Here is a 144,179-nt window from a genome sequence, read left to right as displayed (position 1 = left end):
AAAAATTTATATGGTGGCCTTGTTTCTTAGTAATCTATAGTTTACAGAGCATGTCGAAATGCATAGCCCAATGGACCAAATTGCTCAATGCAATTGTTATAATCTCCATTTATTCAGCAAATGTACACTGAAGTCCTATTTTGTGCTGCATGCTATGCTAAGATAAAGGCTTATGGCATCTAGTTTAATTATCAAAATATCCTCTAGGTTGGACCTATAATTGTATTCCCATTACCCCTATAAGTGTCTTTAAAAACTTAGGTATAGCTAGGTGAGGCTCCTTGTTTAAGGGCCCATAAGTAGTATATGACAGAGTTGGTGTTAGATGCATTTTGAATATGTGACATATTAATATAAAACTGAATATTTGAGACATTTGAATATTCATCATAGCATGCTTACACATTCTGATTATGAAAAATATCTAGATATTATCAACTGAGAAAAGGAGGTAAAATTGAAAAAGAACAAAGGCCTTTATTTGCAGTCTCAGAATTGCAATTTAGGGAGCACAGTTTCTTTTCTTTTTTTTTTTTTTAATATAATTTATTGTCAAGTTAGCTAACATTGAGTGTGTATTTGGTTTTGGGAGTAGATTGTGCTCTTGGTTTTGGAAGTAGATTCCCGTGATTCATTGCTTACATACAACACCCAGTGCTCACCCCAACAGGTGTCCTCCTTAATACGTATCACCCATTTTCCCCTCTCTCCTGCCCTACACCCCCCCCCATCAATCCTCAGTTTGTTCTCTGTATTTAAGAGTCTCTTATGGTTTGTTTCTCTCTCTGTTTGTAACTACTTTTCCCGTTCCCCTCCCCCATGGTCTTCTGTTAAGTTTCTCAAGTTCCACATATGAGTGAAAATTATGATATCTCTTTCTCTGACTTATTTCACTTAGCATAATACCCTCCAGTTCCATCCATGTTGCTGCAAATGGCAGGATTTCATTCTTTCTCATTGCCAAGTAGTATTCCATTGTATATATAAACCACATCTTCTTTATCCATTCATCAGTTGATGGACATTTAGACTCTTTCCATGATTTGGCTATTGTTGAAAGCACTGCTATAAACATTGGGGTACATGCGCCCCTATGAATCAATACTCCTATATCCTTTGGATAAATTCCTAGTAGTGCTATTGCTGGGTCGTAGGGTAGTTCTATTTTTAATTTTTTGAGGAACCTCCGCACTGTTTTCCAGAGCAGCTGTACCAGTTTGCATTCCCAACAACAGTGCAAGAGGGTTCCCATTTCTCCACATCCTCACCAGCATCTGTTGTTTCCTGAGTTGTTAATTTTAGCCATTCTGACAGGTGTGAGGTGGTATCTCAATGTGGTTTTGATTTGTATTTCTCTGATGATGAGTGATGTTGAGCATCTTTTCATGTGTCTGTTAGCCATCTGGATGTCTTTGGAAAAGTGTCTGTTCATGTCTTCTGCCCATTTCTTCACTGGATTATTTGTTTTTCCAGTGTTGAGTTTGGTAAGTTCTTTATAGATTTTGGATACTAACCCTTTATCCAACATGTCATTTGCAACTATCTTCTCCCCTTCCGTTGGTTGCCTCTTAGTTTTGTTGATTGTTTCCTTTGTAGCACAGAAGCTTTTTATCTTGATGAGGTCCCAATAGTTCATTTTTGGGGAGCACAGATTCTAAACTGACCAGAAAGGTGTCCTGCTCATGTGGGAAAAGCAAGGGGTTTTTACAGGAAAGGAGGAAGGGGTAATTATACAATTTAGATAAAGAAGAGAAGATGGAAAAAAAAAAACCCTAATTTGATGCTGACTGGTTAAGCTGCTTCTGATTACTATCTTGTTCATAAGGTTATTGGTGCTATCACATGAAACTGTCCCTGGTATGTATTAACTTTACTATCCTCATATGATCTAAATGCCAGTTGCTCTATTGAAATTTTATGAGCAATTGCTTGAAAACTATTGCCACTCTGGCCCAATTAGAGAGTTCATTATTTGGAAAAGAAAATGGAGCTTCAAAATGGAGCCTCTTATGTCCAGACATTTTATACAATTCTACAATGTCATTAAAAAAAATTGACTATAATGCAATCAAAAATATGCCAGGAGATTAAATTATACTTTTAATATTTAATTTTTTATATTAAACTTTACCTTGAAAAACAATTACAAGAGAATCCCATATATCTTTCACCTAGATTTATCCACTGGTGACATTTTGCTAGATTTGCTTTATCTCTCATATACATATATGTCTCCCTATATAATATAAAATTACATTTACATTTTTATTTTTATGTTTATTCATAGGAGTAATTTGCAGAAAACCTGACCCTCTCAGCTAAGGACTTCGGCCTGTATCTCTTAAGATTCAGGACATTCTCCTGCCTTCCCTTATTGAAAGGGAGGCTACACTCTCTAGACTGACCTCATTCCACTCCCAACACTTGTCAATCTGTAGACAAAAGATGAGCACATGGGTCACACGAAAGCATTGGAGAGCACATTTTGTTATGTGATGATGATGAGAAAGCTACCATAGGTTACAGATAAAGGACTTTACAGGATAATCAATGTCTTTGAGGAAGAATATTCTGTCCAGTAAGTGGCTGCAGTAGCATGGACAGAAAAATAGACTGTCCAGTGTTGCTTTTTAAAAACTTTAAAATTGTGATACAAACATATTTAACATAAAATTTCCCAATTTTACCATTTTAAGAGTATTGTTCAGTGACAATAAATACATTCTCATTGTTGTGCAACTGTTACCACTACCCATTTCCAGATATTTTTATCACCTCAAATGGAAACTCAGTACCCTTTAAGCAGTAACTCCCCATACCCTCTCCCTTAGGCTCATGGTAAACACTATTCTACTTTCTGTCTTTATGCATTTGACTATTTTAGGTACCTCTTGTTAGTGGGATCATATAGTACTTGTCCTTTGTGTCTGGCTTATTTCACCTAGAATAACGTCTTCAAGGTTCATCAGTGTTGCTACATGTATCAGAATTTCATTCTTTTTACAGCTGAAAAATATTCCATTGTATGTATATGCCACATTTTGTTCATCCATCCATCCCTTGATGGACATTTTCACCTTTTGGTTATTGTGAATACTGCTGCTATGAATATTGGTGTACAAATATCTGCTTAAGTCCCTGCTTTTAATACCTTTGTCCATACACTCTGAAGTGGAATTGCCAGTTCAGATGGTAATTCTATGTTCAACTTTTAGGGGAACCACCAAAGGGTTTTCCACAGTGGTTGTAACCATTTTACATTCCTACCAGGAATGCACAAGTGTTCCAATTTCTCTGTATCCTGGCCAGCACTTGTTGTTTGATGGGTTTTTGGTTGTTTGTTTGTTTTTGTTCTCATTTTGTTAAATAACAGCCACCTTAATGGGTGTGAAATTGTCCTTTATTGTGGTATGATTTGCATTCCCATGATTAGTGATGTTGAGATCTTTTCATGTATCTATTGGCTATTTGTATATCTTCTCTGCAGAAATGTCTGAGTCCTTTGCCCATTTTTGAACTGCATTATTTTTGTTGTTATTATTGAGTTGTAAGAGTTCCTACAGATTCTGGATATTAATCCTTTATCAGATATGTGACATGCGGTTATTCTCTCTTACTCTGTGGTTGCCTTGTTACTCTGTTGATGGCGTCCTTTGATGCACAAAAGTTATTAATTTTGATAAAGTCCTATTTACCATGTTTTCATATTTTGATCATCCCTTTGTTGTCATATCCAAAAAATCATTGTCAAATCCAGTGTCATGAAGGTTTTCTCCTGTGTTTTCTTCTAAGAGTTTTTATAGTCTTAGCTCTTATGTTTAAGTCTTTGATATATTTTGAGTTAAATTTTATATTTGGTGTTAAAGAAATGATCCAACTTCATTCTTTTGTGTGTGAATATCACATTTACCCAGCACCATTTGTTGAAAAGACTGTGCTTTCCCCACTGGATGATCTCAGCATGCTTGTCAAAAATCATTTGACCATATATGGGAGAGTTTACTTCTGGTCTCTTTGTTCTATTCTATTGGTCTGTGTGTCTATCTTTATGCCACTGTGACTGGACCAATTTTGTTTACATCTCATTTTCCTGATTTACCTTAGTTCTTTGTGGTTTCCTTTAGTCTTTTGAGCATATTTAAGAAAATTACTTTAGTCTTTGCCTAGAACACATGCAATGCTTGTGTTTCTTCAGGGATGTTTTCTGCCACATTTATTTAAATCACTTTCTTCGAATGGGCCATATTTTCCTGTTTCTCCATATGCCTTGTGATTTTTGTTGTTGCTGTTGAAAACTGGTCATTTCTAGAAGAAGCTACCTTCTCCATTTTTTGCATATTGGTTTTGTGCCAAGGAAATCTTTTGCTAATTAGCGGGGTCTTGGTCTTGAGCCTTAGGAATAACCTAGGGAGAAATCTTAAAGTCTTTTTAGGTCTTTTCTGAGCGTGCATCTTCCCTGAGCTTTAGTGTGGCTTTTTTCAATTTTCTCAGATACATGCTGCTTTTAAATGTCTCAATTTCCCTCAGAATCTCCCCTTGGGGCCTTTTATGGTCTATTGTTTGTCTCCACTCTGAAAAGGAAACAATTCTCCTTCTCCTCTCAACACTCTATTCTCACTACTTCACTTCTGGTCACCACATGTATGGGCAATTTTCCACACCAAGCAACTGTGATACAAACTGAGGTCAGTGCATGCCCTACAGGTTAAGGTCTCAAGACTGGCCCTACTTCAGGTGACAATCGCAAGTCCAGGGTATAACATGTGCTCTGACTGGCTATGTTTGCCATCCCTACCCCAGGCTCAATAATTTGGTAAAATAGCTTATAGAGCCCAGGAAAAAGAGTTTACTCAATAGTTTACTGGTTTAGAAAGAGAGAGAGAGAGAGAGAGAGAGAGAGAGAGAGAGAGAGAAAGAAAGGAAGGAAGGAAAAACGAAAGAAAAGAAAAAAAGACGGAAGGAAGAAAGGAAGGAAAGAAGGAAAAAGAAAAAAGATACAACCCAGGAAGAACAAGACAAAAAAGCTGCATAGGGCAAGGTATCAAGGGTGTGAAACATCCATGCTCCCTCTGGGAACACCACTCTCTGAGCACCTGCACATGTTCACCAACCTAGAAGCCCTTAAACACCTTCAGCTAGGGTTTTTTAATGGAGTCTTCACTAAATAGCCACAATTGATTAAATCATCAGCCTCCCGTGATTAGCTCAACCCTCAGGCCTCCTTTCCCCTCCCCTGGGAGGTGAGGCTGAAATTTCTAACTTTCTAGTCACATGCTTTGTTACCCGAGCAACCAGCCTTTGTGGTTTTCCAGGGTATCTCCAAAGTTACCTCATTAACATAACCTTGGGTGTGGTTGAAAGGTGCTTGTTATGTATGACAAAAGACAACTTCTTTCACCTTCTTTACTCTGGGACTATTTTAGGAACCAAAGACAAAAGACCAAATATTATAACAAAAGATACTTCATCACTTGGGAAATTAAAAGTGTTTTGGAAGTTGTGTGTCAAGAGCAGGGACAAAGACCAAATATATACTTCTTATTATACATCGCAATATCACACACTCATAATATCTTGCCAGAGGGGTCTGCAGGTGAATCTCCAGCAGCTTTCCCTAGCAATGCCCATTGCTTCCCCTTGCCAGAGATCCCAATTAGGTGAAACAAAGACCAGTCCTTCAGGCAGCTTGGAACAGATTAGAACATTATAAACTCAGTGTGTTCTGTTCCATCCAGTCTAAAGGAGGGAGATATGAACTGAACTGTTGCCTAAGATGGTCTGTTTTATGTCTTCACGGGTGATCTCTTGCCCCAGGCAACTGCAGATCCTTCTCTCTGCAGCTTTCGAGAGCAACGCCCATGAAATCAATGCCAATGCTTCTTTCCATCTGACATCCAAGTTATACCACTACATCCCCATCCTCTGCCCCTGCCTGAGATCCATGTGAGATGAACCAGAGACCTGAGGAGGTAGCCCCCAGACAGATTAGAACACTGTGAACAAAGTCTGCTCTGTTCTCTCTGGGTCAAGGGAGAAAATTGGGAACTGGGTTACCACCCCTTCCAGACCAAGACTATACCACACCGGGGACAGTGTGGGCGAAGGGCAAGCAAAAACACCACAGAATTTCCTACCATTTTTAATGTGGCATTTTCTTGATTGGGTGTTTGCTTGGTTGCTTTAGGTCTTTCACTGTTTTCACAAAACTACTATAAAGTTATTCCAGCCAATATTTTGATTATTTTTGATATCTCCTTAGGGAAATAAGAACTTAGAGCTTCCTAGCTTGCCATTTTGCTCAATTGTCTAGGCTTGATCCTGGCTGTATGACTTACTCAGCTTTTGTGAGACATATTTATCTTATTTGCAAAGTGGGCACAATAATTGCTAACTTGTAGGTTCTCGGAAGTATCAGTGAGGCTGGGTATGTGTCACAGGGGTTGGTATATTGTAGTGCATAGTAACAATGGCTTGAATTCTATTATTACTATTGAAGCAAAACTTTGGAGTATACTCTATGTTTCATCACTAATGCTAATTGTAGGTTACATTTTGTCCCATAGAAAGTACAGAAGTTTCACCTACTCCTATATTGATGGATGCTTTTGGTAACTCAAAGTCAGAAAATGACTCTGAAATCTTATTTCTACTAGGAGGCTTTTCCAGGTAGGCAGGTTGCCATGGCATCTGGACCCAATATGATGGCCCCCATTTGTCTGGTAGAAAACAACAATATGCAGCTGTCAGTGAACCAGAGAGCTACACAGATTCTTGAACAGATTTCTCAACCAGTAGTGGTGGTGGCCATTGTAGGACTGTATCGTACAGGCAAATCCTACTTGATGAATCGTCTTGCAGGACAGAACAGAGGTGAGTGTTGTATTGAGTCTGGGGCAAATTGATTAACTCTAGCTATATCTCAGATCCTTATTTTTCTTCCCCGGTCACAAGAAAGGAGAAGCAAACTCCTCTCAATAAACCAAACTTCCAATTCTAATTCTCACCACTAAATTACTCTTATTATAATTACTCTTATAATAATCTGTTATTATACTGTTTTACTGCTGTTAAGGAAAATCTCTCCTGGTAATGCTCAGGATCCTACCTTCTTTTACCTGACCAAATACTGGGCTCTTATAATTGTATCTCCTTTCTCTCTTGAAACATATTTGCTTTTTTATGGGATATTCCCATCAACATATAAACATGTTTGAATATCTATTGAGGAGAGGTGGAATCAGAAAAATGTTCATGGTTAGCTCAGAAGGCTGACCTACAGCCTACCTAGTTTCAATAAGTATCAAATATGTACTGGCTGCTACATTCTTAAAGGGTTTCATGCCTGCCTGTTCATCTCACCCATAGTTAATATTGAACTGAATGACAAGCCCCAGAAAATCTTGTGAAAGTAGTTTTATGAGTAGAAATTCAAAGAAACATTTATGATCTAATACTCCCTGCATGTCCCTTCCCTCGTGAACACTGAGCATATAACCACCAAGTTCACACCGCAAAAATGTGGCTCTTTCTGTCCCTGGGTCCTGTCCCCATGCTACGTGAATGAACTTACTAAGATGCACCATAAAACTTCTCAAGAATTCTTTCTTGACTGTTGTGCTCCATGATACTGCAACATCCATCATCTTAAAAATCTTTCCTAGATTTCACACCCCATTGTAGCTACCAAACCTCCTCCCCCCACCTCTTTTTTAATCACTTTGGCAAAAAATATGATCTCAATTTCCTTTTTCCACTTTTTATTCTCCCATGTTTCTCTTTAATCCACTGCTCTCTGGCTTTGCATCTCACCATTCTTTCAAAATGCTCCTGTTATGGTTATCAATGATCTCCACTCTTTGCTGATTCATGAATGCCTCTGTCTCTGTTGTGAGCACTTGACTGGCATCATTCTCATAGTTAACATCCCCTCCTCCTTGAAACAGAATGTCACACAAAGTAGGACATTCTTGAGGAACTTGAGAAAGAGCCATCTTATATGCTGGGGCACTTACATTACAGAAAGTCTGACTTTGTGACCCTTTGGCTGTTTAGATCCTCTCCTGTCACTGTATGTTGCCTTCTGCCCTCCCCTTGCAGGTTTCCCTCTGGGCTCTACAGTGCAGTCTAAAACCAAGGGCATCTGGATGTGGTGTGTGCCTCACCCCTCCAAGCCAAACCACACCCTGGTCCTTCTGGATACTGAGGGCCTGGGTGATGTGGAAAAGGTAAGGCAGAGTGTCATACATAAATCTTTTTTATTCTGGATTTGCTCTTGACCCCTTCATGATATTTTGTAATTTAACTGCTGTGATCTATTTGCAAAATCTAGAAATTCAAGTATAGTAAATGAGGCATGCTGGTTTGTTAGAATCTCACTTCTAGGTAAGATATTATGGTATATTAGATAAAATATTTTATTTCTTGGCACTGGGTGAATTATTTGATTACATTTAAGGAATAATTATTGAATAGCTGAATGGCAGCCTCTTGGCTTAGAACTATAGATATTTGTCACCACAGTAAAGGTCCTGCTCTCAAAGCATCTTCAGTCCAGTTGAGAAGACCCCAAATATGCCATCAGATTTAATAAAATATGATTGAGAAAGAAGCAAGTTGGAGACAGGAAAAAGTTGCACAGCAATTTTAGCAATTACTAACTAGTTTACTAACTAATTACTAATTAGTTAGCAATTACTAACTTCTGTCAGTTCCATGGGAGTTATGTGGCTGCGATGGCTCTTTTGAGTTATGACAAGGGTGCTGATAAATCACTAAAAGAGTGTTTTAGAAGCCTTTCTAATTAAAAGGAGTGGCATTTGGGAGCTGCCTTCCATCAGCACTCCCACTAGCTGGGAGAACAAGTCCTTCGATGTTATAAGGTGATCCGGGCAGCACACCATAGTTTGCACCACAGACTATTAAGCATAAGGGTGCCTTGGCAGGAAAGAGGGAGAAACATCAGTTCCCTCCCAAGAGATGAAATATTTCTTTCTTTCTTTTTTTTAATGTTTATTTATTTTTGAGAGAGATAACACAGAGAGAGGGAGACACAGAACCTGAAGCAGGCTCCAGGCTCTGAGCTGTCAGCACAGAACCTGACCTAGTGTTGGAACTCATGAACCGTGAGATCATGCCCTGAGCCCAAGTCGGACACTGAACCTGCTGAGCCACCCAGGAGCCCCAGGAAATATTTCTGATGTATCTGCCAGATGAAATGTGTATTTGAGGTCTGGAGTTAAGAGTCAGGTTTACATTTCCTGTTGTGAACTACCCAAAGAGCATTCTAGAATTCTTTGAGATACCTCTGAATATGCTGGTTCTATAGAAGCATGTGTTTGCTCTATAACAGACATTTGTCAGATGGATTTTTGGTATTTTAGTTTTCTACCAAAGGGTGAAATGAATAATTTCTCCTTTTGTGCCTTACTTTGAGACTTACTTGGAAATGGTATCTAAATTTCTGTAGCCCTCCATTTCTGCCCAAAGTAGACTTAGAAATTCTGTGTTTATTTATTTTTTATTAGTTATTTTAATTGTGGAAAACAGTATGGAGGTTTCTCAAAAAGTTAAAAGTAGAAATACGTTTCAATAATTCTACTACCATGTATTTACCCCCCCAAAAAGATAAAAACAGTGTTTATTATAGCATTATTTACAATAGCCAAGATACAGAACGATGTAAGAACCCATTAATAGACAGAGAGATAAGGAAGATGTGATATATATACACAATGGAATATTACATAGACATAAAAGGATAAGATTGTGCCATTTGCAACAAAATGGATCGACCTAGAGAGAATAATGCTAAGTGAAATAAGGCTGAGAAAGACAAATACCATATGATTTCACTCATATATGGAAACCAAACCACACACACACACACACACACACACACACACACACAAATTACCAAACAAAAAGCAGAATCAGACCTGCTGAGAACAAACTGATTCTGTGTTTCTTCGTGTCTGTATTCTACCAATTCTTGAACACTCAGCTCAAGACTTCCGGTGAGCCTTCATAATGTATACTCTTTCTCCAACTTTCATAGCTCTGCTCTTCCTTGATAAAATTCTAAATTTTCATTTAATATTGCAGCTATAGGTTCTACCACTTACATACCTTACTAAGATGTAAGGTTACTAAAACTTTTTATATTGTCATCTTTGTTACATTCATTGTTACGGCTGTTTGTCACCACTTTGAAATAGTCATCTTGAAAGTAACCGTTGCCATTTTCAAGTTTGCTTTTAAATATAATAACAATGGGAAACATTCAGTAGCTCCCGATAAACATTTGTTGAATTTAACCGAATATAATTTGAATCCCCAGTTATGGCAATTATGGTGTATTTTATATAGCTATATATAAAATGAATAAATGAATTGAATACTTAATTGCATACCAGGTAACGTGCTAGTTTTTCTATATATGTTCCTTTATTTTCTCCAATTGAGGGAAAAGAAAGCTCTGTGAAGATTAGAATCTTTGTATATATGAAAAAGGTCACAATCACAAGGAATGTCTCTATAATTGTCAAAGTTGATATCTGTATTTATGTCTGTTTTCAAAGTTATTTCTTTGCATGACAAGTATGTTAGCTGAAATAATAAATGAGAGACTGACAAAATAAGTGTCTGAATGAATTTCTAATGAGCAAAGTCCTAAAACTCTTGCTCGAATGTGCTTTGCAGGGTGACCCTAAGAATGATTCCTGGATCTTTGCCCTGGCTGTGCTTCTGTGCAGCACTTTTGTCTACAACAGCTTGGGCACCATCAATCACCAGGCCCTGGAGCAGCTGCAGTATCCTTTAATGAAACAAAGCGCCATGTTTCATTAGGTTTATGGGAAAGGAGATCAAGTTAGTTTCTCCTTCCCTGCCACTTCGTTGCCTCTGGTGAACCCGAGGGGACCCAGGGCAAAAGGAAGTGTTCATAATAATTTTTTGTTAGAGAAATGTGGGAATTTGGGGTACGAACTTCTTCTTCCTTAACTGAGCCCTAGTTATGTGACAGAGCTTACAGAACTAATCAGGACAAAGTCCTCTCCAAAAGAGGATGGAACAGAAGATTCCACAGAGTTTGTGAGTTTCTTTCCAGACTTCATCTGGACTGTGCGGGATTTCACCCTGGAGCTGAAGTTAAATGATGATCCTATCACAGAAGATGAGTACCTGGAGAATGCCTTGAAGCTGATTCCAGGTATCAGAGCATGGCCTGGGTAGTGGGTAGTCCAACAGAGGGTGGGAGTTCTTAAACACAGACCATTATCTTTGGGGTTGCACTTGTGTTCAAGACCAGAATGGAGTCTATAGAAATGGTGACTTGAAGATGGGTCGAAAAGCTCCAGGGACTGGAGTTTAAGTTCACTTAAGAAAAGCAGAGCCTAGGCTAGGGTGAGATTATTCAACACTGATTTGTTCTTTAATCAATTGCTAATTTAGCTACCAGATTACAACGGGTGCTTAAACTTTCCAAAGACCAGATACATGTACCTTATTTTGGCTTCTGTTTTTCTGTGTTGAAGAATACAACTGACTAGATAGTTTCTATGTGTGAAATTACAAGGAAAATCAATGTGTCACCATATACACAACATATTTCCATAAAAAATATACTTCACACAGATATTAATCTTCTCAAAGAAGGATATAATTTTCTAATGTCTGTATGAATATATCACATATAAAAATGACTATGTGTTCTAAATAAACCTGAAGAAGTTTGTCTTTTCAGTCTATGCCTTTTCAATATTTCTGATAATTATCAGAACATTCATCTTACTTTCTATGTCATAGTTTTCTCTTAATTCCCACATATTTATCCATGATATAATTTTGAAATGATAAATTACTTGAATAGGTTACATTTATAATGATGTATATATCTCATTAAATCTTGAGAAAAATATCAATTCTGATATCCATTCTTGCTTTTGTTTTTCTTTTCTTTTTAATTTTTTTAAATGTTTATTCATTTTTGAGAGACACAGACAGAGCATGAGTGGGGGAGGGGCAGAGAGAGGGAGACACAGAATCTGAAGGAAGATCCAGGCTCTGAGCTGTCAGCACAGAGCCCGATGTAGGGCTGGAACTCACAAACCACGAGATCATGACCTGAGCCGAAGTCGGATCCCCCAACTGACTGAGCCACCCAGGCGCCCCTTTCATTTTTCTACTTATACTTTCCCAAAACATTTAATGAGAGATTGCCTAGGCAGAAGAGCCAGGCTGTTAAATCGAGTGTGGTCCTTTACCTCAAGAAGTTTGTAGAGTAGTGTTGACATCCTAAAATTGCATTTTAGTTACATGTATTCTTCAGAAGTTTTTGCTTTAAAAAAAAAAAAGCTAACATTGTACAAATTATTTTTAGCATCAAATGAGTTTTCCTTAAATAACCAGAGTGTCCTAATATGCCCAATACTTTTGTTCCTAACATTGCTCCATTATCCCTTGTACATGGCTCTTGGTCCCACAGCTCAATTTCTACATTAGACCAAAAAGTTCCACTTGACCTTTCATTCTTTTAACCACTCATTCAGTAAACACCTAATAAACAACTGCACTACCATTTTCAGGTCTGGAGTTACCAGCAATGGGCTTCTTTCACCTGGATCAGATGTCTCCCCAAATTTCTCTCCAGCATTATATCATTAGTGTGAGTTTGCTGTACAAGGAAGTATTGAATGTCTATGTTAAAGGTGTTGTAAGCATAGAAGACATAAACAATTCTTTGTTGTAAGCAAAGAATTGAAATCCCTGTCATAAAAACCTTCAGCTCCCTTGAGGCACCCGGGTGGCTCAGTTGGTTGAGCATCCAACTCTTGATTTCAGCTCAGATCATGATCCCAGGGTTGTGGGATTGAGCCCTGCATCAGGCTCCGTGCTGAACTGGGGCCTGCTTATTATTCTCTCTCTCTCTTCCCCTCTTCCACTTGCACGCATGTACTCTCTCTCTCTCTCTCTCTCTCAACCCAAAAAAACAACAAAAAAAAAAAACCCTTTAGCTCCCTTGCATCAAAACTGTTCCCACAGTAATCTCTGTTGTTCTTATCCCTCAGGCAAGAATCCCAGAATCCAAGCATCCAATCTACCCAGAGAGTGCATCAGGCATTTCTTTCCAAAACGGAAATGTTTTGTCTTTGACCGGCCAACAAATGACACAAAACTCCTAGCCAATATTGAGAATATACCTGAGAATCAACTGGATCCTAAATTCCAGAAACAAGCAAACAATTTTTGTTCTTACATCTTCACCCAGGCAAGGACCAAGATTCTCAGAGAGGGAGTCATGATCACCGGGAATCGTGAGTCTCCTTTTCCACCATTTCTATGGGGCTTAATATATGTTGAATATATTATATAATGTGTTTTTCGGCATTTTTGTTTGATTCTTTATGGAATTCTGGATATACACACATTCACACTCTATGAAGAGATGTGTGTATCTTATCATTATCTCACTTTTGGGGCTCTATAAACCCCTCTCCAAAATTGCACACTTTGTCACTGATATCTATGGCATCCACTTATTTGAAAGAATCCTTCACTGATAAAAAAAATCAATAACTAGGTATAAAAACAATGTATTGGGCACCTGGGTGCCTCAGTCAACTAAATGTCTAACTCTTGATCCCAGCTCAGGTCTTGATCTCAGGGTTGTGAGTTCAAGCCCCACGTTGGGCTCCATGTGGTCATGAAGCCTAGTTAAAAACAAAACAAAAACAAAAAACAAACAGAATATACTGTATGGGTTTTTTTTTTTTTCCTCAAGGGAAGTCCTATCTGATAAGTGTTATTTGTTACTTAGAGCATCACCACAAATCAGTGAAAATCCATTGGAAGCTTCAGAATTAGGAACAAATATAATCTGACTTACCTTGCCTCATCTATCTACCTATATAATTTATTTTGTTTTTAATTTTTAATGGTAAAGTATGTTTTCCAGATACCCTTTTAATATGTTAGATGAAGGTATATTTTTAAATTTTTTTGGCTGTGTGGCCTGGAAAACCATAAAAATTAAGAGTCAATAGGAAAACAAAGGTGAAGATAGAAGGAGGCAGGGCTCCTGTGGGGGAAGGTGGGGGGATGTGTGTGCATGTGCATGACTTCAGAAATGTAGTCTCAGAATCTGGGATCCTGTGGAGTGATAATTTGATATTTATCCCTTCAATATCCTGGCTCATTCAGGGTTGAGAACTCTGGTGGTGACCTATGTGGATACCATCAATACTGGGGCGGTGCCTTGTTTGGAGAATGCAGTGACAACTCTAGCCCAGCTTGAGAACTCAGTGGCCGTGCAGAAGGCAGCCGACCACTACAGCGAACAGATGGCCCAGCGAGTGAGGTTCCCCACAGACACGCTCCAGGAGCTGCTGGATGTGCATGCAGACTGTGAGAGGGAAGCCATTAGGGTGTTCATGGAGCATTCCTTCAAGGATGAAAATCAGGAGTTCCAGAAGACTCTTGTGGTAATTTGTCTTAGTTTTTACTCTGTGGGTCCTTTCCCTTTGAAGAATGAAGTCTAGAAATACCTTTACTGACCCCATGGCTCATCTCTTACTCAAGGATAAAAAAAATCTGGATTCTCATGAGAAAGAGAGTTTCAAAGGACTACATTTTCTTCTTTCTTTTTTTCTCTGAAACCTGAGGTACTTCATCTAGAAATCTCTCTGATTTCTGAAGCAATTATCAGTACACATATCCTCCTGATCTGAATACTTCTATGGATTCCAAGCCTGCCCAGAAGACCCAAAAGTCATTCCTGGGCATGGATGCTTTCTGTGAACACAATCCCCTTGTCAGGAAGCAAACTTTCTCTTATCAGATCCTCATTCCAGGCCATTTTCAACTTACATTGCTCCTTGTTGTATCACTGTATCATTGAAGATAAAATCATTGAATGCTACAGCTGCAAGGAACCATAGAGATTAGGTAACACAACTCCAACATTTCAGAAGAACCATGGAGGTTAAGAAACTTTCCCATAGTCTTGCAGGGAGTATTCAAGGTTGTCAGTAAATCAAGTCTTGTGATTCCTGTTTTACTCCATGTCCTTCGCCAACAGAATGCTTTTCTCACGGACCACAGTTAGATCAATCCTTCTACCAGATTCTTTGGAATCTTATCTTTTCCATTCCTTTCTTCTGGTGACATCTCTCTACATTTCCCTTGTAGGAAATCATAAAGGATAAGAAGCAACATTTCTTGCAGCAGAATGAAGAAGCATCGGTTAAATACTGCCAGTCTATGCTTGATCAGCTTTCAAAGGCCCTAATGGAAAATATTTCCATAGGAACTTTTTCTGTTCCTGGAGGGTACAAGCTCTACAGGCAAGCAAAGGAAAGTATTGAATGGAATTATTCACAAGTTCCCAGGAAAGGAGTGAAGGTGAGGAATAAGGGGAACATGGGGGAGCCTACAGAATAGAGTCACAGGGGTCTCCTGAAAATCTGAAAGGATAGCACCAGTTGTGGGTGATAAGACAGCATGGGGATATCATGACAGATTTAGCTTTTAAGGTCCACTATGTGTTACATACTCCTGAAGAGAGTGGAAATGCCCATTCCCAAGAAATGAGTATGGATTTCTGGAATCCACACGAGATAGAAATTACTCATTTCTTCATTTAACGACATGACATTGAATATGCTAAGTGCTGACAATTTACAAGGTAAAGTCAGACTCTTTGTACTTAAGTATGATCAAAAGTAAGAGAGAAAGTCAAATACACAGATAATTGCATACAAAGTTATAACCCATATGAACCTATGGAAATGGGCTACATGCAACTTAATCTTATACAGCCATAAAAAGTATGAGATCATGCCATTTGAGACAACATAGGTGGACCTAAGGGATATTATGCTAAGTGAAATAAGTCAGACTGAGAAAGACAAATACCATATGATTTTGCTCATAAGCGGAATCTTAAAAAAAAGCCCACAAATGAATAAACAGACAAAAAGCAGAATCAGGGGCGCCTGGATGGCTCAGTTGGTTGAGCGGCCGACTTCGGCTCAGGTCATGATCTCGCGGTCCGTGAGTTCAAGCCCCGCGTCGGGCTCTGTGCTGACAGCTCAGAGCCTGGAGCCTGTTTCAGATTCTGTGTCTCCCTCTCTCTGACCCTCCCCTGTTCATGCTCTGTCTCTCTCTGTCTCAAAAATAAATAAACGTTTAAAAAAAAAAAGTTGGCTAACTATTAAAAAGCAGAATCACATCTGTAAACACATACAACAAACTGATGGTTGCCAGATGGGAGGGGGATAAAGGGATAAGCAAAATGGGCAAAGGGGAGTGGGACGTCCAGGCTTCCAGTTATGGAGTGAATCAGTCACGAGGATGAAAGGCACAGTATAAGGAGTACAGTCAATGATGTTGTATATATTGTAACAACGATGTAGCAAGGCTGAAGGTAGCTACACTTTTGGTGAACACAGCATAAGGATAAACCTGTCAAATCACTATGCTCTACACTGGGAACTAAGGTAACATTGCGTGTCAACCACACTCAAATTAAAAAAAAGAGTAATAAACAAACAAATAAATAAGTGCAAATGGGCTACATAGGTTGTGGTAACAAACAATAATAATTTAAAAATAATGATAATAATAATGCAACTAATATATATTAGACTGTTATTTCTTTTTTTTAAAGCTTATTTATTTATTTTGAGAGACAGACAGACAGAGAAAAAGGAAGGGGCAGAGAGACAGAAGGAGACAGAGAGAATCCCAAGCAGGCTCTGTACCATCAGCACAGAGCCCAATGTTGGGCTCAAACCCACAAACCATTAAATCACGACTTGAGCCAAAGTCAGATGCTTAACTGACTGGGCCACCCAGGTGCTCCTAGACTATTATTTCTTATAGCAATCATGTAAAACTGTTTTCCTAGACTCTTTAGCTTAATCCTTCAAACAACCTAAAGAAACATCTACATTTATTGTCAATATTCTACAGATATGAACTGAGAGGCACAGGCAGGTTAAAATAACTTGCCTAAAGTTAAAGCCAGCAAACAACAGAGGAGATCAACAGTACAAATTAGAGGCAACATTTCCCAGTGAGAAGGCAAACCTATAAAAGCAGCAGAGATTATGGATTTACAGAACTGAACATAGTTCTGACTGGCTGGAACCTAGAGTGGGTAGAAGGGAGCAGCACGGGGGGTAGACACTGGAAGGAGACAGGAAGCAGGAGATACGGAGAGTCTCTGGTCACACTATGGAGCTTGAACACTGTAGGGAGCCACCATAGAATTTTAAGCATGAAGCAAAAATGACATGGACATACGTACTTGTTTTTGCAGCACTTATCTCTGTAGTGGAAATCTAAGTTCTTGTCTCCTTCTTGGTTCCTCAGGCAAATGAGGTCCTCCAGAATTTTCTACAATCACAGGCTTCGATAGAGAAATCCATCTGGCAGGCAGATAAAGCCCTTACCGATGGGGAGAAGGCCATAGCAGGTACGGGGCCGGGCTTGGCTCACAATGGCTTGGGTAGGTCCCTCTGTCAGGTGTGAGTGCAAAGCCTTCCTGAAACAAGGAGCTTCCTCTCCTTCTGTGGAACAACTCTGCTAAATCTATAAACAACAAGGAGAGTTGTGTTTGTATGTCAGCCAGTAGGGCCTTTACCCTAATATTCTGAAATGTGCTCCCGATGGTGTGGACACGAGGAACGCAGAGATTTTCTGTCTTCCCTTCCAACTTTGTTTTGTCTCTGAGTTCAAGAGGCTAGAGATCAGTCTTCACCTAATTTTCTTCCCTCTTGGAACTTTCCTGGGGCAGCGGAGAGGGCCAGCAAGGAAGCAGCTGAGAAGGAACAGGAGGTGCTAAGACAGAAACTACTGGAGCAGGAACAGCAGATTGAAGCACAACAGAGGAGTCTCCAGGAGAACATAGCTCAACTGAAAGAGAAGATGGAGAGAGAGACAGAAAACATAATAAAAGAACAGAACATGATGTTGGAGCATAAGCTGAAGGTACGTCTGCCCATGGCCTTGGTGCTGCTTGATGGTCCTCCTGGTACCTCAGGAAAGGATGGGTGAAGGTTACAGTGAGCTTATGGAAGGAAGCATCATTGCCATTAATTGCTTGTGACTTATTAAAATCCTGAAACCTTTGAATTCTTCTTCTTCTCCCTCTCCCTCTCCTTCCCCTCTTCCATCTCCTCCCCTCCTTTTCCCCCTCCTTTTCTATAGAAGCCTTTGAATTCCACTCTATATATAGACTCTAGAGAGTTCAGGATGAGTATGGCCCCTCCAAACTCTACAAATAGCATTTGGGGGTTTTAAAATGATCTCATGAGGCTTGATTAAACATATATTCAACCATATGATTTAATATGAGTAGCAACTGCTTTACCAAGATCACTGACAATTATCGGAAACCCTACTGCTACCCAAAGACCCTGAGGTAGATATATGCTGACATAAAACTATCAGAAATGTAAAGACTTAAAAATGCAGGGAAGTGACAGCTTCTAAAATTACTCTATTGTCTCCAAGTGTGGATAGTCTTCCCAATTTATCAAATGGCATAGGGAGGAAATCACTTATTGTCCATCAGAACATATTTATAACAGATTTCTAGAACAGCTTGTAAGTTCCCTTCATTTCTACTATTTGGGTGACCATACCAACCCAAGTGGGACTGAGAACTAGTGCAATCAGACCAAGGCCACCTATCAATTGGCATTTTTTGGCTGAAAAATGTTACATTTCTCTTTGTGTCAGGTTTAGCATCCTAGCAAAACCTTAGTGGTATGTGAATTTTAGAAAGGCTTTAAACTATGCTTCCTCTCAATGCTCAGGTCCAAGCCAGGGAGATATTCCTCATTGCAAAATTCTCCTTTCATGCTTGAGTAAGAAAGAAGAATTTTATGAGTAAAACATAGTTTGACCAAATTTTCAAATACCAAGTGCAAATCTTAAAAAAAAATGATAATTTTAAAAGTTTTCCTTCTCGCCTTTTATTTAGGTCCAAGAAGATCTGCTCAAAGAAGGATTTAGAAAGAAATCTGAAGAGATGGATGAGGAGATAAGGCAGTTGAAACATACGATTGACACGACTAAAAATAATGAAGCTTCCTGGTTTACACAAGCCTTAGACAGATTTGGCAGTGAGATTATTTCAATATTTGCTTCTCCTGTTAGAGTTCTTGATACTGTTGTGAGAACAGTGAGCTCAATTTTTAAAAAGAATTAGCTCTCCTCTTAAAGAAATTAAAGAATGTGGCTATATACTCTGGCCTATTTTTAGTGTGTATGCTTTTCACTTTTATTCAGCAAAGTTTCAAATATAAAAAGTACCCACGAGAGGATGGTGATGACTGGCCTGCATTAGACAGAATAAATGCATGTACATTTTGATATAGCTATATCATTGAGAATTAAAGCAATGGTCATTGTTGATGGAGAATTTAAAGCAATGATAATAAGGATACTCACTGGACTTAGGAAAAGAATGGAGGACACCAGATTTAGGATTTATAGATTTAGGAAATCTACATGTGCAAAATCCACTGAGGCATCATCTTAAATGGCAAAAGATTGCTAAATTAGATTAAATATCTATCTATACAAAGTGGTAGTATAAACTTAACATGTGTATACCCTGGGATACTAGATACTATGTAGTCAATAAATAAATTGATAGTGGAGCTCTATTTGTACAAACATAGAAAAATCTTGAAAATATATTGTAAAGAAGTAAGGTATGAGAGAATGCATAAAATGTGTTCACCATAAAAAATGTATTATGTGTAGTCATACCTATGTACACATAGAATAGCTCTGGGAAATTTTTTAGAAACCCGTGTCATTCGTTCCTTCTAAGGAGAACTGAGTGGCATCAGGGTGGAAGAGACAGAGGCTTTTCATTATATACTCTATTTTTTGACTTTTATACAGAAATCTTGAATCGCCATTTTATAATTTTTTTTTAAGGTTTATTCATTTTTGAGAGACAGAGAGAGACGGAGCATGAGCAGGGGAGGGGCAGAGAGAGAGAGAGGGAGACACAGAATCTGAAGCAGGCTCCAGCCTCCCACCTGTCAGCACAGAGCCCAATCTGGGGCTCAAACTCCTGAGCTGTGAGATCATGCCTCCCACCTGTCAGCACAGAGCCTGATATGGGGCTCAGATTCATGAGCTGTGAGATCATGACCTGAGCTGAAGTCAGACGGCTAACCAATTAAAGCCACCCAGGCACCCCTTTTTTCTTCTATTCCTCATTTACATGTTTTTTTAAAAATAGTTTGGGTATTTAATCTTGTAAAAGGCTTTTTGTGCATCATTTGGACAATCATTTTGCTCCTTTGTTCTGTTCACAGGGGTATATTATGATAATTTTTAAAATTTTGAGCTAACGTGATGTAATCTACATTAATAGAATATTTCATCAAAAACAGCAGAATAAACATTTTTCTCAAGCTCACACGCAACATTCATCACAGTAGACCACATGATGGGCCATAAAGCACACCTTAACAAATTTAAAGGAATAGAAACATTACCATGTATGTCTCAGATCACAATGGAATTAGACTAGAAACCAATAACATAAAGATAGCTGGAAAATCCTAAAATTCCTGGATGTTAAACAACACATTTCTATATCATACATAGGTCAAACAAGTCTCAAAAGAAATTTAAAAATGTTCTAAACAAAATGAAAACAAAGAGAGTGTGGGGAAGATGGTGGTAGAGTAGGAGGACCTGGGGCTCGCCTTGTTCCATGAATTCTAGATAACTATCACATCATCCTAAATAACCTGAAGTAGACCTGAAGACTGGCAGAAGAAAGTCTCATACTAAAGGTAGAGAAGAGGTCACAGTGAAGAAGGTAGTAAGTATGGAGATGGAGTCTGGGAGAGAACTGGCTCATGGCCACTGCGGTAAGGAGGGAGCTGCGATCTTGGAGACAGGTAAGAGACAGACTAGCACACAGGGGAGTAAACAAGAAAACAAATTCCCAAGGCAATTGGCTTGGAAAGTAAGAGGGCCCAAATTTTATGAATTATTGCAATGAGTAGGGGCTCAAAGCCTGGAGTTTTAAATGTTGGCGTGCTTGACTCTGGGAGACCTTGGAGGACATTGGGGCTACTCTTGGAGAAAAAGCAGGGCAAACATCCCATAGACATATATTGTGAAAACAGTGATCTGAAGAGAGCCTGGGACATATGGTGGGGAGGTTAGTTACTCATCTCAGAGCATATCCCAGAGAGGCAGTATTCACAAAGATACTCCTCAGGGAACCAAAGAACTGGCAGGTGCCATTTCCCTCCCCTGCCCCTCAGCACAGACACAGAGCCACCTGAGGGAACCAGCATAGCACCAACACTCTTACCTAACTTGCTTACACCAAGTCCCGACCCCCCATGCTCCAAAAGAGCTGTCCTTCCCAGCCATGCTTGCTTCAGTCCCAGTGAGGCAGGCCCCCTTCCCCAGAAGACTGGCTGAAACCCATGTCAACACCGTTTGGTCTCAGTGGCCATGGTAAGTCTTGTTTCACAAGCAGACCAGAGCACACCCAGTTAAATTGCATCACATTCAGGCCAGGGACTAAACACTACCCATAATAGGCAAAGAGAGCCTCTACAGATGACTGACCTGAAGGATAAATCAGCCAGAACACAACAGTAGAGTGCACGTAGCACACATTAGAGACACTCCCAGACTGCCAGGCCCAGAGGAACAGGAGACACTACACTGTGGGGCACTACAGAACCTCTTCTTTATAGAGCTATCACCCTCAAGAATAGGGGATGTAGCTGAGTTTCCTACACAGAAACAGATACAGAGATTTAGGCAGAGGAATTTGTCCCAGATGAAAGAACAGGACAAGGCCACAACCAGAGATCTAAGCAAAATAGATACAAGTAACATGCCTGATGGAGAATTTAAAGCAATGATCATAAGGACACTCACTGGGCTTGAGAAAAGAGGACACCAGCGAGACTACTAACACAGAGATAAGGGATAATACAGCAGAGATAACGGGTTTAATAAACAAAATGAGAAACACACTTCATAGGAGGAACAGCAGCCTGGAAGAAGCAAAGGATGAATTGATGACCTAGAGGACAGTAATGCAAAGTAACCAAGCTGAACAAAGGAGAGAAAAGAGAATTATGCAAAATGAGTACAGACTTAAGAAACTCAGTGATTCCATCCAATGTATTAATGTTCGTATTATACAACTCCCAGAAGAAGAGAGAGAAAAGGGGGCAGAGAATTTATTTGAATAAATAGCTGAAAACTTCCCTAATCTGGGGAAGGGAACATATCCACACACGAGACAAAGATAACCCCCAATAAAATCAACAAAAGCAAATCCATAGCAAAACATATCATAATTAAAATGGCAAAATACGGGGGATAAAGAAAAAATATTAAAATCAGCAAGACAAAAGAAGACAATTACATAAAAAGGAACGCCCTCCCCCTCCCCCATAAGGCTATCAGTGAATTTTTCAGCAGAAACTTTCCAAGTCAGAAAGGAGTGGCATGATACATACAAAGCGCTGAATGGGAAAAACCTGCAGCCAAGAATATTCTATCCAGCAAGGCTATCATTCGGAACAGAAGGAGAGATAAAGCATTTCCCAAACAAAAGCTAAAGGAGTATATGACTATTAAATCAACCCTGCAAGAAATATTAAAGGAGACTATTTGAGTGGAGAGGAAAGACCAAAAGTGATAGTATGAAAGTAGGAAACACAAAAGCAGTAAAAATGAATATTTCTATAAAAAATCAAAAAACTAAAAATAAAAGAATATAAAATATGACACAATATACCTAAAACATGGGGAGGAGAGGAGTAAAGAATGGGTTGAAACTTAAACAACCATCAACTTAATATATACTGCTGTATGTAGATGTTATACACAAACCTAATGGTAACCACAATTCTAACAAAAATGCAAAGAATAAAGAGACATAAATCCAAATATATCACTAAAGAACACCAGTAAACCATGGAAGAGGGAAAGACGAAAAAGGATTAGAGAAAATCTTCAGAAAACAAGTACAAAGCAAGTAATAAAATAGCAATAAATATATATCAATAATTACTTCGAATATAAATGCACTAAATGCTCCAATAAAAAGACATAGGGTGAAAGAATGGATAAAAAACAAGACTCATCTATATGCTACCTACAAGAGATTCCTTTTAGGTCTAAAAACACCTGCAGACTGAAAGTGAAGAGATGGAGAAACATTTACCATACAAATGAATGTGAAAAGAAAGCCAGGGTAGTAATACTTGTATCGGACAAAACAGACTTTAAAACAAAGATTGTAATAAGAGACAAAGAAGGATGCTAAATAATCGTAAAGGGGACAATCCAACAAGAGGATATAACAATTATAAATATTTATGCACCTAACAAACCAACTAATAAACATAAAGAAATTGATAACAATACCATAACAGTAGGGGACTTTAACACCCCACTTACATCAATGGACAGATCATCTACACAGAAAATCAACAAGGAAACAATGGCGTTGAATGACACACGGGTCCAGATGTATTTAACAGATAAATTCAAGACATCCCATCCTAAAATAGCAGCATACACATTTTTGCAAGAGCACATGGAACATTCTCCAGAATAGGATCACATATTAAACAACAACACAAGCCTCAACAAATTCAAGAAGAGCAAAGTCATGTTATGTATCTTTTCTGGCCACAACATTGTGAAACTAGAAGTCAACCACAAGAAAAAATATGAAAATAGCACAAATACATGAACGTTAAATAACATGCTACTAAACAATGAATGGGTCAACCAGGAAATAAAACAATTTCTCTGATATTGGCCATAGCAACTTTTTTTCTAGAGGGGTCCCCTGAGGCACAGGAGACAAAACCAGACACTATTGGCACTACATCAAAATAAAAAGCCTCTGCACAGCAAAGGAAATGATCAATATAACTGAAAGACAACCAATGAAATGGGAGTAGATATTTGCAAATGACATATCTGATAAAGGGTTAGTCTCCAAAATATATAAAGAACTTATGAAACTCAATACCCAAAAAATAAATAATCCAGTTAAAAAATGGGCAGAAGACATGAACAGACATTTCTCCAGAGAAGACATACAGATAGCCAACAGACACATGAAAAGATGCTCATCATCACTTATCATCAAGGAAATGCAAATCAAAACTATAAGGAGATATCACCTTATACCTACCTAGTCAGAATGACTAAAATCAACAATACCAGAAACAACAGGTGTTGGCAAGGATGTGGAGAAAAAGCAAACTTATGCACTGTTGGTGGGAATGAAAACTAGTGCAGCCCTTGTGGAAAACAGTATGGAGGCTCCTGAAAAAGTTAAAAATGAAACCAGCCTATGATCCAGAAATCACACTACTGGTTGTTTACTCCCCGCCCCCCCCAAAAAAAAAACAAAAACACTAATTCAAAAGGATACATGCACTTCTATGTTTACAGGAGCATTATTTACAATAGCCAAGATATGAAAGCAGCTCACATGTACATCAGTTGATTAATGGATAAAAAAAGATGTGACACACACACACACACACACACACACACACACACACACACACAAATATTATTCAGCCATAAAAAAGAATGAAATTTTGCCATTTGCAATAACATGGATGAAGTTAGAGAGTATTATACTAAGTGAAATATGTCAGTCAGAGAAGGACAAATACCATATGATTTCACTCATATGTGGAATTCAAGAAAAAAAAATAAGCCAAGGGAAAAAGAAAAAGAGACAAACCAAGAAAAAGTCTCTTAACTATAGAGAACTGATGGTTACCAGAGGCGAAGTGTGTGGGGCTTGGGTGAAATAGGTGATGGGATTAAGGAGTGCAGTTGTGGTGATGAGCACCGGGTGATTAAAATAAAAAGTTAAAAAAAAGAAAATAAAAATATAACGTCAAAATTTATGAAATGAGGTGCAAGTTGGTGAAGGAGAATTGCAAGCTTTACCTTGATATGTAATCTTACAGAGACTGTGAACTAAATTTTAGGAGAGGGACTAAGGAGACACTAAGCAGCTGGGTGTATCTAGAATTCATCTAATTGGTTAAAATATCCATTGTTTGCTGTTAGTTTTCTCAGCCTCAGATAGTTGTTTTTGGGGTCCTTCAAGAGCCCTCAGTGGAAAGAGGGTGCCTAAATCTTGAGTGACTGTAGAGAGCAGAGGGGCTGGAGTGTGAAGGGAAAAGTCTAACAAGGGTGGATTGAAGGAGGGAGTACGTAGGAGTTTTGGAGTGACATATTAATAGAGTTCAGGGGCACCTGGGTGACTCAGTTGGTTGAGTGTCCAACTTCGGCTCAGGTCATGATCTCACATTCACGGGTTCAAGCCCCTACATCGGGCTCTGTGCTGACAGCTCAGAGCCTGGAGCCTGCTTTAGATGCTGTGTCTCCTTCTCTGCCCCTACTGTGCTAGTGCTCTCTCAAAAAATAAAATAAAACGTTAAAAGAAAAATCGAGTCCAGATCTTTTAACAGCCAAAATGGAAGTGTTGCACGGTCTAGAAGTAGGAACGAGAAGTCTGTTATTTAGTAATCCCTGAATTATTGGCCAAGTCCCTCAAGCCCCTCTGTTATAAATTATATAGGGGAATCTTGGGGAGCAGCACGAATGGATCTAACTATTATAGTGTTCTATTGTGGGGTTCCATACTCAATGAATGCCTGATATCAGAATTCCTTGCCTACAAAAAGGAGAAACCCTGCCCACTAACTGATTTAAATCTTCAATAAGATGGATAAACAGGAGTCAGACAAAGCCATCAGGGGACACAGGTGTGAGGGAGATGAACAGGGGGTCTTTCAAGGTTACAATGAATTCAATTTCATGAAGCTATTGGGATAGTTAGGCTAAGAAGAAAGTTGTGTTGAGCCTTAAGAGATCCTATAGAGATAGTGAGGGACTAAGGGGCAAATTGTGAGGCAAATTTTCAAAGATGGCAATGTTTGGTGACTTTCAGGAAGAGGGAGGGAAATGAGGCAGTGCTAAGGGGGGAATGCATTACCCCAGTAATAATGAGAAGTGTGATAGGTGCCCTTCAATTCATGATGGAAACATAATCTCGTGGATTTAGTGGCAATTAAGAGTATGGAATGTCTGCTTTCTCAGAGCTGAGTTTGCATTCCTCTTGTGAAAAAAAGAATTTGGGTCTTTTCCCTCCTTTCCAAACCCAATGGCCTTTTTCTTTACAATATCAGCAAATATCCTGGTCAACAGAGGCCTATATTTTTGGGTCTTGTCTTTTTTTCTAGCTGTTTTCATTGTAAAGCCATGAGCTTGGATTGTGTATTTCATATTTTCTTAAAAATGATATTCTCACAGTGCTGGGCTAATGTCTGAAATTCAGATATCTCAGCATTATATCAGGAGAATTTTTTTTTTTTTTGGTAATGTTATGAAGCACACATCTTAAGTCATTCCAAAAGCCCGTGGTAGAGCAAAGCCTGTTTGGTAATTAAGTTCAAGCCCTGAGTGCTTTTTCCAAGTAGTTTCTAATTGGTGGTGGTAATTTGCCACAATTTCATTCTTTAGTTGTTTATAATTTTGAATACATGACCAATCATTTTTAATAAGATAAAACTCAGAATGGGCTTCAAATACTTTTTCCTTGATTTTTTACTCTCTGTCTGGACTCAGTAGTAGTTTGAGATCCCTTAAGATCTTTGAAGGTCTTTCATTTAGCTTTCTTAAACCAAGGAGTGGCATCTCTAGGTCCCATAAAAAAGTGGGTAAGTTGATAAAAGTTGGAGAATCTTAGTAAGCACACAAGAGCCCCTCAATTGTTCAATAGATTTCTCTCTCTTTTTGGGAACTAGGAAGATCTTTAACCAAGACCAAGGTTTAAAAGTTATTTCTTCAGTTTGGTCTTTGTTGGGAGTAGGTTGTGAGAGTGGTTTGAGCATCATGTACAGAAGGTGGAGATCCAGCAAATTAAGTTGTCAAAGGAAACTGAAGGGCAGGAGAGCATTCTGAGAGGGTAAGGAAAAGGGGGAGTGAGGATATGGACACATTGGAGGATGGGATCTAGGGGACTGTATTTGGGAAGGACCAAGGGGGGTCTCAAGGTCCAAATCAGTGATCTTGGAACTTTTTGTTCCAGGGCTCCTCTATGATGCAAGTAATCAGCAGAGATTCAAGAAGGGGGGTTTTCAGTCAACTGCAAAGCTACCATTTTCAAAATCCATGGTAAAAAAGAAGGCTGGGATTCTAACCCAGGTTCAAGAGTACACTCAGACTCTTAAGAATCAAAATCTGTCCTCACTGTGCTTTAATGGACTATCATCTACAGCACTGGATCAGGAGTCAGACTCACCAAAGGGTCCCTGATCAATCAGTCAGGAATGAAGACAAAGGTCTAACAGGTGTGTACTTGGAGTCTCAGGTGAGAGTTTTGGGGCTATAATGAAGTTGATTTTATCTGAGTTGCAGCAACAGAATGTAAAAGAAACATTATTCTGACACTTGTTATAATGGTAAGGAGGGCTTTATTTAAGACTATTGCAATAGGGGTCAAGGCTGTTGGATCAGAGGAGAAATACTGAGCCCAATTCCAAATATAGCAAAGCCAGCTAGGAATATATAGCTGACAGAGTGACAGGTCCTGTGAATGAAAAAGTACTAAGTGATGAGGGTTGGGAGATTCTTGCTAAACTGGCTTAATAGAATTCTTGCTAAAGACAGCAAAGACTTAGATGTTAAGAGTCTTAGCCACTTCAGGCTGCTATAACAAAAATACCATAGATGAAGCTTAAATTTATTTCTCATAGTTGTGAAGGCTGGGAAGTTCAATCAAGGTGCCAGCAGATCCTGTGTCTGGTGAGAGCCCAGTGCCTAGTTTGCAGATAGCTGTTTTTTCATTCTATGTTCACATGGCAGAGAGCAGAGAGAGATTATGTTTCATCTAGTTTTTGTAAGTGCATTAATTCCATTCATGAAGGCTCTACCTTCATGACCTAATTACCTCCAAAAGGCCCTGCCTCCAAATACTATCACATTGGAGATTTAGGCTTCAACATATGAATTTTGGGGAAACACATTCAGTCCATAGCCTTATTTTATGTTTTGGGGGTTTTTGGAGTGGGGAGGGGCAGAAGGAGAGGGTGATAGAGAATCCCAAGCAGGCTCCATGCTCAGTGACAGATCCCAGCTTGGGCCTTGATTTCACAACCCTGGGATCATAACCTGAGCGGAAATCCAGAGTTGGCCACTCACTCAACCGAGCCACCCAGGTGCCCCCAGTCCATAGCATTTTACCCCTGGCTACCCCAAACTTATGTCCTTCTCATGTGCAAAATACATTCATTTCATCCCAATAGTCTCAAAAGTCTTAACTCATTCTAGCATAAACTCTAAAGTCCAAAGTCTTGTCTAAATATCATCTAAGCCAGATATGAGTGAAATTTGAAGTTGAGATTCATTCTGAGGCAAAAAATCTCCAGCTATGAACCTGTGGGACCAGACAAGTTATAAGCTTCCAAAATACAATGGTGGGACAGGGTAAAAATACACATTCTGTTCCAAAAGGGAAAATTAGGAAAGTAGAAAGGTGTGAGGAGCCCAAGCAAGTCTATGGGAAACTCTATGACATCTTAAGACTCAAGAATAATGCTCTTTCTTGATACTCTGCTTCTGGATCCATTGGGACGGTGGTCCTGCCTCCACAACTCGGCATGGTGGGGATTGCATGGCTGCATCTCAGCCTGGCAGGGGTCATGTGCCTGTATTTCTATGGAGAGAGGGTGATACCTCTACAGATCCTCCACTAGGTATTGTTACCACCCTTTGAAATCGGGGTGGAGGCAGCTCTGCTCCCCATCCTCCCCCCCCCCCCCCAGGGTCATGTGCTCTGGGGCTGTGGTGAGAGTGGCAATACTGCTAATCTCTGAATTGCATTCAGGGTCGTTCTTCTCTTACCTGAAAGAATAGCACACATTAGCAGAAGAGCTCTGTGGTCATTCTGTTGGGTCTAAGAGGTCTGACGGTCTTCTTAATTTCATACTGTTTTCTGTTTCCTTTAGTTCCAGCTAGCAGTGTTCCTGCTGGTATAATCCCATTTCCATTCTCGCCTTTTGTTGAGATGGCTGATTAAATCTGTGGTTCATACCCACAGTGATCTCCTTATCAAATGGTCCATCTGCTACCACACCCTTTCTGTTCTCTTCTGAGCACACTTTCTTATTTTTTGTAATATGAAAAGCCTGAGAATTTTCCAAATCTTTAAGTTCTGGTTCATTTTGCTTAACAATTATGTCTGCAACTACTTTTTCTCTTCTATATTTTACTATAGGCAGTCAGAAGGAACCAAGGCAATCCTTCAATATTTTTCTTAGAAATCTCTTCAGTTAAACATCCAATTAGCTTCTACAAAATGGCAGAACATGAACTAACGCAGTGAGTTTATCACTTTATGGAAAAGATCATCCTTCCTCCAGCTTCCGATAGCATGCTCCTCATTTCTATCTGGGTTCTCACCAGAATCACCTTTCCAGTTCTCTTCATGGCAATATTGGCGTCTTCTAGCATATACTTCAAAATTCTTCCAGCCTCTATCCATTAACCAGTTCCAAACCTGCTGCCAAATTTTTAGGTATTTTTTAAAGCAGCACCTCCTTTCTTGATACCCAGTTCTTTCTTAGGAGAACACAAGTATTCAATCTATGCCAAGGAGAACAGGTGATGAAGAATCTGATCAGATAGCAAGGAAGGGGGGAATCTTAATAAACTAACCTGGAAGGATTCTTATTAAAGTTGGGCTAGGCAAGCCAAAGACAGGGACCAAGGTCAAGGCCTCGTTGAGGAGAGAGAAGAGCTCAGAGGGACCCTCACTAAAGATTGGTGAAGGAAGGAGTCTTTGTCCTTGGGTACAAAGTATATGTACTTTCCACTCAACATTTCTGTGAACCTAAAATTTCTCTAAAAAATAAAATCATGGGCAACTAAATTTTTTTAAAAATTAAAAATCATGGGCAAAATTCTTGAACAGATACTCCACAAAAGAAGATAAATGAATCGCCAATAAGAACATGAAAAAATGTTTAACATATTTATGTAAGTTAAATGGCAATGAGCCAGCACTATGTACCCATCAAAATGGCTAAAACGAAAAGACTACCAAATGTTAGTGAGTATTTGGTGACAGTTATAGGACTATCATATATTGTTGGTGGGAGTATAATATGTTACACTACTTGGAAAACTTTATGACAGTTTTTATTAAACTAAACATATACTTACCCTATCACCCAGCAATTCAATTCATAGATATTTACTCAAGAGAAATAAAAACATACATTCATATAAAAATTATGACGAAATAACTTGTTTTAAAGTAGGACTGGACAAGAGAACCAATATGTTCCTGGAAGAACCTGGTAAAATCCTCATTAAGACTCAAAGAATCCCATAAAATATTGATATGGGGAAAAAAGAAAGCAGCTCAGAGTTAACATAACTAAGTACACAATACAAAGATGCACCATGAATAAGAAGAAGCAAAAACAAAAGAGAGCAAATAGAGACCCTCATAGCCTTTAGACACAGAATCATCAAAAGTGTATTAAAAAAACCTTTAAGTTCTCTATGCTTAAAGAAATAGAAGACAAACTTTAAAATATCTGCAGGAAATGAGGAACTACAAGATTATGTAATATATTTGAAAATGAGCTTATAGAAATTCCAAAACAAAAATTAGGATAATTCTTTCTGAAAAACTCAAAACATGGGCTTAGAAGTAGATTAGACCCAAATGAAGAGAAATTGATTGACCTGAAATATATATCAGAAAAAGCAATTTAAGGTGAAAGACCGGCTGGTAATAGGATAGAGCAAGGGGGTCCAACCAACATGTAGTCAGAAGTCGCATCTCAGGAAAGAGAAATGGCACACAGGAAATATTTGAAGATACAATGTTAGAGAATTTTCCAGAACTTTAAAAATCATCCATGTGGAAATGAAAGATTGAATCAAAATAGAAAAAAGTAGTAAATCTAGACCTGGGCAATCAGAGGAAAATTATAGTATCCAAATAAGAATGTCTTTAAAATATCTACAGAGGAAATGCATATTTACTTCAAAGCAAGACAGAATGAAAGCTTACTTCTCAGTAGCATGAGTGGAATCCAAACAACAGTGCAAGAGAGAAAGTGCAAGGTAGAGAAAAAATAATTGTTAACATAAATGTATGAGGAAAAAATAATTTTCAAAACTGTGTGCAAAATTCATATTTGGAGGAGAGTTTACTATTAGCAGATGGATTCTGAAGGAAGTTCTAAATATTTTACTTTAGGCAGAAGTGAAGAGATCCCAAACAGAAAGTCTGAAATGCAACAGCAAAGGAAGATCCAAGACAGAAGTAGATACATGAAACAATCAATTAACACTGACTGCATGAAGCATCTATAATAACGTACTCTGGGATTACAAAAGAGAAGATGGAATTAACAAAATAACTCCGGAAGTGCGGGAATATAAATCAAGTGTTCTAAAATCTCTGAATTGCTTTGGAGGGAAGTAAAGGAGAAAATTTTGAGTTCGTTAATTTAAGTATGAATATGTCATTTATAATGTAATCAATCAAAGAACAGAGAAAGTTTTAAATTTCCATACTAGGAAATGCAAAAACAATGTTAATGCATCTGAGTAATTCAGGGGAAAAAAAATAACAGACCAAAAACATCAGTAAAGTTAGAGAATGTTTTTAAAACACGGTGAACAAATTTGGCCTAATAAATTAACTTAGAAACCTGCATCCAACAACAGAATACTCATTCTTTTGAGGAACACTAGGAACCTCCACGAATTTGCATATAATAAACCACAAAGTAGGATTTTAATGCCTTAGGTCAGATTCCCTAGAAGCAGAGCCTCAGCGACAGATTCTTGTACAGGTGACTTATTGAGAGGAATGCTTTCAGAAGTGGCCTCAGGGAAGGAGAGGACAAGAAAATAAAAACTAAAAGAGGGTGGTGCAGTGTCAGGTGGAAGCTGGCTTCAGGCTGGCCCCGTAGGATCTCAGACAAATAGCACCAGAGTTGGTCCTTCCCTGAAGCAAAGGGTCAGACATCTGTGAGCCATCTACTGTGGGCAGAGTAGCTCCCATTTAGTCAAGCAAAATTCTCCTGAGAAGGAGGCTAACTCAACCCAGTGTGACAATGAAATGTTTCTCCAGACATTACCAAATGTCACCTGGGGACAAAATCACCACTGTTGGGAGCTACTGAATTGGAATAATTAAAACCATTTCTATTCAATCACAGTCCCATCTCGTAACAGGTGTTCAAAGGTCTAAGCAGCCATAGGGCTGGAGAAAAACATGGAGGGAGGGGCCACTTGACAATGTCTGAGGAAAGGTCTTCTTTGCCTTAAAATATGTTTAAATTGCCTGACTCTCTATGGAAAAAATAAAAGTGACATGATCCAACCGGACTCCTGCTGTACTTCCTCAGGTCTTTGTTTTTGTTGCTTTATCAGTGGGTAAGGAAGTGTGCCCTACTTTATTAACATTTTTCAGTTTTTTGTCCTTTTATTTTTATTCAGAACGATGTTAAGCAAATCATTGAACTCGGAATAAAATGCCGAACTCACAGTATTAATGCAAAAGAAAGCTAAGCAAAAACCCTAAACTGCCTGAGTTTTGTACACTTGTCTTTGGGAGAGAGTGTCTTTTTGTTTTGTTTGTTTGTTTTTTGAGTCACAGGACCATCAAACGCAAGCCTGATTATAGTGATCGTGATGATGAGAGCAACACATCCAACACTAACTAGAGCTCACCTTCATCAATTCATGTTTTGTGTATTGCCCGTGGATTTCTCATATTTTTTTACAGGGTTACAATTCAGACAGCAAAGCTCATTGCATAGTCCCCACTGACAAAAATGCACTGACCGCGGACCTTGTGCTGGGCACTGTGGAAGGCACTGAGGATTCTGTGGTTAGCATAATAGTGGTGGTTCCTGTGCTCATGCATGTTTTAGTTCAGAAATAAGACATTAAAACAAGTTATGCAAACAAACATAATCGAATTTCTGAGAAGCACTGTAAAGGAATAATACAGGGCGCCACAAGTAAGTGTGGAAAGGAGAGCTAATTTAGATTAGTCAGTCAGCCATCTTACCCTGATGAAATGAGAGTTAAGATGAATTTTTAATAAGAGTGCAATTAGGGAAGAAATGAGGGGAGTTATTTCCGGGCAGAAGGAAGGTTTGTGTGCAAAATTCCTAATTGCAGAAGCGTTGGGTGTATTCAGTACCTAAATGAGGTCCACGCGCCGAAGCTCAGATAATATGTAATGGGAAGAAGAGACAGCAGCAGCCAGATTATAGGATCTTGTAGTCCCAGTATGGCGACCGCAAGCTTTTATGATCGTGCAGAAAAGTGACATGACTTATCTCTTTTACAAAACTCACTGTAATGACTGGGTGAGAGTGAACTGGAGACTGCCCAAAATGGTGATTCCTGGCCATGCTACCACCCCTAAAAATAGGCTTTGTAAAATTGCTAGCCTGTTTATAAAAGATTTAAAATGCTAAGTGCCATACACTTGCTTTAAAAGCAACAAGAGGTGTTGGAACTCTTAAAATGTAACATTTTCCCCCTTGCTCCCTCCAAACTGGGCACAATTCCAATCATTAATTTGTTTCTCAGCCTTAGTAAGATATAATGGACATAAAACATTGTGTACGTTTAAGGTGCAGTAATTGGGTTTTTAAATGATCTAATATAAAGGTTTTCTACCCGCAAAAATAATCTCTGGTCATTCAAGGCCCTTTGCAATGGAATTGAAATAAATAAATAAATAAATAAATAAATAAATAAATAAATAAATGTATATGTATGTGTGTGTATATATATATATATATACACACACATACATATACATATATATAATTTATTGTCAAATTGGTTTCCATACAACAGCCAGTGCTCATCCCAGCAGGTGCCCTCCTCAATGCCCATCACCCACTTTCCCCTCCCCCACCCACCATCAACCCTCAGTTTGTTCTCAGTGTTTAAGAGTCTCTTATGGTTTGCCTCCTTCCCTCTCTGTAACGTTTTTTTCCCCCTTCCCCTCCCCCCTGGTCTTCTGTTAAGTTTCTCAGGATCCACACATGAGTGAAAACATATGGTATCTGTCTTTCTCTGCCTGACTTATTTCACTTAGCATAATACCCGCCAGTTCCATCCACGTTGCTGCAAATGGCTAGGTTTCATTCTTTCTCATGTACAATGGCATTTCCTATGAACAGAGTTTAGATTGCAATCGAAAGTAATGAAGAGCTACTTTTATAACAGACTTATTTCCAGGAAATCAGGTGCCTTCCTGTATGAGCAAAACAAGAGCCTATTTATGATAATCTAAATCCACAGTAAAATGTATTAGAAATGTTCAGTTAAACCACCATCCCTAATATGTTTTTGAACCCTCTTAAGACACCACATTCTTCCACTAGGCCCCACCTGCATTTCACTGGCCAGAAAAAAATCATGGACTATGCAACTGCTGCTTGGCTCAGAACTCCACTAAAACCCCAGAGTGCTGCAATTCAAAATGCATATTCAATTGAAGCTGCACGGCTCTCTGTTCCTGTGATATATTTTGCTACAGAGTTTCCAAAGCAATGGTATCTGGGCACTGTTTGAACTCTTGAGTTTTCCACACACAGCCTCCTTCTTTCTTATAGCAGAGTAGATCCTGGGGTAACATAAAAAGATAACACAAAGAGTTATTATTTTAACACCCGACCCCCTTGATAGGCAAATGTGCGTATTTGTAAAAATTCATAGACACGCCTACTGGAGCAAAGGGGGCGAATACAAGAATGTGAAATCTAAGGAATACAAAATGGTGTTAAATTTTAATTGTTCCTAAAAGCAAGATAGAGAGTAAACAAAAGAATAGAATAGGCAGAGGAAAACAGAGCCAGCAAGATAGAAAGGGGCTGGGCTTCAGTGAGTAAAATGCACATGGCACGGTTCCCTTCAAAGATGTGATGAGCAAACAATCTTAGGGAAAAAAGATGTCCTTCCTCATTTTCAGTAGCATCTACTACATTCACATGAGCTTTATGGATAGTCTTGCATTTAGCAGCGGGGTTATAGGATGTGCTATAAACAGCTCTAATCTCTGATTGAATTACCATCTAAAAGGTAAGAAGTCGGCTCCCCCCAGTATCACAAAAAAATATACTGAAAAGAATCAGACAATGACCCAGCATGGTCTTAGCTAGCTAGCCCTTGAAACCACATGAACATTACAGGAAAATAAAGGGAATGACTCTTTGATATGCCTTCCCTTTTGGGAGTCTGTGTAATTAAAGGCAGAATGTTTGAATTACATAAATGGGTTTTTATTCCAATAAATGATCTTAGTAGAGTGAAGAAGTCCACCATGAACTAGCAAACAAAAAAACAGCTCTGAAAGTGAATTCCTAGGGAAGGGAATGGAAGTCTATGCCACATACTATTGGACTCTTCTAAGTTCTTTACTATGTCTCATATGTCAAGACAGAATGACCTAGAGACTGGCTACCATGCATGAGATTGGCTCTTAGCACTGGAGGATAAGCTACAGATTGAGTGCTGCCCCAAAGTAGGGATGTTCTAAGAAATGTTAAAAAAATGGGGCGCCTGGTGGGGGGGGTGGTCAGTTGGTTTAAGCATGGGACTTAGGCTCCGGTCATGATCTCATGGTTGGTGGGTTTGAGCCCTGCACTGGGCTCTTGTGCAGAGCCTGCTTTGGATCGTCTGTATCCCTCTCTCTCTCTGCCCCTCCCCTATGTTCTCTCTCTCACAAATAAATAAACATTTAAAAAATAAAGTAAAAAAGAAATGTTAAAAAAATGAAAACAACCTAAAAGTCTTCAAGTGGATTTCAATCAAATCCAAAAGTTATATGCATATCTATTTAAGCAACTGTTCAAGAATACATTTACTAACACACCAGGTCTCAAAACAATTATTGTGTGAAAAAAGAAATATTAAAAACAGGTACATACTAAATGATATCATTTTTATAATGAAATAACAAGGATATCAGTCAGCCAATAAACATATGAAAAGATGCTCAAATTATAAGAGGCATTAAAATCACAGTGTGTTACCAATACACATCTGCCAAATGAAAGAGAAGGATGGATAAGGCTACAGAGCACACACAATGCTCTTCACTGCCAGTGCAAACAGGAATTAACACAACTATGAAAATGTTTGACAGTATCTGCTAATGCGGTAGGTACGTCTTTACAGCAATCCTTTTTGTATACACCCAAGAGGATGTGCACATAAATGAATGAGAAGATATGTAAAGAATGTTCACAAAGTTTTGTTTATAATAGTCAAAAAACTAGACGATGCTCAAATGTCCATGAACACTTGTATCAATACATATGGTGGTTCATAGAATGTCATACTATATGGCAATGAGAACAAATGATCTACAGTTACACACAAAAGATAGACTAACCTCACAAACATAATACTGAAAAAATACCCTAGATACTAGAAAGTACATAGTTTATGATTCAATTAAAAATTTTTTTTTAAGTTCATTTACTTACTTTGAGAGACAGAAAGCACACAAGCAGAGGAGGGGCAGAAAGAGAGTGAGAGAAAGAATCCCAAGCAGGCTCTGCACTGCCAGCACGGAGCTGAACATGGTGCTCAATGTCATGAACCATGAGATTATGACCTGAGCCGAATTAAGAGTTGGATGCTTAACAGACTAGGCCACCCAGGTGCCCCTAAACCCTGGCATTTCTACATAATGGTGAGAATATGGAGTACCGGAAATTATATACATTGCTGGTGAGAGTATAAATTGGGACATTCATATTTAAAAACTGTTGGATTTTATCTACCATGAAATGAACACCACAGGATCAACTAATTTCAGTCTTAGACATATGCCCAACTAAAATCCTCATGCATGTGCTGAGTGCCATAAACACCACCCCAAGTTCTCAGCATCAATAGAATGGATACACAACTGCAGTATACTCATCAAATGGAATACTATACAGCAAAACACATGAATAAATTATGACAAAAAACTAACAACTTGAACAAATTATAAATCATAATGGTGAAGAAGCCAACATAAAACAAATCATCCTGTAAAATTCCATTGATGTAAAAATAAAAACGGACAATAGTAATCTATGGTGATAGAAGTCAGATCAGTTTCTGTATTAGTTATCTATGACTACACATTACACACTCCCAAAACATCATTTGTCATTTCAGAGTTTCTATAGGCCAGGAATCTAGGCATGGTTTAGTCTGGTCCTCTGCTTCAAGGTGAGAACAAGCTGCAGTCAGGGTGTGACTGGAACTGTAGCCATTTCAAGGCTCAAATGGGGAAGGATTACCATCCCAAGCTCATTTCATGTGGTTGTTGGTAAAACTCATCTCACCGTGTGTTGTTGGACTGAAGGCCTCAGATCCACACTGGCTGATGCTTGGACACTAGTCTCAATTCCTTGACATTTGGGCCTCTCCACCTGGGCAATCTGCTTCATCAAAATGAGCAAGTCAAAAAGACGAGACACAGAGTACTAGTGATACGGGAATCAGTTCTTTGTAACCTAATCATGGAAGTTACACTCCATCACTTTTGTTATATTCTGTTTGTTAGGATAGAATTAAAGGTAACTAAGTTAAGCCCACACTCAGGAAAGGATTATGCAAGCGTCTGAATACTAGAAGGCAGAGATCATTATCAAACTCTGCCTACCAGTTTCCTTGTGGGAGAAGGGAAGGAGTTGAAATTTGGTAGGTGCCATGACTAGGCTTTTTGGAGTTTTTGGTAATAATCCATTGCTTGACTTTGGTTATGGTAGAAGGGCATGCCTACTTTTTGAAAACTATCTACTGTAAGAATGTAATTCAGTTACTGTTCTTTATATATGTAATTTCTAAATTAATTTTAAATAGAATATCATTACACCTAGAATAAAATTTAGAAGGCAAAAGTGAATATACTTACCAAGTTTAAAGTCTAGTATCATATATAAAACAATGAAAACAATACTTTTACAAAACATGAAGTGAACTGGGGCTCCTGATGAGGGACTAGCCATGCAAGGCAAGAACCCAATCTGGAACTACTGAATTTGTGGGACGAGAGCTGACTCTGCAGAAATAAATAGAGCCCTTATAGTCACACTATTGACTAGAGAGCATGCTGTTGGTATAGAAGAATCAACAGAAAGTCCCTGTAGTTTACGGATCAAAGAGTACATGGGGTAATTAATGTTTTAAAGGATTATTCTGCCAGTGAAATGGCTGCAAAGCATGACATAGTGAAACAGATAATCCAGTTTTCAAATTCTGGGTTTACCACTTATTCACTCTACCTTTGGGGAAGGCACTCAGCCTTTCCTGAACTTCATCTACATTTGCAAAGTGAGTATAATATGTCCTAAGTTGCAAAGTTCTTGTAAATATCAGTGAGGTCAGGTATGGAAGGAATACATCGTAGACCTTAGCACAGAGTAGATACTCAATACATAATAAGTATGGCTTCAATTTTATTTTTATTATGGAAAACAATCAATGGAGACTGATAATACCCTGCATTTCAACACTGACATCATCAGAGAATTGGTGAAAAATAGGGGAAGTGGTCTGCTGTTTACCAACTAGCCTACGTTTTGTGCCATAGAAAAGTAGAGAAGTTCCACCAGACCTCAGCTGGTGTACATCTGCTTTGAATACATAAAATATGCTTTGGTGTACATAACCTTGAGACATAAAATGGATGTGTGATTTTATTTCTCCTGAGAGGTTGTTCTGAGTGTGCAGGTTACCGTGATATCTAAATCCACTATTTGGACTCCCTGTGTCTGATGGAAAAGAAGACTGAGTACCTGTTTGTTGTGAACTAGAAAGCCGAAAAGATTCTTTACAAGATTTCTCAGCCTGTGGTGGCTGTGTTTATTGTAAGACTGTATCATATTGGATAATCCTGCTTGATGAACTTCTTGGAAAATCCTTGATGGTGAAATCCTAAGGTAAGAGACTCTAAATTTCTTATTTAACAAATCTTTTCATTCTAATTCTCACCAGCAAAATTGCAACCTTAGCTTCTTCTGTCCCCAGATAGAATGACTACCATCCTTTTTTTTTTCTTTTTACTCCTCTTTGAGGCAAAAGTATATTGTCTCAATTTCCTCTTTTCACTTTTTTCCCCCACTAGTTATTTTAGTTGGCTGGTCTCTGGTTTTAAACCCCAACACTCTATGATACTGCTCTTGTTATATTTACCGACGACCTCCATTTTGATTAAATGGATGTTTCTTTGCATCCATCTCGGTCCCCTGCTTGGCATCATATTTCATAGGTGACTTACCCCTGCTACTCTCAACTACTTTTCCTTTCTTGGCTTCTGTGGTACCACATTCTTCAGGGTTTCTTCCCATATTCTTTTCAGTCTCTTTACCAGGCTCTAAATTTTCTTCTAGGCATCTAAATTATAAACTCTTCTGGGACTTGGCCCCAGGATCTTTATTCTCCTCTGTTTATATCCTCTTTGAAGTGATCTCATCTAATCCTAGGACTTTTTAAAAAACATTTTTTTAGTTTATTTATTTAGTTTGAGAGACAGAGGGAATGCACACACAAGTTAGGGAGGGTTAGAGAGGAGGAGAGACAGAATCCAAAGCAGGCTCCACACCATCAGCACAGAGCTCGATGTGGGGCTTGAACTCATAAACCTAGAGATCATGACCTGAGCTCAGATCAAAAGTCAGATGCTTAACTGACTGAGCCACCCAGGCGCTCCTAATCCTAGGACTTTTAATGCCAGTTTTATTGTGATACCTCTCAACATTGATATTTCCTGCCTTAATACTCTTCTGAAATTCAGGCTCATAAATCATACAACACCTGAATTTTTCTTTTGAGAGTTATCAGGTTCTCAATAAAAGAACTGATAAATCCTGTTCCTATGCCTGCAATGCTTCCTGCTGCTTCTTCTCTTCAAGGCTCTGCACAAATGTAGTTCTCCAAGAGGTCTTCCTTGACTATCCTATCTCTTTTTAATCTCACCTTTTTTGTTTCATTCCTGAATGCAATATTAAATACTGTATTCCTCTTTTTATCTCACTTTTTTATCTTGTTCCTCCTCTTTTTATCCCACCTTTTTTTTCATTCCTGAACACAATATTAAATATTTTGTTCATCTATAGCTTTACTTATTTATTGTCTTCTTATATTAAGATATAAACCTGTAGGATAAGAATGCTTATCTGGCTTTTCATCTGCTAGATTTCTACCAACAAGAACAGATGTGAAACATAGCAGGCACTCAATAAATTCTTCTCAACTTCATTAACAGAAAAAAAATAACCATGATGCTTATATCTCGGCCCACTGTTATCAAAATGTGGTGTTAGCTAACCTTCATGAAAATTCTGATTAGGGCACTGTGCCTTGGTGTTGCTGCTTGTGTTGCAGGTTGGCATATCTGAATATTACCAAGCCCATGAGTAAAATTTGGGATAAAAAGGGTGCCACCATGCATATAAAACATATTGAGAGGGGCACCTGGGTGGCTCAGTCGGTTAAACTTCCAACTTCGGCTCAGGTCATGATCTCACGGTTCATGAGTTGGAACCTCGCTTTGGGCTCTGTGCTGACAGCTCGGAGCCTGAAGCCTGCTTCGGATTCTGTGTCTCCCTCTCTCTCTGCCCCTCCCCCACTTGTACTCTGTTTCTCTCTCTCTCTTAAAAATAAATAAACGTTAAAAAAAACATATTAAGAGGAGTGTGTTGGGTGGCTCAGTTGGTTCAGTGTCCAACTCTTGATTTTGGCTCAGGTCATGATCTCATGGTTCATGGGTTTGAGCCCTGCAACAGGTTTCGCACTGACAGTGTGGAGATTGCTTGGGATTCTCTCTCTCTGCCTCTCCCCAACTTTCTCTCTCTCTCTCTCAAAATAAATAAATAAACTTTTTAAAAAATTAAGAAAAATAGAAACAGTTTACTGGGTCTGATGGGCAGAAAATGTGAATATAGAAGTGGCATCAACACCTAAGAACACTCTTCCTATGTTGATCCTAAGGCAGGGTTCTCAAACGGTTTTACCTCAATATAGACGAGATCGACAAATTGTAAAGTTAATGTTCCTCTTAGAACATATTTAACTGCTGTTGAAATTACTTGAATTAGTTGTGATTTAAGCATCTTCAGAAGAAATAAGAAGTCAGGCGCAAGAGCCATGGCCTTTTTATGAGGCTCATAAAACTATCATTTAGGAGCGCCTGGGTGATTCAGTCAGTTGAGTGTCCAGCTCTTGATTTTGGGCTCAGGTCATGATCCCAGGGTTGTGGGATCGAGCCTTGTGTCAGGATCCATGCTGAGCTTGGAGCCTGCCTGAGATCTCAATCTCTCTCTCTCTCTCCTTCTGCCCCTTCCCTGCTCGTGCATATGTGTGCTCTCTCTCTCTCTCTCTAAAATAAAACCAACCAACAAAAACTATAATTTAAAAAAACCTATTCACTTCTCCCCATACTCCTGTCCCACTAGGGTCCAGGCTAGAACGAGCATCCTAGAGGAAAAGGCATCTAAACTGTAACCTTGGGATCAATGAGAACTGCCTGTTGGAGCATACAAGAGTGGTAGGGTTGGAAGTAGGAATCCTAAGTATAGGGTCTCAGTGAAGTAACCTATTTAAATAATCTACAGAAAAACTTCAGTTACGCCAGGAACATTCACAAAAATTTTAGTCCAAATCTCTGGGCTTTTGAGATTAACCTGTCACTGACTTCTATAAAGCATGAAATTGACTCATGGAAAACACTGTAAATGAGGTCATTTTTGGTCTTTTGTTTTTATAGTATTAGGTGAGATGAGTCATTTCTCCTTATTTTACATTACTCTAAATAAACTGAAATTAGCAAAAGTATATTTTTGGCTTCCATTACATCCAAAAGTTTAAACATTTTTAATAATGATCTCAGTACACCCAACATTGGACCAAATGATTTTGGACCAATTTATGCCATGAAAAAAAAAGTCCAGATTACAATCAGTGCTATAACTTCCCAAGGTTTACTATTTCTTTTCCCTATCAAATGTTCCCCCTGTTATATGTCAAGAAAAATAGCTAATCAGATTGGAAGTTATTAACTACAACATCACAATGAAATAAAATGACCTAATTTAATTTTAATTTTGTTAATTTGAGAGAGAGAGAGAGAACACACAAGCAGGGGAGAGGCAGAGGGAGAGAAAGAGAGAAGCTTAAGCAGGCTCCATGCTCAGCACGGAGTGTGATACAGGGCTTGATCCCACAACCCTGGGATCATGACCTGAGCTGAAATCAAGAGTTGGATGCTCAAGTGAGTGAGCACCCCAGGTGCCCCTAAAATGACCTAATTTTATTTTATTTTTAAAAATTTTTTTAACATTTATTTATTTTTTGAGAGACAGAGAGAGACAGAGCATGAGCAAGGGAGGTGCAGAGAGAGGGAGACACAGAACCGGAAGCAGGCTCCAGGGTCCAAGCTGTCAGCACAGAGGCGGATGCGGGGCTCGAACTCATGAACTGTGAGATCATGACCTGGGCTGAAGTCGGTCGCCTAACTGACTGAGCCACCCAGGCACCCCAAATGACCTAATTTTAAAAACATATACTACATATTTTACTAATACCTAGATAGGTATTTCAGAGAAAGAATAATATTTATACTTTAAAAAGCCAATAATAAAACATTGACATATCCTTCCAATAAGATGATCAAATTCTTCATTTTACCTTTCTCATGACATTGCTTTCATTAAAAAAATTTTTTTTAATGTTTCTTTATTTTTGAGAGAGAGAGAGAATGAGTGGGATAGGGTAGAGACAGAGGGAGACACAGAATCTGAAGCAGACTCCAGGCTCTGAGATGTCTGCACAGAGCCCAACGCAGGGCTCAAACCCACTAACTGTGAGATCACAACCTGAGCTGAAGTTGGACACCTAACCGACTGAGCTACCCAGGTGCCCCGACATTGCCTTCATTCTTATAGCCTGTCTAGTGAAGGTTAACTCAGTAGGTCTGGGAGACCCTCACATTCCAAAGAAAGGTGTAGCCATTATCTGGCTCCTGGAAGAAAATAAATGAAAGCCCTTGGAATATTCTGCCTGATTAAAATGTTTTGTATATATGTTGGGCTCCCATATAAACCACCAGATAACTTATGCTGACAATGTGATTTATGATAAGGGTCCTAGGCTACACTGAATCAGTTTGACTTCTGAAGGGGCCTCAGTCTGAGTAACTGAGAGCAGCTACATGAGCTCCCCACGTCTGCACATGACTGTCCCTCACAACAACAAAAATACTAAACACCAAGGCTTGGGTTTTCGCATGTTTCTGGGAGAATTGCATACTGTCTATACAATGCTACTGTGAGACGACAATTAGAAATCTGTGCCTGTTTCTGTCTTGGACTCTAGTCTATGCACTTTTTGCTTTTGCTGGTTTCAATTCATAGCCTTTTGCTGTAATAAACTGTCACTTTGAGCATGTAACTTTTCTGAGTTCCCTGCCCTTCTAGTGAATCTTTGAACTTAAGGAATGGCACTGGGGACTCCTGTGCCCAGTTGATCTTCAAACTGGGATTTTCTAGAATGATCCTGACTCACTGAAACATAGAAAAAGCATGGTTTGGAAAAAGGAAGAATGAGTAGGGGTGTATTATAAGATGGTCTCATTTTGTCCCAGTTAAATAGAGCCTTAGCTTTCTCTATCTATAATCTTTAGAAAACCATGAATATCATTCTTGCTAACAATCATCAAAGAGATCTAAAATAGATCCATCCAATATTGAAAGAATCAAATTTCACCTGATATGAAATTTGAGATGCTGACAGCTCTAAAATTTACTGCATTTGTTTCTAGATTTGTGCCTGGGTCTCCTATTATAGCACGGAGGGAAAAATCCTTTTTTGGCTCAACAGGAAGCTTGATAACCAGTTTTTCATACAGGGTCAGCATTCCATTATTTTTCAGATGTGAGATGTACCTCAGTCGGAACTGAGAATTAATTAGCACTGAATCTACATTACCTCTCAAAGGGCATCATTTGGACTGGAACACTTTATAAGGCTAGTTCTCAGGACTGGCCTTGGGTCAACCTCTCCCTACCTGCTGTGAGATGGTGCTGAGGGTAACTTCGGAAGGGTCACACCACAGATACTCTAACTATCTAGGTCCAAATGTATGGAAACATTAGACAAACTCATCAAAGAATACTCTGAGGTGTAGAGAAATAGACATACATACTTAGTTGTTGACTCTGGTAAATACAAAATCCATGCTCCTGATAATTAGGGGTTTTCAGAAGTGAATTCTTTTTCTTCTTTGATAAGTCCAAGAAGAACTGCTTAATGTAGGATTTAAAATGAAATCTGAGGAGTAAATAAGGAAATAAATCAACTAAAAGAGAAGACACTGAAACAATTCAAGACAATGGAAGCCCAGAGTTACACAGTTCATGGTGCAGCTGGCACTGTGGGAGCAGGAGGCTATTTGGAATAGGGAAGGGAATTCTCAGGCCATAAATGAAAGAGGCTTGGAATTCCTGTTAAGGAAATTATAAAATGAGTCTTCTTTTTGCTTTCCCAGCATAATGCTGTGACTCACTTTTGACACCATATATTATGCCTCTTTCATTCAATACAAGTTTTAAAAATAAAAAGTAATTTCTAAAGAATATCAGAACCTGTAATACAGAAAACAAAATGCATGTTTTTTGAAAAAATTAACTTACATAAATGGGAAACAAGTTATAAGATGTAATGAAAGAAAGGCCTAGTTTGCAATATCATCAAAACAAAGTGCTGTAGAATAAAATCAACAAGTATAAGGCGTTCATATAAAGAAGTATTAAAATGTTACTGAAAGAGACAAAAATTTGTAAAAGAGGGTTAGAAATTAAAATGTCAATCCTTACAGTCAATGTATATATTTAATATGATTCAGATAAATCTGGCAGAAAGATACTTTGGGAAGCAGAAAAACTTGTTTTAAGGCAGACATATAAAAACTAAAAGCAAGCGGTGTGCCTGAGCGGCTCAGTGGGTTAAGTGTCTGACTCTTGATCTCAGCTCAGGTCTTGATCTCATGGTCGTGAGTTCTAGCCCCACATTGGGCTTAGTGCTGAGTGTGAAGCCTACTTAAACACACTTAAACACACACACACACACACACACACACACACACACACACACACAAAGAAAAAAAAAAAACTTAAAGCAAGAATATCCAATGAAATTCTGGGGAAAAAATGGGGGTGGGGGGCACTCACTGTAATCATACAGTAAAACATCCCAACCATTACCACATTGGTATTTAATTTTAAACATCAATAGGGGCGCCTGAGTGGCTCAGTCAGTTAAGCTCAGGTTCATGATCTCAGTTTGTGATACTGAGCCCTGTGTTGGGCTCTGTGCTGACAGCTTGGAGCCTGGGGCCTGCTTCAGATTCTGTGTCCCTCCCCTGCTCACACTCTGTCTCTCTCTCTGTCTCTCTCAAAAATAAATAAACATTAAGCATCAATAGAACAGACTTGAAAGCTTAAAAATAGACTCAAATTCATACTGAAATTCAGTATATGATGAATTTGGTGTTTTACATTAGTGAAAGAATATGGATTTTTCAGTAAATGGTATTTGGACTATGAAAAAAATATGAAAAAATATAAAGTTAGAGCTTTCCATATTCCTTTTACAAAATATATTTCAGAAGGATCAAAGTGAAACATGAAAAATTCAACTAAAAACTTAGATAATATATCTGAACTTAAAAAAAAACAGTACTATAATAAGGAGTCCCTTTTAAAATGTCACATGAAAGACATAAAATAAAAAATTAATAAATCCACCTACATAAAAATAATGAAATTATTTATTAAAATATATAAGCCAAACAAAAAGACAAACGGCAAGATGGAAAAAAAATCGCAATTTATATCAGACAAGGAGATAATTTCTTCATGCTATAAGGGAGCCCTTCAGATAACAGTGAGAAAAAGAACAACCCCATGAAAAACTGGGCAAAAATAGTAGAAGAAAATAAAGATGTAAGGGTCATAAGGAGATGTGCATATTAAAACTATGAGTTATCTGTTTTACTTCTAAAAGCAGCGATAAATAACACATTCGTTGGGACATCAGGTTGTCAAGGGTTTGGGGAAACAGGCAATCTCTCATATTTGTTAGCAATGGTGTAAGCTGGTACAAGCACATATCAAAATTTTAAATGCACAAAACCTCTGACGCAGAGAGTTCCTTTTTTTAAAATGTGTAATTCAGTGTTTTTTATTTATTTATTTTAATTTACAGTCAAATTAGTTAGCATATAGTGCAACACTGATTTCAGGAGTAGATTCCTTAGTGCCTCTTACCCATTCATTTTTAAGGACTCTATCTCATAGACAATCTGCCCTGGTGGAAAATGACAGATGTACTAGGATATTTGTGGCAGCACTATTGTAATGGCAGAAGACTAAAAGAACTCTGAAATCCGTCTATCAGGTACTGGTGATGTAAATTATGGGACATGGGTAGAACAGAACACTCCTCAGTCGCTAAAATAAAAAGAGAAACACTATTTAATGATTGTGAGATAATATCCAAGATTTATCATAAAGTTAAAAAAAGAATGATACAGAAACTGTGCGATTTCACTTATCACATGGATAAAAGAATAATTTGTTCCAGTCCGGAACTGCTATTGTTATGAAGTTTTGCCTCCTTCTTGGCTCGCTAGGATAAAGTATCTTTTCTTTTGTCTCTGCAAGTGTATCAAATACCCAGGTTCTATCTAAACCATGGAGGCCACTACAATCTCTTGCTCCAGGTGACTTTTCCTGTCTGACCCAGTTTAATATAAATAACTTCAATGTGCCCAGTTGAGTGCTAATGTGTGAGATTTGGGATGTAGTCAGTGTTTATTAGATAGTTCTCTAAAAAATATATGACTGATTGATTTGTAATACATGATACGTGGAAATTACTCAGAAAATAATACTTGCAATGACATAATTTTTCAAAATGGAAGATATTTTATTATTATACGTAGGTACTTCTGTGATAAAAATAACTGACATTCATTCAAGATAAATTGATAAAGCACACAAAACTATGAAAATAAACTTCAATCTCTTCAATGTCCTAGAAATCATGTTAATTTTAGCATACATATTCTTCTAGGGTTTTATCTATCTTTATTGCTTTTTAAGTATATTTAAAAAATAAAATCAAAAAGTACATACTACAAATTAAATTATTCTAACCAACTTTTCCAAGTTCATCTGCATGCAATGAATAATTTTAATTTATCTGGAAAGGGGTTTACAGGATGGGCAAGAAATTCAGTTTGCAAAGTTCACAAAAACATTCAGTTGTTCCTAGAACTCTTTTGGTTTCGGGACAACATAGACTTTATTGGTCACCAGAAAAAGCAGCTCATTTCTCTGCATTAGTCTGATTTAAAGTAACCCTGCCCTACACTGCCTTTTAGGTCACTTATATTAATAGAAAATAAACTATTAGATTTTGTCCTGAAATTGACACCAGAACCAGAATTTTACATCCATGAAGAAGGGAAGGATAAACTTTAGACCTTATCACTTACTAAATATGAATCAGGCCAACAGGAAGTCAGGAGACAGGGGGAATTGGTGAGTTCTCCCACAGTTTCTCTGAAAGTTCCATTGAGCCTCAAACTCTATTGACAGGCTGGTCATTTTCTTAGCCCGTATTCCTGATAGTTTGGATAAGAATCTGAATTTTTTTTTTTCAATATATGAAATTTATTGTCAAATTGGTTTCCATACAACACCAAGTGCTCATCCAAAAAGGTGCCCTCCTCAATACCCATCACCAACCCTCCTCTCCCTCCCACCCCCCATCAACCCTCAGTTTGTTCTCAGTTTTTAAGAGTCTCTTATGCTTTGGCTCTCTCCCACTCTAACCTCCTTTTTTTTTTTTTCCTTCCCCTCCCTCATGGGTTTCCGCCAAGTTTCTCAGGATTCACATAAGAGTGAAAACATATGGTATCTGTCCCTCTCTGTATGGCTTATTTCACTTAGCATAACACTCCCCAGTTCCATCCACGTTGCTACAAAGGGTCATATTTCATTCTTTCTCATTGCCACGTAGTACTCCATTGTGTATATAAACCACAATTTCTTTATCCATTCATCAGTTGATGGACATTTAAGCTCTTTCCATAATTTGGCTATTGTTGAGAGTGCTGCTATAAACATTGGGGTACAAGTGCCCCTATGCATCAGTACTCCTGTATCCCTTGGGTAAATTCCTAGCAGTGCTATTGCTGGGTCATAGGGTAGGTCTATTTTTAATTTTTTGAGGAACCTCCACACTGTTTTCCAGAGTGGCTGCACCAATTTGCATTCCCACCAACAGTGCAAGAGGGTTCCCGTTTCTCCACATCCTCTCCAGCATCTATAGTCTCCTGATTTGTTCATTTTGGCCACTCTGACTGGCCTGAGGTGATATCTGAGTGTGGTTTTGATTTGTATTTCCCTGATGAGGAGCCACGTTGAGCATCTTTTCATGTGCCTGTTGGCCATCTGGATGTCTTCTTTAGAGAAGTGTCTATTCATGTTTTCTGCCCATTTCTTCACTGGGTTATTTGTTTTTCGGGTGTGGAGTTTGGTGAGCTCTTTATAGATTTTGGATACTAGCCTTTTGTCCGATATGTCATTTGCAAATATCTTTTCCCATTCTGTTGGTTGCCTTTTAGTTTTGTTGGTTGTTTCCTTTGCTGTGCAGAAGCTTTGTATCTTCATAAGGTCCCAGTAGTTCATTTTTGCTTTTAATTCCCTTGCCTTTGGGGATGTGTCGAGTAAGAGATTGCTACGGCTGAGGTCAGAGAGGTCTTTTCCTGCTTTCTCCTCTAAGGTTTTGATGGTTTCCTGTCTCACATTCAGGTCCTTTATCCATTTTGAGTTTATTTTTGTGAATGGTGTGAGAAAGTGGTCTAGTTTCAACCTTCTGCATGTTACTGTCCAGTTCTCCCAGCACCATTTGTTAAAGAGACTGTCTTTTTTCCATTGGATGTTCTTTCCTGCTTTGTCAAAGATGAGTTGGCCATACGTTTGTGGGTCTAGGTCTGGGGTTTCTATTCTATTCCATTGGTCTATGTGTCTGTTTTGTGCCAATACCATGCTGTCTTGATGATGACAGCTTTGTAGTAGAGCCTAAAGTCTGGGATTGTGATGCCTCCTGCTTTGGTCTTCTTCAAAATTACTTTGGCTATTCGGGCCTTTTATGGTTCCATATGAATTTTAGCATTGCTTGTTCTAGTTTCAAGAAGAATGCTCGTGCAATTTTGATTGGGATTGCATTGAATGTGTAGATAGCTTTGGGTAGTATTGACATTTTGACAATATTTATTCTTCCAATCCATGAGCACGGAATGTTTTTCCATTTCTTTATATCTTCTTCAATTTCCTTCATAAACTTTCTATAGTTTTCAGCATACAGATCTTTTACATCTTTGGTTAGATTTATCCCTAGGTATTTTATACTTCTTGGTGCAATTGTGAATGGGATCAGTGTCTTTATTTGTCTTTCTGTTGCTTCATTATTAGTGTATAAGAATGCAACTGATTTCTGTACCTTGATTTTGTATCCTGCAACTTTGCTGAATTCATGTATCAGTTCTAGCAGACTTTTGGTGGATTCTATCAGATTTTCCACGTATAATATCATGTCATCTGCAAAAAGTGAAAGCTTGACTTCATCTTTGCCAATTTTGATGCCTTTGATTTCCTTTTGTTGTCTGATTGCTGATGCTAGAACTTCCAGCACTATGTTAAACAACAGCGGTGAGAGTGGACATCCCTGTTGTGTTCCTGATCTCAGGGAAAAAGCTCTCAGTTTTTCCCCATTGAGGATGATGTTAGCTGTGGGCTTTTCATAAATGGCTTTTATGATCTTTAAGTATGTTCCTTCTATCCCGACTTTCTCAAGGGTTTTTATTAAGAAAGGGTGCTGGATTTTGTCAAAGGCCTTTTCTGCATCGATTAACAGGATCGTATGGTTCTTCTCTTTTCTTTTATTAATGTGATGTATCACGTTGATTGATTTGCGAATGTTGAACCAGCCCTGCATCCCAGGAATGAATCCCACTTGACTATGGTGAATAATTCTTTTTATATGCTGTTGAATTCGATTTGCTAGTATCTTATTGAGAATTTTTGCGTCCATATTCATCAGGGATATTGGCCTGTAGTTCTCTTTTTTTACTGGGTCTCTGTCTGGTTTAGGAATCAAAGTAATACTGGCTTCATAGAATGAGTCTGGAAGTTTTCCTTCCCTTTCTATTTCTTGGAATAGCTTGAGAAGGATAGGTATTATCTCTGCTTTAAACGTCTGGTAGAACTCCCCTAGGAAGCCATCTGGTCCTGGACTCTTATTTGTTGGGAGATTTTTGATAACCGATTCAATTTCTTCGCTGGTTATGGGTCTGTTCAAGTTTTCTATTTCCTCCTGATTGAGTTTTGGAAGAGTGTGGGTGTTTAGGAATTTGTCCATTACTTCCAGGTTGTCCAGTTTGTTGGCATATAATTTTTCATAGTATTCCCTGATAATTGTTTGTATCTCTGAGGGATTGGTTGTAATAATTCCATTTTCATTCATGATTTTATCTGTTTGGGTCATCTCCCTTTTCTTTTTGAGAAGCCTGGCTAGAGGTTTGTCAATTTTGTTTATTTTTTCAAAAAACCAACTCTTTGTTTCGTTGATCTGCTCTACAGTTTTTTTAGATTCTATATTGTTTATTTCTGCTCTGATCTTTATTATTTCTCTTCTGCTGGGTTTAGGCTGCCTTTGCTGTTCTGCTTCTATTTCCTTTGGGTGTGCTGTTAGATTTTGTATCTGGGATTTTTCTTGTTTCTTGAGATAGGCCTGGATTGCAATGTATTTTCCTCTCAGGACTGCCTTTGCTGCATCCCAAAGCATTTGGATTGTTGTATTTTCATTTTCGTTTGTTTCCATATATTTTTTAATTTCTTCTCTAATTGCCTGGTTGACCCACTCATTTGTTAGTAGGGTGTTCTTTAACCTCCATGCTTTTGGAGGTTTTCTAGATGTTTTCCTGTGGTTGATTTCAAGCTTCATAGCATTGTGGTCTGAAAGTATGCATGGTATGATTTCAATTCTTGTAAACTTATGAAGGGCTGTTTTGTGACCCAGTATGTGATCTATCTTGGAGAATGTTCCATGTGCACTCGAGAAGAAAGTATATTCTGTTGCTTTGGGATGCAGAGTTCTAAAGATATCTGTCAAGTCCATGTGATCCAATGTATCATTCAGGGCCCTTGTTTCTTTATTGACTGTGTGCCTAGATGATCTATCCATTTCTGTAAGTGGAGTGTTAAAGTCCCCTGCAATTACCACATTCTTATCAATAAGGTTGCTTATGTTTGTGAGTAATTGTTTTATATATCTGGGGGCTCTTGTATTTGGCACATAGACATTTATAATTGTTAGCGCTTCCTGATGGATAGACCCTGTGATTATTATATAATGCCCTTCTTCATCTCTTGTTACAGCCTTTAATTTAAAGTCTAGTTTGTCTGATATAAGTATGGCTACTCCAGCTTTCTTTTGACTTCCAGTCATGATAAATAGTTCTCCATCCCCTCACTCTCAATCTGAAGGTGTCCTCAGGTCTAAAATGAGTCTCTTGTAGACAGCAAATAGATGGGTCTTGTTTTTTTATCCATTCTGATACCCTATGTCTTTTGGTTGGCACATTTAGTCCATTTACATTCAGTGTTATTATAGAAAGATATGCGTTTAGAGTCATTGTGATGTCCGTAGATTTCATGCTTGTAGTGATGTCTCTGGTAGTTTATATCACAGGATCCCCCTTAGGATCTCGTGTAGGGCTGGTTTAGTGGTGACGAATTCCTTCAGTTTTTGTTTGTTTGGGAAGACCTTTATCTCTCCTTCTATTCTAAATGACAGACTTGCTGGATAAAGGATTCTCGACTGCATATTTTTTTCTGTTCATCACATTGAAGATCTCCTGCCATTCCTTTCTGGCCTGCCAAGTTTCAGTAGAGAGATCAGTCACGAGTCTTATAGGTCTCCCTTTATATGTTAGAGCACATTTATCCCTCGCTGCTTTCAGAATTTTCTCTTTATCCTTGTATTTTGCCAGTTTCACTATGATATGTCGTGCAGAAGATCGATTCAAGTTATGTCTGAAGGGAGTTCTCTGTGCCTATTGGATTTCAATGCCTTTTTCCTTCCCCAGATCAGGGAAGTTCTCAGCTATAATTTCTTCAAGTACCCCTTCAGCACCTTTCCCTCTCTCTTCCTCCTCTGGAATACGAATTATGCATAGATTATTTCTCTTTAGTGCATCACTTAGTTCTCTAATTTTCCCCTCATACTCCTGGATTTTTTTATCTCTCTTTTTCTCAGCTTCTTCTTTTTCCATAATTTTATCTTGCAGTTCACCTATTCTCTCCTCTGCCTCTTCAATCTGAGCCGTGGTCATCTCCATTTTATTTTGCAGCTCATTAATGGTATTTTTTAGCTCCTCCTGGCTGTTCCTTAGTCCCTTGATCTCTGTAGCAACAGATTCTCTACTGTCCTTTATACTGTTTTCAAGCCCAGAGATTAATTTTATGACTATTATTCTAAATTCACTTTCTGTTATATTGTTTAAATCGTTTTTGATCAGTTCGTTAGCTGTCGTTATTTCCTGGACGTTTTTTTGAGGGGAATTCTTCTGTTTTGTCATTTTGGATAGTCCCTGGAGTGGTGCAGAACTGCGGGGCACTTCCCCTGTGCTGTCTTGAATAACTTGCGTTGGTGGGCAGGGCCGCAGTCAGACCTGATGCCTGCCCCCAGCCCACCGCTGGGGCCACAGGCAGACTGGTGTGCACCTTCTCTTCCCCTCTCCTAGGGGCGGGATTCACTGTGGGGTGGCGTGGCCCATCTGGGCTACTTGCACACTGCCAGACTTGTGGTGCTGGGGATCTGGCGTATTATCTGGGGTGGATCGGCAAGGTACACGGGGGCGGGAGGGGCAGGCTCAGCTCGCTTTTCCTTCGGAGATCCGCTTCAGGAGGGGCCCTGTGGCACCGGGAGGGAGTCAGACCCGCCGGAGGGATGGATCCGCAGAAGCACAGCGTTGGGTGTTTGCACGGTGCAAGCAAGTTCCCTGGCAGGAACTGGTTCCCTTTGGGATTTTGGCTGGGGGATGGGCGAGGGAGATGGCACTGGCAAGCACCTTTGTTCCCTGCCAAGCTGCACCCTGTCGTCCGGGGCTCAACAACTCTCCCTCCCGTTGTCCTCCAGCCCTCCCGTTCTCCGAGCAGAGCTGTTAGCTTATAACCTTCCAGATGTCAAGTCCCGCTTGCTGTAAGAACACACTCCGTCCAGCCCCTCTGCTTTTGCCGGCCAGACTCGGGGGCTCTGCTTGGCTGGCAGGCCCCCCCTCCGCCCCGGCTCCCTCCTGCCAGTCCTGTGGAGCGCACACCGCCTCGCCACCCTTCCTACCCTCTTCTGTGGGCCTCTCGTCTGCGCTTGGCTTGGGAGACTCCGTTCTGCTTGTCTTCTGGCGTTTTTCTGGGTTATTTAGGCAGGTGTAGGTGGAATCTAAGTGATCAGTAGGACGCGGTGAGCCCAGCATCCTTCTGCGCCACCATCTTCCTAATCATCTCAAGAATCTGAATTTTAGATGAGCCATTAAGTCATTCATATTTACCACAAAAGTGTTCAAATTATATTTGTTAACTGTGACATAAAGGAGGCAACAGTTTTTCCTTTCTTTTCCTTTCCTTTCCTTTCCTTTCCCCTTTACCTTTCCATATGTGTGTGTATGTACGTGTATGTGTATGTGTGTGTATATGTATATATATATATATTTGGTATCAGGATAATGCTGGCCTCATAGAATGAATTTGGAAGTTTTTCCTTCCTTTTCTATTTTTTGGAATAGTTTGAGAAGAATAGGTATTACCTCTTCTTTGAATGTTTGGTAGAATTCACTTGTGAAGCCACGTGGTCCTGAACTTTGTTTGTCAGGAGTTTTTTGATTACGGATTCAATTTCATTGCAAATAACTGGTCTGTTCAAATTTTCTATTTTTTTCAGATTTAGTTGTGGGATGTTACATGTTTCCAGAAATGTAGCCATTTTGTCTAGGTTGTCCAATTTGTTGGCATATAGTTTTTCATAATATTTTCTCATAATCCTTTGTATTTCTGTGGTGTCATTTATTATTTCTGATCTTTCATTCCTGATTTTGTTTGAGTCCTCTTTTGTTTTTTGATGATTTTGGCTATAGGCTTATCAATTTTGCTGATCTTTTCAAGCACCAGTTCCTAGTTTCATTGATATGTTCTATTGGGTTTTTTTGTTTGTTTTTTGTTTTGCTTTGTTTTGTTTCTATTTTCTTTATCTCTGCTCTAATCTTTATTATTTCCTTCCTTCTATTGGTTTTGGGTTTTGTTTATTCTTCTTCTAGTTCTGTTAGGTATAAGATTAGGTTGTTTATTTGAGATTTTTCTTGCTTCTTGAGGTAGGCCTGTATTGCTGTAAATTTCTCTTTTAGAACCACTTTTGCTGCATCCCAAAGATTTTGGACTGTGTTTTCACTTTCACTTCTGTCCATGTATTTTTTATTTCCCCTTTCATGTATGTTGTAGGTGACCCAGTCATCGTTAAGTAGCCTGTTATTTAACCTCCATGTAGTTGTGCTCTTTGTAGATTTTTTTTTCTTGTGGTTAATTTCTAGTTTCTTAGTTTTGTGGTCAGAAAAGATGCATCATATGATTTCAATCTTTTTGAATTTTTTGAGATTTATTTTATGGACTAATATGTGATCTATTCTGGAGAAAGTTCCATGTGCACTTGAAAAGAATATGTATTCTGCTGTTTTAGGATGGAATGTTCTGAATATACCTGTTAAACCCACCTGATCCAATGTATTATACAAAGCTACCATTTCCTTGTTGATTTTCTGTTTGGATGATCTGTCCATTGATATAAGTGGGGTGTTAAAGTCCTCTACTATTATTATATTACTATTAATTAGTTCTTTTATGTTTGCTATTAACTGCTTTATGTATTTGGGTGTTTCCATTTGGGGTGCATAAATACTTATAATTGCTATATCTTCTTACTGGAGTATCCCCTTTATGATTATATAGTGTCCTTCTCTGTCTCTTGTTACAGTCTTCATTTTAAAGTCTATTTTGTCTATCAGTGTTGCTACCCTGGCTTTCTTCCTATATTCATTTGCATGAAAAATGTTTCTCCAACCCCTCCCTTTCAATCTGCATGTGTTTTTAGGTCTGAAATGAGTCTCTTGTTGGCAGTATTTAGATGGGTCTTGTTTTTTTATCCATTCTGTCATCCTATATCTTTTGATTGAAGAGCTGAGTCCATTTATAGTCAAAATAATTGTTGATAGGTACATAATTATTGCCATGTTGTTACTTGTCTTATGGTTGTTTTTGTAGTTCTTCTCTGTTCCTTTCTTTTCTTGCTTTCTTTTCTCATAGATTGGCTATCTTTAATGAGATATTTGGATTCCTTTCCCTTTATTTTTGCACATCTTTTACTGGTTTTTCATTTTTGGTTACCATTAGGTTTGTATATAACATCTTCTGCACATAGACTCTATATTAAGTTGATAATTGCTTAAGCTTGGACCCATTTGCTACTTCTCTCCCCTCCCCACCTATGTTATAGGTATATGGTGTCAAACTTTACATCCTTTTATTTTATGAGTCCCTTTTTACAGATTTACTTATTTTTTACAGATATACTTATTTTTTCTGCTCTTGTGCTTCCTACTTTTCTTACTCTTACTTATGATCTTTCCTTTCCACTCAAAGAGTCCCTTTAACATTTCTTGTAGGGCTGGTTTAGTGGTCATGAATTCCTTTGACTTTTTTTGGTCTGGAAAACTCTATTTCTCCTTCTATTCTGAAATGATACCCTACTAGATAGAGTATTCTTGGATGCAGAATTTTTTTCTTGTCAACACTTTGACTATGTCATGACATCCCTTACCTGAAAAGTTTCTACTGAAAAATCTGCTGATAGCCTTACAAGGTCCCTTGTATGTAACTGTTTTCTTCTTTTCTTGCTGCTTTTAAAATTCTTTATCACTACTTTTTACCATTTTAATTACTCTGTGTTTGGTGTGGACTTCCTTTCGTTAATTTTGTTGAGGGGTCTCTGTGCCTCCTGGATATGGATATCTGTTTCCTTCCCCAGATGCAGGAAGTTTTCAGCTACTATTTCTTCAAATAAAGATTCTGTCCCTTTACTCACTCTTCTCCCTCTGGGATCCCTATAATGCAAATGTTATTAGGCTAATAGTGTTGCTGAGTTCCCTAAATCTGTTCTCATTTTGCATAGTTTTTTTCTCTCACCTACTCAGCTTGCCTACTTTCCATTACTCTGTCCTCCAGGTTGCTGATTTGTTATTCTGCTTCCTCTAGTCTGTTATTTATTCCATCTAACATATTTTTAATTTCATTCATTGTGTTCTTCATCTCTGATTCTTTTTAATCTCTTTTTTAAGGGTCTCATTGATGTCCTCCACTACTTTCTCAAGTCCAGTGGGTATCTTTATGATGATTACTTTAAATTTCCTATCAGGCATATTGTTTATCTCCATTTGACTTAGGTCTCTTGCTCTGATTTTGTCCTATTCTTTCATTTGGGACACATTAGTCTGTCTCCTCGCTTTATGTAACTCTTTATGTGTGTTTCTGTGTATTAAGAAAGTTGGCTATGTCTCCTGTTCTTGAAAGTAGTGCCCTTATGAGGAGGAGGTCCTGTAGTGCCTTGCCATGCAAGGTCCCTCATTTATTGGAATTTAGCACTTCAGGGATATCTCCTATGTGTGTTTTGGGTGCCCTACTATTGTGGCTGAGCCACTGTTTCCTTCAGTCCCGTTGTCTCCAGTGACTCTCTTTGCCTGTTGGGGGCAGTTTTTTGTCCTTGTGGTGTTAATGGACCAATCTTAGGCTCCCTTGGGCTTGAGTTGAGTCAGACCAGGAGTTTGCCAGTGATGCAGTTGTACCAAACTGCAAGGAGCTTTCCCTGTGTTGTCCACTGAGAAGCTTCCTGTGGTAGGTAGAGTCTGCAGTCAGATCAGCTGTCTTCCCCCAGCCCACTGCTGGGGCTACAGTCTGATTGATGTGTGTGTGATTATCTTTCTCTTTTCTTGGGTTAGGAGTCCTGCAGGGCAATGCTGGCCTCTGTTGCAACTGCTTGCAAACCGCCAGGCTTGTAGCCCCAGTTTGGATGGGCTCTGGCCAAGAGAATATTGGAGGAGGCAGATCCACAAGATTTAAGGGGGGATGATGTGTAATTTTAGCAAAGTTTGCATGCTGGTTCTCTGAGAGATATGCCACTGATGCCAGGACCAAGATGGCAGGTTAGAAATCATGGATCAGCAATGCGTGTAGGTAGGGAAATGTGGAATTATCAAAGCTTCCTTGGTCCTTGGGGTGGGGACCTGCAGTGCTGGGACTGAGGCAGGCCTGGCTGAAGTAGGCAGATCACATAAATATGGACTGGGTGATGGTATTAGCCAGTTAGGTAGTGAGTGTTGGTGCCACACTGGTTCATGCAGGTGGCCATGTGTTTATGCTATGGGGTGGGAGAGGGAAATGGTGCTGGTCAACTCTTTTCTTCTCAGAGAAGTCTCCCACAGATCTCTGTCCCACACATCCTCTGATATTAGTAAATAAGTCTCCTTTCTGTGTGCCCCAGGTGTTTTTCAAACTGCTGGTTGTATGCTATATCTCTGTGGGCTGTTCATTGTGCTGTCTCTTTAAGGGTGGGGATTCAGTTTCCTCTCCCCCTCCTGACTCTCACAGAGCTGAGTTCACTGATTTTTAAAATTCTGTTGGTTGCAAGAACCCACAAAATTTGGACCCTCTGGTTTTCAAAGCAAATGTTGTGGGGATTCATCTTCAGCATGCCAGCTACCCAGTGTGAAGGTCTATTTCTCTCCCTTCTCTGTGTTTGTGACAGTACTGCAGATACATTTACCTCCCCACAGCATTTCCACCCTTCCTACCATCTTCAATGTGGCCTTTTCTCCATATTTCGTTGTGGAGTTTGTTCTGGTAGCCTTTGGGTTGTTTTCTGGGTTATTTACACTGATGTGAGTATCCATCTCATCTAGCTCTATCCATGAGAGGAAGTGAGCTTAGGGTCCTACTCCACCATCTTCCCAGCAATCTATAACAATTCTTTCACCTAAAATGAACTATCCTTGAAAAGTTTTAAACACATGTATTAAGGGGCATTTCCAGAAGTGTAGATTAACAACAATCTACTAACATATATATTTACCACCACCAATGAGATTATACATACTAGAAGGAAACTAAACTAGCAAACGATTAAAAAAATTTTTTTTAACATTTATTCATTTTTGAAGACAGAGAAAGACAGAGCTTGCGTCAGGGAGGGGCAGAGAGAGAGGGAGACACAGAATCTGAAGCAGTTTCCAGGCTCTGAGCCGTCAGCACAGAGGCCGATGCAGGGCTCGAACTCACGAACTGCGAGATCATGCCCGGAGCTGAAGTCAGACACTCAACTGACTGAGCCACCCAGGTGCCCCACTAGCAAACTATTTTGATTTCACAGACTGGATCTTGGGATCATGAGTGAAGATGCTCATTCCAATTGGTCTCACTTGCAAGGCACCAAATCTGTTCTTTGGGGAATGGGGTTAGGGCAAGGTGAGGACAAGAGTCTGAGCTATACCTTAGATACCTATGATCACCATCAATGATGTGGTTCTTTGGGGAATGGGGTTAGGGTAAGGTGAGGGCAAGAGTCTGGGCTATACCTTAGATACCTATGATAACCATCAATGATGTGGCCTAAAACAAATATGTTTAGTTAGGGGTAGAAGGAGGTATAAGGCACAACTGGCTGAACCTGTAATAAAGGACATAAAATAGAGGGACCATCAAGGCTTCTCAGGGAGAGACCCTCTTGTCTTTTATTAAGTTAGTAAACACAAAATGCTAGCATCCAGTATCCTTCAAGTGTAGATCTTAAAAATATTAAGTCCTCCTAAATTTGTTTCCATTCTGATCCCCAGGGCGTAGGCATAATAACTGCTAAACTGAGAGCGGACTTTCAGTAACTCACAGTATCAATTCCTGTTCCTTTTTTCTATAGTTATTCATGCCAGCAATACCCAAAACATTCATTCTATTGTTTTCAGCTTTATGTCAGAGAAGATACTGTCTTTTCCCCGTTTATGAATTCTAAAGCCTATAAATCGTGACTCTAAAAAATATTTTTTCCCTTTATCCTCAGATTTGCCTAGCTGAAGAACTTCATTAAACATATTCCTGATCTGAAACTGCTTAATGTCTATGTTTTCAGGAACCCCATGCAAATCTGGATGTCATCAGGGTGTGTTCCTTCTCTGTATGCTGCATGATTCCTGTCTGGGAATGTCTGTTAAGACCCCTGAACTGCAAACACTAGGTGACAAATAACACCTTATTTCTAAGCAAGGTGCTCAAATAGTTTTTCACAGTTGGAAATTTATTAATTCATGGGACATAATTCCATGAATTCCAACAACATTATTCCAATTCAATCAAACTTGTTATTTACTAACTTCTACCAGTTTAGGAAAACTTTCTGATTATAATCCTTCTCTTACTAATATACGCTTACCAATACATCAATGCACTCCTCTGTAATTAGACTTACTGAATATCATATTTTAAAGCATAAATCTTGTAACAATTACAAAGGATGGGAGCTGAAGGAAATACTCTTAATTTATGTTTTCTTTTGTTATTTTATCCCAACACTTAAATGTTTTACATCCTCATGATCCAAGAGGACTTTCTGATCATAGGAGGCATTCTGATTACTCTGTCTTGTGTAATAGGGTCATCCCTCCTCTAAAATTAATACCTATTAATAATCTCTCCAGGGTAAACTGGAGAAACTGTGATTATTCTGGCTTGAGATTATTTACCACTTGGATCATCACCATGGCCATAGAGGCAAGGTCAAGAAGTTGGCAGCTCCCATTTAAAACATGGGTTTAATGAGGGGAGAGATTAATTTTTGAGTTGAGTGAAGGGCAGGATGAGAACACATATGGCCAATAAAAACTTTAGTGAGATTACCAGCCATTCCAATTTGAGTTCACTGTTACTCTTACTAATAGCAAAATAATTATTATGATGTGCCCAATGCTTTAAGGATATTAACTCATTAATTCTCATTACTAGACTAAAAAATTGGTTCTATTATTAGTGCTATTTTATAGATGAGAAAACTAAGAAGTTAGCTAAATTATTGAATGTCACAAAACACAGGATGTAAAAATGCAATTTGAAAACATGCATCTTGGTTCCAAAATTATGCTATTATGAACTATACTACACTATTTATCTATGGTCAACATATCCTACCAAATAGTCTGTGATTCTATGGTTATATTTAAAAGGTGCAGCTGACTCTGGTTACCTCCCCCATCAAAAAGGAAAAAAAAAAAAGTTCTGTTCTATTCTTTCCACTTAGCACATAGCCACACACCTAGAGACCATATTTCCTATATTTCAGCCAGGTATGTCCAAATGTTTCAGTTTTCATAAATAAAATATGAAAGACTCATATTTCAGTCTGAGCCTTGAAACACTGAATAAGTATTCTGACATTCTCTTTTCCTGTCTCATGGTCTAGAGACCAGACATGTGCCTCAGAAAACTAGAAAATTTCAATAGTAACATGAAATACACTTTAATATTTATAAACACTGTATTTTAGAGCCCTCTTTTAAAGCAATGTAGGTGTTAACCTTCATTAATATAAAAGATGAGCAAAATGAATAGAGATCTTTAAATTTCCTGTAGGAAATCTCAAAAGAGATAGTGAGAGAGAAAGAGAAAGGAAACTCTGAACCGAAATTTTAAATGTACAAGGAACAATTGCTTTCATTTGGGGGAGGGAACAGAAAGGGACAACTTCATCAAAATTTATAATTATGATCTAAGATTTCAAGTGACTATTCATTTCTATCAATAAAGCTCTTTTTTACTCACTCAGGCTATAGGCACCACACAGACTCATGAGGAGAAACTCCATATATGCCAGCAGTAATGACATTTGCTATCTGATGTGAATTAAGCCATATGGCCCTTCTCTTCAAGGCCAACCCTCAGGGCAGTTTTGGTTTATTCCCATAATTACTACAACTACAGAGAGAAAGGACTTCATTTTCTAATTCCAACTAAATATCCTTCTATTTTATGATGCAATTCCCTCAAAAAGAAATTAAGAACTAAATCCACATTTGCAACCACAAACTTGATATTGTGTTGTCTGTTATATTTTCTACTGCCTACTTCCACCTATGCAACCAGCTGTTTCCATCTATTCTTTGCTTATGTGTACCCTCCACAGAGATATTCTATCTAATCACCTCTTCTTGAGTCTTCAAGAGGCAAGAGATCATGTTTGGACATGAATGTATACCCCACAATGTGCAGAAGCAGATGTAAGTGTGAACAGTGGGGAAGAAACAATTGTTTAAATGTGAGGAGCCATTCTCCCAAATTGCAGATAGATTATTGGTTGTTACCTTTGTTCATCTATGTTTTCTGATTGTTTTATAAAAACACTGATTGTTTATCAAACTGAATACTTGAGAAAGAACAAGTAAAACAACCGAAACTTCTCCGACTAAGGTACTATCCAAGAAATCCCTCCTAAGAAATATGCTTCTGAAATAATTTGAATACATTCTTCATCATGTGTAGCAAGGACCCTGAAGTCAGTGGGGAGTGGTGCATGAAGAAATGTTTGTGTGAAACTCTTCCAGGGTGAGAATTGGAAGGAAGATAGGCAAGCGGATGGTCTTGGGATTCCTGAAGCCTGAGCAGGGAGAAGATGTGAACTTTCCAGCCCCCTTTCACTCATGTATATTCTGTAGTCCACTAATATCTACGTAACTGTCTTAAGTAGTTCAGAACAGCAAGGATTACTTTTACTTTTGACTCTGGTATCCTCCTCAGGTTCCCTGAATGTGTGGCTATTATATTCAGATTTGATCCCGTTTCAAGAAGAGCTTTGTGCCTCTGCTGACTTTGTTGAGCAGAGCCTCAATACGAGTCCTGGATTGTTTATCGCAGGACTTACAAGTAAAAGGTTAAAAAAAATTCATAACAAAACTTTCTCTTCTTTAAGCCATACTTTGCTGGACCTCTTCTATTACTCACAGATGAATAATAGTGAATCTAACTTTAGATGAACCTAACTCTAGCTGTTATAATTTCTAAGAAACTTTGAAGGCAATGACTATATTACTCATATTTGTAACCCCAGAACTGAACTCCGTATCTGACCATAATAGGTGCTCATCAAGTATCCAATGAGCAGTAGGATAAAGATAATAAGTAGGGCTTGATGTCATAAAATGTGAGATGAACTGAATTCCTTGATGGGGTGTTGAAAAATAAAGATTTGTCTAGAAACAACTTAGTGGTTGTGGAATGAATGGCAGAACTGCAAAAATAACAGTAACTGCTCAGTTTATACTGCCACACTGTAAAGCTCCTATGTGATAATCAATATAGTACACCAATACTTCATTTATAAGGGGCTTAAAGGATAAAAAAATTTGGTAAGAAAGTTAATTTCAAGTGAGTTTTTGCATCACCAAGTGTAGTAAGAGACAAAGAGACCAGTGTTTACTTCTGGATTCTGCATCTCACTATAACAATTCTTGGCAAGTCTGTAGCCCTAATCTACTATATTTATCTACAAAGGAGAAATCAGTATCTTTAACCTTTAGGGTTTTTGCAAGGTCATGTGATTAAGACATCTGGACCAAGGCTGGACCCAGTAAGGGATTCAATAAATGTTAAGGAGCACTAGAATGCTATTAAAGAAGTAAATCTTTGGAGACAGGTGATACCCATGAGTCACCACTAGCAAGTAAGGCCATGATGAAGAAAGAGTGGTGCTATCTGCCAGGGCCAGTCTTCATACTGAGATGACACAGGGTGTCCCATGCAGGGACTAGGTCAACATGCAGAATTACTCTGTGTCAGGGGATGATTTGCGGTCTAGTAGTTTCTTCAGAGAATTTTTTGGATTTATTGGAACCTGGCTCCCACATGTCTGGTGAAAAACAAAATTCAGCACTGGTCAGTGAATTAGGAAGCATTAAAGAATTTCTACAAGATACAGCTATCTCTCTGAGACGTTAATTTGCATTTTCTTCACTACAAATAAGATTGAGTACTTTTACATGTTTGTTTGCTATTTTGTTTCCCTGTGAAATCTGTAGAGATGTCTTTCTTGAGCTTTCTTGAGATTTTCCACCTTGATTTGTAAGAATTATTTTTCTAAGGGTCTTGGATATGAGTTTTTTGTGGTTAGGTGATTAAAAATGTCATCTATTCTGTGACCACTTTTTAACACCTTTAAGGGTGTTTTCCATGAAAGTTGTACTTAGTTTTGATGTAGTCAAACTTAAATTTTTCCTTTAAGGAGGTGGTAGTTGTGGTGTGTGCGTGTTCTCTAAGAATTATTTCTCTCATCTAAGGTCATAACATTATTTATATACATTAGGTAGAATTTCCCCCATTCATATGATTAAATTGTATTGGGAAATTGTACCTGTACCCACCTCCAAAAATATACTTTAGACTCATATGTCATACCACCTGAAAATATCAATTATCAGTGAATTACAGATCTAAAAGTTAAATGTAAAACAATACATATTTTAGAAAATAACATAGGTAAATAACACAATGACTCTGGATGGCAGAAAAATTCTTAGAGAATATACACAACACTGCCACCAATACAATAACTTATAAATAATGACAGTTTTCTTTCATTAGTTTCACTTTTTATACTTATTTCCTCATTTTCCTTGGACAGACCATCCCATACTACGAAGTCAGCTTTACTTTGAAAATGTCTTTATTTTACATAATTTTTGGAAACATTTTTACTAGGTAGAGAACTGTGGTTGGAAATTCTTTTACATTCAGTACCTTAGACATGTTATTCCTTTCTTCCTACTGGCATAGATTTTAGGAAGAAATCTTCTGACACTCCTATTTTTGGTTTTTTGTAGGTGGTGCTTCTTTTTCTAGAGAGAAAATCTTTTAAGATTTGGATTTCATGAATTTGACTATGTTGTGCATAGGTGTGTTTTTGGTTGTTATTTATTCTGCATGGGGTTGATTCTGTAAACCTCTGGATATATGGTTTCTTGTCTTTTATTAATTTTGGAAAACTTATATATCCTTTTTTTATCATCTTCTACTTCAGTTATTCCAATTACATGTATATTAAATATTTTGATATTTTTCTATGTAATATCCTGTTGGCATCTCTAAAAGACAATCTCCCTCCAAGAACATACCCCTTCAAATTTTAAAGTCTCCCAACTTTATGTGAACTCTCTAATACCAAAGAAATGGTGAAAAGGAAACACTGTTTTCCAGGTACAGGAAGAACAAATGGGGGGGTGTACTCTCTTTCCAGTGATATAATCTTACTGCAGGTTGTGAGCAAAGCCATGTATTTACACAGCCAACCCACCAAGCAATTTCCACGCCTTACATTTTGTGTAATTCTGAAAGCCTAGTCTTTTACTCTATTTCTATGCCTAGCAATATCCAGGTGCTTTTAGTTTTGCTTTGTTTGTTTGCTTGTTTGTTTGTTTGTTTGTTTTGGTCACAGTAGGCTTTTATCTCCAATTCTAGATTTTCCCAAGCCTATAAATCTCATCCCTTAAGGACCATTATTAATTTGTTCCTACACTTCTCTCAGTTGAAGAATTGCACTCACTCAACAGAATTCTAACCTGAAACTGCTTCAAGTTTGTGCTTCTCTGGAAGAGCTGGCATACCTAGCTTTGTGTACAGGATAATAAAATGAGACTCCTCCTGTCTGAGGATTTCCACTAGATCCCAAAGCAGAGTATACTTGGTCCCAAATAAACACACTTTCTAAAACAAAAAGCTAGATCATTTTTTCTGGAGTTAATAAAATATGAAAAACCTTCATTACAGTTAAATAAAGTCTCATTAACCTCTGTCAGTTTAAGAAATCATGTTAATAGGGGGAAGAAGCCAAGATGGTGGAACAACATGGAAGTTTTTTGTGTGTCTCGTGTCCATGAAATACAGCCAGACCAACACTAAACCATCCTACACACCTAGAAAACTGATTGGAGGATTAACACAACATCTCCACAACCTGAACCACAGAATTCAGAAGGTACATGGTGCAGACAGGTGAATTCAGGGAGCGAGAAGCCACGGGAACGGAGGTGCTTTTACAGATGGACAGAAGATGGAGGTGGGGGCGGGGAGAATGCAGGAAAAGCACGCCTCCCCAAAAGCAGCTGGAGAGAAAGTGGAGAATTGGAAACAGCCACAGGGACTAAACTAAAAAGGGATAAAGGAGAAAGGAGAGGGTTTAAATTCCATTAAGACTGTAAACAAGGGGAGTGCAAAGTCTGCACTCCGCAGCTCCATACCTGGTGGTGCTCTGGTGGGAAGGGCGAATCCCCAGGAACAGAGTGGGGTCCGGGAGTTTCTTGGGCCACATGGGAAGAGGTTCCACTGTTGGAAGGACTTTTGGTAGAGACTGTTGAAGCCACCTGGTTCCAGCAGACCCCAGAAAATGGCCACATTCGCTGGTGCTGGAAACAAGGTCATTAAGGGTGAAGCCTGGTGCCAGATGTGTGTTGTGATTTTCCATAATCCCTGAAAAGCTGCTGCTACACTATCTTGCAAACTTTTTCTGGGGCGGGCTGGCACCTGGCCACAGTCTCAGGGCACTGGCAGCAGCAGGGTCCAGCAAGTGTTCCTGGGTTCAGCCGACATTTGGCCATTGCTCATTCAGTCATTCCTTGGTGAGACTCTCACGCAGAAGGGCAGAACGGGTCAAAGCCACAGTCCTTCAGTAGTAAGGGGGCCAGGGAAAACAGCTGCATCTGAGACAAAACTTGGGGGGGAGGTACTGCCTGGGGCCTAGTCACAGACAGTGAAAAAGTGGGGAGTGGATGAAAGCTGAAGACAGAGAACGGGTGCATGATTGCTGATCTGGGAGAACAGAGTTCCAATGTTAGAGACTGGGTAGCTAGTCTCTAGGTGGCGCCATTTTCACTGCTCCCACGCATGTGCATACGCACCTATGAGCGCCACAACACTCCACCCCAGTAGGCCATCTAGGGGAAAACAGAGCCGTTACACTGAGTCCCACCCAACTGAGCCAACCTCGCTCTTCAAGAACACAAGTCTCACTTCCTACTTAGTTTATGGACTATAAAGCGCTACATAGTCTGACTTCTAGGAGAAAACAAAGTAATTTCAGTCCTACTTCAATCTGTTAGCAGGTCCACCTATTGAATTTTCTTTCTTTTTTTTTCTCTTTTACACTTCTTTTCTTTTTCTTGAATAAAGAGAAAAAATTCATTTCTAATTTCAATTTTTATTAAAAATATTTTTAATTTTTTACTATATTTTTTGCTTTTGTGTAAATTTTTTCAAATTCTATTTTACTTCCATCATTTTACTTTAGTCTACTTCAGTGTATTCACCTTTTCAAATTTTCAAACAATTTCCTTTCTTTTTCTTTTTTTCTCTTTTTTGTTTCTTTTCTTTCTCTTGAATGCAGAAAGAAAAAATTCATTTTTACTTCCAGTTTCTATTAGAAATATTTTTCTTCAATTTTTTTACTATATTTTTTGCTTTCGTGTAAATTTTTTCAAATTCTATTTTACTTCCATCATTTTATTTTAGTCTACGACAGTGTATTCACTTTTTCAAATTTTCAAACGATTTCCTTTTTTTCTGTCTCTCTCTTTTTCATTCCTTTTCTTTTTCATGAATACAGAAAGAGAAAAAATTCATTTTTATTTTTAATTTTTATTAAAAATATTTTTCCTTAATTTTTTTCTACTATATACTTTACTTTTGTGTATATTTTCTCAAATTCTATTTTATTTCCATCATCTTATTTTAGTCTACTTCAATGTATTCTTTTTCAAATTCTCAAACGATTTCCTTTTTTTTCTTCCTCCCCTCCTTTTTTTCCCTAATCTGTCAAACCACTTTCAACACCCAGACCAAGACACACCGAGGATCTAGCACCATTTATTCGATTTGTGTGTGTGTGTTTAATTTTTTAATTTTAATATTTTTTCATTTTAATTTTTTTTAATTTTAATTTTTCTACTTCATTAATTCCTGTTCTCTCTTCAAAATGACAAAACGAGAATAGAAACCCCAGAACTAGACCCACAAAAGTATGGCCAACTAATCTTTGACAAAGCAGGAAAGAACATCCAATGGAAAAAAAGACAGTCTCTTTAACAAATGGTGCTGGGAGAACTGGACAGCAACATGCAGAAGATTGAAACTAGACCACTTTCTCACACCATTCACAAAAATAAACTCAAAATGGATAAAGGACCTGAATGTGAGACAGGAAACCATCAAAACCCTAGAAGAGAAAGCAGGAAAAGACCTCTCTGACCTCAGCCATAGCAATCTCTTACTCGACACATCCCCGAAAGCAAGGGAATTAAAAGCAAAAATGAACTACTGGGACCTTATGAAGATAAAAAGCTTCTGCACAGCAAAGGAAACAACTAACAAAACGAAAAGGCAACCAACGGAATGGGAAAAGATACTTGCAAATAACATATCGGACAAAGGGCTAGTATCCAAAATCTATAAAGAGCTCACCAAACTCCACACCCGAAAAACAGATAACCCAGTGAAGAAATGGGCAGAAAACATGAATAGACACTTCTCTAAAGAAGACATCCAGATGGCCAACAGGCACATGAAAAGATGCTCAACGTGGCTCCTCATCAGGGAAATACAAATCAAAACCACACTCAGATATCACCTCACGCCAGTCAGAGTGGCCAAAATGAACAAATCAGGAGACTATAGATGCTGGAGAGGATGTGGAGAAACGGGAACCCTCTTGCACTGTTGGTGGGAATGCAAATTGGTGCAGCCACTCTGGAAAACAGTGTGGAGGTTCCTCAAAAAATTAAAAATAGACCTACCTTATGACCCAGCAATAGCACTGCTAGGAATTTACCCAAGGGATACAGGAGTACTGATGCATAGGGGCACTTGTACCCCAATGTTTATAGCAGCACTCTCAACAATAGCTAAATTATGGAAAGAGCCTAAATGTCCATCAACTGATGAATGGATAAAGAAATTGTGGTTTATATACACAATGGAGTACTACGTGGCAATGAGAAAGAATGAGATATGGCCCTTTGTAGCAACGTGGATGGAACTGGGGAGTGTTATGCTAAGTGAAATAAGCCATACAGAGAGGGACAGATACCATATGTTTTCACTCTTAGGTAGATCCTGAGAAACTTAACAGAAAGCCATGGGGGAGGGGAAGGAAAAAAAAAAGAGGTTAGAGTGGAAGAGAGCCAAAGCATAAGAGACTCTGAAAAACTGAGAACAAACTGAGGGTTGATGGGGGGTGGGAGGGAGGGGAGGGTGGGTGATGGGTATTGAGGAGGGCACCTTTTGTGATGAGCACTGGGTGTTGTATGGAAACCAATTTGACAATAAACTTCATATATTGAAATAAAATAAAATAAAATAAAATGTTAAAAAAATGACAAAATGAAGGAATTCACCCCAAAATAAAGAGCACAAAGAAACGACAGCCAGGGATTTAACCAACACAGGTACAAGCAAGATGTCTGAACCAGAATTTAGAATCATGATAATAAGAAAACTAGGTGGAGTCGAAAATAGATTAGAATCCCTTTCTGCAGAGATAAAAGAAATAAACAATAGTCATAATGAAATTAAAAATGCTATAACTGAGCTGCAATCACAGATGGATGCAGCCGCGGAAAGGATGGATGAGACAGAACAGAGAATCAGTGATATAGAGGACAAACTTACAGAGAATAATGAAGCAGAAAAAAAGAGGGAGATTAAGGCAAAAGAACATGATTTAAGAATTAGAGAAATCAGTGACTCATTAAAAAGGAACAACATCAAAATCATAGGGGCCCTAGAAGAGGAAGAGAGAGAAATAGGGGTAGAAGGGTTATGTGAGAAAACCGCAGCGAAAAACTTTCCTAACCTGGGGAAAGACACAGACATCAAAATTCAGGAAGCACAGAGGATCCCCATTAGATTCAACAAAAACTGACCATCAACAAGGCATATCATAGTCAAATTCACAAAATACTCAGGCAAGGAGAGAATCATGAAAGCAGTAAGGGAAAAAAGTCCCTAACCTACAAGGGATGACAGATCAGGTTTGCAGCAGACCTATCCACAGAAACTTGGCAGGCCAGAAAGGAGTGGCGGGATATATTCAGTGTGTTGAACCAGAAAAATATGCAGCCAAGAATTCTTTATCCAGCAAGGCTGTCACTCAAAATAGAAGGAGAGATAAAAAGTTCCCAGACAAATAAAAATTAAAGGAGTTTGTGACCACTAAACCAGCCCTGCAAGAAATTTTAAGGGGGACTCTCTGAGGGGAGAAAAGATGAAAAAAATATATATATATAGAGAGAGAAAAATAAATAAATACCAAAAGCAACAAAGATTAGAAAGGAAAGAGAATACCACCAGAAACTCCAACTCTACAAACATCACAATAGCAATAAATTCATATCTTTCAGTACTCACTCTAAACGTCAATGGACTCAATGCTCCAATCAAAAGACCTATGGTAACAGAATGGATAAGAAAACAAAATCCATCTATATGCTGTTTACAAGAGACCCACTTTAGACCTAAAGACACCTTCAGATTGAAAATAAGGGGATGGAGAACGATGCTAATGGTCAACAAAAGAAAGCCAGAGTAGCCATACTTATATCAGACAATCTAGACTTTAAAATAAAGACTGTATCAAGAGATGCAGAAGGGCATTATATCATAATCAAGGGGTCTATTCACCAAAAAGACCTAACAACTGTAAACATTTATGCGCCAAATGTGTGAGCACCCAAATATATACATCAATTAATCACAAACATAAAGAAAAATCATCGATAGTAATACCATAATAGTAGGAGACTTCAACACCCCACTCACAGCAATGGACAGATCATCTAATAAAAAAATCAACAAAGAAACAATGGTATTGAATGACACACTGGACCAGATGGACTTAACAAATATATTCAGAATATTTCATCCTAAAGCAGCAGAACATACATTCTTCTCCAGTGCACATGGAACATTCTCCAGAATAGACCATATACTGGAACACAAATCATCCCTAAGTAAGTACAAAAAGATCGAGATCATACTGTGCATATTTTCAGACCACAATGCTATGAAACTCAAAATCAACCACAAGAAAAAATTTGGAAAGGTAACAAATACTTGGAGACTGAAGAATATCCTACTAAAGAATGAATGGGCTAACCAAGAAGTTAAAGAGGAAATTAAAAAGTATATGGAAGTCAATGAAAATGATAACACCACAACCCAAAACCTCAGGGACACAGCGAAGGTGGTCATAAGAGGAAAGTACATAGCAATCCAGGCCTTCCTACAAAAGGAAGAAAGATCTCAGATACACAACCTACCTTTATGCCTTAAGGAGCTGGAAAAAGAACAACAAATAAAACCCAAAACCAGAAGAATACAGGAAATAATAAAGATTAGAGCAGAAATTAATGCTATCGAAACCAAAAAAACCAGAACAGATCAATGAAACCAGAAGCTGGTTCTTTGAAAGAATTAACAAAATTGATAAACCACTAGCCAGTTTGATCAAGGAGAAAAAGGAAAGGACCCAAATAAATAAAATCAAGAATGAAAAAGGAGAGATCACAACCAACACAACAAAAATAAAAACAATAATAAGAGAATATTATGAGCAATTATATGCCAATAAAATGGGCAATCTGGAAGAAATGCACAAATTCCTAGAAACATATACACTACCAAAACTGAAACAGGAAGAAATAGAAAATTTGAACAGACCCATAACCAGTAAGGAAATAGAATTAGTAATCAAAATCTCCCAAAAAACAAGAGTCCAGGGCCAGATGGCTTTCCAGAGGAATTCTACCAAACATTTAGGGAAGAGTTAATACCTATTCTCTTGAAGCTGTTCCAAAAAAAAAACAGAAATGGAAGGAAAACTTCCAAATTCTTTCTATGAAGCCAGCATGACCTTGATCCCAAAATCAGACAGAGACCCCACTAAAAAGGAGAACTATAGACCAATTTCCCTGATGAACGTGGATGCAAAAATCCTCAACAAGATATTAGCCAACTGGATCCAACAATACATTAAAAACATTATTCACCACGACCAAGTGGGATTATACCTGGGATGCATGGCTGGTTCAATATCCACAAAACAATTAACATGATTCATCACATCAATAAAAGAAAGGACAAGAACCATATGATCCTCTCAATAGATACAGAGAAAGCATTTGGCAAAATACAGCATCCTTTCTTGATAAAAACCCTCAAGAAAGTAGGGATAGAAGGAGCATACCTCGAGATCATAAAAGCCATATATGAACGACCCAACACTAATATCATCCTCAATGGGGAGAAACTGAGAGCTTTCCCCCTAAGGTCAGGAACAAGACAGGGATGTCCACTCTTGCCACTGATATTCAACATAGTATTGGAAGTCTTAGCGTCTGCAATCAGACAACACAAAGAAACAAAAGGCATCCAAATCAGCCAGGAGGAAGTCAAACTCTCACTCTTCGCAGATGACATGATACTCTATATGGAAAACTCAAAAGATTCCACCAAAAAACTGCTAGAATTGATTCATGAATTCGGCAAGGTTGCAGGACATAAAATCAATGCACAGAAATCAGTTGCATTCCTATACACCAACAATGAAGCAACAGAAAGAGAAATCAAGGAATCGATTCAATTTACAGTTGCACAAAAAACCATAAAATACCTAGGAATAAATCTCACCAAAGAGGTGAAAAATCTATACACTGACAACCTAGAAAGCTTATGAAAGAAATTGAATAAGACACAAAAAAATGGAAAAATATTCCATGCTCCTGGATAGGAAGAACAAATATTGTTAAAATGTCGATACTACCGAAAGCAATCTACATATTCAATGCAATCCCTATCAAAGTAACACCACCATTCTTCACAGAGCTAGAACAAATAATCTTAAAATTTGTATGGAACCAGAAAAGACCCCGAATAGCCAAAGCAGTCTTGAAAAAGAAAACCAAAGCAGGAGGCATCACAATCCCAGACTTCAAGCTATACTACAAAGCTGTAATCATCGAGACAGTATGGTACTGGCACAAGAACAGACACTCAGATCAATGGAACAGAATAGAGAACCCAGAAATGGACCCACAAACTTATGGCCAACTAATCTTTGACAAATCAGGAAAGAATATCCAGTGGAATAAAGACGGTCTCTTCAGCAAGTGGTGCTGGGAAAACTGGACAGCAACATGCAGAAGAATGAACCTGGATTGCTTTCTTACACCATACACAAAAATAACTCAAAATGGATGAAAGACCTCAATGTAAGACAGGAAGCCATCAAAATCATCAAGGAGAACGGAGGCAAAAAACTCTTTGATCTTGCCCGCAGCAACTTTTTTTTCCCCCAATATATGGAATTTATTGTCAAAATGGTTTCCATACAACACCCAGTGCTCATCCCAAAAGGTGCCCTCCTCAATACCCATCACCCACCCTCCCCTCCCTCCCACCCCCCAACAACCCTCAGTTTGTTCTCAGTTTTTAACAGTCTCTTATGCTTTGGCTCTCTCCCACTCTAACCTCTTTTTTTTTTTCTTCCCCTCCCCCATGGGTTTCTGTTAAGTTTCTCAGGATCCACATAAGAGTGAAAACATATGGTATCTGTCTTTCTCTGTATGGCTTATTTCACTTAGCATCACACTCTCCAGTTCCATCCATGTTGCTACAGAGGGCCATATCTCATTCTTTCTCATTGCCACGTAGTACTCCATTGTGTATATAAACCACAATTTCTTTATCCATTCATCAGTTGATGGACATTTAGGCTCTTTCCATAATTTAGCTATTGTTGAGAGTGCTGCTATAAACATTGGGGTACAAGTGCCCCTATGCATCAGTACTCCTGTATCCCTTGGGTAAATTCCTAGCAGTGCTACTGCTGGGTCATAGGGTAGATCTATTTTAATTTTTTGAGGAACCTCCACACTGTTTTCCAGAGTGGCTGCACCAATTTGCATTCCCACCAACAGTGCAAGAGGGTTCCCGTTTCTCCACATCCTTAGCACAGTGAAGCATCCTTCTGCACAGTGAAGGAAACAATCAGCAAAACTAAAAGCCAACTGACAGAATGGGAGAAGATATTTGCAAATGACATATCAGATAAAGGGTTAGTATCCAAAATCTATAAAGAACTTATCAAACTCAACACCCAAAAAACAAATAACCCAGGGAAGAAATGGGAAAAAGACATGAATAGACAGTTCTCCAAGGAAGACATCCAGATGGCCAACTGACACATGAAAAAATGCTCAACATCACTCATCATCAGGGAAATACAAATCAAAACCACACACCTGTCAGAATGGGTAACATTAACAACTCAGGCAACAACAGATGTTGGAGAAAGAGGATCCCTTTTGCATTGTTGGTGGCAATGCAAGCTGGTGCATCCACTCTGGAAAACAGTATGAAGGTTCCTCAAAAAATTAAACATAGAACTACCCTACAGCCCAGCAATTGCACTACTAGGCATTTATTCATGGGATACAGGTGTGCTGTTTCAAAGGGACACATGCACCCCCATGTTTTTAGCAGCACTATCAACAATAGCCAAAGTATGGAAAGAGCCCAAATGTCCCTCAATGGATGAATGGATAAAGAAGATGTGGTATATATATACAATGGAGTATTACTCAGCAATCAAAAAGAATAAAATCTTGCCATTTGCAACTACGTGGATGGAACTGGAGGCTATTATGCTAAGTGAAATTAGAGAAAGACAAAAATCATATGACTTCACTCATATGAGAACTTTAAGAGACAAGACAGATGAACATAAGGGAAGGGAAACAAAAATAATATAAAAACAGGGAGGGGGACAACACAGAAGAGACTCATAAATATGGAGAACAAACTGAGTGTTACTGGAGGGGTTGTGGGAGGGAGAATAGGCTAAATGGGTAAGGAGCACTAAGGAATCTACTCCTGAAATCATTGTTGCACTATATGCTAACAAATTTGGATGTAAATTTTAAAAAATAAAAAATAAAATGGGGCACCTGGGTGGCTCAGTCGGTTGAGCATCCGACTTCGGCTCAGGTTATGATCTCGCGGTTCATGAGTTCGAGCCCCATCTCAGGCTCTGTGCTGACAGCTCAGAGCCTGGAGCCTGCTTCAGATTCTGTGTCTCGCTCTCTCTCTGCCCTCCCATGCTCATACTCTGTCTCTCTCTGTCTCAAAAATAAATAAAACATTATTTTTTTTTAAAAAATAAAAAATAAAATTAAAAAAATAAATAAAATAAATAAATGGTAATACATTCCATGCAAAAAAAAAAAAGAATTTTTTCATCATCGTTTCTTTTACTACTTTATTATACTCTAGTGTACCAATAAATGATTATTTCTTATTCTAATCCTCATGTATCTGTAGTGACAACTGTATTTTCTGTGAATGTTCTTTTGAATTTCCTTGGTTGCAATATTTCTGATAAATATTCTACTTTATTGTTTCTCTCAACAACTCAGACTCATCTAATATTTAACCAAACTGCTGTGTAATAAACTGAGTTTAAAAAAAAAAAAAAAGAGGTCTTTCCTGACCATCCTGTCTCATATTGCCCCTCCATGTAGACTTAACACAATAAGAACATATATATTTATATTTCTTCTTCTTATTCTTCAAATAAAATTAAAATCTGTACAGGAAGAAATCTGATCTCATTCTTTGCTACCAAGTTTCCAGCAACAAGGACAGTGTATAGAACAAAGTAGGAACACAATAAATGCTTCCTTATTGGAATTTTTAATGAAGCAAATCAGAAGGTTTTTCTACGAGCTTACTGGCTTTAGCTCACTTTCATGGAGATTCTAATGAGAGCAAAGTACCTAGGTGTTGCAGTATACCTTATAGACTGCATATCCAGATCCTACAAAGTCAATGAGCATGGTTTAATGTAAAGAGCATCTGATGCTTGGCACGTATAAAACGCCATAAGAAAAACAGAGGACACCTTACTAAGTTTCACAGGTGGAAAATGACAACATAGAAGCAGTATCAAACACCCAGGCACAATTCTACCCAGGGATCTCAGAAATTCTGTTTCCCTCAGCATAGAAAAAATAGGCAGGAATGTGTGTGATGTTAATGTTCCTCTTAGAAAATATTTTAACCGTTGCTGAGATCCCTTGAATTAGCTGTGATTTACACATCTTCAAAACAAGTAAGAAGTGAGATGCAGTTACAACCTTTCATGAAGGCTTGTAAAAGTATGTTTTGTTTTGTTTTACCCATTCCTTTCTCGCCATACTCTGGTTCATTAAGACCAGATTTCACCTGCCTGGCCCATACCTAGTTATAAATTAGCAGAGTCTTAGCACTTACTGGCTATACAACTCCAAAGGGCAGGTATTTCTGTTTGTTTTAGTCACTGCTGTATCTTCTGAGCCTTAAACATATCCCTAAAGCCAGGAATGTAATATGTACTTAATAAATAATTATTGAATAAATTATCTATTCCTCAGACTATTTTAAGGTCTTGATACAATTACAATATCATCAGCTAGTTTAACTTCTTTAGGGAGTCATGACTGTTGAACAGTCAGAAATCAAAGTTTTATTCTGTGTAGCATGCCTTTTTTCTTATCTACTGCACTGGTGGGCAACATAGAAGCAAATGGAGATTTTCTTACACTAGGAGATAGAATTAGAATTATGAATAAACCAAATTTATGTGAAATAGTTTGAGTGGTTAGATGATGAATAAAGTTGGACATCCCTGAAACAGAGGAAACACCATGCTGTATCTTAGGGCATTTACAATTCTACAAGTCTAATTTTATAGCCCATGGGATTCTGGGACTATCTGTTGTCACTGTTATGTTCCTTTTCCACCTCCCCCTGCATGTTTCCCTCTAGGCTCTACAGTACAGTCTGAAACCAAGGGCATCTGGATGTGGTGTGTGCCTCACCCCTCCAAATGAACCACACCCTGGTCCTTCTGGTCACTGAGGGACTGGCGTATGTAAAAAAGGTAAAGCAGAAAGTCACAGACATATTTTTTTTTCCTCTTGGTTTCCTCTTATCTCTTCATGATCCCTTGTAATTTAACTGCTGTCATCTATTCCTGAAATATTTAGATCCAGCTGCATGGAATGAGACATACTTTGGTCCTTTTGAAATTCATTTCTAAAGTCAGATAATGTGGAATATTAGGCAGGATCTTCTTTTATTTCTGAGCCCTGGAGTGAATAATTTCATCCATTTTAATAAACCTTTATTGAGAAGTTGAATCACATGGTCTTGGCTGAGTACTATAGATATTACTGAATGAAGGTTAGGTCCTGCCCTTAAAGAGCCTTCAGCCCAATCGAGAAGACAATGTATACGCAGTTCAGTATAATGCCAAGTAATCAGTGCTTTGTTGTAGGTAAGCAAGGTGGGTTTCCTGGAAAGGAGATTTTGCTACAGACCCTGACAGGCAAGAGTTTTATTCACATGGACTATGGATTGTCTTTATATTATGGGTAAAATGAATGATCTCTCTTTCTGTCTCTTTGCCATCTTTTCTCTCTCCCTCTCCCCCTCCTTTCTTGTCTCCTTCACTCTTTGCTTGGAGATTAAGTTGGAAGCAATGCCTACATTCTTGTAGGTCTCCATCTCTGCCCAAGAGAAGGTAGACATTTTGTACTTCCTTGTAATGTGACATATCAAAGATCTAGTCTTGGTGTCAAAACCTATTATTGTTTTTCTCAAGTTCAGCTTCCTCCATTCTTCATTTGTTACTCTTAAAATAATTAGTTTGAGACACTGGGTATATCAATGATATTTTCTTTTACAATTTCCCATATTCCAGGTTTAAGATTTCAGCATTTGCATTTCTTCAAGGGTTTTCAAGAACATATCAGGTTTTATATACTGTTTACACTACAACTAAATATCGGCTTCTGCAATAATTTAGGTAACACAAGAACAATTTTGCCTGTCTTCAAGGTTCTTCATCAGCCTGTGTACGATCTGGCTTTGGTGACAAATCTTCTACACCCACCCTCCACTCTGTGCCAGTCAGACCTAGTCATTCTCTGCTTCCTGCATTCTAGCTCTCATTTTTCTTCTGCAGCTCTTTCTGCTTGCATGCTTCTTTCGTTTCTTCAAGTCCAGATTCTACAAACCTTTTAACACCCAGCACAATAGTTCTAGAGGTTTTATACAGTGCTCATGCTCTTTCTCTGACTCCAATAGACTTTGTGCCTCTTTGACAGATTCATTATTTTTATTCAGTATGACGGTTATTGGTTTCACTGCTTAGATTCACTGCTAATACATAAACTCTTTGAATATATGGTCATTGGTCATCTTTGCTGCATTTGTTTTGCACATGTTTGTAAATGCCATGAGACAATCCTCTTGAACGTAGCAATTGTCATATTAATTTTGCTTTTCTGTAACTAAGAAAGATATGCAATATTTAGTAGTAATCCATAAATATTTAATTTAATTGGATTTATTTTGAGCATTCAATTGTGACTAGCATAGCATGTATTTTGTAGTGTACTTTTTGTTAAATGAGCATATGTATCACTTATTATCTAACAACTAATTCCATCCTATTTGAGAAAAAAAAGGCACTTGGAGGAAAGTATCATCTTTTATAGATGAAGAAACTGAGGTCACAAGAGATGTCAATATGGTTGCCAAAACTGAACTTTGCCCTGAATTCTGTTTTGAAGGGTGTTTTTTGTACCAACACCGTACTCTCTGAAATAATAAGTAAAAAATAAATGAATAAATAACTGAATGTGTTTCTGAAGAGAAGACTGCTAAGTGCTTGCTCGAATATGTTTTCTAGGGTGATCCTAAGAATGACTGTGGATCTTTGCACTGGCCATGCTTCTAAGCAGCATGTTAGTCTACAGCAGCATGAATACCATCAACAGTAATGCCTTGAAGAGACTGAGTACCTTTCCCAGTTTTATTGAGAAATTGATGGGAATGGAGACCAAATTGGATTCCCCTTTCTTGTGGCTGAATTTCCTTTGGTAAAGCAGAGGGGACCCAGGGCAAAAGAGAATGTTTATGGTAATTGTTTCTGAGGGAAATGTGGAAATTCTGGATAGGAAATTCCTTTTCCTTAGCCAAGTCCTAGTTATATGACAGAGCTCATAGAACTAATCGGGGCAAAGTCCTCCCCAAGAGAGGATGGAGTAGAAGATGCCACAGAGTTTGTGAATTTCTTCCCAGACTTCATCTGGGCCATTGTGGGGGGCCGGGCCCCGGTGCCAGGCTGAGACCGGGTCGAGCAATGTTCCCCGTTGACTCAAGCCAACCTGGTGGTCCCCCCTCCCATTCATGTGGGAGGCCGGCCCCGGCGCCAGGCTGAGACCGGGTCGAGCAACGTTCCCTGTTGAGTCAAGCCAACCCGGTCGTTCCCCCTCCCATTCCCCCACTCTCAAGGGCATACGAAAGCCTCGTCAAAGCTGAGAAAGTTAATTCCTGAAGCCTGTGGTCTGCAGGTGTTGGCAGTAACGCTACCTCCCTTTTTCTACCCCGAGTCAGATAGAAACAAACATGGGAATTGTGTTTTGCTAGCAATCTTATCAACAAGGTCTTGTGACCCGTCTAGAAAATGCAAGAAACACAGAACTAAATGTTTTGGTGGGCAGCAATTATGTGAAACCTGTTTATTCTTAGAATGACCTAACCCATAAGAGTCTGGTTATAAAAGATTGTGTACAGCAACAATAAAGCCGTCACTTGGGCCATCAGCCCAGGGGACCCTCCTGTTCCTAAACTTTCTCTTCTCTCTTTTTTTCTTGCACTCCCCTACCCTCAGGACCCTGACCTCGGTGTTTGTCGCGCCGGCCGCGACAAGTGGCGTCTGAACAGGGACCTGAGACAACAAGGAGGAAAGTGAACGCGGACCGCGTGGCGTCTAATTCAGGTAGGGGAACTGTGCCAGCAGCACAGACGACGGGAGTAAAACTATGGGACAGAAACAGTCTATGGAACAGGGATATTTTGTAACTGCCTTGCAGGCTCTTATGAAGGAGAAGGGAATTAAGGTTTCTCAGTCAGCCCTTAGGGAATTTTTTGACATAGTGCGTGATTATTGCCCATGGTTTCCAGACGGGGGTACAGTTGATTTAAAGGATTGGCAGCGAGTTGGTCAGGAACTTAAAAATCAAATGAAGATTCGTGGAGCTGCGGTTCCAGGGACTTTGTGGTCTACTTGGACCTGTATTAAGGAGGTCCTTGATCCGCAGGATTCTATTGAAATAGTTTCTCTTAGCTCGGAAGCAGCCCAACCCTTAGTGACTTCAGATGCTCCTGTCCCTCCAGAAACTACTTTCAATGCCCTTTCGGGACAGTCATGGGTGCCTTCACCTTTACCTCCTCTCTCCCTCCTAGAACAGTTATCTGTGCAAGATCCAGAAAATAATGATTACTTTCCTTTTGGGGATCAGGGAGATGATGGGCCGTATTTGGAAGATCAGAGGAAGCCTGCCTTCTTGGCCCCTCTGGTCCAGAAGGTACCTTTAAAACGACCTTCTTTTCAGGCACAAGATAGAGGCTTACCTCGGATGGCTTTCCCTATTACTCAGAATCAACAGTCCACTGAACCTTACCCCGTTATGGGAGCTACTCCTTTTCAGCGGACTCTGTATCAAGCAACACAGTATGGGGAAGACACCTCTGCTTTTCACACTTACCCTGTTATTCAGCAGGGGGCACAGAGAGTGTACTCCGCCCTAAGTTTTAAATTGCTGAAAGATTTGAAATCCTCTGCAGCCCAGTATGGTCCAACAGCTCCCTTTACCCTGTCTATGCTTGATAATTTGAGCAGGGAGGCATTATGCCCAGGAGATTGGAAGGTCATTGCTCAGGCTTGTTTGAGTGTGGGAGATAACCTCTTGTGGAAAGCAGAATTTGCAGAGAATGCTGAAAAACAGGCTATGTATAATAAAAGAACTAACATACCAGTAGATTTTAACATGCTCACAGGTACAGGACAATATTATGATGTGGGCCTCCAGCTAAATTATCCTGAAATTGCATATAATCAAATTAATACCTGTGCCATTACAGCTTGGAAAAAACTCCCCTCCACAGGGGGCAGAACTGAGGAATTGTCTAAAATTAGGCAAGGGCCAGATGAGAAGTACCAGGATTTCGTTGGGCGCCTTTTGACTGCAGTCAGTCGTATCATTACTGATGGGGAGGCAGGTACCATTATTGTAAAACAACTGGCTTATGAAAATGCTAATTCTGCATGTCAGGCAGCCATTCGTCCTTGGAAAAATCAGGGTACCTTGGAGGATTATATCAGACTATGTGCTGAGATTGGACCATCTTATATTCAGGGCATTACTTTGGCAGCCGCCTTAAAGGGAATAGACCCCTTACAGGTGCATGCCCAGCTTCAGGGTAAAAACGTAAGAACTAATCCAAGGAAGTTGGGTGGAATAGTGTGTTTCAAATGTGGCCAAAAGGGCCATATGAAGGCCCAATGTCATAGTACAAAAATAATTCCAACCACCCCCGGTTTGCCAAGTGGCCCTAACATTAATAATAAGCCGGCAATTATTTGTCCCAGATGTAGACGGGGGTATCACTGGGTCAATGAATGCCGCTCTAAAACTGATTGTAATGGCAAACCTCTTCAGGGAAACTGGGAGCGGGGCCAGCCACAGGCCCCTCAAACAATTGCGGCAATGTTCCCATAGGCGCCTTCTCACCCATTGTGTCCAACACTGGAGACCTCCCAGGTATTAGCCAACTACACCGCGGCACCCCCACCAGTGCAGGACTAGATCTTGCCCCAGCTCAGTCCGTTTACCTCGAAGGAGGACAGCCCCCTAAAGCCATCCCCACAGGGATATGGGGGCCTCTACCCAGGAATACTTGGGGGTTATTATTGGGAAGATCCAGCTGGACTCTTAAGGGATTGATGATCTATCCTGGAGTTATTGATGAAGATTACACTGGAGAAATAAAAATTTTGGCCAGCTTAACTATGGGAACTTTGGTGCTTGAGCCCAAGACTCCCATAGCACAATTGATCTTGATACCCTGGATATCCTCCAATAATAAGGCTGTTAAACCTTATCGGGGAAATCAGGGGTTCGGCTCCACAGATCTTTATTGGGCTAAAGTGATCTCTGTAGAAAAGCCCATGCTTACATTGCATATCCAAGGAGTCCCTTTTGAGGGACTAGTGGATACAGGTGCAGATGTCTCAGTTATTGCTCAAAAAAATTGGCCTGTCACATGGCCTACTCAAGTGACTAATATTCCAATTAAAGGTGTTGGTTATGCCTCTGCTCCGTTGCAAAGCTCTGATTATTTACTTTGGAGACTGCCTGATGGTATGACTGGAACTTTTCAGCCTTTTGTTTTGAATATAGATCTTAATCTCTGGGGCAGGGACATATTAACTGCAATGAATTTGACTCTGGAGACTAAGGCAGTCCCGATTCAAAAACAGACTAATCTTGCTATGCACCTTATGAAGGAAATGGGCTATATTGAGGGGAAAGGCTTAGGGAAGGAGTTGCAAGGGAATCCTGAGCCATATGTCCCCGAGCCTAAAAGAGACCATTTCGGATTGGGTTTTTCCTAGGGCCATTGGAAACTCCCCACGCTATGCCTCTCCAGTGGATGACTTCCACTCCAGTGTGGGTTAACCAATGGCCCTTACCTACTGTTAAGAGGGAGGCTGCTGCTCACCTCATAGAGGAACAACTGCAATTAGGTCATTTAGTTCCCTCCACCAGTCCCTGGAACACCCCAATCTTTGTGATTAGAAAAAAGTCAAATAAATGGAGGTTGCTGCAAGATTTGAGAGCAATTAATGCTGTCATGAAGCCCATGGGGGCTTTGCAACCTGGCCTCCCTTCCCCATCGGCCATTCCTTTACAATATCAATTACTAGTTTTGGACTTAAAAGATTGTTTTTTTACCATTCCATTGGCCTCTGGCGACGGAGAACATTTTGCATTCTCCCTGCCTTCCACTAACTTACAGGAACCTGCTAAGCGGTATCAGTGGCAGGTCTTACCCAAGGCATGGCTAACAGTCCGACTTTATGTCAAGAGTTTGTGGCCAGAGCAATTGCCCCTTTTAGACAGAGTTTTCCCCATGTATATTGCATCCATTATATGGATGACTTACTTTTGGCTGCTGAAACTGAGGAATTCTTACAGGAGGCTTTTATTTCTCTCCAAAGATGCCTTAAAGCATATAATTTGATTGTTGCCCCTGAGAAAGTTCAAAGGGAAGCACCTTTTGAATACCTAGGGTATCTCATCTCCAAATCAACTGTCCGACCTCAGAAAGTATCAATTAGAACCGGACATTTGACTACTCTAAATGATTTTCAGAAATTATTAGGAGATATAAACTGGATTAGAAATACACTAGGAGTCACCACAGAACAATTACTGCCTTTGTTTAATATTCTAAAAGGAGATAGTTCTCCAGTGTCCTCGTGAAGTCTCACTCAAGAAGCTAAAGAAGCTATAAGACATATAGAACAGGCCATTCAGCAGGCCCAAGTCACTAGAATTGACCCTTCTCAGCCTTTGTATCTAATAATATTAAAACCTCAGGTCATCCCCTTTGCAATTCTGTGGCAATCTCATGGTCCACTTGAATGGCTACATTTAGCCTTATACTCTCTGCATGTCATTAATCCTTTGCTATCTATGGTTTGTCTTCTCATCATTAGAGGAAGATCCCGAGCTGTTCAGCTCTTTGGACACGATCCAGAATTTATTGCATGTGCCTTTCTGACACAGAAGCTGGTGGACGCTGCTTTTGCTCAGTCCATCAAATGGCAACTTGCCTTGGCTAATTTTACAGGTCAAATTAAATTTCATTTACCTTCTGATTCTTTAATACAAGGTTTCAGTCTTATAGATCTATATTTTGCCCTATAATCCTATTGTTTGTCAGCCGATTGAAGATGCTGCTTCCATTTTTGTGGATGCTAGTAAAGAGGGTAAAATTGCAGTGTATTATGTCACTTCTCAACATAAAAATTTGATCACTTTAAATTATACGACTAAATCTGTCCAAAGGGCCAAGCTTTATGCTGTACAGGTAGCCCTAAAAACTTACCCAGAGTCTATAAATGTCTATTCTGACAGTCAATACATTGTCAAAGCCGTGTTGCAACTTCCCACTGCCTTTATACTGACAGCAGATGAAGAACTTTATCATCTATTTCATGCTATACAAAAACTTCTTAATTCACGGCACAGTCCAATTTATATTTCCCACATTCAAGCTCACACCGACCTGCCTGGTCCCCTAGTTGCTGGGAATCGGATAGCCGATGCCACAACCCATTTATTGCAAGTTCTGCCCATTACCACTCCTTTGGAAACAGCCAAAAGGAGTCATGATAATTTTCATCAGAATGCAGCAGCCCTTTGACGAGAACTCAAAATATCTCGTGAAGCGGCCAGACAAATTGTTAAACAGTGCGGCATCTGTCCACAATTCTTCCCACAGCCGGTCTATGCCATTAATCCCCGAGGTCTTCAGCCCAATGATTCGTGGCAAATGGACGTCACCCAATATTTACCTTTTGGGAAATTGCAATATATACATGTGTCTGTAGATACTTGCTCAGGCTATATACATGCTTCAGCCCACTCAGGAAAAGCATTTGTTGATGTTCAAAATCACCTATTTTCTGCCTTTGCAGCAATGGGCAAACCTCATAAAATAAAAACTGACAATGGTAGTGCTTATACTTCTAAATCTTTTGCAGAATTTTGCCGCCGATTCCAAATTGAGCATACAACTGGCATTGCTTATAATTCCACAGGACAGGCTATTGTTGAGCGAGCTCATCTGACTCTAAAACAGTATCTGCAAAAACTTAAAGAAGGGGAGATATTAAAGGGAAAGATAAAGTATTCCCCACATGTGCATCTCACTCTTGTGTTGTATGTTTTAAATTTTTTAAATGTCAATGAAGCAGGGATGACTGCCACAGAGCGTCGCTGGGGAAGGAGTCAAGAACCTCTCTTGATGGCTAGATGGAAAGATATGCCAGAAGGCATTTGGCGAGGCCCAGACCCAGTCCTTCGAAAAGGGCGAGGGTATGCTTGTGTTTTTCCACAGGATGAGGAAGCGCCACGCTGGATCCCACTTCAGCTCCTCAGAGACATTACGGTTGCGCCAAAAAATGGCCAAATTGACAGTGACGGAGCCCCCCCAGAAGCGACAACGGCGGAGTCATAAGGCGGGTACACCCACCTGGAGACAGATAAAGAACCTGTTGACCCAGGCCACTGATGTAGTGATGGCCTCAGGTAGAGAGGTAACGGCTACACATGTCTTCTTGGCATGCCTGTGCATTCTCACTACAACCGGGGAGTCTGCTCTCTATTGGACATACATGGTAGGTCCTCCTACAGTACAACCTGTAACATGGAGAGACCCCACACCCAAAGTATACACCAACCTCACCTTTATGGGAGGGGAAGATGCAGGGTTTTTGCCCACTGTGTCGGCCTCTATAAATTGGACGGCACTCTCTGCAGGAGTACCCATCTGCCTGCAAAGGGAGTCTACGCCGTACAAACTTGCTTATGGGTGTTTGGGTACGAAACCAGTAGGGCGGTCTATTACTTATACATTGTGGCAAAATGGCAAGCGTCCTTCTGAATGGGTACCCCGCTCTGTTGCCGCTTATTGGCAAAAGAGAGAATTATTAGGAGAATGGATGTTTTTTGGACCACATGATCCCCCTCAGAATCTTCCTATATGTCCCTCAGCTGGTCAAGGCCTTACTGGGGACTCACCTTGGGGTATATGTGCCCAATCCTCTTCTTTGAGGATGACTCCTAAAGACATAAACTATACCATTACAGATTATTCCCAAAAGGCCCGGCTAGCTCAGTCGGTAGAGCATGAGACTCTTGATCCCAGGGTCTTGGATCCACCTCCTAGTGAGGTACAGGTACACCACAAGATTATCCCACAAACCATTTTGCAATCCCCTGAAGGAAGAATTCATTCTGATCTTTGGAAATTATATGCTACCTTTGATAAAATATATACTAATGACAGTTTTAGTTTTCCAGAATATTATGTTTCTCCAGTTCTGCAATTGCGTGCCTATGTTCCTCCACCCTACTATCTGATTGTTGGAGATGGGACCATTACTCCAGTGAAAGAAGATGGTCATCAGTTATACCGGCTGACGTGTCCTGCTTGTGCTTTGACCAATTGTCTACCAGTAGATGGACCCTCTAGAAGTGGAATGAAGGTTTCTCTGGTCTTACAACCTCCCTATTGGATGTTGCCAGTACATGTTACAGGACCTTGGTATCCTAATTATGAGATGCAATTGGCCTTAGAAATCAGTAAACGGCTGCGCAGGACCAAACGGTTTCTTGGACTCTTAATTGCTGGACTCATAGCAGCAGTGACTGTAATTGCCTCTGCAACTGTATCTGTAATATCCTTACATGAAAGTGCCCAAATGGCATCCCATGTAAATGAATTGGCTCATAATGTATCCAAGGTGTTTGTCACTCAAGAACGAATAGATCGTAAATTGGAAGCCCAATTAGAGGCACTACAAGAAGCATTAATGTATCTTGGTGATCAGTTTGCTGTTTTGCGTACCAGACTTTCTTTAATTTGTCATGATGCATATAAGCATATCTGTGTTACCCCTTTAGAGTATACCAATGTGACATGGGGACAAGTGTGTCGTCATTTACAAGGGGTTTGGCATGATGCTAATACTAGCTTAGACCTCTTACAGCTACAAGAAGAGATAAATGCTGTTGCAAGTAGCTCACTCAGTTTCTCTGACCCTGGAGATCTCGCTGAAACCATACTGCACCAACTTAATGGGTTTAATCCATTTAATATTCTTCAGCATTCCTTTTGGATCTTTATTGGAATTGTTTCCGTAATATCTGTTATACTTGTCTTGCTGTGTTATTTCTGGAGATGGGGTCTTACTGCCTTTACCACATACCAAGCCAGGATGCACATGTTGCAATTACAAACAATAGGGGGACATGTGGGGGGCCGGGCCCCGGTGCCAGGCTGAGACCGGGTCGAGCAATGTTCCCCGTTGACTCAAGCCAACCTGGTGGTCCCCCCTCCCATTCATGTGGGAGGCCGGCCCCGGCGCCAGGCTGAGACCGGGTCAAGCAACGTTCCCTGTTGACTCAAGCCAACCCGGTCGTTCCCCCTCCCATTCCCCCACTCTCAAGGGCATACGAAAGCCTCGTCAAGGCTGAGAAAGTTAATTCCTGAAGCCTGTGGTCTGCAGGTGTTGGCAGTAACGCTACCTCCCTTTTTCTACCCCGAGTCAGATAGAAACAAACATGGGAATTGTGTTTTGCTAGCAATCTTATCAACAAGGTCTTGTGACCCGTCTAGAAAATGCAAGAAACACAGAACTAAATGTTTTGGTGGGCAGCAATTATGTGAAACCTGTTTATTCTTAGAATGACCTAACCCATAAGAGTCTGGTTATAAAAGATTGTGTACAGCAACAATAAAGCCGTCACTTGGGCCATCAGCCCAGGGGACCCTCCTGTTCCTAAACTTTCTCTCTTTTTTTCTTGCATTCCCCTACCCTCAGGACCCTGACCTCGGTGTTTGTCGCGCCGGCCACGACAGGCCATATGGGATTTTTACCCTTGAGCTGAAGTAAATGATCATCTTATCACTGAAGATGAGTACCTGAAGAATGCATTGAAGCTGACTCCAGGAATCGGAGTAAGGTCTGGAGAGTGGATGTTCAGTGGAGGGTGGGAGTACCTAAACAGTGCCCATCTTCTCTGGGTTTGCATTTGTGTTTGAGACTGGATCAAACCACAGAAATGGTGACTAGGTTGTTATTCCTTGATAAATTCTAGGAACTATAATTAAGCACATCCAAAAAGAACAGGGCTTAATATAGAGCAAAAGTATTCAAAACTAATTTGCACTTAAGATAATTTGTACCTTAACATCCAGATGCAATGGGTAGTAAAACTTCAAAGATCAGACAATTGTGTTCCTTATTACATTTCTTCCTTTTTGTGTTAAGGAAAACAATAAACCATATAATTATTAGGCTTAAAATCACAATAAAGAACATATTTCCCCTAGTTCTTACTCTTCTCAAGGAAGGACATAACTTTCCAGTACTTAGTCAGTTGTATCTTATATGAAAAGTGACTTTTATACCCTTATTAGACCTGACAGTCTGCTTTCAGCCCATACTTTTCATTATTTCTGATAATAGCTAGATCTTCATGTTACTTTCCCCATCATATCATCCTTTTTATTCTAACATATTTATTCACTTTGTCAATATTTTAAATTAATAAATTATTTTAATGAATTACATTTAAGTGACAAAACCAACATGTTTATGAGGTAGTGGTGAGTTCTTTCAGTAAGATTTAGGTTTCAGGTAGTCTTTAGAGTTTCTACTTAAAAATAGCTAATCTTATTTGTAGAATGTGAATAAGAATTTGCATCCATCAGTGAAGCTTTCCTTAACTGAACAAGGTATCATATGTCCTATGTTAATCATTACTCCATTATCTTTGTTGGTAAGCTCCTCTTTATTTTGTTACTACAATGTACTTCCAACATGGGCTGAAGTAGGCCAGAAATTGTTATTTGACCATTATTCATGAAATCATTCATGCAATAAACATCCAATAAACCAGGTACCATATTTGGTTTTGTGGAAACCAGACACAGTTTCTTTACCTGGAGCAGATGTTTCCTAAAACATCTCCCCAGTGAAAGGATATTCCACACTCATGAAGCAGGAGAAAAAATAGTGTTAGAATGTCCATACTAACCAAAACAGTCTACAGATTCAATCCATATCAAAATACCAACAGCATGTTCCACAGAACAAGAACAAATAATCCTGAAATTGTATGGAACCACAACAGACCGCAAATAGCCAAAGCAATCTTGAAAAAGAAAAACAAAGCTGAAGGTGTCACAATCCCAGATTTCAACATATACTATAAAGCTGTAGTCGTCAAAACGGTATGGAACTGGCACAAAGAACAGTTCTGTTGATCTTTGTATGATCAATAGAACAGAATAGGAGCCGAGAAATAAACCCACACTTATGCAGCCAATTAATCTACAACAAAGAAGGCAAGAATATTATTGCAATGGGAAAAAGACAGTCTCTTCAACAAATGGTGCTGAGAAAGTTGGACAGCTATGTGTAAAAGAATGAAACTGGACCACTTTCTCAGCCCATGCACAAAAATAAACTCAAAATGGATTAAAGACCTAAATGTGAGACGTGAAACCATAAAATTCCTAGGAGAAAAAAACAGACAGCAATCTCTTTGACATTAGCCATAGAAACATTTTTCTAGATGTGTCTCCTTTGGCAAGTGAAACAAAAGCAAAATTAAACTATGGAAACTACACCAAAATAAAAATCTTTTGCATGGTGAATAAAACCATCAACAAAACAAAATGACAACCCACTGAATGGGAGAAGATATTTGCAAATGACATATCTAATAAAGGGTTAATATCTAAAACATATAAATAACTTATACAACTCAACACCAAAAATAGTCCAAGTAAAAATGGGCAGAAGACATGAATAGACATTTTTCCAAAGAAGACATACAGATGGCCAGCAGACACAAGACAGGATGCTTAACATCACTTATCATCAGGGAAATGAAAATCAAAACTTTGAAAGATATCACCTCACACCTGTCAGAATGGCTAAGGTCAAAACACAAGAAAAAATATTGACGAGAATGTGAAGAAAAAGGAACCCTGGTGCACTGTTTGTGGGAGTGCAAACTGGTACAGCTACTGTGGAAAACAGTATGGAGGTTCCTCAAAAAATTAAAAATAAAATTACCCTAGTAATTCCACTACTGGGTATTTACCCAAAGAAAATGAAAACACTAATTTGAAAAGATGCATGCATCTGTATGTTTATTGTAGCATTATTTACAATAACCAAAATATGGAAGCAACCCAAGTGTTTATACCAAATTGTCTTTATTTGCAAGTTTAAATGGAAATGCTTATGGTGCTTTAAAAATTGGGTAGTACAGAGGAAGAGTAGCAAAGAAGAACCACATTTGCTCCATATGAATCCCTCTTCTAAAAGCTACAGTAATTAGTCCAGTGCAGCACAGGTCCTAACAAGACAGACAAAGCTATAAAACCGTTTCCACAGTCTAGAGGTAGAAATGAATACTTTTAGGAACTATTTATCTCAAAGGTTTTCAAGTCTGTGGGAAATAATGAACTGTCCAATAAACTGTCTAAGACAACTTGATAGCCACTTAGAGAAAACAGAGATTAGATCTCGTGTTTATCATAGCAAAGCAAATTCCAGATGTACTATAGATGAAGATTGAAACCATAAAATTTAGAAATCTGAATTCTTTTTTAAAAATCGAAATGTGGAAGTTCTAAGCATGACAAAAAACCCAGATGACCTAAAACATATACAAAACTACATAAAACTGAATCCTTTATGTCAAAAAAAGTCAAAAGATAAACAACACTCTGAAAACCTATTTTCAAACTATCATAGAAAAAGAGCTAATCTAAGCAATATAAAAGAGATACAACTCAGGGCGCCTGGGTGGCTCAGTCGGCTGAGAGTACAACTTCAGCTCAGATCATGATCTCGCAGTTTGTGAGTTCAAGCCCCGCGTCGGGCTCTGTGCTAACAGCTCGGAGCCTGGAGCCTGCTTTGGATTCTGTGTCTCCCTCTCTCTCTGCCCCTCCCCTGCTCACGCTCTGTCTCTCCCTCTCTCTCAAAAATAAATAAACATTAAAAAAAATTTTTAAAAAAGAGATACAACTCAGTATGTGAGTAGTTAACAGAAAATTAAATGAGTAAATAAATAAGTGATATTCAGCCTTACTCACAATTATAGAAGTGAAACTAAAACTTCTCAGATTGACAAGGATCAATAAATTTGATAGCAAATTGTGCTAGAAAGTTATGGGAAAAAGAGCCTCTCTCACATAGCAATGTAAATTGTAAAATTTCTGTTGAGAGTGTGTCCTATTATTTCTTATATTTTAATGTAGTTGTGCCTTGATACGGCATGTTCATTTTTAGAAAAATACATATGCAAAGTTCTACACACACACAAACACAAATGAGGTCCATTGAGGCATTGTTTTTAATGGAAATATTGGTAATATAAATGTAAATTTTTATAAATATAAGTGAGAATATAAAGTAATGCATATATGTGGTGGAATTCTGTGTAACTGATAATTTGACAACAAAGTTTATATATACTAATATAGAAAAATACTCAAGTTATACTTTAAGGTGAAAACAATGAGATGCAACAGTATGTTGTATACAGTGTATGCAGTATGGTTTATATGGAAAAATTCATGAAAACTAGTAACATTGGTTCCTTCTGGGGAGAACTGGATGAGATCAGGAATCGGAGGGAAATATGAATTTTGTAAGGAAAGCTTGTATTACCTATTCATAAATAAGAAAAAAATGTAAACCATAATGCTACTAAAAACTAACAGGAATGTGAAATTGACCACTAATGATATAAATTTCTCATTGCTCTTAGAAATGACAACAGGCAACTCAATGAGGGGTTTAAGGCTAAGAATCAGAGTACTAGAAAATACCACAATTTCACCCTAATCTTGTTTTCACCTTGGCCTTGCTTTTTAAATTCTTACATTCACTTTGAAACAAAGGTATAAAGTTTCTGGTGCCCCTCTAAAATCTCAGCTGGAGTGGCCTCTATTTTCTATCTCTGAATTACAGCTTTAAGGAATTAAAAGGAGAATTACCAAAAAACAAGAACATGCTGGTGAGAGGAATCCCATCACCCTTAAAACATTCAGTAGCAGCATCTCTGCTATATGTCAGCGCGGATGAGACAACCTGCTATCACAGAACTGGACTGTTGGTATTGCTGGGGATGAGAGATGCTGACGCATGGAGGATATGTGTTAGCACTTGAACAACAGAAGCCAAGCTGGTGCAGGGACAGTGGAGCAGCAAGGTTGGAGTGACAGCCTGCTAGGCTTGACCATGAAGAACTCAGTAGATGATGAATAGAACGTGATCAAGAGGGATAGGGAGAAAACAATTAAGTCACGAATGGTTTGTGAAGAAGCTATTGATTTAGAGCCCCATTAAAGTGTTACAATCCCTAACCTTATTCTGAGCCAGTTTCAGACCCTGAACTCATCACGTGGGGAAAAAGCCAGGTCCTCAGGAAGAAGGGCCCTGAAACTCCAGATCAAGAATAATGAAAATACTTCCTCCTGCCCTTCCTTTAGCAGACCACTGACAATTTACTCAGGTATTTATGCATTGGGGAAATGGGAATACTGAAACATTTAAAAACTCGTGACTCAGGATCCAGCTTGGCATTGATACCAAGATACTAGGGAGACTCATAGAGCTTGTTAAAGTAGAACACATGGGTCCAGGTGATAAAGAGAGTCCTTCTTTAATACAACTAAGTGGAATCCAGTATTTGTTTCCAATTAGGTAGTAAAGTTCATCTGAGTACAGGGACCATTTTTCAGAGTATGTTTAAGTGCTCAGTGTGCTAAATAAGCTTCTACTATTAAGACAAAAGGATAATGCATACTAAATTTCAACTGTAAGAATTCCATGAGTTTTTCAAATGTCGAAGGAGGTAATAGATGCTTTGCATTTTAGATACCAGATTAAGGTCTCCAAGGTGATTTAAAGGCTAGCGGAACAAAAGGAACTTTTCTGGTGAAGTCTCCCCTGTGACCTTGGGTGTCTCGGTATCTGTGCCTCTATTAGGATGTTAATACATCTGCTCTAGAGATTTTAAACTGCTCTTTCCAGCTGTGACTTCAAGTATTTAGAAGGAAGAGTGGCTTTATCTTTATAAGAGAGAAATCATACAGTAATGAATATGTGGCCAATAAATTGGAGAGTTTAATGGAAAAGCAAGCTATTCTATAGAACTATCTGTTCCCACTGAGAGCCTGAATCAAATAGATGTTCTAATTCCTCAGACTAGAGATACCCTATGTGGTAGGCTGAATAATGGCTCTCCAAAGATGTTCACATATAATTTCCAGAGCTTGTAAATATGGTCCCATGGGGAAAGGACTTGGCAGATGTGATTAACTTAAGGGTTTTGAGATGGGTACATGATTCAAGTGGGCCCAGTGTAATCAGAAGGTCCTTTAAGAAGGAGGCAAGGAGGATAAAAGTCAGGAAAAAGGGGACCAGACAGAGGGTTGGGAGGTACTAAACTATTGTCTTTGAAAGTGCAGGATGAGCCAAAGAATAGAATGTGCCTTCATAAGCTGTAAAAGGTAAGGAAAAATTCTGAGAGTTTCGAAAAAGAAAGCATCCCTGTCCATCCATTTTTTTTAAATTTTTTTTTTAATGTTTATTTATTTTTGAGACAGAGAGAGACAGAGCATGAACAGGGGAGGGGCAGAGAAAGAGGGAGACACAGAATCCGAAACAGGCTCCAGGCTCTGAGCAGTCAGCACAGAGCCCGACGCGGGGCTCGAACTCACGGACCGCGAGATCATGACCTGAGCTGAAGTCAGACACTTAACCGACCAAGCCACCCAGGCGCCCCTGTCCATCCATTTTTGACTTCTAGTTCCCAGAACTACAAAAGAATAAATGTGTTATTTTAAGCCACTTATTTTGTGGCAATTTGTTATAGCAACAGTAGGAAACCAATACACCATGACTTCAAGAACAAAAAGAAAAAAATGCTTTGTATTTAATGAATAATTTCTTAATAAATAATTTTTATACATATAATTTTCATACGCATGAACTGTTAGATTCATTTATTTGGACTGTCTGCTCAGTTTGCATTCTATACCTATTATTGTCCAGGCCCTACGATGAAAGGAAGAAACAAGACAGCTAAACTTCTTTTTTTCATGGAGCTTAGACTATACAGGGACCTTTAAAATAGATGATATACTAGGGGTACCTGGGTGGCTCAGTCGGTTAAGCATCTGACTCTTGACTTTAGCTCAGATCATGATCCCAGGGTTGTGGGATCTAGTCCCACATGGGACTCCATGCTGAGCACGGAGCCTGCTTGGGATTCTCTTACTCTCTCACCCCCTCTGCCCCTCTCTCCTGCTTGTGCATGCTCTCTGTCTAGAAAAATAAAAAATAAAGAAATAAAATAAAAATAATATAGATGATATTATATAGGTAATAATAAGTGATTTTTTTTTTCCTTTTCTGGCTAGTGATTGAGATCTGTTGGACTAGGAACCAAGCGTTTTTCCTTACGTTTACCTTTAACCTAATTTATATTTCCTGGAAATAAAATCACATGCTTCTTCAAGAGATATTCATTTTTGAGTCCTAAGAATCTAACATATTAACATTAAGGCACAGTAATGCCCAGGATGAATGGTGATTGAAAGAATGAATAAACAGATGAGTGGTTGCATGAATGAATAAGGGTAACATTTGTTTATCATTTCAAGGGGCAATAAATATCTTTTCTGTGATTCATTTCCAAAAGAGTAAAGACTTTTACTGAGAATGTTGTTCTTGGATCTGATGGAAACAAACCACTGACAGGCTCCCAAGTAACAGGATTGAATCAACAGTCTGATGCAAGGCTCTAGATGACTGGAAGGACAAACACAATGTACAAATCCCCTCACAGAGCAGGGCTTGGGCTTTATAGCTCTGAGTTCCAAAGTCCCAGAGTCAGGCTAGTGCCAAAGGTTTCCAACCTTAAGTAAACACTCCCAGTGGCTTTCTGTCTTAAGCCTGAGTGATTATCTTGCTTGCCTCAGTTAATATCTGGAAGCAGGCTCATCTTCTCCAATGCTCCCTCTCTCGCAAGACAGGCCCCATGTGGTGTCACAGTCTGCAGAGGCCCAGGCCTCTGGGCCTCCTACCACCACCTTGTTCACTTGTCTCTCCAGCCTTAGCTTGTTGTTCCTCCACACGGTTACTTAGCCCTGGTTTGCTTCGTGAGCTGCTCCTGCTTCAAATGTCCAAATGAACTGTCCAAATGAACTGTGTTTCCACAAATGAAAGTGATTTCTGTTTTCGTGACTATACCATGACTGATATATCAATTCTGGAATGTTCTTGGAAGTGCGGTTTCAAAACTGTTATTTGAATTGAATTCTTCTTACTTCAGACAATATGATCCTTTCTCCTGGACACTTTTTTTGTGTGCCCACTTATCCCAGGCTGGACTGAATATTATTCCATTCTTGGCCCTGTTGACTGATCCAGGGAAATGTCCTTGATCAAACATGAATTAATAAATCCCTTCCCTAATATATTTGGACTAGAAAAGGCCCCAGTCACTCTCTGTTCCCATTGTCTGTTTAAATACAGGAAATGCAGTCTATCAGTGGCTACGTTTTTGATAAAGTCAAGAGACTATCTTGGGGCAAAAGAATAATTTCTTTTGTGAATAAGGAGTTTTGCTTCTTTCTTAAAATCTTCATGCCACTTTTCCTCTTGCCTTATTGCACTGACTAGGACTTCCAATATGACCCAAGGATCTCTAGTGTTAGGTTTAATCAACGTGGTAGAGAAAAACTCATTTTTTCTCTGATAAAAGATGAAGAATGTTCAATAGTTCACTGTGGTATAGAATATTCATTTCAGGTTTTCAGTGATACCATTTATCCAATTTAGAAACCATTCTTTTCCAATTTTGCCTACACATTTTCATTCTTGCTTAGTTAAGATTGTGTTGACTTTTGTCAAATATTTTTTCTTCCTTATGCTCTTAATTTTGTGAATTGCATTTATTGATTTTTAAATGGGAAATCAATCTTGTTTTGAGAAAATCCCACTTGGTCATGATATAGTACACTCAATTTATGTTGCTATTTTCCACTTGCAAATGTTTTGTTAAGGATTTTTATATGTATGTTCTTTAGAGGCTTGATGTCTAATTTTATTTCCTTATAATGTTCTCATCATAATTACGGGTCATCATAATTAGGTTTATGCTGGCCCCATAAAATAATTTGTGAAGTGCTTGCAAAATTTTTCTGAAAAAAAACCAGTATGTGACTGTTTTTGTTTTTCCTTCAATATTTGATAATATTCACCAATAAATGTAATTTCATTAAGCTGTTTTCCTGAGGTTTTTAAGTATGAAGTTAACATTAGTTAACATATGTTAACTTCAAACGTTCTCTTTTTTTTAATGTTTATTTATTTATTTATTTATTTATTTATTTATTTATTTAGAGAGATAGACAGCATGAGTGAGGGAGGGGCAGAGGGAGAGGGAGAGAGAGAATTCCAAGACTCCCAATTGTCAGCACACAACCCAATGTGGGGCTTGAATCCATGAACTGTGAGATCGTGACCTGAGCCGAAATCAACAGACACTTCAACCAACTGAGTTACCCAGGCGCCCCTTGTTCTTTCTCTTTTTGGCATTTTTTAAGCTGGAATTTTCAAGGAATCTATTTTATCTAGGTTTTCAACTGTAATGGCATAAAGATGCTCACAAAATTTCTCTGTTAGGTTCACACTTGTGTGGGATATCTCATGATATGTTTCACTTTTATCCCTAATATTGATGATTTGTGTTTTCTCTACTTTTTCTTGACCATCTAAAGTTCTAAATTCTAATTCTTAACCACTCTGAATTTATAAATATTTTCAAATAAGAAAATTTGAAGTTTTTTAAATTTTGTCTTTTGCTTCCATGTTTTCTATTTTATAATTTTCTTTCTTCTACATGGATTGCATTTAATTTCCTCTTATTTCTTAGGACATAAGTTGGATCGGTGATTTTAACCTTTTTACATCTTAAATCTTAAAATTACCAATTTTTTATAATTGCTGCTTTAATTATAATCCTCAAATAATGATCTACTTTATTTTTGAAATATTTTCTAAATCACCCCTGTGATTTTATTTTTATCTCTAAAGTTATATAGGTGTGCTTGCTTAATTTCCAAATATTTGGCACTTTATAGATTTTTGAAATTCATTTTGAATCTAATTTTCTTATGTTAGAGAATGTATTCTGTATGATTTTAATCCTTTGAAATGTATTGGGTGTTGCTTTCTGTTCCAAAAGATGATTTATCATCATGAAATGCATATCTGTTCTTCCGTCTGAACAATGCAATTCTAACCAAGGTCATCAGACAAAAACTTATATATTTGGAGCAAATATCACAATGTCTATTTCTTGCCTGATTGATATTCAGAGGGTATGAAGTGGTTTCTTGTAAAGGAAATATTGGGGAATGGGTTTAAGAGGGAAATTAATAATTTCTATTGCCATATTTATAAACTCTGTTTTCTTGCTCCATAGCCTCCTGCCCAAGATATTCTAATCCAGGCATTGATTGATTGATTGATTGAGTCATTCATTCATTTTGAGAGAAAGAGAGAAAGAGCATGCAGATGGGGGAGGGTCAGAGAGAGAGGGAGAGAGTCCCAAGCAGGCTCTACCTTGTCAGCGTGGATCCTGACTTGGGGCTCCATTTCACGAATGCTTAACTGCCTGAGCCACGCAGGTGCCCCTAATTGAGACTTTTAAAGTAACAGAATAACTACTGTGTTCCTCTTTCCAGAATATGTGCCAAAGCATGCCAAGATACAGTATTTTTGTGTCCTTTGTGATTTCGCTGAATACCTCCAAAAGACATGGTATACTTTTGCACACTCATGGTGCTTCTCCTTGAATTTATTTCTCTTTTTTTTTGTAAGGATTGGGAAGGGGAGAAAAGAGACATTAGAAGATTCTTTTACTTTCCATCTGTTGGTCTCCAAGCTCTCCCTAGAAACGAGTTGAGACCCTACAGGCCCTAAGGACAAGGCTTGCACAGCAACTCCTGAAAAACTTCATTTAGCTACATCTTTTAGGTGACTGCTTTTTAGTGGACACTTGGTGGCAGTCCTTTGCCAATACTGCCGTGGTTCCTGGAAAATGATAGGGGAGGAAGAGGGAGGGCAGTGGTCCCAGTTGTGCTTGCAGGAAGGAGGTGACTGGTGGCAAGAACTGGGTGTTTCTTCAACTAAGATGACAAACATTTATCACCTTTGTTTTCATCCGTAGGCTTAAGAAGCCATTCCCTGCAAAACAGGAAAAGATCATTCTCTGCCCTTGATGCTACTACACGCAACTGTTTTTTAAATGGTTGAATTCAGGGGCGTCTGCGTGTCTCTGTTAAGCGTCTGACTCTTGATTTTGGCTCAGGTCATGATCTCAGGATTCGTGGGTTCAAGCCCCACGTCCACCCTAACAGTACAGAGCCTGCTTGGGATTCTCTCTGTCTGTCTGTCTCTCTCTCTCTGTTTCTCTCTGCCCCTCCTTTACCCTCTCTCTCTCAAAAATAAATAAATAAACTTAAAAAAGATAAAATAAGTGGTTGAATTCAACTTCTGGAATGGCATCAAATTTCACAGACCCATTACTCAGCAAATCAATCATGCTGGCACAAATTGTTTAAAAAGCAACCATTTAAAGTCTCTGGAAATTGCCCTAGGGATATATAGCAAATAAATAATTATTCCAGAAATTGTACTCAATTTTGGAAAGAACAGAGTCCACAGCACTTGAGCCACACCCACACCCTCCCCCACTCCTCCCAGCTCAGCGGGAATCTACACTTTTGGTAGGCGTGGCCAAGAAAACAAGGATCTCTCTACCCTCAGCTTCCAGTCAAGGGACAACATACCACACTGGGAAGGACAGACCACCAGCATTTTTCATCATTCTCGGCTCTGAGTTGCAGAGGCTAATTTCCTGGTGAGTGCAGTCAAGAAGCAAGGGGCTTCCTTTCTCATTCATTGGATAAAGGATCTAGGGCAGATGCAGCAGGCAGAGAATACTCGCGTCCCGATCACACTTGCATAGCTCACCCATAGGGCAGAGATTACACTTCAGGGGAGGCATGTTGAGAAGATAAGAGGCTACTACCCTTGCCCAGCACCCTGCTTTAAAGCAGAGGGAAGTGGGCTACTGTCTCACCACTTCTACCGTCCTAGACCACAGCTCAGAGATTTTGCCTAGAGGGAGGGCAGTCCATAATAAAAAAGACTCTGAAGCTCTCCCCCAGTGAACTGACTTTATTTGGAACTAATTGTAGGGGAGTCCAAGCCTAAGGACACTATCAAAACCAATAGCGATTTGGGTGGTAATCAATTGAGAAATTATATACTTCTCTTAAATAAAAGCAACAAGTTAAACCATAGGCTAGCTAGTTCATCAGAGAGAACCAGAAAAAGAGAGTTAAGAGCTCTCCTGCAGTTAGAACCCCCAAAACTATCCGTCCCCAAATTTATTTATTTTTTTAAATTTACTTATTTTTTTTAAATATGAAATTTATTGTCAAATTGGTTTCCATACAACACCCAGTGCTCATCCCAACAGGTGCCCTCCTCAATAGCCATCACCCACCCTCCCCTCCCTCCCACCCTCCATCAACCCTCAGTTTGTTTTCAGTTTTTGAGAGTCTCTTATGTTTTGGCTCCCTCCCTCTCTAACCTTTTTTTTTTTCCTTCTCCTCCCCCATGGTCTTCTGTTAAGTTTCTCAGGATCCACATAGGAGTGAAAACATATGGTATCTGTCTTTCTCTGTATGGCTTATTTCACTTAGCATCACACTCTCCAGTTCCATCCATGTTGCTACAAAGGGCCAGATTTCATTCTTTCTCATTGCCACGTAGTACTCCATTGTGTATATAAACCACAATTTCTTTATCCATTCATCAGTTGATGGACATTTAGGCTCTTTCCATAATTTGGCTGTTGTTGAGAGTGCTGCTATAAACATTGGGGTACAAGTGCCCCTATGCATCAGCACTCCTGTATCCCTTCCTTCCCAAAATTTAATTGGATCAGACCGGAGCGATTCCCCAGGGCACTGTCAAAAACTACAGAGCAATCAGGTGGAAACTAGTGGAGCCTAACAGCTGGCTGAGATATGGGTAGTGGAAGACAGAGAGCTTACGGAAAGAGACAAAGAAAAAGCTGACAAAATCACTGCCATCCCAGGGTGATTCTGTGCCTGCTCAAGGATATGCCCTTTGAGAACCAACACCAGACACTTCACACCAAAGGGGAAGTAAACTTTACTAAAATAGTCCAGCCAAGTTATTAAAAAGATAAATTAAAACTTGTCTTACGTCCCAGAGTGTAGTCCTTCTTAGGAAATGTTCTATGTACATGTGAAGGAATATACAATTTGCTGTTGTTGGGTGAACTCTTTCATAAATCTCTATTAGGACAAGTTAGTTGATAAAGTTGTTCAGGTCTTCTATGTACTGATTGTCCATCTACTTGTTCTATCGATTATTTAGAGGTATGGAAATTTCCAACTGTTACCGTGGATTTGTCTATTTCTCCTGGCAGTTCTATCTGATTTTGCTTCCTGCATCTTGAAGCTCTATTATTTGATGCATAAACACTTATGATTTTGATGTCTTCCTGATGAATAGGATGTCTTTTCATTGTGAAAGGACATTCTCGTTCCTTGCGGTATTAACTGCTGTGAAATCTACTTTGTCTCATGTTAATTTGGCCTCTCTGGTTTTCTTTTCCTCGGTGTTCCAGGTTTTATCTTCTGTTTCATTTCCTTTGTGGCAGTGATGATGTCCTTAGGTTTTTTTCAGCTTCCATAAAGGACATAGAAGGGTGGGAGGAGAGGTGGGAGAGCAAGGCTGAGAGAGGCAGATGAGAACTTGTTCTTGAACTCACTGCCATGCAAATGCTGGGAAGCAGCAAAGCTCATTCATCAGCTTTCTGCTACATGCAACTTAGCTTAAAGTGCTCCATCTCTAATTGAAAACAGCAGTGGAAGAATGGAGAGATAAGGAAGAAGTTTCCTTGATAGTTTAGCTGGCAGGGGCCAGTCACTGCCATCACTCCTGGGGAAGTCCAACTTCATCTGGACTAGAGGCCACTGGGAGCTGACAGTCTCATGCCACATCACATAGCCCAGGGCAGCAGCAAGTGGAGTGGAATGAACACTGCATAGATAGTTATAGGCCTTCTTCCGGTTCTTTAAAAAGGGGGAGAGAGACAGTTTTCATCCATGATCTCAAGTTATCTCTCTGTGTGTATGATAGACCACTGGTTCTCAATCTGGCTGCATAGGAAGTACCGTTAATTCCCTCTCCTGCCCTCACCTGATTTAATTAATCTGAAGGGTGCCCCAGGTAGCAGCATTTTTTAAACAACCCACACCCCTGTCAGGTGACCATAACGTTCAGCCAGTTACAGGAAACACTAAACAAAACCAGAAGGGCTTTCTCCCAATGTCTCCCAATGCAAAAGCCTGTATGACTCACCTCACTGCAGTTAAAATGCATTCCTTGGATACATATGCTAGAATGGTGATGTGTGAGGTAAGTTTAAACTCACAGTTCTCAAGAAAAATCTTTAAAGGTGCTTCCATGCCCATATTCAAACAGATTTTCAAAACGGGAGGCTCAGTTCTCTACAGTGGCCTCCCTGATCAAGTAACATCCCCCCCCCTTCAAGAGATGGTATTTTGTGGATACAGAGAACAAAGATAGTTTACGGAAAATTATCACCAGAAGTGCCTGGGTTATTTTTTGTTATTATTTATCTTTACACTACTTATACTTAATCAGCCTTGAAATGAATCCTTTGTATGTCTCTGTAGGAATGAAAAGAATCTTTACATGATTAACTTCTAACAGTTAAAAATAACACCTCAGTCAAAACTGAGTTTTGTTTCTGGTCATGTTTCTCATAGAGACAACAGATTCACCAGTGGTACTTACATATATAAATTCTGGGCCGTAAGAATCTGGATTGCATTTTTTTTTAATGTTTGTTTATTTTTGAGAGACACAGAGAGAGAGAGAGAGAGAGAGGCAGAGAGAATTAAATGAGAAAACCTAGGATAAGTGCTTGACAGTTTATCTGTCCTATTGACGATACCTGTTCAATATAAGATATTTGTAATATTATCATTACTTTTATTACCACCATTTGTGCAGCCCACCTTCCTAGGCCTTTTCACATCATAGGCAATTTTCTATTTATGTGTCTGTTTCCTGAGATGAAAAGACACATAAAGTATGGCTCCCACCCTCAAAGTGATTTCACTCATATGTGGTATCTAGGAAACAAAACAGATCAACATATGGGAATGGGAAAGGGAAAGAAAAGAGAGGGAAACAAACCATAAGAGACTCTTAACTATAGAGAACAAAAACAAACTGAGGGTTAATGGAGGGAGGTGGGGGCAGGGAGGTGCTGGGCTAAATGGGAGATGGGTATAAAGGAGGCATTTGGGATGAGCCCTGGGTATTACATGTAAGTGATGAATCACTTACTTCTATGCCTGCAACCAATATTACCCTATATGTTAACTAACTAGAATTTAAATAAAAAATTGGAAAAAAAATAAAGTAGATCTCAAGGGGAAAAAAATGCTTATGAGCCTTTTTTTTTCCTTTCTAACAGCTAAGCCTAATCTTAACCGAATGGTTACCTTAGTGTCACTTTGAGGGTGGGAACCATACTTTATGTGTCTTTTCATCTCAGGAAACAGACACATAAATAGAAAATTGCCTATGATGTGAAAAGGATTAGGAAGGTGGGCTGCACAAACGGTGGTAATAAAAGTAATGATAATATTACAAATATCTTATATTAAACAGGTATTGTCAATGGGACAGATAAACTGTCAAGCACTTATCCTAGGTTTTCTCATTTAATTCTCTATTATGGAATCTGAACTGTGAGGTCATGCGGGTTAAAAAGAAATTCCTAATCCAGCAATGGCAGCAGCACAGATTATAAGCAGCATTGTACATCGGGAAGATGACCTAGGGGACCTGGAAAAAGGAGTGTAAAGTAAATTTTGTTGTATTTATATTAGTTTTCTCAGTTGACATGTTACCTACGGAGAAGAGTCCCAGGCAAAAAAACAGCATGTGCAAGAATGTGAAAACACCAGCGATTACGTGTTTTTAAATAATATCCTCTTGGTATATGCTGCTGTTTTGGAAGATTCTAGAATGATCTAACAGAGCCAAAATTAAATGGGGTTCCCAGGGTATCAAGTAGAAATTCTAACCAACTATATCTAATGTAAGCAGAAAATGGGTCGCTTTACCAAGGTCACTGCCAATTAGCAGAAACCCTGCTAGACATGGACACATGCTGACCTAAAGATAGTAGATACACACAGCCACAGAGACACTGCAGTTGTTTCCAGGTGAGGATAGCCTAGAATCAGCACACGGCACAGGGAGAATACTCTTGTTTTCCTACCTGGAAGTTTTTCTATCAGATTTCTGTATCAGCTTAGAAGTTCCCATTTTTCTTCTAACATATGGGTGAAAAAGCCATTCAGACCATAAGCTCTCTCCCAGTAGTGTAATTTTGGCCAGAGTATCTTACAGAGGTTGTCCTCTGACCTGACATAGCACCCCAGTATTACCCTCATAATAGGTGACTATAAGGAAGGATATGCTATCTTTCCTGTCTCCTTTCTAGACTAAACAAAGTACTATCTTGCAAGTATCCTCTTATGATCTAATGAGAGAAAGGACTTTTAAATTTTAAATTACTTTTAAATTACTTTTAAAATTTTTAAAGTAATTTGCTGTTTAACATCCTATAATCACAGGGCAGTTCCCTGTGATTATAGTAAAAGGATTTTAAATTATATTAAGATTATAGTAAAAGGATTTTAAATTACTTTTAAAAGGAAAATGCAGACAATTTTATAAATTGTTAATATAAAATTGTATTCATGAAAGAGTGAGGATTTTTAACAGTACAACATTTACTAGCCAATCTCCTTAGTTTTAGATCCAAGTTGACAGGCTTACATCTAGCAACAAGAGTCAGAATTCTGAGTGTGCCACTGGGGCCTAAATTTAGAAATAAAGTAATAGAATACGTTAGAAAATAGAATCAAGTGCATATGGGAATGCAGTCTATGTCAATCCTCCTTCCTTCTGGTTACCTAGTGTTAAACACTACTTGGACTTCTATCACCAATCAAAGTTTAATCTGTTTCTGATTTTCATATAAAATAACTTCATGTACTCTTTCCTGATTGACTTATTTGTTCAATGTTATGTTTGTGACAGTTATTCTTTTTTTTTAAATCTTACTTAAATCCAAGTTAGTTAACATATAGTGTAATAATGGTTTCAGAAGTAGAATTTAGTGATTCATCACTTACATATATCACCCAGTGCTCGTCCCAACAAGTGCCCTTCTTAATCCCCCTCATCCATTTAGTCCATCCCCCCATGCAGTATCCCTCCAGCAATCCTCAGTTTGTTATCTGTATTTAAGAATCTCTTATGGTTTGTCTCCCTCTCTGTTTTTATCTTATTTTTCCTTCTCTTCCCCTACGTTCATCTGTTGTGTTTCTTAAATTCCACATATGAATGAAATCATATGACATTTCTCTTTCTCTGACTTATCTCGCTTGGCGTAATACCCTCTAGTTCCATCCACGTTGTTGCAAATGGCAAGATTTCATTCTTTTTGATGGCCAAGTAATATTCTAGTGTGTGGGTATCTGTGTGTTTGTGTATGTGTGTGTGTGTGTGTGTACCACATCTTCTTTATCCATTTGTCAATGGACATTTAGGCTCTTTCCATAATTTGGCTATTGTTGATAGTGCTGCTGTAAACATTGGGGTGCATGTGCCCCTTTGAAACGGCACTCCTGTATCCTTTAGATGAATACCTAGTAGTGTAATTGCTGAGTCATAGGGTAGCTCTATTTTTAATTTTTTGAGGAACTTCCATACTGTTTTCCAGAGTGGCTGCACCAGTTTGCATCCCCACCAGCAGTGCAAAGTGTTCCCCTTCCTCAAGACCTGTTTGTGACAGTTATTCTTATTGTGTACAAGAGTTCACTCTTTCATTGCACAGCAAAATGTTTCTCAGCCTTGGCACTCTTGATTTGGGGCTGGATAATTTTTTGTTGTGGGAACTGCCCTGTGATTATAGGATGTTAAACAGCAATGATGGCCTCTAACCATCTGATGCCAATAGCACCTTTTCTGCTAAGCAACCAAGCTGTGACAATCAAATATGGCTCCAGACATTGCAAAGATCACCACTGGGGCAAAATGACCACAATTGGGTACTGAGCTGGAATAAATAAAATCATCTCTATTCAATCACATTCTAGTCTCGTAATAGGTGTTCCAGGGTCTAAGCAGCCATAAGGGCCAGACAAAAGCATGGAAGAAAGGGCCACTTGACAATGTCTAAGGAAGAGGTCGTCTTTGCTTCAAAATATGTTTAAATTTACTGATTCTCTATGGAGAAGCTAACAGTAACATTATCCAACCCACTGATTCAGGTTATAAATCCTCTCGGTCAAGATAAAAAGAGAGAGGGAGGCAAACCATAAGAGACTCTTAAATACAGGGAACAAATTGAGGATTGCTGGAGGGGTGTTGGGTGGGGTAATGGGCTAAATGGGTGACAGGCATTAAGGAGGGCACTCGTTGGGATGAGCACTGGGTGTTACATTTAAGTAATGAATCACTATATTCTACTCCTGAAACCATTACTACATTATATGTTAATTAGCTTGGATTTAAATAAAATTTAAAAAATCAAATTAAAAAAAAAACAAAATTAAAAAAATCCTCCTGGTCTCTGTATTTTGTGACTTTATCAATGGGTAAGAATGTTTACCCAATTTTATCAAATTTTTAAATATTTTTATGTGAAGTATTTTTTATATTTTGAAGTTGAAAATATCTAGTTCAAAACATTGCCAAATGCCGAGAGTTCTTGTAATTTTCCTTTTTACCGTCTTATTCACGATAATATTAAATAATTGAATTCAGAATGAAATCTAAAACTTTCACTAGAAATATATAACAAATCTAAGTAAAGCCTTCAAACTTGCTGCCTCTGGTACAACATGTTTACCTCATACAGATAACATTAATTAATCCTTGGATTAATGATCCATCAAATCTGAAGGTAACATGATAAGATGATGATGATGGCACTGTTAAGGATGACAAATGTCAACATCAAATAGGTTAGTAACACAAGCTCACATTCATGAAGTCATTTGTGAGCACTATGGGATGGATTTTCCATAGTTTGTCTTATGAGACCAAAATACCAGGATGCTGTGAATCAAACTCAAATGTAGTCCTTACTAACACCAAAGCAGGTACTTTTAAACATGATTTCATCTAGTTGTTCAATAAGTATTCACCACTGACCATTTCCTAGACAGTGTGGAAAGGATCAAGGATTTGTGGTTAGCAAAACAGACTTGGTCCCTGTGCTCATGTAGTTTTTCATTTAGAAATAAAGACATTAACCAAATTGTTATACCAATAGGATTTTGAACTTATAAGCATTGTAAAAGAACAGTACAAGGTACCAAGAGTAAATGCAGAAAGGAGCCCCAATTTAGATTTGTCAGTCAGTGACCCTCCCCTGAGGAAATGAGAGTAAGATGAATTTATAAGAGCACAACCAGGAAAGATACGAGAGAAGTGAGTTTCAGGCAGAAGACTGTGCCTAATTCCTTACTGGGGAAGAGACTGCTGTGTTTGGTCCGGGGAGGATGATCCACGTGGTGAAGTAGAGACAGCCCATGTTTAGAAGGGCAGGCAGGAGCCTCATTGTGTAGGACCTTACAGGCCTTGTGTGGAGACTGGACTTTACCCTAACTGCAGTTAAGAAGCTTTTAAGATTTTGTGCAGAGAAGTGACATGACTTAATTGGTGGGGTTTTTTTTTTTGAAAATTGCTGTGATGGCTGCATGGAGAATGAATTGGACGTGGCCCATTGATGATTCCTGGCCATGTCAGCAGCCCTGAAAAAAGTTCAACCTACAGCTTCTTAAAATGACCAGCCTTTTGAGGGTGTCTGGGTGGCTCAGATGGTTAAGCTTCCAACTTTGGCTCAGGTCATGATCTCATAGTTCATGGGTTCAAGCCCCATATCAGGCTCTGTGCTGACAGCTCAGAGCCTGGAGCCTGCCTCAGATTCTGTGTCTCCCTCTCTCTCTCTTTGCCCCTTCCCCACTCATGCTCTGTTTCTGTCTCAAAAATAAACAAACATAAAATTTTTTTTAAATGATCAGCTTTTTGTACAAAGAATGAAAATGCCAAGGGCTATCTATATACTTCCTTCTGACAAACAGTAGGCTCTTTCCTTCCCACCTGCACATACTTCCAGTCATTGTTTCTTGTTTTAGATTTTTTATAATCATTTTAACCATTTGTAAGTGTACATTTGAGTAGTATTAAATACATACATATTGGGTTTTTTTATTTTTACCTCTTGAATTTTTTTTAATGAAATTTATTGTCAAATTGGTTTCCATACAACACCCAGTGCTCATCCCAACAGGTGCCCTCCTCAATGCCCATCACCCACTTTCCCCTCCCCCCCATCCCCCATCAACCCTCAGTTTATTCTCCATACACATTGTTATGTAACAGATCTCCAGAACGTTTTTTATCCTGCAATGCTGAAATTATATCCATTAAATAATTTACATTTCCCCCTCCCCTAAACCTCTGGTAACTACCATCCTACTTTCTCTTCCTATGAATTTGATTAGTCATTATGTTTTTTCTTAATTAACTGTTGAAGTGCAATTGATAGCATATTTTTTCCTCCCAAATTCAAACATTTGAAATTTTATTTTTCTTAGCTTGGTACTTTTTAGTTTAAGCGAACTTTGTTCTGTACCTTTCCTGCCTCTCCCTACAAAACAAACTGGACTTTTTCCACCCTCTCTTTTCTCATCCATACACTTCTGTTACATATGCCCTTATTCAAACCTAGACACATCATGCTGCTTTGCCTCTACTTCACCAAGAACAGCAGGACACCCCCAAGGGGTTAGACAGAAAGCTGACCCAATGGAAAGAGTCTGTTTGTTGCTGTTTCATAGATGTTACCTAGAAACTGCACCAAAACTCGGCCCTTGTTATCAATCTCTCTGCTCCAGACTTTCCCGTTTGCTGCAATCCCTCATAGCTTTAAACTGGAGAGTATGTTTTAAAATAAACTCATGCAAAGGTTTCAAGCCAGAAAAACAATCTCTGAGATCATGCAAGTCTACTGGAAAGGTATTTCCTGAAATTGTACTTCAGGTTTGAAACCGAAAGCAATGACCTGCTATTTTCAAAACAATTCTAGGAAATCAGCTGCTTTTCAGTTATGGGAAAAAACAAATATGATTTTTAAAGTCTCTAAACTATTAGCAGACTGCATAAAAAGTGTTCAAGGACAACCAGACCACTGTCCCTGAGGAGCCTCTCTCTGGATACCACCCTCCACAGGGGTTATCTGTGTTTCACCAATCAGAAAAATGTGATGGCATGTGCAGCTACTGCTTATTTCAAAACCGTCACCAAAGCTCCAGAGCCCTCAAAATGTCTACTCAACGTCAGCTCCATGTCTCTGTCCACCTGTGGAACACCCTCCCCATAGTTTCCAAAGCAAGTGTGTCTGGGCACCATTTATAAAGCTCACGATTTACATATGGCCTCCTTCTCTCTCATAGCAGAGTAACAATTGGGATAACATGGTCATTATGTAAAACAAATGTCACTATTTTAACAGGTCTCCCAAATTCGTGACATAGAGGAAAATGTGTATGTTTATAAAGATACTTTGAAATGCTTACTGGAACACAGGAGACTATACCAGGTTGTAAGTCTCTGCAGAAAGCTAAATCATGGAAAGTGACAGTGAACTTGCCTTGCCAAACGATTTTATTTCCTCCTAAAGCAGATGGTGGGTGAGAAAAGAAAACAGAAAAGGTGGAGGAGAGAAAGTGCAGACCCAAGGGCTTCAGAGGACTGGAAGTCTAGTCACTCTCCACAAAACGGACAGTCAAAAACAGCAGAAGAAATGATATCCCCAAATTAGGGGAGCTTGGGAAGATGGCTGAGCAGGAGGACCACATTTAAAACTAGATCTCATCCACATCCAAGTCAATAACAGTAAGCCTGGCAGAACGAACTCCATAAGTAAATAGAGAGTAGAAGCTGCATCTGAAAGGTTAGGAAGGTCAGAAACGCAGAGGGAGGCTGCTGGCAAGAGGGAGCCAGCTGCGTGCTCTGAGAGGGTGGAGAAAAGGCCCAGGCCCTTGCACCCCATAATGTTTGGCTTTAAAGACCAAAGGGGATGGATTCCATGAGTTTTTTGGGGGGAGGGCTTAAGATTTTTTTAAGTTTATTTATTTATTTTAACAGAGAGCACAAGCAGGGGAGGGGCAGAGAGAGAGAGAGAGAGAGAGAGAGGGAGAGAGAGAGAGAGAGAGAGAGAGAGAGAGGGAGAGAGAGAGGGAGAGAGAGAGGGAGAGAGAGAAGAGAGAGAGAGAGAGAGAGAGAGAGAGAATCCCAAACAGGCTCTGCTCTGTCAACGCAGAGCCAGATGCAGGGCTTGATCCCAGGAACCATGAGATCATGACCTAAGCCAAAACCAAGTGCTGTACCCAGCCTGGCACCCCCATCCACTGTAGCACACTGAGCTCATATGCTGGGTGAACCAGCAACAAATTTGAGCACCACACCCAGCTGCCCCACTGCACCCAGCCTCGGGGCCCCCAGTCATTGCTGTATGCTGCACCCAGCCTAGGCCAGGGACCCTGCTGAGCAGCCTCCAGCCGAGGTATCGCTTCAGGGGATCTGGCCTAGGACTAGAGGCCCAACCAAATTTTGCTGACACTGCCACTCCAAAGTATGTAACTTACACAACTCAACACCCAAAAAGCTAATAATCCAATAAAAAAAATGAGTAGAAGACATGAACAGACATTTTTCTAAAGAAGACATCCAGATGTCCAATAGACACAGGAAAAGATGTTCATCATCACACACAGATGTTGGCAAGGATGCAGAGAAAGGGGAACCCTCTTGCACTGTTGATGGGAATGCAAATTGGTGCAGCCTCTGTGAAAAACAGTATGGAGGTTCTTCAAAAAACTAAAAATAGAACTACATTATGATTCAGAAACGGCACTACTATTTACCCCAAAAATACAAAAACACTTATTCAAAGGGATACATGTACCCCCATGTTTGTTGTAGCATTTATTACAAAAGCCAAGCTATGGAAACAACCCAATTGTCCATCAATTGATGAATGGATAAAGAAGATGTGATGTATATATACAATGGAATGTTATTCAGTTATAAAAAAGAATGAAATCTTGCCGTTTGCAATGACATGGATGGAGCTAGAGAGTATAATGCTAAGCGAAATAAGTCAGACAGAGAAAGACAAATACTATACAATCTCACTCATATGTGTAATTTAAGAAACAAAACAAACAAGCAAAGGGAAAAAGAATGAGAAAGAAACTAAGAGACAGACTCTTAATTATAGAGAACAAATTGATGTTTACCAGAGGAAAGGGCGAGGGGGTGTTGGGTTAAATAGGTGATGGGGATTCGCGTGATGAGCTCCAGTGATGTATGGAATTGTTGAATCACTACATTGTACACCTGAAACCAATACAACACTGTAAGTTAACTAACTGGAATTAAAATTAAAACTTAAAAAAAAAACAATAACCCCTTCCACATATTCAGTAAAATCCGTTACACTTACACCTGCTTTTTAGATAGTCTTGCATTTGAGTGGGAATGAAAAGAGAAGCTATATCCAGCCCTATCTCTGATTCAGGTACACCCCAAAGCTGAAAGATCATCATCACCATGACTACAAAAATCATGCTGTATGGGAATAGAAAATGATTGAGTGTGATCTCAGCTTTCCCTGGAAAACCACTCAAATATTACAAATATTACATTAACGCAGTGAAAATCAGTCCTTCCACTTCTTCTACTTTTGGGAGGGTGTGCAGGTTGAGACGATATGTTTGAGTGAGAAACAAGGTTTTGCCGTAATAGGTGTTCATTGTAGAGTAAGTACGTCCAGCGTGACCTAGTTTGTGAGAGAGAGCTCTGAAAGTGAGGTCTCAGGAAAAGGAATGGAGGTCCTTCCCATAATCTTGGACCAAAGAACATAAATCATTCCTTTGTCTCATGTGTCAAGAGAGTGTCTTGCACAGTAGTTCCTTGTGTAAGATTGAAACTGAGATATTCCCAGGGCTCCTGGGTGGCTCAGTTGGTTAAGTGTCCAACTTCGGCTCAGGTCATGATCTCACAGTCCATGAGTTCGAACCCCGCATCAGGTTTTGTGCCAATAGCTCAGAGCCTGGAGCCTGCTTCAGATTCTGTGTCTCCCTCTCTCTGTGTCCCTCCCCCACTCACACTCTGTCTCTCAAAAATAAAATAAAAACATAAAAAAAATTTTTAAAAAAAGAAACTGAGAAAGCTTATGAAGGAAAATGAAGACGATATAAAGAAATGGAAAAACATTCCGTGCTCATGGATTGGAAGAATAAATACTGTCAAAATGTCAATACTACCCAAAGCTATCTACACATTCAATGCAATCCCAATCAAAATTGCACCAGCATTCTTCTCAAAACTAGAACAAGCAATCCTAAAATTCATATGGAACCACAAAAGGCCCCGAATAGCCAAAGTGATTTTGAAGAAGAAGACCAAAGCAGGAGGCATCACAATCCCAGACTTTAGGCTCTACTACAAAGCTGTCATCATCAAGACAGCATGGTATTGGCACAAAAACAGACACATAGACCAATGGAATAGAATAGAAACCCCAGACCTAGACCCACAAACGTATGGCCAACTCATCTTTGACAAAGCAGGAAAGAACATCCAATGGAAAAAAACAGTCTCTTTAACAAATGGTGCTAGGAGACCTGGACAGCAACATGCAGAAGATTGAAACTAGACCACTTTCTCACACCATTCACAAAAATAAACTCAAAATGGATAAAGGACCTGAATGTGAGACAGGAAACCATCAAAACCCTAGAAGAGAAAGCAGGAAAAGACCTCTCTGACCTCAGCCGGAGCAATTTCTTACTTGACACATCCCCAAAATCAAGGGAATTAAAAGCAAAAATGAACTACTGGGACCTTATGAAGATAAAAAGCTTCTACACAGCAAAGGAAACAACCAACAAAACTAAAAGGCAAACAACAGAATGGGAAAAGATATTTGCAAATGACATATCGGACAAAGGGCTAGTATCCAAAATCTATAAAGAGCTCACCAAACTTCACACCCAGTGAAGAAATGGGCAGAAAACATGAATAGACACTTCTCTAAAGAAGACATCCGGATGGCCAACAGGCACATGAAAAGATGCTCAACGTGGCTCCTCATCAGGGAAATACAAATCAAAACCACACTCAGATATCACCCCACACCAGTCAGAGTGGCCAAAATGAACAAATCAGGAGACTATAGATGCTGGAGAGGATGTGGAGAAACGGGAACCCTCTTGCACTGTCGGTGGGAATGCAAATTGGTGCAGCCACTCTGGAAAACAGTGGTGGAGGTTCCTCAAAAAATTAAAAATAGATCTACCCTATGACCCAGCAATAGCACTGCTAGGAATTTACCCAAGGGATACAGGAGTACTGATGCATAGGGGCACTTGTACCCCAATGTTTATAGCAGCACTCTCAACAATAGCCAAATTATGGAAAGAGCCTAAATGTCCATCAACTGATGAATGGATAAAGAAATTGTGGTTTATATACACAATGGAGTACTACGTGGCAATGAGAAAGAACGAAATATGGCCTTTTGTAGCAACGTGGATGGAACTGGAGAGTGTGATGCTAAGTGAAATAAGCCATACAGAGAAAGACAGATACCATATGTGTTCACTCTTAGGTGGATCCTGAGAAACTTAACAGAAACCCATGGGGGAGGGGAAGGAAAAAAAAAAAGGAGGTTAGAGTGGGAGAGAGCCAAAGCATAAGAGACTGTTAAAAACTGAGCACAAACTGAGGGTTGATGGGGGGTGGGAGGGAGGGGAGGGTGGGTGATGGGTATTGAGGAGGGCACCTTTTGGGATGAGCACTGGGTGTTGTATGGAAACCAATTTGACAATAAACTTCATATATTGAAAAAAAAAAAAAAAAAAAAAAAGAAACTGAGATATTCCCTGGATGATGAGCCAGAGATAATTATGTTACCAAAACTAGAAACAGTCTCAGAAAAAAACAAAAAAATTTAAATTGCCTAAAGGGTTTCAGTTGGGAAATACAAATGTTATATCTACTCTAAGCAGCTATTCAACACCACCCCCACCCCCACCACCACACAGACACACAGACACACACACACACACACACACACACACACACACACACACAGAGGCATGCAAAAGATCTCCAAATAGAAACATAAACAAGCAAAAAAACGCACATTAAAAACAGACACATATATAAATGGCAATATTTTTGTTAAAAAAATCATGAAAGAGGATCTCTAAAAAGCATATGAAAAGACACGTCATTCATAAGTCATTAAAAACACAACACATTACTATTACTCATCTACCAAATGAAGAAAAGGCAGACCTTACTGAGGTTTGGCGAGCTTGCACAGCACCTGGAATGTTCTACACTACTGGTGCAAATATAAATTGGCACAACCATGAGACTGTTAGACCAGTGTCTGTCAGATCTATTGGGCGGAACACGTGCTCTTCAGCAACCCATTCATAGGTATATACACAAGGAGAATGTGCAGGCATGATGTGATCTACAAGATGCATGCAAGAATGTTTATAGCAGCCAAGAAAACAGTAACTGCTCTAAAGTCTGTCAATAAATGAGGGGATAAATAAATTACAGAAGATCCTTACTGCTGAATACTACACAGCATAGAAAATAAACAGTCTGTAGCTATACACAAAAATATGGGCAAATCTCACATGCATAATATTGAGTATAAGACACGAGACATTACAGAATACATACTTCAGGGATCCAGCTGTATCAAGTGCCAAACAAAGCAGAATACTTGTTCCCTTGATGTGGTCAGGGAGAGACGGTGGTGACAGAGGGAGCAGGCGGAGAGAAAGGTCTCCTGCAATCGTCACCATCTTAGCAGAGCTTTCAGGGTTTCAGCACAAGGTCAAAGCTTCTGCATCAGAAGGTCACTTGCTATTTGAAAAGCTACTTTGGGGCTGCTGAGCTCCTGACTCTAGTATATCAAGTCAGAACAGGAGCAAAGCTTTCCATCATGAGGTACATACTGTCTGACCATCCAAATCTCAAGTTTATTTGGGTGGCTACCAGACAAAACAAAGTTACATGAGCAGGTGGCCTAATTCCCATATCAGCAACCTCTATCACACTGCTGACTCTCCCTCCACCAGATTCATTGTGCAATGAGGAATTCTCTGAGACTCACTGAATTTCATTCCGGGTAGGCTGGCAGGACTGAGCCCCAGGAGCTCAGAGTGGCACCATAACACATCCTTGGATTTGTTTACTTTCTTTCCTTCCTTGCTTCACTCTTTGCTACAGTCTCCTGGTTGTGTGTGAGGCCTTGCATATGCAGAAATAATGCCTTCTGAAAGGCTATGGACAAAGGATAATTTTATCAGCTCGAGGTATTTAAGCATAAATTCTAGCTTAGCATGGGCTCATCAGTAAACTATGATGACTCAGAGGTCAGAGGTGACTTTTAACAAGTCTATCTTAAAAACTAAATGAAAGAAAATTTTTATTTTTTTTAAATGTTTATTTATTTTTGAGAGAGAGAGAGAGTGCAAGCAGAAAGGGGCAGAGAGAGAGGAAGACACAGAATCCAGAGCAGCTCCAGGCTCTGAGCTGTCAGCACGGAGCCCAACGCAGGGCTCAAACCCACTAACAGTGAGATCATGACCTGAGCCTAAGTCAGATGCTTAACTGACTGAGCCACCAGGTGCCCCTAAGTGAAAAATACTTTAAAACATAACCAAGCAGAGCCATGAGTGGCCACATATGGCAAGCTCATCAGACCATACAGAATTAGTCTCAGTAAGGGGCTCCTGGGTGGCTCACTTGACTTCCACTCAGGTCATGATCACTCAGTTCATGGGTTCGAGCCCCACATAGGGCTCCATGCTGACAGTGCCCAGCCTGGTTGGGATTCTCTCTCTCCCTCTCCCATGCATGTGGTCTCTATCTCAAAATAAACACAACTTAAAAAAAAAACAAAGAATTAGTCCAGCCAAGTCACTAAACAAAGTATAAAGCCATCAACAATCTCTTCAGGGGACACTGGAGTCCACATCATATTATTTATAATGTCCAGTTTTCAAAACAAATTATGAGACATGCAAAGAAACAGAAAAGTTGGCCTAATCGTAGGAAAAAAAGTTAATAGAAACCATCTCTTGGGGCTTTAGTAGACAAATACCTTATTTAACAGGCAAATACATCAAAGCAGCTATTATGAGTATGTTTAAAGAACTAAAGGTAACTATGCTTAAAGACCCAAAGTGTGTTGAAAATGACTCATGGTATAGAAGATACTAATAACAAGAAGTTAACCAAAATAATGAAATAGAAAGTGGCTCAAAAACCAGATTTGATCTGGCAAAGGGAAGATCTGTGAACTGAAGATAAATCAACAGAGAGAACCCATTTTGAGGAACAGAAAAGAAAAAGGAATTAAGAATAATAGAGCCTCAGTGACTGTGAGGCATCACCAGGCATGCAAATATAGGCAGAATGGAAGTCTCATCAATAGATAAAAGGTAGAAAGTGTTAGAAAAAATATATGAAGGAATAATAACCAGAAACATGCATAATTTCTGAAAAACATTAATCGACTCATTCAAGAAGCTCCATGAATTCCAAGACATAAAAGTACAACAGAATGCACACCTACAGACATCATAGTCCTGGAAAAGGATCGAGTCTAGGGAGGACTCAAACTACCCACATTTTGACTTCAGTCTGTACTTTCTAACTGATTAAGTTCTCTTAAGACCAGCAAGACCCTGGATGATTGACCCCAAGACAATGATCCACCTGACCTTTGCTGCCCAATTGCACCTACCTACCACTTTGTCCCACATTTTCCTTATATGAACCTGGAAATATTTTTTGGCACTTTGGGGACAGCCTTTGGGACACAAGTCGGCCTCCCTGAAACAAATTCCTTTCCTGACTCACCACCACTCTTCTCTCTGCCTTTGGGTTTTGTCAATGGCCAGCTGCCAAACCTAGTCTGCTTGCGGCCTCTGGAGCCAGCAGCTCTGTGCCCTTGGTCTCAGGCAGCAGTCCCTTTGTGGACAGGCGAGCTGGGGAGAAAATAAAGCTGGTTTGGTGCAATTTCCTAGGGCCTAACTGCAGAGTCATCGGGCTGCTCTCACTTGCTTCACCCTCATACCTTCTCTGGCTCTGGCGTCTGGGTTCCAGCAGGTTTTCCCCAAATAATTAAAAATAGCATGAAGTGCTTTTACTTTCAGGTTCAGCTTTATGCTCATTTCCTTTCTTAACAACCTCAGTTTGTTTTCAGCTTCTGTGGGAGAAGAAAACAGCAAGGGTGAGTTAAGAGGTACCTGGATGCTCATTCTTGAACAGAACAGCAATCTATGGCTCAGGTATGTTCATTTCTAAACTGTCTTTTACATGCACTTTAGGTTTGGGCTTAAAACCCTAATTTCTGACATAAACATGAGAACTCAGAAGAGGAATGCAATAGATACATGTAAATATGTAAGCTATAAAACCTGTGTTTGCGATTTTCCACTTAACGCTGTTACATATTCTTGTTCTAAAATCTACACATTAAAAAAAATCTGAATTACAGAGGAAGTTTAAGACTACAATGAATTCTTACACACCATTCACTTGGATTTGCCCCTGTGGTGATATTTTGTGACATCTGCATGCTCTCTTTCTAAATAGATATGTAAGTTTTTCTATTAACATTCTTATTCTGATTATTATTTGGAGCAATAAGTAACAGAGGCTGTGACTCTTCACCACTAAATACTTTGGCACGTAGATCTTGGGATCCAGACATGCTTCTACTTTCTTTCTTTGGATCCATCTCATTCCCCCACAGCCATTCCTACCTCTCCCTCTGGCTACTATTCCGTCACTCTGGTAAGGACATCCCTGGCCATCCTGCTAATGCTTGCAGTGAATTCTCTGGGTATTTAACATAGCTAACCTCTCCCTTCTTCTAGGGCTCACTCTGTCTACGTTGCCTCTGAAACCCATGGTCTGCCAGTGCTGTCACCCCTTATAGTTCCCAGAGGCTTTTCTTCTTTTGTATTCCCAAACTGAATTAAGTCGTCTCCACTTGTAATTCAATGAACCCCTATCACTCACATCTCTCTCTCTCTCTCCTCAGGATTATTTCAGTTTAACCGGTCTACCATGTGCCCAACATGGGGACCGGGCAGAGAACAGAATAGTCAGGACACCGTCCTCCTCAAGCTTAGACCTTGGTGGAGATGATTAGAGTTGTGATCAACAGTAGAGTATAATCCTTGTTGCATTGTCCATCATCTTCCTAGTTTGAGATGGTTACTGGGAAGTAGTGTTAACTATCCCCTTGTAACCATTCTTCCTTTCTCCCCTACTAATAGAACTCCTGCTTCTTTGCCATGCACATAGTTTCCCAGAATAATGATGGCAATTCCAGCCTCTCTTGTGGTTGTGTACGGGAATATGGATAACCTAAGAAGCGATTTAGTTTACATAGACTTTACATAGTAAGGTAAAGAGTTAGTATTCTCTGCTTAGAATACAAATGACAGCACACCAGGGACTGCCCCTTACAGATGGTTGAGCATATGATAGGATCTGAAGCTTCCGTCCTTATGAAACACAACTACATACCATCCCCAGACTACTAATCCTGAAATTTATGAGGGAGAAATAAGTGTAAACTGCTTATGACACATTTCTTTCCTAACTGTCACAGCTAAGCCTAATTCTAACCTAATAGTTATCTTAGTATCACTCTGAGGGCAGGGGCTGCAGCTTATTTATCTTTTAATCCAAGCACACAAGCACAACATGTGGCAAATAATAGATGTTCAACCAATGAGTTGAAGTAAAAAAAAAAAAGGGGGGGGGGCACAGTGAATGGGACTAGATATCAAGGAATAAAAATATGAAAAGATATCTTTCATAAACCTGAGTTGAACTGGAGCCCGGGGTGAAGCACTGAGCTGTGCCAGGAGAGAGCCAGGTCTAGAAACTGCTGAGTGGTTTGCAGCTGTCATCCTGACTCTGCAGAAACAAGAGGAGCCCATCGGGTCACAATAATACATTAGAGCAGGTATTGTGAAGATAGGAGAGTCAACAGAAATCCCGTAGAAGTTACTGATCATGGCATATGGGTAACCAATGTTTTTGAAGAAAATTATCTTGCCAGGTAATTGGGTGCCAAACATAGAATAGTAAAACAGACCTTCAGGCTTCTAGTCATGGGTCTACCATTTATTCACTATGTGCTTTTGGCAAATACCTTACTTTGACTTTCTGATCTCATTTGCAAAGTGAGTAGAAGAAGCCTACTTTGCAGGTTCTTGTTAGAATCAATGAGAGCAACACATCGGAGACTGGTGATACCCAGGATTTTGTCTCTAGCTTCATCAGAGATTTGGAGAATAATGCAGGCAGCACTCTGCAGATGGCCAATGGTAGCCCGCATTTTGTGCCATGGAAAAGTACAGAAGTGCTGATGTATTCATGCTTCGGATAACTCTGAGGCTAGAGAATGACTTTGTGGTCTTATTTTACTGTGAAGCTCTTCTGGGTTTGCAATTTTCCATTGTATCTGAGGAGACAACCTGTATGAGAAATGCTCTTCTCAGAGATTAAATATATATAATATATAATATAAAATATATAATATATAATATATAAAATATATAATATATAGTATATAATATATAATATATATATTCCAAGAAAACTAAATTTCCAACAATTAATTCCTCAAAGTCGGTAGAATTTTAGTAGGAATATATACAATCTCATTCACCCTCCTTCACCTCATATCTACTTTATTTTTATTTTTATTGATATAAATGACATATAACATTTTATAAGTTTAAGGTATAAAACTTGTTGAATTGATATATTTATATATTGCAACATGATTACAATCATATTAGTCTTAACTAACATCTCTATCATGTCACTTAATTATCATATGTGTGTGTATGTGTGTGCTTAGCAACTTTGAAGTTTATAATCTGGTGTTGTTGTCTATAATCACTATGCTGTGCATCTCTAGGACTTATTTATTTACTAGTTGCAAGTTTATACCCTTGTAAACCACAAACCTCCACTTCCCCCACCTCCCAGCCCCTGGTAATTACCCTTCTACTGTCTTTATGAGTTCAGGTTTTTTAGATTCCACATACAAGTGCTGTCATAGAGTATTTGACTTATCTCACTTACTATAATGCCCTTGAGGTCCATACATGTCACAAACAGCAACATTTCCTTATTTCTCATGCCTGAACAATATCCCACTGTATATATGTACAGAATTCCTTTATCCATTCATCTATTGATGGATATTTAGGTTTCCATATCTTGGCTATTGTCACTTATGCTGCAATAACATGAGAATGCATATATCTCCTTGAGATCCTGATTTCAATTCTTTTAGATAAATACCCCTAAGTGGGATTGCTGGATAATACGGTAGTTCTATTTTATTTAATTTGAGAGAGAGAAAGAGTGAGTGAGTGTGTGTGTGTGTGTGTGTGTGTGTGTGTGAGAGAGAGAGAGAGAGAGAGAGAGAGAGAGAGAGAGAGAGAGAGAGAGCAGGCGAGGGGAGGAAAGGGAGGAAGAGACAGAGTCCCAAGCAGGCTCTGCACTGACAGCACACAGAACCTGGAGGGGGAGGTGAGGGGTTCAATCTCACAAACCATGAGATCATGACCTGAACCGAAATCAAGAGTCAGATGCTTAACTGACTGAGGCACCCAGATGCCCCATGGTACTTATTTTTTAATTTTATGGAACCTCCATACTGTTTTCCATAGTGGCTGAACCAATTTACAATGTACATTTCTACCATCCGTGTACAAAGGTTGTCTCATTTCCACATCCTCACTAATGATTATCTCTTGTCTTCTTACTATTAGCCATTCTAACAGGTGTGAGGTGACATCTCATTCTGCTTTTGAGATATCTCTTATTTTCCTGATGATTAGTGATCTTTTCATTTACTGTTGGCCATTTGGATGTCTTCTTTGGAAATATGCCTGTGTAGTTCTTCTGCTGATTTTGTAATTGATTGTTATTAAGTTGTGTGGTTGTCCACTATGTTTTTATGCCTCATTTGGAAATTCTTTTTCCAAAAGATATCAGAGCATGTTAACTAAGAATAGATACTGAAAATTTTTAAGTGCAGTGATCAGGAGGAAAACACTTATTTAGTAGGAGGAGATGGGATTTATAAAAAGTTTCAAACTTCATAGCGTCTTTAAAAAATCATCTTAGAATTTATAGTTTCTAATTTTGAATCTCATTGATACCCTAAACTTCTTGCCTCATTCAGGGCTGGGGATTCTGGTGACCTTAGTGGATGCCTTCAACAGCGGAGCGGTTCCCTCTCTGGAAAACACGGTGATATCTGTGTCCTAGTGTGAGGACTCAGTGGCTCTGCAGAGTGAGGTTCCCACAGAAATGGTCGTGGCAGTACCAGACCTGGGCTATGGAGCCGCCCCCACGGAGCAGCCCCCCCAAAATGACGAGGAGTTATGGAAGAAGTACATGGTACTTAGTCTTAATAGTTGATTCTTCATGTTACCCCCTCTACCTAAAGGGCACCTGATTGGCCATAGATTAGCTAACATTCACAGCAGAAGGATGCTGATTATTCTGAATAAGAGAGTTAAAAGGACACTATTACTCTATTTTATCTCCTTCTCCTCCAAACGCAGGCACTTTATCTGGAAATCTGTCTAATCTCTGAAGCAAAGTCAGTACAGACACTCAGATGGCCTCCTTGACGGAACATCTAGTTTCCCTGTGGGCTTGAAACATGCTTCAGTTATTTTGAGCTGGCTGCTTTTCTGTGCACTCTCACCCATTCAATCCAAAGTTCTCTGCGAAGATTGTTAGCAGATCATTCTTTACCTTTATTTTACTTTGAGTTGTATGACTGTGAATCATGCCTTGTAGATAGCATTACAGGATGCCATAGCTGCACAGAGCCATAGAGATCATATAATACAAACTCAACATTTCACAAGGAAGGCTCAGGGAGTTCAGAAACTTAACCAATAGTCTTGAAGGAGTATTTCTGAGATGGTAGTAATTGAAGTTTCATTGAACAGTAATTCACACACCATAAGTTTCATGCAGTGAAAATGTACAATTGACAAAAATGTACAAATGTAAATGCACAGTGATTTCTTTCACACAAGGAAGGTGGTCTAAGAAATCTTCCTGGAAGAGGAGTGTGACATACATTTTGAAAGATTTGTACGTATCATCCAGGGTGGAAGTTACTGGAGGAGTCACAAACAGGAAAAAAAAAAAACAGCATGTGAAAAATATGAAAGCATCTGAGGTTACACGTCTGGAAAACTGCAATTTCTTCTGACTGGTGGAACCTAGCACGAGTGGAGGGAAGCAGCATTGGCAGACGAGGCTGGAGGAATAGTGAGACAGGCAGGGTCTTAGAACATGCATTTGTAGGTGGGGGGCGGGGAACAACTAGGGAATTTGATCAGAGCAGTTTTTTTCTCAGAATATTTCAATGGAAGTTCAGGTTAGACCTGCCTGATATGTCTCTGCCCTTTGTGGTTCCCAGAGTTTAGTGCAGATGAAGAAGGAACTAGAGGGAAGCTGCATGAAGAAAGATGAGCTTCTCCATGAAGCACGAGAAGCCTTAGCAGGTATGGGGAGGGCTCTGGGCATGATGGGGAGGGAGGTTCCTGCCAGGCCCTCTGAGACCTCTGACAGGAAGATCTTCTCGAAGCAAGGAGTTTCCTCTCCTGTGGAAGACATGCTCTGCTAAATCTGAAAATAATAAGACAAGGTGCGGTTGTTCGTCGGCCAGCCAGTCAGGGGGCCTTTCCCACCTTGTTCTCAAACCTGCCCTCGATGTGTGGTCACGAGTTAAATTTGGACATTTCTGTCTGCTCTTCCCAGACAGTTTGGTGTCTGAGAAAGTGGTGGTTGTGGGACAGAGGGTTGTTGCTTTCAGGCTTAACCATTGTTTTCTTGCCTGGAGCAGAGGAGCAAGCCAAAAGAGAGACAGCTGAGAAGGAAAAGCGGCTTCTTGAGAAAAGGTGTAAAATGCTGCAGCAAAAGTTAGAGACTCTAGAAACAATTTTCCAGGAATCCATGGCCCAAATGAGAGAGGAGATAAAGAGAGAGAGAAAAAACCTTCTGAGAGGGCAGAATGAGAGGATTCAGAGGCTGGAGGTAAGCCTGGCTCGGGTCTGGGCAGTGACTGCAGAAGAAAGCCCTGGAACCCTAGCAAGGGAGGACTGAAAGTTAAAGCAAAGCCAGACAGAGAAGCACTGCTGTCATTTACTGCACCCAATTCACTACAAGCCCTGAATCTGTAATGGCTTGTGTCAGGGCACGTGGGCTGTGTTCACGCTGAGTTTCTGGAGAGTCCCATAGGAACTTGGTAGCTCCAAGAATTTCCGGAATATAAATCACCTTCCCAGGACATGTGCTGCTGTTCTGAGAGATTCCTGGATGATCTCACGGAGCCAATATTAAATGGGGTCCTCAGATTTATCGTTGAAGATGTCCTAACTGGGTGTATGTAATAAAAGCAGCAATTGGTTCACTTTCCCAAGATTATTGCCAGTTTTCAGGCACCCTACCCACCCAAAGACCCTAAGATAGATCCCTGCTGACCTAAAACTATCAGATATGTATAGACTCAGAAGTGAGGGGGACTGATAGCTCCGAACCTGTAGTTGTCCCCAGGAGAGGATGGCCTGAGTCAGCATGCAACATAGGGGAAATTCTCTCTTCTCCCGACTGGAAGTGTTTGCATCAGATTTCTCAACCAGCTTAGACATTCCCATTATTTCTAAGATGTGGGTGAGCATTTGTGCCATTCAGATGAAAGAGTCCCTCCTAAATAGCATTAATAGAATATCATACAATTGTCCTCACACCTGTTTAGCACCCTCGCAAAACCTTAGTGATGGATGAATATAAGTAAGGTGGTACTGTGCTTCTTATTCTTCAGCCCCAAACCAGGAGATATTCCTGCTGTAAATGATCTAATAAGAGAGAATACTTGAAAAAGGAAAATGCAGATAATTTTATAAACTATTAATATGTAACCTTACTCCTGAAAGTTTGGGATCTTTAAATGTTTTTCTTTTATGAATGTATCACACAATTTTAGGCCCAAACAAAAATCATGACTGGTAACAAGCAACATACTGAAACTGACTGCACTCCAAAGATAATGGAGAACAATGACAGAGAAGATACTTCGCAGTCTTCGTGGTGGCCTCAAATTTGTGAGCTGCTACAAGAGTTGATTTTACTAATGGTCAAGTTTTTCTCTTGTATGTAATTTCAGGTAATTTTCACAAGTTTTCATAACAGCTTTTTGATATAGCTTATTTTCACGCATATGTACCTTTTCTATTTTTCAGCAAAATTTAACAGAAAAATAGAAAAGTAGAAAACAGAAAAAATAGAAATGCCCTACTATAGGGCATCAATGGTTGACAAAAGATAGAGTAAATGTGGCTGGACAGTTAATTTAAATGGATGTGGAAATAACTGATTAGAAGACAAAGAGAAGGTCAAATTTGTAGCCTCCTGGAAAGAAACACATCGGAATATATTTATCAAGAAGTGCTTCTGAAAGTTGCATCTGAATAATTACTCAAATAGATATCCATAGTGTGTTCTTGAGTAGGATGGGACAGCACCATATGCAAAGCAATTCTTTCTTGGTTTACCTGTAAATTTTATGCATTGCAAGTTAAAATTTCAAAAAGGCTAATTGTAAAATTTAAACAGAGCTGATCAAAAAAATCAAAAGCCAAGACAATTCAGAAGAGGTACAATGAAATGTATAGATCTGCAAGAATTAGAACAGTGTGTCACAGAACATAAATATAAAAACATAAGAACAGAACACACCGTGTAGTCTAAAAGTAGACACCCCACCACATATAGGAATTAAGTGCATGTGAACAGTGTTATTTACGTACTTATTTTTTTAAGTATATTTATTTTTTTTTTTAGAGCAAGAGAAAGCACATGCATGCACACACACACAAGCAGGGGAGGGGCATACAGAGAGGGAGAGAGAGAATCCCAAGCAGAATGCGCACTGTCAGCCCGCTGCGCCACGTGGGGCTCAATATCACAAATCATGAGATCACGACCTAAGTCAAAATCAAGTCAGTCACTTAATTGACTGAGCCACCCAGGCACTTCCCCCAGTAATTTAAAATAACACTTTGGGGGCACCCGAGTGGCTCAGTCAAACAACAAACTTGATTTTGGCCCTGGCCATGATCTCACAATTTGTGATATAGAACCCCACAGGCAGCAGGCTGACAGTGCATAGTCTGCTTGGGATTCTCTCTCTCCCTGTCTCTCTCTCTGTGTGTGTTCATTCCCCCACCCCAAAATAAATAAACGTTTTTAAGAAATAAAATAAAAAAGTAAAATCAGTGGGAACATACAGTTCAGTATGAACTACATAACAGCTGTTGTCAGACAACTGGAGAGCTGTGTAGAATAAGAAGGTGAGTAGATCTATTGTAAATTTTGTGTAAAGTAAGTTCCAGCTTGACTTCAGATGAAACATCAAAAAGCTCCACAGAAACAGTAAATGTCAGATAATTATAAAATTATGTTGGAACATCAAATTTATTTTTAAATGCCATAAAACCCAAAGATGTATAAACACTGACAAAAACTACATTAAAATAAAGATAAATTCATTATAGTGAAAAAGAACCTAAAGAAATTCAGAAGCCAAGAATGTTCTGAAGAGACAGCCTTGATTTCTGTCAGAGGAAAGAGCTGATTTATATGAGTTATACATCATAAAGGGCCACAAATCAATAAAAGTGGGCAAGCTTTGAACAGATAGCTTATAGAAAAGCAAGATATTCAAGTAACTCAAAATAAGAGAAATGAAACAAAACTATAAGATGCAATATTTTACCTCCCATGCTATCAAACTGTGTTTCCAATGTTTCTGAAAACCTGTCCTTTCATGGAAGCCCAAATTGTATAATATCTATTGCAAATTGTGTCTAATATATATTAAATGTTAATAGATGTCCATTTTGGCACCACATATTCAGTTTTAAGGTATACACACACTCTCTCATACACACACAGAGTCATGAAAATTGTGTATTAATAACATGTCCATTGTGGCATTGTCTGTAACTCTAAAGATTGGAACTACTTATATGTCTATATGGGAGTGGTAATGTAAATTTCAGCACACTTCTACAATGGAAAATTATATAGCCAGAAAATTGAGAAATAGCACGATTTGTAATGACACAGAACAACTTACTAGATCTATTGCAATGTGGAAAAACTGGGGTGCCAACCAATGAGACTAGGGCACTATTTCTGCAAAAAAAAAATGGAATTCATAATACTTATTGGTATACACATGAGGAACTAGCACTGTTGGTTGATTCTAGGGGAAACTAGGTTTCTGAGATCAGGAATGAGAGGAATACTTATTTTATTCGGTATAAACCTTTGTATCTTTGGAAATTTTACAAGGAGTATGTAATACTTGTTCAGGAGTATAAGAAAAAAAAACCAACGATGCTGTTTATGGTGATGATGGTGGTGGTGATGATGACAATGATGATGGTATTTAGGAAATTTTACATTCTTAGAAAAGCATCAACCAGTTCAAAAGAGAGGTGTAATAGTGAGGTCCAATACTGGGGGGGAAAACACATATTCCTAATCTTGTTTATATTATAGGGTTGAATTCTACTTCCTTAAATTCTTTGAAAAATAAAGTCTGAATAAGAATATGATGCAATTCTGAAATCCCAGCTTGTGTGTCTTCGCTTTCCAACTTCAAATTACAGTTTTAGATGTTAGTTGTATAGTGTGTCTGCGGTGTATCTTGATGTTTTTGGACTTCCCTTTCAGCTGATGTTTGCATGCTTTGTTTTTGTTATAATGAACTACTTCCAACTGCACAAGCGTGACATGTTAACACCTCTATTCTAGATACCTGTGCACAGTATTCAGACTTCTACCAACAACCTCTACGATCCTCACCTTTATGTTGCAGACTGGTTTCTCCATGAAGTCTTGGATTTCCTGAATCCTCTAAAGCGGGTTGGGTGGCCCTCCTTTGTGATCTCATTGTACCTATGGCATGATTTTGAAAACTTAAGTTACCCATTGACTCTGTTTCGCTGATGATACCTCACTACTAGGGACAAGTTTATCTTTATCATTGTAATCTTAGTTCCTATTTGCATGTCCAACACTTGATCAGTAACTGCAAAATGATGGTTGAACACATTCCCCACTCTCTAAAGATTCTTTTTTAACAAAAGGTTTATTTATTTATTTTTGAGAGAGAGAGAGAGAGAGAGAGAGAGAGCGAGAGCAAGCATGAGTGGGGAAGGGGCAGAGAACGGGGAAGAATGAGAGAATCCCAAGCAGGCTCTGCACTGTCAGCACAGAGCCTGATGTGGAGTTCGAACTCATGAACTGTGAGATCATGACCTGAGCTGAGATAAAGAGTTAGATGCTTAACTGACTGAGCCACTCAGGTGCCGAGTTCCTGTTTTCTATATATATCCTAATTATGACAGATGCTTTAAAGGACCCTTAAAACAAAGGGTATAGTTTTTGACATAGAGAACAAAGACAAAAGGAGATGTAGATAAAATTAAATTTCCTCATAACCTGCAGCCCAATGACAAATACTTGAGACAGGGAGAGTATGACATTCCTCCAGGAACTCCCAACTGTGTTAATATTAATGCTTTGCTAGTGGCAGAAACAACCTTACCTCGACAATAGTCAGACTTCCACGATCTTGTAAGTCTTCTTTAATATATGAAAATCCTCTTGGAGACTTTCTTTTTCTCTACCCCTCCCACCTTAAAAGTATGTAATCAATCACTCCTCACAACCCCAGTACAACTCCTTCTCTCCAGGAGTCCTGTCCCTGTGCTTCAATTAAAGACACCTTTTTGCACCAAAAATGTCTCAAGAATTCTTTCTTGACTCTTCACTCCTGAACCCTACATCAAATCACATAAGTTTTAAGATTCTAATACAAAGGGTGTGGAATGAATTAGGACTACAATTCCTAGGAAATAGGACTGTGAGGATATGCATGCTAATTGAGACTTGCTACAGTGTTCTTCCTGAGAGAAGGGCTGATTCATCATGTATTCAGTTCGAGTTTCCTATGACAACTACTCATGAATGACATCACTCACTTTTGACTCACAGGTCAAAGGAAAACATTTAAAGGAAAATATGAAAAGATACTCAACATCACTCATCATCAGGGAAATGCAAATCGAAATGACAAGATATCACCTCACACCTATCAGAATGGCTAAAATCAACAACACAAGAAAAAACAAGTATTGGTGAAGATGTGGAGAAAAAGGAACCCTCGTGCACTGCTGATGGGAATCTACACTGGTGCAACCACTGTGGAAGACAGTACGGAGGTTCCTCAAAAAATTAAAAATAGAACTACCCTACAATCCAGTAATCACATTACTGGGTATTTACCCAAAAAAACATGAAAACACAAATTCAAAGGGATACATGTACCCCTATGTTTATGGCAGCATTATCCGCAACAGCCAAACTATGGAAGCAGCCCGTGTCCACTGATAGATGAAGGGATAAAGAAGATGTGGTATATGATGTGGGAAACAAAGGCAAAAGAAAAAAATTACATTTCCTTACAACTTACAACCCATTGACAAGTCCTTGAGACAGGCAGAGTGACCTTCCTCTAGAACTCCACTGCCTCAATGATGATACTTGGCTGAGGGCAAAAGGCAATCTTAGCTTAACATTATCCTGACCTCCAGGATCCTGTAAGTCTACTTTAACATATAAAAATTCCTTTGGAAACTTCTTTGATCTCTACCCCCCAAGATATAGGTGGGCAATCCTACTCCAAGCTTATGTGGCCCACTGATATACATCTGAAGTTTCTCATGACTGAGTTTTTACTAAATGGTAATAAATGACCTTTTCCTAACAGCAGCTAGCCCCCTCCAGGTCCTTAAAACCTTGTTTCCAAAATACGTTGGAGATTTATGCTATCTCTAACCCCCGCCCAACCTGAAGGTATATAATCAGTCACTGGTTTCAACCCCAGTGCGACTCTTTCTGTCCACTGGACCTGTCCAATATCTAATAAAAAAGAGATCAATGAAGTTGTTGCTGATATCTCTTTATGCTTGTTTATGATTCATCATCCTTGAATTACTCACAATCAGGGAATTTTTCCTATATGAATATTCCTTTTTATCTGATAAACCCATGTGCCCTTCTGATGTTTTGAAATTGCAGTTGTTTTCTTCATTCCCACATGGATACATTCTTTCTGATTTTAGTAGTTCTCCATATGTCCTCTCTAACGACTTGACACAGGCATGTTGCAAGGATGTGTAACATTTTTTGTGTGTATAATTTTAGGTAGTGTTTTGGTGAGGGCTTCAAGAAGCTCCAATTAACTACATATACTCTGAACTTCCATTAGGGGTTTAATCAGCTTGTCTATTAAAAAAATCAAATATATTCATATTCTAGGGTTTTCAAACTGAGCTGTTATTCTTAGGGATAATTTAATGTGACAATGATGAGGAAGCAAAAGGCAAGCTGAGGTCAAAACACAAGATAACACCCTGAAACACCCGCCCCCCCCCCCCCCCCACCAGGTGGGATATGTGTGACATTCCTTATGTACTCCTGGCTTCCCAAAACAAAGGAAAGGGAAAAACAAATGGTCAACTGATAGAGATCACAGTAGTGTAGGACATGAGTCTCCATCAGTTGGCAACTGTCTTCATGATTTATAAGAAAAAGGCAATCTCCAGAAACCTATAGATGCAACTTCCTAGAGCCCTAACATCACCCTCCTCTTCCATAGGATAGAAAATCCTCTATAATCAGTCACTCCTCAAAACCCCAGTGCAGCTCTTTCTGCCCACGAGTCCCGTCCCCATGCTATAATAAAAACACCTTTTTGCACTGAAAATGTCTCAAGATTTCTTTGTTGGCCATTGGCTCCTGAACCCTACTTCAAACCACATCAACAAGAAGCAGATTCGATTTTAATTAAAACAGTAATAATAATTATCGAGTGATTAGTACTACATATAAAGTCCAGAAATTAAGCATTTAGGACACTGTGAGACATGTCTGATTAATAACTTGTATCAAAGGTACCAGGAGAAATCCCAGATTAGAACTGTTTCATTACTTTGGTTTTTATGTCAATTTGTGGTGAGGAAAAGAAAAAAATCCTGCAGTTGTCAACTTATAAGGTATTTTATTTAAATGACTTTTTGTTAGTGATCATTGCTAGTAGTGTCTTCATCATTTAAAGGAGATGTACCACACATGTACAGTCTCTAAAATAGACACGAAGGACTACTTTGGAATTTTTGTAAACAGATGTGGAACAGTAAGTGTGAAGTGACCTCATGTCTTCTCATCTTCTAGTTAACTAGATATCTTTATAGAGACGAAGGGACTTACTCGTAATAATATAGATTTGTTAGCCAGTAATACTTTACTGCACAGATATTTGCAGATTCAAGGTCACAGAAAACAAATATGAAAACAAAGCATTGTATTCACCTTGGGCACTGTGATGTGATATAACAAATATACATTTGGTCTTTATCTCAGGTTCCTGGCACAGAGTTTTTAAAACTCTCGGAATTTCCTGAGTCATTGGAATGATTAGAGCACTTTTTTGTTATTCTTAATAATCCTCTTTCAACTACAAGGGAGTTTATGGTAATGGAATAACCTGGGAAGATGAAGGCTGGTAACCAGGGTAACTAATTATGTGATTAGAGGGTTAGGATTTTCAGCCCTTCTCCCCAAGGGGCAACAAGAGGTGAGGGGTTGCAGACTGACTTAATCACCAATCATGCCTGTATAATGAAGCCCCATAAAACCCCTAAACAATGGTGTTTGGAGAGTTTCTGGGTTGGTGAACACATGGAGATCCCGGGATAGTGGTGTGACCTGAGAGGGCATGGAAGCTGTGTTGCTTTATACCTTGCCCTCTGTAGTTCTTCTTCTGGAGCTTTTTATCTGTATCCTTTATAATAAAACAGTAAACACAAGTGTTTCCCTGAGTTCTCTGCACAACTCCAGGAAATTATCAAACCCAAGGAGGGGATCATGGGAACCTTCAAACTGTAGTCAAGTTGGTCATAAGTACCATAGGCCTGGGACTTGTGATTTTGAAAAAAAAAAAATTTATGTTTTAACTTATTTCTGAGAGACAGAGAGAGAGAGACTTGCACACACACACAAGTCCCGGGAGGGGGGTGCAGAGAGAGAGGGAGACACAGAATCTGAAACAGGCTCCAGGCTGTGAGCTGTCAGCACAGAGCCTGACACGGGGCTCAAAGTCATGAACCGCAAGATCATGACCTGAGCCGAAGTCGGACGCCAAACCAATTGAGCTACCCAGGCATCCCAGTGGAACTTGTGATTGATGTCTGAAGTGGTACCGAGCCACTACCCTGTGGGGTCTGATGCTAACTCCACATAGACACTGTCAAATTGATTTGAATTGTAGGACACCCATGTAGAGTATGAAGAGCTGGAGACGTGGTAGTTAATATGGAAAAAACCCACACATTTAGTGTCAGAAGTGTTCTAGGTGCAGAGGAACAGTTTTCCTTTAGAAAACAAATTAGTTTTTTTAGAAAACTCTAAGCTACATTAGTGCATCTGTGGTTAAAGGACCAGGGATGTGTTAGGAATGCCAGTATCTTCTGTTTGTTTCATGTGGTGAGGTAAATGAGAGTTAACCACAGTACTGTTTGAAAAAAATAAAAATAAGACACTGAAATCTTTTCCTGCTTGTTGTATCTACTCACCATTCAATTCAGAAAACAGAAACCATCGGAATTCTTGCCAGATGAAGACAAAGTCCTCAGTTCTGTTTGCTGCAGTTTATGTGACTGACTTCACAAGGTCATGGAAAGACAGAATAACTATACTCTCTCCTCTAAGAAAAAGTACACAATGTGGTCATCTACATGACAATAATTTAAAAAATTCTCTTTGCTGGAATAGCATATATTATTCATCTTGCCATGTAGTATGTTTAAACACCTAAACAGCAATAGCAAAAGCTAAGCATCATCAGATTTAGAAAAAAATGAGGCAAAACAGGGAAATAATCAGAAAGTAGAGTTGAGAGGATTAGATATTTGTCTGCAACTTGCAAAACGTAAGTGCATGGTTTCAATGTCAATAGAGCCAGAGTTCTTAGAAACAGACCTATCTAAAGTCATGTTTCTGAGTCAGTAAATAATAATATTTTAATAAAAAGACAAAATACACACATACACATATACATAAGATGAGACTTTTATTTCAGGTAGCTGTACTCTTCCAATTTATATACACATGTAACTCCCACCAGACTAAAATAGAGAACATTATTAACATCCCATAAGCTTCCCTTATTCGACTAACCCAAAGTTAACCGCAATTCTGACTTTTATTACTACAGAATAGTTTTATTACAAATTTTGTGATATGACAACCTTCCCAGAAGGAAAACAGGATGTATTTAATTAACAAGATTAAGAAATATGTTTTGATTTTTTAGAGTTAATTAAAAGTTGCCAATTAAAAAAAATTTTTTTCAAAGTTTATTCATAATTTTGAAAGAGAGCTTGAGTGAGAGAAGGGCAGAGAAAGGGAAAGAGAGAATCCCAAGCACGCTCTGCACTGTCAGCGTGGAGCCTGATGTGGGGCTTGAACCCATGAACCATGAGATCGTGACCTGAGTTGAAATCAAGAGTCAGATGCTTAACCGACTGAGTCACCCAGGTGGCCCAAAAGTTACCAATTTTAAATGATCATGATGAGCTTGATATGTGATAGGCCTTTTATATGCATTATCTCAAGCTTCACAATCCTTTAGAATTGGGTAGATGATGGAGGAGGTGACAGAGAAAAGAAAGACAAGGGGCAGTTGATTTACACAAGTGTTATGCGGGCAGCTCCTTCTAGTGATTCTGTTTTTCTTCCACTTTCCTAATTTGACAGAGCTGTGAGGTAGATTACATGCCCTTCTTGCTCCTTATTATGACTTCCAGATCATTTATCCCTTTTTTTAGCCCCCTAGCACTCCCATAAAAAAAAAAAACACACACAAAATGACAAAGAACAACAAAACGCATAAAGTATCTTTGAAGCACATGTCATCAGACTCTATTACTCGTTACTCCCTGTTATTCCAGGGGTCCTAGATCTCACAGCCCTTTCATTTACTGAAGATTTTAGCACCTGATTCTTCCCCACTTTACCACTACTCTTGTTAATCTTGGGGCCTTCAGCATCCAGCAGACAGCCATCTAATACCACGACCTCTCGGTCTGTTGACTTTCTCATATCCAAAGTCTTATCAACCACCTCACCTCAGCCTGGACATTTTTCCAACGGGAACTAAACCTCCCCCATAATCTCAATTGCAAGCATTCCACACAATCAGTCCTCAAGACCTCCTCCCATGCTGCCACAGCAAGTGGACAATTCTCCTCCCTCCTCTTATTTTATGTTTCAGCAACATTTGACAAAGTTAATCAACCCTCCCTTCCTTCTTAAAGTATTTTATTTTTCTGGCTGCTTCTCTGTCATACCCTCCTTGTTTTTCTTTACCTCACCAGTAATTTTTTTTTCAGTTTCCAATTCCATATCCTCTGACTTATTAATCTATAAATATTATACTTCTCAGTTTGAGAAATTTTTCTTAAGGACCATGGCTGGAGTAATCATATATAAATACAGTCCTGAAAATTTATGTTTTCAGTCCTATCTTTACTCCTGAACTTTAAGCTTTTAAATTTAACTACCCATTTAACATGTCCACCCCTGTTTTCAACAAATATTTCAAATTTAACATATACAAACTAAAAGTCTTTATTTCCTCCATGATCCAATACCTGATCGTCCCATAGAGCCCTGTATCAGTAAGTAATAACTCCTTTAATTCACCCTTGATTCCAATTTTTCTCTCCAGACTTAAATTCAAACCAACAAGTCCTATCAGCTCTAAATTTGAAATACATCTAGAGTCAGGTCCAAGTTCACATCACCATCCACCTGGAATGCTAGACTTCTAACTCAACGATCATGCTCACTCTTGTACCCCTGTATTCCTGGCCTAGCAATATTCACTTTGAAAAAGTTAACTAGAAAATCATATGCACAAAGAGTTGCAATAAAATCATACACTTACAGGTGACTGTCAAAAAGTAAATATGTACTTGCACTATCACTTAAGTTGAGGAATACATTTTTACAAATACTTTCTGAAGCTCAATCATAGCACCTTGCAATTTCAACTCCTTCCCTTCTCCCACAAGAAAACTATGGTAGACAATTTCTGATGTAGCCCCAATGATCCTAGTATCATTCCACTTCCTACTGTCCACACCCTTGTCACCCTTGTTACCCTTGTTCTATACTCTCCCCTTCAAGGGTGGACCAAATCTAGTGAACTGCTTCTAAGAATACAGCAAAAGTTATGAGACTGTACTTCCATAACTAGGTTATAAACGACTGATTTCTCTCTCTTTCTCTCTCTCTCTCTCTCATTCTCTCTCTCATTCTCTCTCTCTCTCTCTCTCTCTCTCTCTCTCTCTCTCCCCCTCTCCAAGTCTTAAGATGACTGTGGTCCCAATTAGAGGCTCTAAAGCAGAGGATCTAGCTAAACTACACCTGAATTCTTGACATTCTGAGTCTCTGAGATAATAAATGTTGTTTCAAGCCACTGAGTTTTGAGGAAATTTATTATGCAGCAATAGATAACTAATTCAGACAACTTTCATCAGACTCCTAATGCCAGAGACTGCTATGGTCTATTTTTTAACTTTATATAAATTAAATTACATAGGATGTTTTATGTTTGACTTCCTTTGCTAAACATTATGTTTTTAGATTCACTCAAGCTGTTGGGTTCAGTAAAATCATTTTACTTTATAAGCCTATGAAAAATTTTCAGTGTGATTGTCCCAATTTTTTACTTTCACTATCAATGTATAAGAATTTCCAATGTTCCCTATAGTCACCATTACTTAGATAGACCCAACTTTTAAATCATAATCATCTTGATGAGTATGGAATTTTAATTACAGGTTTAATTTGTTTTTCTTGGATAACTAGGGAGGTCAAGGACCTTTTCATATCTATTGATTATTTGGATGTCCTCTCTTTGTCATGCATATTCAAGACTAGTTTATTTTTCTAACAGACTTTCTTGTTGTTGATGTAAAGATTGTTTTCTATATTCTGAATTTGTGCTGTGTTAGTTCTTAATTTTTATGTAAACTCACCAATTCTTTGTCTACATTTAGTGTTCTGTGTCCTGTTCCCCAATCTGGAGGACGTGAAAATATTATCCTTGATATTTTCTATACACTTTGTTTTTTTCTTTCCTAGTTGGCTCTACAATCCACATGGAATTTTTTTTTTAATGCCAGAATGTATTGACAGTGCACTTGGTTGTTCACTTGGCTTAAAAAGAGAAATGACTGTCAATAAAAAGTTGGCTCTATTTAACTGAAATAATTTTTTTTCTTTTTTTACACTTATACAAATATTCTATAATAGACTGTTGGAAAGTTTTCCCAAAGGCAATTAAGCTTTTTGCTAATTAGGTATATGAAAGCTGGATTTTTTTCTGTTGCCATTTATCTGAACTGGCTAATACCTATTAGCCTTGTAAAAAGTGGCTAAGGATCAACCATATATTCCTCTATTTGTATAAATAAATGTTTAAATAATGTAAAGAAAGCCAGAAAGATGGGCACAAAAATATGGACCTGTTATCCTACTCTGGATGGAGAGATTAGATATGAATCATTTATTTTCTACATAGTTTCTGTATTTTTAACCATGAGCAAGTGTTTATTTTATAATTAACTATTTTATAATTCAAAATCAATAAACATATTCCCAATTTTGAAAAAATAATCCATCTCATTTTAAAACACACTGAGATACTAAATAATTTAGATATTGCAACTCAATTATTTATTTAATTGGAAAGTTACTTACTAAAGAGTGACTATATATACAAAATTGTGTTTGTTGTATCAAAGGCCAGTTATTTAAAAGTAGGACACACTGTAAGAACCAGTAGAGTAGAACACAGAAGAGTTGGCATGAGTCGAGGAGAAAGGATGGCTTAGCTTGATGAATAAGTCAAGGGATTACAACCGTTGAAATCTGTATTCTAGGCAAGCAAATAGCCAGTTCAAATAAGCAGACCATCTGTGCAGAGTAACAAAGAATCAAGGCAGTCCTATAATATTTGGAAAGTATTTTACAGCAATCAGAGCTTCAAGTTCAGAACAAAATTCATGGTCAGGGTTCTAGTCCCTCAAAGGTGGACAGCTGTAAAACAGGTCAGGGTGCCATACAAAGCAGTGGTGAGATTTTGTGCAGTTGTCAGCATATGGGCTCAGAAGTGGAGGGCAAAGAAATCCAATCCTGGACTACTCTACTCAGTGGGATACAGGAGTTGAGGCATGAGATAGGAGTCAACTTTTGGATCTGGCAGCACTAAAATATGTTGGTCTTCAGAGACTGAAGTATTTTCTACATCAAGTTAGAGTGTACTTTGAAAATTAATAGGGTGCCTGAGAATGAGGGCTGGGGAGGACAACTAATAGAGCTAAAGGAAGTCCAGGTTGTGGAAAGCAACACTGAATCAGCAGAGCAGGGCTTCCCAGGGAGACCACTTTATCCAGTAGTCTCTTTCAAAGACAAGGAAACTTAGACACTAAGTAGACCTTTCCCATTAAAAACTCAACTTTAGCATTTGTAATATAGCAAAAACCTTGGATTGCGAGTAACTTGTTCTGTACTCTGTTCTGCAAGATGAGAACACATTTCTAATAAATTTTAACTTAATAAACGAGCGATGTCTTCCAATATGAGTAGTACATGATGTTGAACATCACATGATCACAACTGAGCCAATGGTTTTTGAAATTCACTTTGATATACAAGTTCTTTGGATTACAAGCGTGTTTCCAAAACAAATTATGCTTGCAAACCAAGGTTTTACTGTATTTCACAAACACACCATCAAGAGCTGCTTAGATCTTGTCCTACTTTTACTTCTGTCAGTGGAGACCACACATTTTTGAATTTGCCTTACCAAAAAGTTAATGATCATAAACTTTCTGAATTCTTCACTATTAGAAAAAGTCTTATTTTACACATACACATAAGTGATATTTTTTCTCGATATAGAATTCTAGGTCAAAATAAAGCGTTTTCTATGGTATCATGGATGGAAAGTTTGATTCTCTTTACATTGTAGGCAAACAGTATTTCATTAAAAACTTTCATTTTCTTTATCCTTGGAATTCAGAAATTACTCCAGGATTGATCTGATGATTTGTCTCTTCAGATGAAGCAATTTTTCTTAGAGTATCTTTTGATAATCATTTAGATTGCTTTTGCTTCTGTTCTTCCATCTGGAACTCCCAAAATGTAGATAATGCACCTCCCGGACCACTCTGTGTCTGTTTTCACGTTGTCTCTTTGTCCTTTTGTTCTGCTTTCGAAGATTCCTTGATTTGATTTTATTATTAATCAGTTTTAAGCAGTATCCATTCTTCTTCTTCAGTGCTTCTTTTGATTTTATATGTCAAAGTATTCATCTTTTTATTTTGAGACTATTTTTGTGTCACAAAATAGTCCTTTCTCCATGACAGCCTTCTCATTTAATTAGAGCAAAGTCACATCCATTCTCACTGAGGATGCAAATTAGAATTTCCTAGATTGCTGTTCTGCTCTCCATATTCTCCTTTTTTCAATTTTGTATATTTACCCTGATTGTTTAGCTTAGTCAAGCTCTTTTGAATTACTGATTTACCACAGCTGTCTAAATATATATTTGTATATGTAGTTGATCTATTCTCTCATCATGTCATTGAAAATCCAGATCAGTGTTCCTTAACGAAGGAAGCACTAGTGAATTAGCTCAGCCTAGGTGCCCACCATTATACCAGTAAACTGTGGCCAGTGGAAAAACGATCTATGAGAGGCTATAATTCAATCAACTACCCATCCCAAATTTGTATCACATTTTACAAATATTGCAGATACCACAGGTTACTTGTTCATTCGTCTATTTATTCGTTCATTTAATTAGTATTTGTTAAGTACCCATTTTATGTTATGTAGCATTTGAAGTGCTAGGGATACAGCTGTCAACAAAACAGGTACAAACAACCCATCACATGGAACGTTCTAATAAATGAAGATACGAAAAAAATAAACATATGAAATAGTAAAATATATCAGATGGTGGTAACTGTTATGGGAAAAACAGAGGGGAGAGATAGAAATTTAAGTCAGAGAAGGAGGGAGGTTTGCAAATTCAATTACAGAGATGCCATGTAGATATCTAAAGGAAGAACTCTGCTATGTAAAAGGAGCAGCCATGTGCAGTGTATTGAACTAAAGAATCTTTGGCGTGTTCTAGGAACAGTAAGAAAGCAGCAGTGTGCAGATGAGTTGAGGAAGAGAGCAGAAGCCAGATTTATTGAGCCAATATAAAGCCTCTGGTTTACAGGTCTTTTAAACATGTAGTGAAGTCACTGAAAACTTTTGGGCAATGAAATTACAGTATCTGACTTACATCGTAAAAAGGACAACAATGGATGCTGAAAGGGGGCAAGAAAGAAAGAATGGAAGGCAGAGAGACCTACTGGAGTTTCCTGCAATAATCTCGACTGGAGATGCTAGAGGCCTATACCAGGGAGACAAGTGGAAAAGTGTTGAAAAGTGGTCAGATTATGGATCTATTTTAAAGGTAGAGCTGTCATTTCCTATATACATGTCATTACATAAATAAGCACCTAGATGTCCAATACAGATATCAAATTTTAGAAGTGAAAAAAATGGAGGTAGAATGAAGAGAGGAAGTAAGAAAACACACTTAGCCCAGTTTGGTAAAGTTTATCTAATATTGGTATACTCCAATATCTAAGATAATAAATTCACATTTTCTTAGCTTTAGTTTCTCTAAAAGCAGAGCCTAGAAATAATGGCTTGCTCATTGGTGCTCTAATTGGGAATACAATCCCAGAGAGTAGAAATGAGAAATGGAATGAAATAGGGAAAGGAGGAAAGTCAATAAAAGAATGGGGTGATCAAGTTGGGCACTTCTGGTACAGAGCTGCTTAATTCCACTGGGAGATTTGGGGAGTGTTACAAAATGTATTTCATTTTTTTTTTTTTAATATTCATTTATTTTTGAGAGACAGAGAGTACACACGAAGAAGGGAAGGGGCAGAAGTACTAAGAAGTACACATGAGCAGGGAAGGGGCAGAGAGAGAGGGAGACACAGAATCCGAAGCAGGCTCCAGGCTCTGAGCTGTCAGCACAGAGCCGGACGCGGGGCTCGAACTCCCGAACTGAGAGATCATGACCTGAGCCGAAGTTGGACGCTTAACCGACTGAGCCACCCAGGTGCCCCACAAAATGTATTTCAAAACTATTCCCCCAAGAAGTTGAAAAAGGAAAGCATGGACGCTTCAGCACCCAACCCTTACTGATTAAGGAGGTCGGACCCGTGTTACCTTTGAGTTTTGCAAGAATGAGCGCTAGGCATGTTCTAAGGTTGATCCAGACTGCAGCATCAAAAAAGCCTCAGGGCAGGAAACAAATGGTACCAGCCTGAGGCAAAGGATTCACCAGCATAAAGTCTGTCCCAGCCCATGTGGAATAGGTTGCAACACCAGGACCTAGACTATGAGGTAGAGCCATGAGAAATCTGACGTGGTGCAAAAGGGCTGCCTGTACAGTACAGTGCGCATGACCACCTGATCCACTTGCTCTCTCCATTAGGATCAGTCAATCATACAGTCCCCTTCAGGGTGTCCTCAGATGGAAACTGCAGGGATTTCATAAAGGAGGCTTAGTGGGAAAAGTTATCTCCTGCTTCAAACAGCAGGCTTTGAGACCATAATTGATATTCTTGACCTCCCTCTTGTTCCATCCATTCTAGATTTCCTTAACCTTCAGCCGGCCCTTTGGATATTTTAAGTTGCTTGTGGGTGTGGGATGAGCATTATTTCTCCCTAGGGAATCTGAACGCTTAGTTATCTTGATTTTTGTTGAGTGGTGGCTGCTGCCATTGCCAGTACAAAAATCAATCACAAACAAAAACAAAAACAAATAAAAAATAAAACAAAAAAACCCACAAGCTATGCTCTATGTTCCAGATATAATCCTCTGTGCATCCACTATATAACTCCAGTCCTCATTGTAATCTGGGTAAATTACTCTGGTCCTATATTTTTGCTTAAAAATTTACCCTAGAATTTAGTGGTTTAAAGCAACAAACATTTTATTACAGCCAATGATTTCACAATCATCTATGTCAAAAATTTGGGCCAGAGTTGGCTGAGTGACACTTCAGCTCCAAGGAGTTCCAACTGAAGATACTCTGGTATTCAGTTAACAGATGGTTTAGAGGGTTCAGGATGGCCTCATTTACATGCTTGGGTCCATCTGGGAATGTCAATTGAAGTGTCTACATTAGTTTTCATCTCTGGTTGTACTAGTCTGTACATTTTCATCTCTAGTTGTACATCTTACATGGCATGCTAGGGATCCCAAAGAACACTGTAAGCCTGTTATTTTTTTCTTTTCATGATTTTCCAAGCAACTAACAAGAGTCCACAATTCTGAAATTCTTATAATTTCCATGGACCCATACTGTTTAAAATCTCAGAGCATAATCTAATGCTCATTTTCAACCTGCACTTTATCTTAATTTACTTACATGTTAGAGATTATCATACCACTTATCACCACTGATGGAGCCCTTATAACTCTTTGCTGAGTAAATTATCCAGTCTGAATACCACCATTAGGGTTGCTTTCTAGGGTCTCCATTATCACCTGTCTTAGTCTGGATATTCCTCAACTCAGAACCTGAGACAAAGGCCTGAGTGAAAACAGTTGTTTTTAGAAAAATGATCCCAGGAAAGGATATAGGGATTAGGATAGAGGATCAGGGGAGTAAAACAGAAAACGAGGGAAGGTCAATGAAAGAAGAAGTCATTGGGTTGGTCACCAGTGTGAATAATTGCTAATTGATCTCGCCAGAACTTTCTGAGATACTTTATGAAAAGCATCTCAGAATGGAATATACAGGAAAAACAATAGGAAAGCATTTCCTCATTGGCTTCCATTCCTATAAATGTTAACTTCACTTACACTTTGTAGTTGTACATGAAAGAACATCAGGTAAATTCTCATTAGAGCCCAACACTGCAAAAGCATAGAAGAAATGAAGCACCAGCCCAGGGGAGAAACCACTCAATGATACCTATACAAACCTGCAGAAATGGTAACAACGGCAGAGGCTAGAGTAAGATATAAGGCCAATATAATTTAGAATTCCTGTGCAAGAAATTTTCAATACAACTGAGAACCTCAATTCAAGGTATGACATTATATGGCAATTCTAATTCAGTGTTCAGGTTTTTCTATTTATAAAAACCAAATGGAAAATTAATTGCTGGTGCACATAGGGATAGCCCCCAAAGACATTGATGTAGAGAAATCTTCCCTATGGATAGAGCTTCAAACAACAGGGTATCAGTTTTGTATAAAGGTCTGAAGTAACAATATACATAGAATTTTGAGCAGTGGCAATGGTTTATCTAGTTGGCCACAGTTTAGAAGGAGCATGACTAGATAATCAGAGATAAGGAAGTCTGAATTAACCTAGACAGTGGTCATATAAAGTATGTGGATCTTTATGTCAACGTTCACTAAAGAGGATACATTTCATAAAGACACTAAGCAATCGGGTGGTTAGAATGACCTGTTCAGTAGATTTGAGCCACTCTTTCTCCTCAGCCACCCATTTCTTCAGAGTAGACTTGGCTGCAGGGATGCAGGATTCATATGAACCTATTAGCCTGAACTCCATCTCACCAAGGCTAATCTCACTGCATGTCAAATGTTTGACCTGAAGGCAAAAGAGATCAATACTGAACCTTTAATGTGTTACCATCCATTGAGCATACCAACCGGCCACTAAATGACAAGGTTATCACATGTCCCTTTATACCCTGAAGGAGGGAGGGTTTTTGCTTACTGGAATTAGGTGTGAGTATGGATTTGCCGCCCCTGCTTAGAGTGCTTTGGCTACCACCTGCCAAGGTCTCATAGAGTCTGATTTATTGTCAAAGATTCCTATTAAACATCACCTTAGACAAGTTTCTGACTTTACCATAAAGAAGTAAAACAAAGTGAATATAACCACAAATCCACTAGTCCTTTCTTATACATCATTGAGAAGCTGTCTGCCTAATAGAATGGCCACTTAAAAGATGTAGCTATGACAACTTCTTGGGGTACCTGGGTGACTCAGTGCATTGACATCCGACTCTTCATTTCAGCTTAGGTCATGATCCCAGGGTCATGGGATCAAGCCCCACATCAGGTTCCATGCTAAGTGTGGAGCCTGCTTAAGATTCTCTCTCTGTCCCTCTGCCCCTCTCCTCCTCCTCCTCTCTCTCCCTCTCTCTTTCTCAAATAAATATTTTTAAAAAAAGAGATAGCTATGACACATTGAGATGCTGGGCACCATCATTTCAAATGCAATAAAGAAAAAAAATAAGATGCAATATGTAATTGGCAAACTAATGGCCATTGTATAGTGTTGTGTCCTTAACAACTAGCTAGAACAAGGTCTAGAACCAAAGAGCGGAGGTAGGGGTGCTCCCAATGACTCACTTGACAACTTGTGCTCTACTGTCCCACTAGTTGAGTCTCTGCTGGCCTAGAGGACCTGGATCCCAGGGTGAGGGGTTAGCAGCAATTCTACCAGGGATCACAGTAAGGCTCCACTAACCTAAAACTATGGCTGCCACCCGATCATTTGTGAACTTCATGCTAGTAGATCACCCAGCAGGCAATGAAGCAGACTGCTCTGCTGTATGCTTAAATGATCATGATTTTCATGCTGAGAGAGTACATAATAGAAGCAGAATAGAGCAGATCTGGAACTCAAAGAATTCACTGGGATACTCTTGGTGTTTCCATGGCCTGTTAAAATGCTTTGGCAGCAACCACAGCCTAATTTGAGCACTGTAATAGGTTTTATATTTCCTTAGGAATAAAAATGTATGCTCCGCCTCCAGGAAAGCAACCTAGATCAGCATAATTGCTGGCCAAATATGAATAAAATCTAGAATTAATAGAATAGGGGGAGATATTAAGTATTAATTATGACCATGAAATCAGTTGCAACAGTGAGGACTGTATCTTAGATTTTCCGTGTGTGTGTGTGTGTGTGTGTGTGTGTGTTGAAGAAGACTGACCACCAAACTGAAGAAGCAATGATGGAAAAGAGTCAACTTTATATGAGATACAAGAGGATCTGAACAATACAAAATATGGACTTACAGATGCTGTGAGTGCCCCACTTATGGTTCCTTGTCACTTACCATTTCTGTATTCCCTGTGGAGCCTTACTATATAACCTAAGACTCTCCATCTGAGGGTCTTTTCTTGACCTTCACATGGGGCAGGCCAGAAGTGTTAGGGGGTTATATTCACAGGAGAGGTCCCCATCCAATAATGGAAGGAAGTACCTCAGATTTCTCACCCATCCTAGAGGGTATTTGGAAGCAGGTTTTACACTGTTTCCTAGAGTTATCTCAGGAGATTTGAGCCCCTGGTCCCAAAATTAATAAAAAGAAATGATTATGGTGATGATGATTATGATGATGATTCCGTCAGCAAATACAGAAATAGTACAATGAAGTGGTTCAGGGTACTTGAATTTGAATCTTAAGATCTATTTATTTGCAGTTGTATGATTTTGGACACGTTACTAAATCTCTTGTTGCCACAATTATTGTATAATTGGGAGCAAATATTTGTTACAATAATAAAAATAGGGTAATCTATATAAAATAGTGAGCACTCTGTATGGATCATAGCACATATTTAATAATGTTCTTACTATCATTTATTATATCTTATGTGTCAAGAGTTTTGTCCTTTCCTGTGGGATGAAGTTCTCAGCTACTGAACCCACTGTAAAAGCAATAAACTTAGTCTTATGTATATCTAATATTTGGGGAAATTAAACTTCAGAAAGTATGTGTAGTTTCTCCCTGCTCTGCCTCCAAACTTCAGATTAATATCATTATACTGCAAGCTGGGTAAAATACCATATACTTGGAAAACTTGGGAGCCATTTAGAGATCATGACATAGGAATCTCTGGAACTCACCTACTCCCACAGATACATCTAATCAGCTATATATAGGAAAATTCCCTCTGAAAGAATCCCAAAAACTAGCTGGGTGACTCTTACACTGTAGGCAATTGAGAAAAGACCCACATGGAAACAGGTAAGTGAAGCTAAAACACAATCTTTCCAAAAATCCCACCCCTTGCAACAACACACAATTGGGAGGGAACTCACATCTTCCAGCTTCTCCTGGAGAAGTGAAGGATTTGGACCCCACATCCAGTGCCCAACTTTCAAGACTTCCATCTGAGAGATGGACCTCTAAAACATCTACCTTTAAAGGCTAACAGTGCTTTGCATCCATGAGACCCACGAGGCTCTAACAAACTCAGAGACAGTTCTTAAATGGTTCAGGTGAACTCACCATGGCTAACCTCCCAAGGCCCACTGCATACGCAGCAAACTGAAATGCACCAGTCTTTCCATGAAAGAACCATTTGCTTATACTAAAGCTTTGGCCTGAGGGGCAGGATTCTAACTTAAAACACATCGAGGGGCCAATTTCAATATTCTCCAGAGATTGCAGAAGCCAATGGGTGCCATCTTCACCTTCTCCCTCTGCCTTGCTCTAAGTCACAGGTGTCTCCTAGAAAGGAGACTGTGTATATGTCTCATCCCCCAGTTTCACAGCTACTGCTTATAGAATACTCGTTGACCACCTGGCTATGGTGGGCAGAAGAGCTTACATTCATAGGTCCCACAGAACTGTAATAAATAGAGAAAGAGTTCTTAACTGGACACCCCACCACCACCATGGTGCAGCACAGAGGCAGTAGACACAAATGCCCAGTCTTTCAATGAAAGAGGCCTATTTACTTATATTAAAAGCTGTGTCCTGAGGGGCAGGATTCTAATTTAACACGCATCATGAGGCCCACTGCAATCCTCTCTAGAGACCAGAAGGCAAGCAGGCACCTCTTTGCCCTCTCCCTCTGCCCTGTCCTAAGTCACCAGTGTTCTGAGGAAAGAGCTTGTGCACCTGTCTGGCACCCTGGCTTTTGTGGCTGCCACCCAGACAGAGGACGCATCCCTTAATAGCCTGGCTCTAGTGGCCAGTGGGGCTTGTGTTCATGGGATCAACAGGATGGTAATAAACAAAGAAACAGTTCTTAACTGGCTATCCCCTCAGGACTCAGCGCAGAAGGAACATACAGAAACACCCATCTTCCAGCATTTCCTTAACAGAGGTATACCTGTATATTTTAAAAGTTTCTGCTTGAGAGGCTGGCTTCCAATTAGCTGCATCTAGGTGCTGACAGAGATCCTCCCCTTTGGGACAATGACAGGTATTGGCACACCCTCAACACCTGAGAGCCACTAAGAAAAAAGAAGGCTGCTTAGATCATCACAAAGGTTTGAACTAGGTACAGGTTAAACAATAAGGTTTATCTCCCACATGAGACAACTTTTTCAAGACTGGGAGAGGTGACTGTTTTATCTAATGCATAAAAACCAACACAGAGAGTCAAGGAAAATGAAGAAAATGACTGTTTCCAAGTG

At 39.1% G+C, this 144,179-nt stretch overlaps 3 protein-coding genes across 6 annotated transcripts in view; all 3 read left to right on the top strand.

Annotated features, from left to right (window-relative positions):
* The window catches only part of LOC122227916 (guanylate-binding protein 6-like), a 21,003-nt gene extending 1,341 nt beyond the window's left edge, over positions 1–19,662 (top strand). Inside the window, exons 2-11 of the mRNA XM_042952697.1 lie at positions 6,654–6,870; positions 8,098–8,225; positions 10,699–10,808; positions 11,010–11,206; positions 13,065–13,310; positions 14,197–14,477; positions 15,184–15,396; positions 17,371–17,473; positions 17,795–17,988; positions 18,986–19,662. Coding sequence (XP_042808631.1) covers positions 6,681–6,870; positions 8,098–8,225; positions 10,699–10,808; positions 11,010–11,206; positions 13,065–13,310; positions 14,197–14,477; positions 15,184–15,396; positions 17,371–17,473; positions 17,795–17,988; positions 18,986–19,213 — 1,890 coding nt within the window. The 5' untranslated portion in view covers positions 6,654–6,680 and the 3' untranslated portion in view covers positions 19,214–19,662. The remainder of the gene's footprint in view (positions 1–6,653; positions 6,871–8,097; positions 8,226–10,698; positions 10,809–11,009; positions 11,207–13,064; positions 13,311–14,196; positions 14,478–15,183; positions 15,397–17,370; positions 17,474–17,794; positions 17,989–18,985) is intronic.
* A 19,060-nt stretch (positions 19,663–38,722) lies between these two features.
* On the top strand, positions 38,723–86,536 carry LOC122227915 (endogenous retrovirus group K member 6 Env polyprotein-like). Of its 4 annotated transcripts, XM_042952695.1 has the most exons (5): positions 38,723–39,053; positions 46,452–46,566; positions 78,148–78,377; positions 79,132–79,239; positions 84,432–86,536. In XM_042952695.1, exon 5 carries the CDS (start codon positions 84,433–84,435, stop codon positions 86,377–86,379), a length of 1,947 nt encoding a protein of 648 aa, XP_042808629.1. In that variant the 5' UTR covers positions 38,723–39,053; positions 46,452–46,566; positions 78,148–78,377; positions 79,132–79,239; position 84,432; the 3' UTR covers positions 86,380–86,536. The 4 variants fall into 4 exon arrangements, with proteins under 4 accessions (XP_042808629.1, XP_042808626.1, XP_042808627.1 ...); XM_042952692.1 differs by lacking the exon at positions 46,452–46,566 and having other exon boundaries at positions 78,148–78,337; XM_042952693.1 differs by lacking the exon at positions 46,452–46,566.
* A 28,863-nt stretch (positions 86,537–115,399) lies between these two features.
* LOC122227917 (guanylate-binding protein 6-like) lies at positions 115,400–125,732 on the top strand. The gene is made up of 6 exons (XM_042952698.1): positions 115,400–115,754; positions 119,690–119,907; positions 120,950–121,034; positions 121,376–121,566; positions 122,516–122,695; positions 125,353–125,732. The coding sequence occupies exons 2-5, from the start codon at positions 119,818–119,820 to the stop codon at positions 122,687–122,689; spliced, it is 540 nt and encodes a 179-aa protein (XP_042808632.1). The 5' UTR covers positions 115,400–115,754; positions 119,690–119,817; the 3' UTR covers positions 122,690–122,695; positions 125,353–125,732.
* The last annotated feature ends 18,447 nt before the right edge of the window (positions 125,733–144,179 follow it).

Source organism: Panthera leo, chromosome C1 (assembly GCF_018350215.1).
Source record: "Panthera leo isolate Ple1 chromosome C1, P.leo_Ple1_pat1.1, whole genome shotgun sequence".
NCBI classification, from domain to species: domain Eukaryota; kingdom Metazoa; phylum Chordata; class Mammalia; order Carnivora; family Felidae; genus Panthera; species Panthera leo.
This window is presented reverse-complemented; position numbering and strand designations above follow the sequence as displayed.

What these genes read in the sequence shown, in the direction of transcription:
- LOC122227917 (XM_042952698.1), top strand. Translation starts at nt 119,818, where the DNA reads ATGGTCGTGGCAGTACCAGACCTGGGCTATGGAGCCGCCCCCACGGAG. An exon ending in AGCACGAGAAGCCTTAGCAG is followed by an intron (nt 121,035 to 121,375) that starts GTATGGGGAGGG and finishes TGCCTGGAGCAG; the next exon opens with AGGAGCAAGCCAAAAGAGAG. An exon ending in AGAGGATTCAGAGGCTGGAG is followed by an intron (nt 121,567 to 122,515) that starts GTAAGCCTGGCT and finishes ACACAATTTTAG; the next exon opens with GCCCAAACAAAAATCATGAC.
- LOC122227915 (XM_042952696.1), top strand. Translation starts at nt 84,433, where the DNA reads ATGAGGAAGCGCCACGCTGGATCCCACTTCAGCTCCTCAGAGACATTA.